Source organism: Cervus elaphus, chromosome 8 (genome assembly GCF_910594005.1).
Source record: "Cervus elaphus chromosome 8, mCerEla1.1, whole genome shotgun sequence".
NCBI lineage: Eukaryota > Metazoa > Chordata > Mammalia > Artiodactyla > Cervidae > Cervus > Cervus elaphus.
In genome coordinates, this window is record NC_057822.1 from 15350132 (window position 1) to 15485768 (window position 135637).

A 135637-nucleotide genomic window follows, 5' to 3' on the forward strand; every position below is an offset into this window, starting at 1 on the left:
ATTAAAATTAACAACTATATTTTGGTATAAAAATGTAAACTAGGTTTTGGCAATGATTACTATCAACTAGAGCACAGCACTCTGACATTACATTCATGTAAATGATACTGGCAGTGTCTGGACTCTTTCACGTTTCGTTCGGGAATGCACTTAAAACAGACTCATGTGCTGAAGGGCAGAAGCAGGAAGCAAAACACTACTAGTCTCCCCATTTTCCACTGTATTAAAGAGTCCACAACCGGGTTCTTGCTGATATTTTCCATTTATTACTGCAGTAGACAATTGCTCTGAAAGTGCAACACTAAATCACTCTTGTCACAGCCTCTGCTCCTCCACTGGCAAATACTTGGAAATTCATTCTTGGAGCATCGTGGACCACAAGCGTCTCTCTGGGTGGAAAACTGTGACTGCCAATGTCACAGGGCAAACACACACACACATGAACAGGAGGGTAAGAGGAGAAGAGCACTGGCGAGGTGTGGGGCCGGTTTCTGGGGGTCCTGGGAACAGCCTGCCTGGGCACAGGGGGCGCCCCACCTCCAGCAGCCACCCGTCTGCTAGGTTGGCAGATGCCTGGTGTACCTTGCTTCCTGTTTCTCTGGAAATGGTGACACCATACCCGCAACTGCGTCCTGTCTGTGTCACGGAGGTCCATGGAGTCATTAGGAGTTGAAAAGACCTCTCAAACTAGTGTGGAAAACAGGTGGTTTGGAGAACTGACTCTTCGATCTCTGGTTTAAAGCTGTTAGGCAGAAGATCTGGAAAGTTCTAGGGTGAGACACTGCCTAGCAGAAACTCTTGTTCTAGCCAGCATATTTCTGACGGGGAAAAAATAACTTTCAAATACTACAAAGACAAAGAGGAAGGCGGGGGGCAGGGAGTGACATCAGCAGCTCTAGAAAACACGAGGCTAAGAAATTAAAACGAGACCCCCCCCAAAAAAAACCCCCCACAAATATGGACAACTAAGCACTCGGTCTGACAAAACCTTCACTTGTAACATGTAACAAACATATGCACCCACACACACATACTAACAGTCAGTCAGGTAGATGCCCAGAGGGCAAATTCAAACGTCCGCTCTCTTTGGGATTTTCATGGCAAATCTGAGTTTAGGCAAAAGTGAAGACCTCCCTGGGGTCTAAACTCAGGAGGCAGCGTTTGTCCCCTGCTTGGGCCAACGTTGCTCCTGTATTTGTCTGAGCCCTTCACAACTGTCTGGGCACTAGAGTTTATTCTTCATACTCCTGGAGTTTAAATCCCTGCTAGACCTTCTCTGATCTAACTTCACCTGCAATGGAAGCACCTCCCTTTTGGCCCCTGTTCTTTTATATGCCTCTATTCTTTTAGGAATAAGCACCCCAAGACAGTGGTAATGAGAGAGTGTTCAGGAGTTGGAAAGTAGGAAGAGTAATATAAATACCAGAAGGAAATGCCTGTTACTCTCCTATGATTTCTCTGAGACCAGGTGGTCAAGGACCCCGGCCTGCAAGGATAGGTTTTAGGGGAGGCCTTAATTTAAGGTACTGCAATCTGTGCTCACAAGAGCCAAGTAAGATGGCGCTCCTCGGAGGTTGCTGAGGACTGGTCCTCGGTACTTATTCCAACCCTAGGTGCTCTCTGACCTCTCTGACTTCAGTCCTTCTGGAGTCAGATCACCCGGCTTCTCTGGCGTGTGCCTGGTCATTTTTAGAGCCTGCCTGCAACAGCCCACAAGGTTTGTGTTGGGCTTCCTGGATCAGCACACACCAGCTAACACATTTACCGGGTGATGAGGACTGACAGCAGCGTTCTCCACCACTGCAGACAGGCAGAGCCATGCAAAGAAAGTCGTCTATCACGGTCACCTTTTCTCCAGATGTCCCAGTTTTGAGATCACAGAACTTACCATGTTAACACCTGGCAGCAGCCAACTTCTGCTTCCCTTCCTCCACGAGGGGAATGCAAGAACCCACAGCAACAGGCTGGACACAACAGGTCCTGCCCATCTGGGAACCTGGGTCAGAAAACACCCTCAGCTCCAAATCCTGCCCTGGGAACCTCTAGTACAACCTCGCTCCTCATCAAACTGCAGTTTGGTGCAGTTTAATTTACAATCATACCTTCTAAGCTGCCTCAGTGAGACCTGTGTGGCCCACTGGTTACAATTCTAAGTGCAGCAGTGCCTAAAAGGAAAGAGTCCCACAGGAGGGAAGACTGGAGGGCGTAAGGCAGGAAACTACAGAATTAGTAACACATATTCCAAAAGGGTGGCCTTGGGGGACAAGGGGTGTGAAATAAACAAAATGTCCCAATAATTTAATGGCAGATCTAGAAGAGAGCGTTTATAGCTATTCTGGGACTCTCCAACAAAACGCTTTTCCTGGATGCACAGACATTCATAATACTGCTCACTCTCAGTCGACAGCTCTGGCCTGTACACGTGGTCACGATGCCCTTCGTACAGCAGAGGCGAGCACGGCAGAGTGCCCGGGAGGCACCTGGACAGCACACAGCAAGACGAAAGGGTGAACTCCCCCCCCACAGAACCCCGTTAAAAAAAAAGTCTGTCCTGTTACAAAGTCACGTGTTCCATTTTTTCCGCTTTATAAAGTCAGCGACGCTGGAGGGTGTCTAGCGGAATCCGTCCTCCAGGAATGAGTGCAAAAGGGGAGCACGCGGCTCGGGGACGTCGCTTCAGTGAGCAGATAGGGGGGCCAGCCGGAGACCTCCCATCCGCTTCGGACACACACACACACATACAGAAAAGGATTATTGCCAGCTTGTGTACTCTCACAAGGTGATTTTTGTATTTCGAAAGCTTGAATTGTCCCTGAAAGAAAAAATGGGAGAAAAGAGGGCATTCAATACACAGTGTCATCTCCAGGCAACACACACACACAGGGGGAAACCTGAGCTCGGCAGCTCTGGGGCCCACCTGACACCCTGGGACCTTCCTTCCTTGCTCATCTAATGCCAGCATGGCCATCTGCCCCCACAAGTCCCTTCAAACACTTGGGCTCAACTGGCTGTAATAGCAAGAGGTCAGAAACAACCCAAATGCATGCAACCAGGGGACTAAATATTAATGGGATACTGTGCAGCTTTTAAAAAGGGGGAAAGAAGCTCTCTACTGAGACTTCTGAAAAGAAGTCCTTCTCCCAGAGAGACCAATAGGTTAAGGTGCAGAACAGCATGTGCATGTGACGCCTGACTGTCTGTGTAAGCAGGGGTGGAGGAAATAAGGTTTTTATTTGCCTCAAGTTAAGCCATACATACTGAAACGCTGTAAGGCTCCGTGGGAACCAGTAACAGTGGCTACTTGGGGCGTGTGCTGGCAGAGGAAGGGTACTCTGGAAACTGGGCTGATGGAGAAAGAGTGGAAGGGAAACCTCTTTTTCTGTTTTCTTACACACACATATGCACACAGAAAATGTTTTAAAAAACTGAATCATCAATTTGTATTATATACTCAAAAAAGAAAAACAAAAAAAAACCAACCAACCAAAAATCCCTTGGTTCAAAACTTACAGCCGCTTACAAAAGGATATTCCAGGTGAAATCTGGACACCCTTCACTTTAAAAGCCTGGCATGTACACATGCACGTGCATGCATGTGTGTGTGTAACAGATCACAAGATATCGTCTTAGTTGCCTTCTAGGGGATGCAGACAGGTTTGGCTGCCCACTAGTAACCTCTCCTGTTTCAGCCTAGAAATCCAACACCTTAGCCATTTTAATCCCAAAATCTCAGGGGTGGAAGGGGCTTTAAAAGTCATTGCGCCTACTACTCTGGCCCTAGGCTTTGGATTTAAGTTTGTGTGAACTTTTGAGACATAAATTCTCATTAATCTGATTTTGGATTCATTTCCTCCGTTTAATTTTAATGGCACATTCTAGAAGCTTTGGTTTTCATTGACTTGTCGGAGAATTGTTACAATTGACTGGGTATCTGGCAACTGGACTGGAGAGAGTTAATACTGATGAATACATATGCTCAGCCCAGCCAAATAGCAGTATCTTCCTGCCGATGGCTAACCAAGTCTCCCCCATGATGGTGGCAGGCTGACAGTAACTTACAGCCCTCACTACACAGACAAGTAACTGCAGATAAGAATGCTGAGAGGGAAACCGGAGCTGGCATGGGTGAACTCTGGCTGGGAAGAAACTGATATTATCTCAAAAGCCCACTGGCAATTTTGTAACTGACACACATGACCATGCAGCTCCATGATCAATGCTACTAGAATTTGAATGATTTCCATCTAAGGAGTTGACTGAACACAAAGAGAACTTAGTGGAGTGATCATCTTTTTAAAGGAATGTCCAAAAGGACAGACTCCCCTGAGGTGCCACAAGTAGCTAGCAAAGAAGGAGGCATCTGACAGTAAGACAGAAAAGCAGGAGTCACTGAGGTGTGCTAGTTGAGTGCCCCCAGGAACACTGTGCTGCAATACTGAGGGCTGTATGATGGAGAACGCCTCTAAAAACAAAGAAGTGGTTGGGAAGGAAGGATTTGTTTGGCTTCCTTCTTCCCCTTTGATGCCATCTTGATCCCCATGGGCCATCTGGTGGCTTAGATGGTAAAGAATCCTCCTGCAATGCAGAAGACCCAGGTTTGATCCCTGGGTGGGGAAGAGCCCCACAGATCAACTGGATCACAAAAGTCAATCAGCAGGCAGACCAGAAAGGCAGGGCTTTGGGAAGGCAGAATCAGAGAATCTTCTGACTATGGGAAAAGGATCTGTCTTGAAGTGGGAGAGATGGCAGGCAAATATCTGGACTCAGTCCTTTCACAGCTGTTTAGTGATGTAAAGAAGAACGTTCTCAGGATTAATCATCCCCGTGAGCAGGACATCTTATCTTCTGGGAGAACTCCTGTGCTGTGCTGGAGCTGGGCCAGAAACAAATTCTCTCAGGTGGCAGGTAAACTGAAGAGCTCTACAACACGTTCCCATTCAGAAAGAGGTAATATTTAATTCTACTGTCATAGATCTCTTCATAGAAATCCTAAGAAGTCAGAAGCATTCTAAAGTTTATTTGCAAAACAGAAATGGGGAGGAACAGAGTAACGGAGCTAGAATCCAGCTGTTTTTCCTCCAGAATCTGATATAAAAGAAAAACAGAGGAACGAGGGTGGGCAACAGGCTCCTGATGACGACAGGCTGAAGCAGGCTGATGGCAGCGGGGCCCTCAGGTCCAGCCTTTGCTTAAAAAAAAAAAAAAGTGGGTTGAGAACAGCCTGGTGCCAAATTTAGTCTGAGGAATGTGTTCACATCAAAGCAGCTGAGAACTAACCCTCAGCTGTCCCTCACCCCAGGCTGCAGTGTATAGAGAGACGAGAAGATGGGAAGGGAAAAGGTAGACAGGAAGTGGCAGAGACCACAAGCAACTTTTTTTTCCCCCTAAAGATGGGTTTCTGTTCTTTTAAAAGCAAATTAAAATTTAGACAATTAAGACTGAGCACTGAAAAGTTAGACCCTACAGGCATCTTGCGGTGGGCAGACTATTGGTAAGGTTTATTGGTTTTGTTTTTTCAATGGTTCTCAATAATATAAAAGGTCATTCAGAAGGAAATGGTAACACATTTTACATCATGGTCTTCAGGGAAACATTCTCTGGCTATTCAGCTGCCCAGCCCAGGCCAGCTCTGGCTTTCTCCTCGTGCCCTCCCTGCATAGTAAATAAAACGGCAAACCACCTAGGTTCACTCGGGTAAACTTCAATCTCTCATCTCTACGAAGTGACCACATTAACTTCATTCCCCATCAGTAGAGACCACTGCTCTGCGCATGCCAGTCTAGATATGCAGGGACCCATAATCTCTGCCCCATCCCCCAGCAGCTAACTGGGACTTCTGCTGAAGCTATGATTAACAGTGCCATGCTTATTTGTAAGAGGTCACATGACACAGTCCTAAAATATCAGCAGCCACATGGAATGGCACAAAACAGCAGATAAATTGAGATTATTTGTGGTTCAAGAATTATTTAACTAGCAGTTTATCCCTTCACAGATCATAATCTACTTGGCAGGAGAAAAGGCAGGGAGGACTAGAAGGCTAAAGTCCTAGGGGGCCTCTGAAATGGCAGCTGGTATGTGCATCTTCTTGGAACACCCAGTTAAACACTTTCAAGGTAAAATCAGAACATATGAAATAAAAAAATCCTTCTCAAGTCTGTCGTAACAGGGAAGTGAGCTGGGTTTTTTGTTTAGATTCAAATATTCCTCTCATTCTCCCAAGTCTGTGCTTCAAGGAGAATACTTAACCCATTGAAGGAATGTACCCTTCAACCTGCCCCATGAAAATGATATGGGGGTGGGGTGAGACAACAAAAAGAACAAAGAGCCTACAAAATGGCAATTAGGCAAATATGACTGTTCAAAAAAATTCAAAGGTATTTTTCCTGGGGAATCTAGTGCCAGCTGAAGGGAGAGGGAATAATTTTAAGTTTTCTTCTATTCTGTCTCTTCCAACTTCATTTTAAAGCCCCCTCCCATGACCCCATGGAACCTAAGATGCTGCTGAATTTTAAAGGTACCATCATTCTATGTATTTTGAGAGGTAAACACTGCCATTAAACTATGACAAAAACCTTTCTTATCACATTCAGTGTAAGAAGCCCAATTTTAGGGATCTTCAAAGCAGAAAAAAAAAAAAAAGGAATTTTATATGTGGTAATGCTGTTAAAGCAAGTCCCATATCGCACCAGGACTCTGGAAATTTAACCTATGGATGTATTTTGAATGTCTGCTATTTTCCAGCCTACAAGTCAACGTGTCGGTATTAGAACTAATACATGTTTTCATCCCTCTTTGATATACTAGCCACCATCTCAGAATTCTATATTGAATATACTTTACAGAGAATCCCTTTCAATTTCAATTCTGAAAACCTAGCATTATCATCTAAAAACTGAATTCGTGATGAAGGAATTAAATTATTTGAAAAACAGATATGAGTGGCGTGAGCATACAGGAATTCTGGGACTGTCTGTTACTCAGACCCCAGCCACTCGCTCTGTCCCTCACAGGGTCATACTCTTTTTGGCTCATCTAGGGAAGAGGGCAGGTCTCCTTTCCTGGAAAAAGTCTCCCTTGCTTCCTGTTCTGAAGTGGAGTTCTGAAACAACTACTGCAGCTGGCAAGTTCTTTTCCAATTTTAGAAATTCTCCATTTCTTAGGGATGGGGTCAGGGGGTTGGGGGCAGGGATAGTTAATGTCCAGGGATGTGCTTTTGGGCCAGGCACATGCAGACACTGTCCCTGTAGCCATTCCTCTCACCCAGAATAAATTCATCCAATCCCTTCTGCTAAAGAGACAGACATGGACTTGGAACTCCCTTAACTGAAATATAAATATTCTTAAAATGAATGCTTCGCTGACCCAGCCTTTGCTATCCCAGGGCCCCTCTCTGCCAGCAAACACGTGTTGGTCTCACCATGATACAACCTGGAACCATGCTTCCTACACAGCCCTGAAATCTCCCCTATCCCCCACCATTCACTTTAGCCTTTGAAACTTGGAGGTTCCACCACTGTTTCCTCACAACTGACAAATACCACCAGCAAACGAGACACACCTCTCGCCTAAGTCATACAGGGGCCAGATGAACTGCCCTATTAGTCACAGGACACTGCCAGATAGCTTAAACATGGCCATGTCTGGGAATTAAATAAAAAAAGACCTCTGGTCCATTTATAGTCATGAAATGTCAGCATCCAAAGAGACCAGAGACGTGAGTCCATGGAACCTCACTTTCCAGATCAGAAAGCAGAGGTGCGTGAGGCTCATCAACCTGCCCAGGGGTTCACTGGGAGACACATGACCCAGGGAGGATAAGTCAGCAGCTCTGGACTCAGTGTTTCCCTCCAAGACGGTGGGTGCCTGGCACAGGCTCAGTGTTGGCAGAGATAAGCCTGGGGGCAGATGGGGAGGGGGGCAAGCCCTTTGGAGGAGGGTCCTACGGCTGGGAGGGACATCACAGGGTTACAGAGTAAGATAGACGAGGCCCTACCCTGAGTGTGAGAGACAGAGGGGGAGCGTCCGATCAGCGGCCGCTGCTGTTCACCAGGCCATGAAACTCCTCCCAGGCCCTGGCAAACCAGAGACAAAAAACACAACAGCACATTCAGATCAGAGGCTTTTTAACAAAGAGAGCAAACAAGATAACCCCACACCCCAATTCAGATACCCTCAAGGTCAGGTGGGGCCCACCGATACCTGGAAGCACAGCTGTGAGGGTCCCCGCCTAGACTTTCCTGTTAAGCAGGGTGGCTGACACCTTTCAGGGGCACCTGGCACTTCTGGCTTTTGCTCCTGCCCATCTGGCCCTCACTGTCCCCGAGAGGACTTCCACATCCTTCCAGCCACTCCTTCCACAAGTCTACTGGGGAGGCCACGGAGGTCAGATTAAGTTCACCCACCATGGGAGACACTTCCAATTCACTGAGGCGAGGGGCAGCAGCACTTTCTGTCTTGGGGATGTGAGGAGAGGAGGTAGAAGTGATTCTTCTCCATCAGGCCTCACCCTGAGGGTAAAGGCAGGCACCCAACAGCACTGTGATGCTGACGCCAAGACGGGTGAGGAATGACACTGCTTCCTCTGCTGCCATACATCACACCTTTTAACCCTTTTCAACTCAGATCCCAAATTCATGTCAGGTTCCACGCGTTTCTGATAATACCCAAGTAACGATTATCTTAAAAAATTGTATGTGCCACAGCATTTCCAAGGACCAAACTCCTTTGAAATTCCCCAGGACCAATGCTCATCACAACTTTAATGGTTACTACCTAAATTTAGAAACTGGAGCTAGGAAGGGATAAGGAATGTGACTGAGGGGCAGTCTCTTGGAGGACGTTCCACAGAGAACAAGCCTTGGTGGCTGTAGGCCAAGCACCAGGGGAAAGAGGCTCCCTCATGCCTCTGAAGCCCTGACCCACCTCAAGTTCTGAGAGGAGCTGATGTCCTTCCTTTTTGCCTGAGCCATTTTTCAGCCACTTAGGGGCAAACTGTCAGGTAACTTCCCTGGGAATTATACATAAAATGGGTAATTTGGTGCCTTTGAATCTAAAATCCCTTACCATCAATTATTCCATTCGTGGCTTAAAGGGGTGAAATACTCATGGTAACAACATACAGGGTTTAATATGTTAAATTATTTGCTCACTACAGGTTTAATATTATGGCCACTAAAACTACACTTCATCACTAGGTCTCCTACAGATAGCTTTTCTTCTTCTCTCAAATAGGAAAGGATGAAACAAAGACTGGCCCAATAAATTCATTCTTCCATGCAATCATCACATCAGTTTCATTAGTTATTTCCCTTTTGAAGAGCAACACTTATAAGTTAATGATGTAGCTCTTGGAACAAGAGACTGATCCACAGTTAATGGTTTCTTCAGAATATCGCCAAAATCTGGATACATGTATGTTCACTGAATGGAAGGAAAACGTTAAGAGTACCCAGTAAGCATGCATCTTGTCAGTTTACAAACTCAGTTTCCATAGAAAGACATGTTTCACAGCTCTTTCTGGAGAGATGGTAACACAATGAACTTTGAGAGTCCATCAGTGATGGCAGGAGGTCATTTCACTCTTCACTCCAAATGAAGATAAAGAGAAAGCAAAATTTGACACCCAGGCAATGACCCAGGAAACACCCCTTCTCATTCTAAGAGTGAGGTTTAAGTTATATTTAAGCAAGTTAGGTGTCAACAAGAAACTGCATGGCTGTGTTGAAGGTTCACCTCACTTATCCTTTAGTTTCCGGAAAGGCCTACACTAGTCCAAATGGAAGTTCTCTATGTCAAGAACTTACAGAAATATGGATTTCAGAGTTCCCCTCTAATCCAGTTTAGCATTAAACTGCCCTCCTATTTTCTTCAGCAGTATATTCTTTACATGGAAAACTTCAACATGAAGAATCTGGGCAAAGAAATTTCCTCAGGTGGATTCAGTGGAGATAAAACCACTGCTCACAGTCATTGGTACCATCGCTGGTTCTCAATGACTGACTAAGTAAACCACCTGCCTAAAACTAGGTGCGAATGTTCTAGCTATTTTCCACCTGGCATCCCAGGCATATATGTAATTTTAAAACTTGTTTCTTTGAAAGGTAAACAAAGAACAAGTTAAATGTTATATCTGTCATGTAAACTGAGTTTCCTAAAAACTTTTTTTCCCCCTATTATCCTAATACAACCTACAGGGAATTCTAAACAGATTCAAATGACAAGGTAACAATGAGTCCTTTCAAGACCACTTTTTACCAGCTGGCTTACCAGAGAGCAAATTCTAAAGGCAGAGATCTCATCCCTTAACTCTGCATTTGCCCCAACTCTGGCCCAGCCCCACTTCACAGCCTTGCCCTCAGCTGGCCCTCACACTCACAGATGAGCTGGGCCTCATACTGGTCTGGGCTTTACCTTGCACATCAGCATAGAGGGGCATTTCCCAAAAGCAAAGCCTGGCCAGCAATGATGCTGGGTGACGCAGCGCCCCCAGCTATGATTTAGCCGTGGCAAGAGAAGGGATGGTTGCTCCCTGCATACCAAATTCAATATTTAAATAAAATGAAATCTAGATGTGGTGGAGTCCCCATGATTTGACCCATTTCTCCTCTAGAACAAATGAATAAAGACAAGTCACCTACCCTCAGCTCTCTGTGCAGAGGGGGCTGGTCAGTCTTCCCAACACTGTGGCCCACCAAGTGCAACAGGCCCTGTCTTCCCCTTCCCATCCCAGGCCAGAGGCACAAAGGGACTCAACAGACTATTCCAAAGAGGGATTTCCTCACAAAAGACACTGCTGTTTTATACGGCCCTGTGACCCAAGTCTTCTCCTGGTGGTCCCATGATTCTAGGGTGCAAGTCTGGCTGTGTTATGAGGCTGTCCACCTGCAAGGACCCAAATCTCTGAAACCTCAGCCGCACACCTAACACTTGGATTTAACCATTTTCCCACTTCTCAGTGGGCCCGTGCACCCTTAAGGGACTGACTGTTAGCAGTAAACAAGGGTACAAGGCAGCAAGCAGCGTTCCCTCTGCAGCAAAGCGGCTCACCATGCCCCTCGCGCAGTGGCAGCGGTCACCTCAGTTCAGCAAGTGGTGCTAGCAAGGAGCGCAGCAGGGAAAGGCCACGAGCAGTGTGATGAAGGCAGGCTGGGGAACGAGACACTTGAAATAGGACGTTGGAGACTGGACGGAAACACAGCAAGGGGGAGGGACACCTGACCGAGAAAGCTAAGCCACCCCTAAAACACTCCCCTCACCATTTCCAGGACCCCTCATCTCCAGAGTACATGGGAGAGAACAAGTGTTGGCTCTTTCCTCCTCGTGTCCCTTCAATTCTCAAGTCCAAGCAGTTGCTGTTCCTTGACTCAAACACAGCCACGCCTGTGGGAGAGCCACGGGGGAAGGACAAAGCAGAACAGTCCTGGCTTCTGTTCAGATGTGGCAAGGCTCAGAGGGGTCAAGGTCAGTTTGGTGCTTTCCGATCAACTCTTACTCTGGTGGGTGGAATCAGGCTCAACCTCTGGACCAGCTATATTAGCTGAAATTAAGATCAATACATGTGGACATCACAGCAGAAGGCAAGAGGGAAAGGGCTACAGAACGTCATTCTTTGACAAATGTTGAAAACATAGAAAATATGCATTTCTACACATCAACCATCTCCATCTTTCAGGAACTTTAAGTAATTTGGGGTAAGTGATCACAAAAAGCAGCAATGACAGGGCCACCTCCAGGATGCTCAGCCCACGTGCTAGTCCCGATGTGTGGTCTGTGGGATCCCAGGCCTCATGGAGATGGATGGGCAGTCAGGATGGCACAGCTCAGGGCATCACTGCCAAAACGGAGCAGCACAGCCACTTTGGAGAACTCCACACTACGCCCACAGTCACCTTCACAGATGCTATCAGGCCACCTGGCCTAGTGTGAGCAGAAGTGGTTTATTTATGGTTTGGGTGGAAGCTGTAAAGAAAACCTTCACATTAAGCCTTGCTAGATTTCTCCATGCAGGTTAGGGGCCTGAAGGCCAAGTTGCAGCACATACATGCCGAGCCTCAAAAACACGTGAGGGGCTGGGCCATGCTGTGGTCAGATGTCCTAAGGAGCAAAGTCACACAAGACAAAGACACGTCCCCACCCCCAGGTCCTGCTGCACGACAGCCCTAGGGACTGGGGAAAGGGAAGGGCTAGAACTTTGCGAAGTGTAAGCAGTGTGAGCTCAGAGAGGAAGACGAGCTGGCTCCAAGGGGAGAACAGAAGGGAAAAAGCTGGCAGAGAGCTTGCGGTTGGGCGGTTTTGGCCAGTGAGGAAAGCCCACTTACACAAAGCAAGGAAGCTCTACACACACAGCGGCACACAGACGGAAGCAGGGCTTTACCTCCAAGCAAGGGATGTCTTTGAAGTAAGACAAATGAAGTCAGCCAAGCGAAGGTCAAGGATCCCCCTTTCCAACCTGATGGACTTTTGAGCTGAATTCTAAATCAGAAATCACTCTGTTCCTGTCCTCAGCATGGCTGGTGGAAACTTAAATACCAAAAAAACCGTGGGGGTCTCTTTCTGAGAGCCAGATGTCACCTCAGTGTCGGACCTCAGCGGAGATGGAACAAAATACCGTGTGATGTGATACCATGGGCTTATGGAAATGAGGCTGCATTCCCCGGATGGCCCTCCACGGAGAAGTCTGTGCCATTCCTTAATATGGTGACAGTCAGTCTGAAAGGCCACTTCTTTGATGCACCATAAAGAGCAAGAGCATGAGACAAGCTAGTTTAGCACCATTTATTAAGTGATCTCAGCTGTTGTCGTAGCTGCTGCATGTCAGCCTGTTCTTAAAACATAAAATGCTCTTCCAATTCCTCTTGTCCGGGACGGAAGGATCTTCCAGGTAGCACACCAACAGAACAAGAGACTCCGATGACGCCGGCTTCAATGACGGTGCCATCCAGAGAGGGAGAGGGTCATGGCACATTCAACCGCGGCTTCCAGAGGTTTTGAAAAAGGAGCCTTTGGGAGCCCAGCCTGCCTGGCATTCTAGTGGAAGTGCAAAAGGTTGGCACGTTGGGAGAGAAAGAGAGGGAGCCGCGAGGGGAAAGTGGCATCTAGGTGTCAAGGAGGGGTTTCTGGCCCCTGTGGCTGCAGGGCTGGAGGACTAGGCAGACCTCTGATAAAGCAGCAAGCAGCAGACTAAGGCACCAAGCCCCAAGGCTAGCCTAGACTCTATGGACCTGTACACACTGCTACAGAAGTCAGGAAGAGCTGCTTCAGGGTATTTGAAAGGGAGAAGAGTGGAGAGGGGAGAGTTGAAAATATCTCTTTCCCTTTCCTATCTGGGTGAAAAGGTTGCTTGGGGGTGGGGTGGGGGGATGCGGGGGGCATTTGGGAACACTAAACACAAGAGTCCTAGGAAAAGTAGGTATGGATCTCTCCAGCCTAGACTGAGTCTGGCTGGAGGGCAGAAACTATTTGTATTCCAGAACAAAGAATAAGAAAAATCTGCCAAGAAAAAAGAGTGCTGACCCAGGGCTGCCAAGGCAAGCCCTCAGGGTCGTAATGGCTAATAACTGCTGGTGGCTGTGATGAGCCACACCTAGCCATTTCAGACAGACCACCTCCTATGGCAGCATTCCCAGTTAAAAACTGGAGCTTAGCTGGTATGAGCCAGTTCCACCCACAACATGATCTGTAAATGCAGGGGAAAAGATTCCCAAATGATCTGCCTGCTGAGCCATCATTGGGCTCATTACTATAATGCTTGTAATAACAGCGTGATGATGTTATTACTAACGATGATGAGAGCAATAATCCTTGACCCTGTTAGAGCATACTCCATCTGAGGACCTTCAATTACAAAGACTGAATCAGCCTCACAAACAACCCCGCTCAGTAAAGCACTCTTACCCCCCACTTTTCCAATGGGACACGTGAAGCGGAGTGGCAGAGACTTTTCAAAGGCACGCACTGGTATCTGAGTCAGAGGACAGAACTACACCTATAGGTCCTGACTCCTAGCTGCCTTGCTCTCCCTTCACATGTGAGAAAACTCTTTAACAGCCACTCCCCACAACGTGTCTGTAACACCCTGACTTTATTTATGATCTTCAGTCACTGAAAGAGCAACCCTGGCCAGTGATTCTCACTTGTGGATGTCCAGCTCCACTCCCCTGAATCTCAGGTAGACTGCCAAGCTAACTTCCCCTCTGGCATTCCTGTTCCCCTTAGAGTCTACTCTCACACACACACTATTCTACTTCCGCTTCGACTTCAGCTCTGCACACAAGGAAATGGAGTCATCATTCCTGGTAAAGAAGTCAATTTCCCGGGACAAAGAGAGCAGACTGAAGCTAACAAGTTAAAAAGACATGCAAAAGTGGAGTGAGGGACAGACAGGGAGGAGGGCCTCACTGTTCAGTGAAATTATTTTAGAAACTGCAAGAAAAAGAAGAGCACTTTGTCTCATTTTAAGATAGAGGTTAGTGAACTAAAGACAAGACAGCCTGTGTGAATACAGCAAGCCCAGGCGGTTCAGCTGGGACTCTGCAGAAGGGATGTCTCTCATCCAGAGCACCCAGGGTGCAGGCAGGCAGAGAACCGCACCAGCAGAGAACTGCTATGAGTGGACAGAAGCACTGGGGGAAGACTGGTCTGTCCCTTCTCCTTAAGTCAGTCTCCTAGAAGACCATATTCCTCTGGACCCGACTAAGGAACTACTTTTGCTAAACTCAGGGATATGCCCCCCACACCCCCCAAACCCCCACAACACATACTTGATGCTGTCGGTGTGGGTTTTGTATTCCATAATGGTGTTGGGAGGTAGGTTAAGCACTCGCCGAAGCGTATCCCGTATGCGGGCCGTGGTGGCTTGATCACTGGCAGTCTTATTCCATATGGAAATAATGTCCTCCTATAGGAGGGACGACAGAAGGATTCATCAAAGGAAACTGGAGGCAGTGAGAAGAGCAGAGGTAACACACGTGAAAGCAGACCTGCCCGCGAGGCGGCTTACCTGAAAGCGGACAGAGACCACAGCCCCGCAGATCTCCTCCCCAACCATGAACTGTTCCCCCAGCATAGCCAAGATGAGATTCTCCCAGCAGCGGGATGCCAAGCCCTTCCGCAGTCGAATTATCCATTTTCCGCCATTTTTATTTGCATCATCCTGTAAAAAGAAAGTATTAAAAGTTAAAATATCGTCTACAAGAAAACTCTACAGGAAAATGTGGTAGGACTATAGGCAGAAGAAACGAGAAAAAAGAAACACAAGGTGGGGATCCTTGCAACCAGCCATTAAAGAAAAACAGCCAAACAGACCCTTTAAAAATAATCCTCTTTTGGGAACTCCCTGGAGGTCCAGTGGCTAAGGCTCAGCACTTTTCAGTGCCAGGTCCGGGTTCAATCTCTGGTCGGGGAACTAAGATCCCATAAGCCATACAGTGTGGCCAAAATAAACCAACCAACCCTCTTTTTTGAAAACTACATTAAAACAAAATAATGTCAGATTTCAAACACAGATCATTCCTTACTTCATTTGCTAAAAGTTTATCAAGTGTCCCATGTCCCCAAATACAGACATGAAGTCACGATCTCTACCCAGATCCAGTCTAGTAAAGCAGATGGACAAGAAAACTAATTACAGTAGTATATAGTCTGACAAGTACCGCTGTAACAGAGGTACACACAGGAAGTTTATGAAGAACAGGACAGTCAGAAACACCCAGGAACAGGAAAACATTTCAGCTGGGTTAGAAGGGACTCAGAAGTTAGCCAGGTGAAGGGCTCCGCGGGCACCGGGAAGGACACGGCTGTGTGCAAACACTGACTGTGAGGCGGAGACGCAAAGAGGAAGATCTAGCTATACTGAAGGGAGGATCTGGAGAGGACAGGTGACAAGTGCTGAAAGGTAATTAGGTATAAGATCATGTGTGCAACAGAAAACTGCATAAGATTTTTAATTAAGGTGTGTGTGTGTATGGTGGGGGTGGGGGTTCCCTGGTGGCTCAGATGGTAAAGAATCAGCCTGCAATGCAGAAGACTGGGTTCGATCCCTGGGTCAGGAAGATCCCCTGAAGGAAGGAATGGCTTCCCACTTCAGTATTCTTGCCTGGAGAATCCCCGTGGACAGAGGAGCCTGGTGGGCTACAGTCCATGGGGTTGCAAAGAGTCAGACAGGATGGAGTGACTAATGACTAAGCACAGCACAGCACATGTGTGTGTGATCAGAGTCTTCTGGAAGAATGCTTTGGCATCAGAATAGAGAAGATGGACTACAGCAAAGAGATCACAGAGCTCAGCTCTGGGTCTCTGGTGACTGCCCCTAAGCTTATTTTTACTCACTTTAACCATATGTATACTATGGTAATATATTACACACACACAAAGCCAGTCTATGGGAAGAGTAATCCACAAAAATCCTTCAATTGTTGTTACAACACCATGTTAGTGAGAAAACAATCTTTGAAAACCATCCACACAAACAATGGAATCGAGGCTTCTTCCTAGAGTTCCCATTACCAAGGATGTACCAAACTGTGACGTAGCTTTCAAAGAAGACTTTAACCAATGCCCGGCACTAACCCCCAAACCAAACAAACAAAAAACCCCCGAAAAACAGAAAACTTCTTCAGAAAAGCAGTCTAAGGCTCTCAGTTCTCACCTCCCACATGGGTTTAATTCCTTCTTTGAAGAGATGGAAGTCGCTGTGGCCTGTCAGGTCCCCGGGACGCACCATGTGGCTGTAAAACCTCCAGAACTGCTCCACCTACAGAGAGAGGATGGCAGAGTCAAGAGAGGTGCCTTCTTTTTCTTTGAGCGAATGTGAGATTTAAGAGAAGAGCATAACCATGGAAGACACTCTGCTAGAGGCTCTACTTTTTGGAGGACAGATGCTCATTCCGGGGATTGTGGGGGAAGGACAGCAAGTTGGAGGGAAGCAGACTGTCTATTTTGATAAAAGAATAATGTCATACCATCAACACAAGAATAAACTCTTTAGATGAGAAATGCCAGCCTCAGCCAGGAGCCTTAGTTGGTAAAATGTCAATACACACCATCCTGTGGAAGCCACAGGAGAATCACCACATGCTGTGGGAGGACTTTGTTTTACACAATAAAAACCACTTAGGTTTGAGGTATATTCAGTGCCACATAACCTCAGCCTGAACCAAATCACTTAAAAAAAAACAAAACAAAACAATGTTATTAACAGTGTGAGTTAACTAGTCATTGTGCTCTACAGCACATGCCCAAGACTTATTTACAACTGCAAGTCTGGGCACTTCTTGATCAGAGGTTTACTGTCAAAATACAGCATTAGCTACACTGAAGTACACTTTATTTCTATGTAGTTACTGAGCATTAAGTGACAGAATCAACCGCAGGCACTACTCTGTACCATGGTGCCCTTGCTAAGGCCCAGACGGTCCAAAAACCAAGCAGACCTTAGTTTCCTCACTCAGGGTTTAAGTTTCTCTTCTTAGCTATAAAATTTCTCTTTGCTCCTCCTTCACAGTCCTGTTAGAAAATCATACATATTTCTCTGTAAAATGTATGCTTATTTATATTTATCACACTATTTCTGTTTTTCTCACTAGTGATTGGATAAGAAGAAATTACTTCTTTGTGTGTGTGCATGTGTTCATGCTAAGTCACTCCAGCTGTGGTCAACTCTCTGGGACCTTATGGACTGTAGCCCACCAGGTTCTTCTGTTCATGGGATTGTCCAGGACAAGAATACTAGAGTGAGTTGCCATGCCTTCCTCTAGGGAATCTTCCCACCCCAGGGATCGAACTCACATCTCTGGCATCTCCTGCATGGGCAGGCGAGTTCTTTACCACTAGAGCCACTTGGGAAGCCCTTGATCACTTTCCTATTCCTCTGCAGTTCACAGAGAACACCTACAAACACTTTACAAGGAAAGAAAAAAATGTGAAACAGTCTGAAGAAAACAGTTGGTATTTGCCAAGAAACTGCTGAAGAGGCTCTGAATAAACATGAAGCAAGATTGCATAATATGCAGGTAAAAACAGGTACCATGCAGACAGAGATTCAGGTCACACTCCCAGATCTGGATAGCAACTGAGGAGAAACCCTAGACTGTGTGAAATGGTTGTGCCTCTTGATCCTCTAGAGCACAGAAACCTGGGAAACATCTCGTTACAAGGAAATTAGGAACGAAGCCATCTGCAGGACTTCAACACAGTATTTCACCTCAGTGAGTGCCATGCTTAATGATACCCAGGGATCTGGGTCAGTGAATGGTCCTATGCATACAACGAGCAATAATCTTTTCCCCACCCTAACACAGTGCAAAGAAATGAAGCTCGCCTTCTAGAAACTGTGGCTCACTGTGAATGAGGACTTGACGGAAGTGGTGGGGACAGAGCATACCAATCACCTCCAATCCTCCAGTGGAACACTGCTTCATTAACAGTTTGGTCTCCACCAATCTGAGAGCCATTCTCTACAATCTTATAGCCAGAATTCTATACCCAAATCACAAGAGATGATGAAATAATAAGCAGGCCGAGAAACAGTAATACTATAAACTTTTTTTTTTCATTCTCTTAAGGCAACTTGCATTTTTGAAACTTTCAACTGGAACCAAAAAATAAATATTTAGACTTAGAACATGAAGTGCAGAAAAGACTTTAGAAATCATTTCAACTTCTTTCTTTGCTTTATAGTTGAGAAAACGGTTTCAGAATTTGCCCCAGCTCACAGTCAAGCAGCAGAACTTGTGATCCCCGAGTCCAACACTTTTTCCATTTCAAGATACAGTTTTCTTAGTCACCTCAAGAACTTTTAAATGTTAAATACTAGGATCAAGGACCAGTGGGAAATACTACTTTAGCATCATTAGTTTCACAATGTAATTACTTTTCTGTGAGGAATACTGTGGGACATTTCCCAATGCCTCGACTTACATGACATTGGTGAGTATAAAGCGGCATTAACCCAAGATGATGCTGATGATAAAACTGTTCAACTTAACATATATGCCCAAAGAAAACAAAAACTCTCCTTGCACAAGCTGGGAAAATTTACACATGCTTTTTTTAAGCAGGAAAGAAAAATGCTAGTAGTTATAATTATGCTAAAATAATTGAACAAAATCCTGAACGGTTCAGTTTCTTCTCTCATCCTAAGTGCTTAACCAGTTGTTCATAACATAATGGCTGCCATTTTACCTAAAATATCTAGCAACCTATCAAAACTTTTGTGGATTCAGGAATGTTAGGATGATATGGATAATTTTTTAAATTCTACTGTTCTCTCTTCCAAGAATTCCTTCCTCTTATCACTTGTTCAAATTTTCTGAATTCAATCTTAAACCCATCTCGCTCCCAAAGAGGCTTCTCCAGGCTGAAATCAATCCCTTTATTCTGAACTGCAAGAGCACCCTGACTATATATGCACCTCCTACTGCCTCCCTGTATTAGAAATTCCTGGGCATGTCTTATTTCCCTAAGGGCAAGGTATTTTAGTCATTTTAGAACCCTATTATGCCCCAAATTCATTCAACAAACTTTTCTTGAACCAAACATGTACCAGTGCACAGCTACTTTTAATAATTCAAAAAACTCTAAATTTAACAGTAATAAGAGAGTGCAGGCCAACTAATACAAGATCTTTGCTTGTGGCTGAAATATCAACTCAACACAGTAATCAGATGATATGATTATCATTATATAGGCATATCTGATTAATAAACAGATAAACAAATACAGCCTGTCTCGTAAACAAACACTTTGAAAAACTGGAGCATCCTGGCATGCATTTTGGTATATGGTAGACTGAAAGAATGTAGGCTTTGGAAGGTGGTTTTTACAGCCTACCCAACCTGAGTCTCAATACTGGTTCGGCCACTTAATCAAGTTAATTATAACTGACTTGAGACTTCAGATCAGATATTTAACCCAAGTCTCATTTTTCTCATTTGTAAAATATGGATAACATCACTGACCTCATAGGGCTATCATAATGATCAAAGGAAACTATACAAAGTGACTATAATTGTGTGTCCTTCCTCTTTACTAATTTATTTTAAAGTTTACTGTCTATTATAGTTTCCTTTTCCAGTCTGCATTTTAAACAGAACGAATACCTTAGTAACTTCAAAAAAATAACGAATCCTGCATGTGATTCTGCCCACAGATCACCTGTACGAAATACATAACAGTCTTCACCAAACAAGACTGGCTTTAATCACAGACAAGCCTCTCAGGGTTTACAACTCTAGTTTTCTGTGAGGAAGATGAGACAGTGCGTGGGCTAACTGTACTGACAGTGCCCACAAAAAAACAGAGACTTCCTTTTCCTTCTAAACACAGAACAAAGATGCTAGTTTATGCGTAATCACTGACATATCCAAAACCCAATGTGAAGTTATTAAAACAAAAACTTTAAAATTTTATTCTCAATTTTATTGACAAGCTTCATGAGGACACCACATACTATAAAATTTTGTATCTCCCATGACACTTTGCACACAGAAAGGACTCCAAAAATACCTACTTAAACAAAACCAGTATTTTTGTATTGTCCCCATCTGATCAATTCCACAATTTATGCACTTATTGATTCTGACATATGTTGCCTATGGATATATAATGAGAAACAGAAGAATGAGCCAATTTAGCTTTACAGACTCAGGTCAGTCAACTAAGGAAACCAGAATCCTATGCAGGTTACCAGGAGGGTAGATAAACACAACAATGTAAATACAGACAAGAATGTACTACCAAAGCTTAGTACATTAAACCACCAAGTACTCACAGAGGCAAAGGTGCCAATCTGTTTGATATTCTGTTCATAGCTCTGTGAGCTGGTGGGACGGCCAGGGGTTCTCCTGGAGTACCAGAAAGTGTAGTTATACTGCAGGGGGTGCTCGGCCGGCCCAGGGACAACAGCCTGTGAATCAAAGGAGGCGTGTTAATCTGGGAAAATTTTCCACATGCTCTGAGACTGAGAAAACACTTCCCACCTCCATTAAAAAGGGTACATCCTCAATTACCTGCAATGGGCTCAAGACTCTGCTTACATGGTAAGTTAGTGGTTAACTGTCTCTAAGTTCCTGTAATACTTTCTCTGTTCTTAATGCTTTCAAAACTTTCTACCTCCTACCATGAGTACTTATGCTTCTATCTCATCTCAACATATTCCCAGGCCAAACACTGCCTCCTCCATGACACCCTATCACTTGCTGGCTCATGACACTGGGCAAGTTGCTTAACCAGTTTGTGCCTCAGTTCCTTATCTGCAAAATGGGGAAAACAATAATGACCACCCTCATAGGGCTGCTGAGAGGATCAAATTCACAGATGTGAAGCGCTTAGTACCATGCCTGACACACAGAAGTACTCAATAAATGACAGCCTAGGATTACTGCTACTGTTAAATGTAAGTGCCTTGATTCATGCTCACTCACCTGTGTCCTCTTAGCATGTAAAATGCCTACATTTGGAATGTACTAAATACTGTGTGATAAATGAATTAACGATTGCTTTAATATTTCAAGAAAGAAACTGAGAGATCTATCTCTCGTTCTCTAAAATTCATTTCTTCCAAGTCACTTTCAGCCTGAATTATTACCGACTAAAGAGTCGAACATTCTCAGTGATGGGCAGGATTTGAAATACTGAGCAGCAGCTTCTGAAGCAACTAACACCCTTGCTAAATTCCAAGATTAATCTCCCCCACCTCAGGCTCAGAGAATGTTGGAAAGTGAGGCAAGAACTTAAGATCCTGCAGCAAGGGGAACCTTCAAAGTCCCAAGATGAACTCCAGTGATGCAACAATCTTCTTTGAGAACAAAATCAGATACTACAAAACAGGGTGTAATCAAGTTCATAAAGTATCCTTCAGATTTCACAAGATCACCCAGTCCCAAGTCCAAAGGCAACGACATCTGTGCAGCACAGAACTCACCTTCCTCTTGCTGCCGCTCTGACTCTTGTCTCGTTCCGTTTTTTCCTTCTCACCATCTTTCTGTGTGCTGTTTTCTTCATTCTGATCATGGTCCCCACTGTCATCATCTTTCAATCTGAATGGAAAGGCAAAACAACAGTACCCCATGATTGAGCTAATTCTTGTTTATCTAACTTATTCTTGCTTATCTAAGGCCACCAAGTCAGATGAACCACCATGTAACCAACCAGCGGTCACTCAAGTCACAGGCAATGAAGTGCCCATGAAAGAGGGAAAAGGAAACAGAAAGGCAACTGGGAGGATTAAGCAAAAAATGAAAATGCACATCAGCTAATTTGTGAATTCCAGAAAGCACCATGTTCTAGTTTTCTAAAAGTCTGCACAAAGAAGCAAGAGGTAAACAGTGTAAGGAGTTGTTTTCTATGTCAAAAATAGTCAATAATGAGGAGAATTTCTGGATTATATAACTTTTTCGGCATTTCAAGTGAACTTGAGAAACTTCCCTTTCTATCCTGTCACTTCTAACTATCTTTCCTACCGTTCCCCACTGCTAGGGCTAATCATTTAATTTCCAAGCTTAGAACTCTCCACTGTCCTGTGCCCTTCCATGTCCACCACGCAGGATATAATACAAGGAAACGTAAGATCCTCTACAACTCGACTGTCAACTGGCATCCTCGTTCCCTCTCCCTGCCTCCCAAAGCAACCCAGATTCCCACATCTGTGCTATGTACAAATACCACCCCTCAGCCTAAGGCACCATCCCTCCCACATCTGTTTTTCCTATTAGATAGAGGGGGCCCTGGGTTGGTGTCTTATTAACCTTTGTATCTTCAGCAACAATGACAAGATGCTGGATTGTTGTTAAATGAAAAAGAAATGAAAGGAAGGAAGAAATGTCTTCTTGCCTTGTAAGTTCAGTCATAAATACATCAAGTGCCACCCTTTCAGGAGTAGTGAACCTACACTCAGTGCTGTGTTTTGGTTTGCTATAACTTCAAACTCACTTATTTATGACTTAAATGAAGATGCTGTTTTGAGATAAGAATGAAGTGTCAGTTCAGTTCAGTCACCCAATCATGTCTGACTCTTTGCAACCTCATGGACTGCAGCATGCCAGACTTCCCGGTCCATCACCAACTCCTGGAGCTTGCTCAAACTCATGTCCATCAAGTCGGTGATGCCATCCAACCATCTCATCCTCTGTTGTCCCGTTCTCCTGCCTTCAATCTTTCCCAGCATCAGGGTCTTTTCCAGTGAGTCAGTTCTTTGCATCAGGTAGCCAAAGTATTGGAGCTTCAGCTTCAGCATCAGTCCTTCCAATGAATATTCAGGACTGACTTCCTTTAGGAGTGACTGGTTGGATCTCCTTGCAGTCCAAAGGACTCTCAAGAGTCTTCTCCAACACCACAGTTCAAAAGCATCAATTCTTTGGCACTCCACGTTCCTTATGGTCCAAGTCTCACATCCATAGATGACTACTGGAAAAACCAAAGCTATGACTAGACAGACCTTCATCACAAAGTAATGTCTCTGCTTTTTAATATGCTATCTAGGTTGTTCATAGCTTTTCTTCCAAGCAGTGTCTTTTAACTTCATGGCAGCAGTCACAATCTGCAGTGATTTTGGTGCCCCCCCCCCCAAAAATAAAGTCTGTCACTGTTTCCATTGTTTCCCATTTGCCATGAAGTGGTGAGACCAGATGCCATGATCTTTGTTTTTTGAATGATGAGCTTTAAGCCAGCTTTTTCACTCTTCTCTTTCACTGTCATCAAGAGGCTCTTTAGTTCTTCTTTGCTTTCTTCCTAAGGGTGGTGTCATCTGCATATCTGAGGTTATTGATATTTTTCTCAGCAATCTTGATTCCAGCTTGTGCTTCATCCAGCCTGGCATTTCACATGATGTACTCTGTATACAAGTTAAATAGGCAGGGTGACAATATACAGCCTTGACGTACTCCTTTCCCAACCTGGAACCAGTCTGTTGTTCCATGTCCAGTTCTAACTGTTGCTTCTTGACCTGCATACAGATTTTCAGGAGGCAGGTAAGGTGGTCTAGTATTCCCATCTCTTTGAGAATTTTCCAGTTTGTTGTGATCCACACAGTCAAAGGCTTTGGTGTAGTCAATAAAGCAGAAGTAGATGTTTTTCTGGAACTCTCTTGCTTTTTCTATGATCCAATGGATGTTGGCAATTTGATCTCTGCCTTTTTCTATATCCAGCTTGAACGAATGAAGTCTATCAGGACATTATGTGTAGTCATTCATACGCACGAGCAGGTCAGTAGGCGAGTAGCCCCTGCTGGGGGCTTATCAGCAAAAACAGATAAAGAAGGAAGCATGGTGAGGGGACATTTAGACTATAAATACTGAGTGTTGTGTGAGGAATATCCGAGTTTCCATCTGAGCAAAGTTGTTCTTTGCTGATCTTGCTCTCTGAAGATCTTGAGCCACACGCTCCTGCAGTGACCAAGGTGACTCTTTGGTGGGCAGTGGTGTCAAACCCTGCAGCAGTCTCTGAAGGGAAGGGACATTAGCTCTGCTGTGGTAAAGCTGCCTCCCTTAGCAGTGGTGACAAAATGTTTAGCGGCCCTGCAAAGATCAGCCTGCCCATCACCACCAGTGCTGGAGTTTTCTAGCAATAACTAATTTTTATTTTGGAGCTGGCAGTTGGACTTCAGTTCCTAATTGGCAAAGCATTCTCACCCAGTGCCAATTCATATAAAGGTACACCTGGAACTAAATTTGGACTGTATTCCTTTCATCTCCCTGAGCCTGGAACAATACTGTGAGTAATCTACCACTGGTTTGGAATATGTTATACTATTCCTTTACTAGCTAAAAAGACATCAGCATGCTACTGGCTTATGAAATTACTGTAACTCCCACAGTGGACCTGTGTTAAATAAACTACTGGCAAAGAAAATCTATCTCTGAGCATATTCTGTCACCCTCCAAAACAAAATACTAAGGCTCTCAGTGAACCTAAAATTCACTCGATCTAGACAAAAAGATAAATGGAAGGTGAATTCACAAAGATAGTAAGAATGCTGTTTAGTCTAGAGCTGGACCATCAACTTAGGGATCTTTTCTGAAATCACTCTTCTGGCCCTACCCAGTCACACAAAATTTGGCAATTCTCAGGACAGGTACTAGAAGTGGTCAAACTGTAACTCAGACACAGGAATACCTTGGAGCCATTGTGGGTTTGAGTCCACATCACAGCAATAAAGCAAGTATCACAAGAAATGGAGTCACACAGATTGTTTGGTTTCTCAATGCACTTAAAAGTTATGTTGACACTACACTGTAGTCTATTAAGAGGGCATTAGCAATACGCCTAAAAAAAGTACATATCTTAATTCAAACCTTAAAGTGGACAAACTACATATGTGCTGGGGTGCCCACTCTGCCCATTTCACAGCCCTGGCTGTAGGATACACTCCAGAGATCGTGCACTGTGCCACACCCAGCCCCAGCGCCTCCCTGGCCAAGGCAGGACGATGAAAGGCACTGGTAGCCCGGCCTGGCCAATAACCTATGCCTCAGTGCCTTCCTCAGATTCCTCCCTCAGGTCTTCATCCAGAAGGTGAAAGATCTTACAGATTCAGGAGTTGGGGCAGTCAGTCATATGAGTTGCATGTAAGAAAACCCATGAGGGAATAAAGACAATAAGCAAAAGCAGAGAAGGCCAGGAGGGGCAAAGGGGATGGAGCAGATGAGCAGGAGTTGAGAGAAGAACAGGGTTTTTTGTGATGCTGCTATCTCTTCGGCTTCCCTGGACGCCTAGAAGACCTAATGGTGTTTACAATAACTCCTTCCCCGTTATGAAATTTGAGTCCGCAGGGTTTCCTTTTGAAGCAGGGCCTGTCCTAGCATCCAAGTCCCACAACATTTACCAGCACACTGTGTGTATCAGATATTATGAATACCTGACACACAGTCTTTTCCCTCCTTTCCATCCAGTGGTACCAACCCGCCTGCAGTTCCCAGCCTCACCCCGTTGTGCTCATCAGCTGGTCTTTCAAAGAGCTCCTCTTCCCCTACTTAACTTGTCCTTTAGGACCCAGACTAAGGGCCACTTTCTCTTGAAAATATTCCCTGATCTATCTCTAGGCTGAGTTGGGACCCCTTCTTCTAAACATCCCCATATATTTATAAATGTTTTACTTGTCCTAGCTATACTGTCAGTTTTTTTGTCTCCTGATTACAAATATTTCATGAGTCTTTGTTTCTTTTTTTTTTTTATTGCTTAGGTCCAACATAGCTTCTAATTCTCTTCTTTAGGGAATATCCCAGGGACTCAAACCATTTCTCTCTTCTCAGCCCCCAACTTCCCACATATCTGGGGTCCCTTCCCTTCAATCTTGGTTGAAAAAGGGAACAGTTGCTCTAGCACCTCACATTTTGCCAGCTCCAAGCAAAGCATGTAAGTTCCTTTCTTTTTAGTGCTTTTGCTGCTAACCACTACTGGGAAACAGAAAAATAATATCAAGAATAATTATGTCAGAGAAGAAACAATGCTACTGTGACCCTGGTCCCCAGCTCCCGACTCCCTTCTAAAACTTTAACTGGAAACCCTAATGGACCTTCACCTAATGCTGTTATTTCTTGAGGGTGGAGCTCTGCTCTCTGGGAAAACACTTAAGGCAAGTCATTCGCACCCTATCTTCAGAGGCTACTCTTTCTTCCCAGCTGGACGCTGGATTTGAGCAAAGATACTATCCAGGTAGAAATATCAGTGCTCCTTAGACTCAGGCAGGCAATTAGCATCTGAAGCTATCCATGCTGTGGCGCCTAATCAGTTCACCAAGCTTCTGCCCAGGTAGGTCCTCATACTCTGACTAGACAATTCACAGCAGGTAGAAAATTGGGCTAATCCACCTTCACATGTCCAGTATCAGGAAATGCGGGCAGAAAACAAACACATTTAACACATGGATTTCTAAAATCAAGGCAATACAAGGCAGAATAGTAAGTGCCAAATAAGTGGTTCAGATAGTAGGTAAGAATGGGCCAAAGCTAACAGAGAGGACAGGGACAAAATAAAATCTGGCACCTGGATCTGAAAACCAAGCTCAACCCTGCAGGGACTGCAGTACCTAGAAAGCCTCTTAATGGTTTTATATTTGAATAGGATCGACAGCAAGGGCACCTACAGACTTGATGGCGGGGGTGGGGTTAGGGGGCGGATTAGGTTACGCATGTAGGCCACACAGAAAAGGATACTAGAACTCCTCTGAAATCTGAGCCCATCAGATTAGACTAGAATACTCAAATCCAAGCACTGGATTTGTAGGACTCTGGCAAACTGAAACATGTCCACATGTCCTTAGGAACCAAGTGGTGAAGAGTATAGAGACCAAACAGGTAACCAGTGGCCTACAAACTGCACTTTTTTGCATTAAAAAAGCCAAAAAACAAAAAACACCTAAGGGTTGGAGTGCTTTCTTCAATTGTTAATTTCAAATGAAAGACAGTTTACTTTTTTTCTCGTGAATAGCTAGAAGACAGATGTTTAAAAAAATCTGGCTCAGTATAATGAATAGTTAATAACTGGAACAAATTAAAAATGACGCAGGTTAGGGACTTCCCAGATGGTCCAGTGGTTGAGATCTCACACTTTCAATGTAGGGGGGCTCAAGTTCAAACTCTGATCAGGGAACTGAAGATCCCACGAGCCACAGGGCACAGCCAGAAGAAAAGAATCCGGGTTAATTTTTGTCAAGATGTGCTTGAACCAACTTTAAACAACCTGGGTATGAATCTCACCATATGTGGCCCTTCCTGCTGTGGGCAACTTATTTCATCTCAGAGAGTCTCATTTTCCCTATTTGTAAAACAAAGGAACAAGATCCCCCTTACAGGGTTGTTTGAATCAGTTAATATGTGAAAAGCAGCAAAGTGCCTATGGAAGCCATTATTGCCATTCTCAAATTAGCTTACTGCAGACCAAGAAATGAAGAAGGAAATGGCAACCCACTCCAGTGTTCTTGCCTGGAAAAAATCCCAGGGACAGAGGAGCCTGGTGGGTTGCTGGCCATGGGGTCGCAGAGTCGGACATGACTGAAGTGCCTTAGCATGCATGCATGCATTGGAGAAGGCAATGGCAACCTACTCCAGTGTTCTTGCCTGGAGAATCCGAGGACAGAGGAGCCGGCTGGGCTGCAGTCTATGGGATCGCACAGAGTCGGATACAACGGAAGCGACTAAGCAGCAGCAGCCCAAGAAATGATTTGGGTAGGAATGGACCAGATGACCCATAAAGTGTCTTAAGATGAAATTTTGATTTCTTCAGTTTGGTGGAGAAAGGAGTATAGGGCTGGCAGAAAGCTCCACTGAGGCAGGACTTCAATCTAGAGCTAAGACTTGCAGGGCTTAGGATGGGGTTTTTGTTGTTCAGTCACTAAGTTGGGTCGGACTCTTTTGCAACCCCATGGGCTATAGCCTGCCAGGCTCCTCTGTCCATGGGATTTACCAGGCAAGAATACTGGAGTGGGTTGCCATTTCCTTCTCCAGAGGATCTTCCTGACCCAGGGATCAAACCTGCTTCTCCTGCATTGGCAGGTAGATTCTTTACCAGTGAGTTACCAGGGAAGTCCCTGAAGATGGGGGGTGGGGTAGTGGTAATCAGTATAGAGATGAGCTGAGCTACACAGTGGGCTACAGAAGCAAACTCCCAAGACTTTCTTCAAGTAGTAGAGCCCTTTCAGCAACCAGGAAACATTCCTGAGGAGCTGCCAAGAGTGCTGGAATCCAGGACCTATGAATTTGCACACCAGCACTCACTGTCCTGGAAAAACTCCTATTTCCCCTCAGCAACAGTGGGTCACAAACTAAATTAATGGTAATTCCACTTCACATGTCTCTCTATTTAACACTTTACAGAGTACCTTTAAGGGTTGCTGAATGTGATTTGATCCTTATCACACCCAGTGCAGCAGCAAGACAATAATCACTAATGCGGTTTGGATTAACAGAGGCTCAGAGACTGGGTAACTTTCCTGCTGTCAAATAGCTGGTAACTGGTGGGTCTGAGGCTGGAAATCTAGGTCTTCAGAAAAGAAGAAAGATTGACTGCTAGACTATCAGAAGAAAGCCAAAAACAAAAGTCTACCTCCAGATACAATCGCTGGAGGGAAATGTGCAAAAATATTACGCATTTCCTTTCTGCACCTCCAAACTGTTTGATGCTGAAACTAGCATTCAAACAATAGATAAGGTTCACCCGTTGGGCGAGAAACTGAGTTCTGGGAGAGTGTTTGGAAGGGGGGTAAATGAGGAGGAAGAAGAAAGGAAGTAGGAAGGCTCTCAGGAAGACGATGAAAATTCCGTAACAGAGCAGCCGCTGCGCTAAACGCGGCAGCCACATTACCTCACTGCATCCTCGCAACTCTATGACATGGGCTGTTACTGTCCCTACTTTGCAAATGAGAAAACTGAGACTCAGAGGAGAGGTGACCTGCCTAGGCCAGAGAGGTGTGTGAGAAAAGCTGAATTCAGTGGCAGGGCGGCCAGGCTGCGGAAACACCTAAACCGCCAAGGTCTCCGCCCCTCCACGCCGCGGGTAACCCGCACTCGGGCGGGGCGTCCCAAAATCTCCTTCCGGGCCGCACGGCCACCTCCTGCCCACCGGACACCGCACTTCGCCCTGGGTCCATACGACCCTGGGGTCCCCGAGACCCCTGCATCCCTCGTCCCTAACCCCCTCATTCCCGCTGGCCGCCCATGGCCGGCCAGACCGCAGCGCAAGTCAGAGATTGTAGCCTGTGCCGCAGTTTGCGCCGCCTGCAGTCCGGGCGGGGGTGGGCGCAGAGAACAGTTGGGGGGAAGGGGCCCTGGGGGGCGGCCACGCGCCACTCACGCGTCGAACTTGTTGTTCATCCTCTCGCCGCCACCGTCGCCACTGCCTCACGAAGTGACTTCCGCTCCCCCAGGTCCCTCCGCCTAGGGTCCGGCCACTTCCGGTTGCTCAGGGCACAGCGGAACGTTGGCGCGTTGGCCGGGTAGGGGGCGGATATCCCGGGACGCCTTGCTCCTGCGCAGAGGCGCCCAGGTTTGGCGGCGTGAAGTCGGGTTTCGGTTCCTGTCCCGGTCCTTGTTCCTGCCTGCCGCCCGCTCGCCCGCCCTGCTTAGCCGAGGGCGTCCTGAACGCCTCCCGAGGCGGGCTCCGAGTCGCTGAGGGAGCCGGCTCTTGCTACAAATCCCGACTCTACCTGCAATTGGGCTGCGCGATCCTGAACTGTCCCCTAACCTCCCTGACGCTGTTTCTTTGGTACTAACCATCCTTTGATATACTACCCGTATCTTCACGTTGCCTTGTGGATTGATCAAGATAATCAGTGTTCAGCTCTACACAAAGTAGCCCTCAATAAACGGTAGCTATTGTTCATCTTTGCTTACTTGTGCCAGGAACTACAGAGCTCCTCTCCACCTTCGGTGGCAGTCAGAGAGGGTGAGAGATTCACCCCAGGTGGCTGAGCTTGTAAGAGGCTTACAGGAACCAGCAGTGGTCCCCTCCATCTTCGAATTACCCGCTGCTCCAAATACACAGCAGTGTGTGCAGTGCACACACACACAGACCCTCCGGAGTAAATGCAATGAACCTGCTGATGAGTGATTCCGAAAGCCAGCAACCCTGGCTATTTCCAGGGTCTTGCTCCCTCGTCCCAACAATGTCCCGTTGTCAGGACACTGTAACATTTTTTAAATCTTCACCAGCACCTTTGTTCCTGTGATGAAGGTAGATAGGAACTGATATCTGTGCCCATATTTACAGATGAAGACACAGGTTCAGCAAGCACAAATGTGCTTGTGTCTTGTTACCAGTAGAACTCAGGGCTCAGGCTCCAGCCATACTCTAAAAGCATGGCCTTACTGACACCTCCCCCACCCCACCTGCCCCAAAGACCAGCTAGCCTCCTTGTTTCCTAACTAGGGCCAAGGGAGGCTGGTCAGGGTCTCCTCTCAGGATCCCTACTTCCCTCCCTGGCTCTTTCTTGTCTTAACCATCCCTTCGGACCAGTGCAAATTCCCTGGCCTTTGAGAAGAGAAGGGAGAGGGGTCCATTTTCCAAACCATAGTACTTTCTTAGAATGTCTAAGATTGGGTCAGAGTTGGGAATTCTGAACTCCAAACCTTATTTATCCACCATTGTTCTGGCAAGCCCCTCTTACTCTAGGCCCCAATTTGCCCAACCTAAACATAGGGGAATAGTGACTCTTGCTTATCTGTAATGCTGTGAGGAGCTTTTGAGAATGAAAAAAAGAGAATAAAACTCATAAAATGTTTGGTGCCTTCAGCCCCCGTAAAGCAGGCAGATGCCACCTGGAGTGGGCTGCCTCCCTACAAGAGATCATTGGCCGCCACTCTTCATTTCTCTCTTGACTCCTCTCCTTCAAGAGGCTGCAGGGAACTTGCAAAAGGGAAGAGAGGCCCAGGCCTGGAGGGCTAGGACCTTGTATAGCTGGGGATAGGATAAACAGAGTCCTTAGGGTTTCAGAAGCGATGGGAGTTGACAACACTTTGCTGAAGTGAGGAGAGTGCTAGGACAAGCAAGCCAGTGCCACGTGCATGCTGATTCCACTAGCACACTCTACCCACATCCCAGTCCCAACCACTCCGGGGTTCCAGCTCTGTCTCTTTATTTCCCCAGCTTTTCTCACATATCCCCCAAGAGTGTTTCCCGAAGAGTATACTCATGACCTCAGGAGCAGAACACAGCTGATAAGACTCCATGTGGCTAGCAGCGATCAGTCAGCTCAGTCAGAGGAGGGCAGATAGGAGCGGGGGTCCCCAGGAAAAGGCAGGGAGGGCACTCGGTTGTAGTGGGCCATGAGGAAGATGCCAGCAGTGCCACAGACAAAGAGCGAGAGCATGGCCAGGAAGCAGACTCGATCCAGCACTCGGCCCACCAGGAACCACTCCTCGTTCCCCTGAGGGTGGAAGGCAAGGTAAGAGATGACCAGAGGTGACACCAAGGCTGGATCTCTGGAGCATCCTTAGCCATCCAGCAGGCTTCTGCTCATTTCCATGAGCCCTGCTCACCTACTTCAGGTCTGACTCTGGCCTTTTCCATGGTCCCATGGTGCCACTCCCAATTCCACTTTTTCCATGCCGTTGCCATACCATGGCCACCCCACTCATCCTGCCCCCATCTCAGGTCCAAGTTTGCACACTAGGTGTGCAAACCACACCCCACTCCCTGCTGACTTACACTGTCAAAGTGAGTCTGCTGGTGCCGGGCACGGGCAATGAGGTTGCAGGCCTCCACGCAGGCCTGGATGGCCGGGGCAGCCTGCTTCAGGCTGCCACACCACTCAGGGCTCTGCCCTGACTCTGGACCTTTCTCTGTTGATGATAAAGGGTAAGGTTTGGGAGTAGAACTGGGGAGGAACAGTCGAAAAAGTGGCCCCCGCTTTCTTAGGGACCCCAGCCCCTCTCTCCCCAAACTGGACGTTTGCCCACCCCTCATCTGCTGTGCCTGGCACCTTGGTCAACAGATGACCCTTCCTGTCCATCACATCTCCTGCCTCACCAAGCTTCTCCAGCGCTGCCCTCACCAGCCCATTGCGCTGGCGCTGCTGGAAGAGGAGTTCACTGCGGGGCAGGCAGAGGGCTACCTCCTCCCCAGCTGTGATTGGCCACCCCGAGGAGGATCCATTCTGTAGCTGGGGCCGGGCATCCTGCACGGCCACTGGGGCCAGTGGGCGAACGTGCATCCGCAACAGCTGGGGCAAGAGCTGCAGGAACACCTGGAGAGATGTTGTGTGTGGCTTAGCCTAGTGGCCAGCAGACCTTCCTGGGTGACCGGGATTGGGAGCAGAAGGTGACGGTTGGCACAAAGAGTTCACATGATGGGGGCCCCTGAGGCAGCCTGGCAGGGGCAGTGGCTTGGCCCTGCTACGGCTTACCTGTTCTGTGCCAGACACTGATCCAGGGCCCCCAAACTTTTGTGCATGTCAGAATCACCAGGACACTTGTCATAAACATAGGTTCCTGGGTTCCACCTCTGACCCAGCATGTCTGGGGCAGGCTTGGGAATCTGCCTTTGTAACAAGGGTCCCAGCTGACTGCTTCAGGTGGGCTGCAGCTCACACAGGCCCTGGAGCCACTTGACCCAGGCAGAATCCTGCCTCCTCCACTTTCTTGCTGTGCGACCTCGGCAGGGCTACTTAACCTCTCTGTGCCTCAGTTTCCTCATGTATAAACTGGAGATGAGACCAATACCCATTTCACAGAAGTCTTATGAAGGTTAAATAAGTTAGTATACGTAATATGCCTACCGCAGAGTAAGCACTGTATATTACTCTTGATCCATCTGGGCATGTGCTTCAAGATACACATGGGTCCGGTTTGCTGCTGAACGTGGTGGGTGAGGAATGTGCCCAGGGCCAGGAGGGTGTGTGAACAGACAGGGCAGGAAGAGGCTGAAATAGGCAAGGGTAGGGAGCTTGCCTTGCGGACCCCTCGGGCCATGGAGTGTGTGTGGGGGGACCTCAAAGACACGTTGAGTACGACCACAGCGTTCACGACAATGAGGATGGTCACCACCAGGAGGAAGGTCAGGTACCTGCAGGGCAGGATAGGCAGGTGGTGGGGCTGGCTGCTTCATCCCCAGATACCAGTCCCACCCCTAGTGGCTGATTCCCCCAAATCCCTGGGATTGAGGAGGGTGGGGAGTGGCAAGAGGGCAAGTACCCTGCATTCCTGAGAAGGGAGGAAAGGAGGTGGGCTCAAGCATGAGAGCCAGCCTTACTTGCTGATGAGTGGCACTGCCTGGGAGGTCTCGGGCACCTTCTTGGCCACGAGGAAGAGGAAGACGGTCTGGGCCAGGAGCACATTGATGGCGACGGTACATTTCTGGCCCCCCGCTGCCGATGACCAAGAGGCCCTCAGAGCGGATCTCAACCTCCCCACCATGGGGCAGTACCCTCCCCACAAGGAGTCCGTGCCCCTGGTGCCAGGTTCGGGTGCCATTCTGCCCTCCCTGCTCCCGGTGCCGCTGGCCGGGCCATAGGCCCCCTCCCACCAGCACTAGGTACCCTTGGCAGGAAGGAAGTAGATAAGGATGGCCACGGAGGAGATGAGGACACAGGGCGCGATGATGTTGATGACGTAGAAGAGGGGCTTGCGCTGGATGAGCAGGTAGAAGACGACTTTCTGGTGGCCTGCCTCCTCGGCTGGGGCTGCCTCGTCCAGCAGCATCTTGGCTGGACGGTGCCGGATGGCCCACTCCCCGTTTTCTGCGGGCAGCAGGCGGGGGTGGGCACAGGGACTGGGGGCGGGCCGATCCCGGCAGCCCACGGAGCCCAGTGCCCACAGAAAGCACCACTGTGTGGGGATGGATGCTTGACGCCCCTCCCGCCAAAACCGGAGTCACTATCAATGAGGAAGATCCAGCTTTGCTGGGCCTTTAAACGACAGGCTTTTACGGTTCACAGGAGCTTTCACCTTGAGTGACACGGGAGGGGGCGTGGTCTCGGCCTGGCCCCGCCCCCACAGCCAGGTCCTGCGATGGAGATTACCTGTGAAGGCCTCGGGGTCGATGAAAATCCATTCGATGGTCTGACCGTCTTCCTGGCTCAGCTGCAAATTGATCTCATTGGTGCTGTAGGTCTGGGACCTGGGAGATGGGGGTGGTAAAGAGGATAAATCGGAGTGTGTGTAGACTCAACCAGGAGGTCACACAGACCATCACCTGAGGGCAACTGAGGGCAGTTTTGCCTCAAAAAGCTCAGTCAAGAATTTCTGAGTTCTCCACAAAACCTTGGCAGGAGATGGGGCGGGTCGGAGCAGGGCAGGGAGTCTGGCTCTTGAGGTCTGGGGAAATTATAGAGTTTAAGGACCAGGAGGCTGAAGCTCCAGGGTGTGCCTCCTAGTAGCCAGAGCTCCGGGCCACCCGGGTCCCTTCCTTCCATTGCCTCCAGGGCAGAAGGGGCCGATGGTGAGAACAGGAAATACAGCCTGTACCTTTCTGATCTGTTTTTACTGACGAGGGTCTCCTGACAGGTTCCCTTATTACAAAAAAAAAAAAAGACTGCTTCTCTAAAATACAGGGAACCCATCCCACAGACCACTGTCCCCCCATTGATGGAGGAGGACACTGAGACAGCCCCGGTCTCTCTGTGGGTCTGAGGGTGCAGTGGTCTAATGCATGTGTGCATGTGTGTGTGCACGTGTGTCGTGGGCGTGTGTGTGCCTTCTCGCCCACCCACCACAGTCTCTGATGGTTGTCTTTGGCGCATGGGCGGGGAAACTGAGGCAGTGAAGAAGGATGAGTGAGGCGTCTGGGACTTAGCAGGGAGGGTTGTGGGCATCTCCAGGTGTCTGGGTCCCAGGGAGGTGGAGCCCGGCTCCCCACCCCTGGCCGGAAGCCTCGGGTCCCCACCTGGCCAGGACCCCTCTTTGATCGGCTTGGAGAACCCCCCACCCCCGTGCGTGAGCCTCCTCACTGGAAGATGAGGGAGCAGTTCTGCCAGTCGAAGGGGAAGTAGGTGACAGAGACGGGGCAGGAGGAGCGGAAGATGGCCGGCGGCAGCCAGTACACACAGCCGTCGGGAGACACGAGCACGTTGCAGTAGAGGGCCACCTCGAACACGCCGTCCACGCTGCGCACAGGCCAGGCTGTGGGGCTGGGGGCCCGCGCCCCGACAGCCCCTGCTAGACTGAGACACCCCCCACCAATCCTGACCAGTCCTCTGCCCTGAGTAGATGGGCCCCGGGGACACCAACCCTTCCCAGCCACCAACCATACCCCTGCCTGGTCCCCCTCCACCCGAGCTTGGGGACCACTGCCTCCCTCAACAACCTCCCACAACACCCACTCTGCAAGGCTCCTTAGCCCCAGCTCTCCTCCATATGGGTCATGACTGCGACTGATGGTGGTTAAGCTCCCCGCTTGTCCTGTGCCTCCTGAGGGAGCTGTCCTTGTCCCCAAGGTAGCGGGGAGAGCAGCCACCCAGGCGGCCCAGCCCTGAGGCAGTGGAGCCGGGGCTGGATCAGTGCTGCTGGTTCCTGGGCCCCACCCTTAGTCCCCGCACCCTGGCACCCTCAGGGGTCCCAGCTGCACCCTCTGTTCACCCGTCTCTTTCCCGGAGGCCCCCTTGTCCTGTGGGCCCTGCCCTGCCCGGGCCCCCCTCCTCACTTGTTCTCCAGCACGATGTCTGGCCGCCACACCATGGTGGACGGAACCCGCAGCACCCACAGGCCGCCGTAGTCTTGAGGGTCCCAGCGAAGCCGGTAGTCACACCACTGCTGCAGGGGGAGGGGCTGCCAGACCCCATCCCACCCCCAGGAACCAGGCCCCTTCCCGGGGCAGGGGTGGGGTGCGCAGAAGAGGCAAGATGGGGTGGGAGGGGAACAGGCAGCTCTGAGGGGCCTCGGGGGCCCAGAGTGGGGCTGATGGAAGGAGGAGGGCAATCTAGCGGCTTCTTACCATTTCTATCCAGACATTGGTGGTGAGGGCCTCCTCTCGCTCATTCTGGGGGTTCAGGACAGAGGGCAAAGCCCCCATCATGGACCGACTCCCCAGATGTCCCTACAAGACCCCAGCCTCTTGGGCAGCCCCCATGGGATTTGGCCAGCTCCCTGGTGGGCTGCCCAAGCCCTGTCTCTCTCTGCTGTGGGCCTTGCCTGCTCCTGCCTGCTGGAGCCACCCCTTCACTCCCCAGCAGGTCCCAGGGGAGCAGTGGGCTGTCATCCCTGCCCCCACCCCCCAACACACACACACACACACAGGCCTGTGCTCACCAGGGAGATGAGGTTGGTGAGGGTGAGCTTCAGGCTGACGTTGACCACGTCCAAATCGTGCTCGGCAGGCCTCAGGTGGGGGTTGTAGCCTTGCATCAGGTCCCCGAGCAGACGCTCCTCCTGGTTCCGGGTCTCAGCCCCTGGAGCAGACAGCGGTGAGCCTGGACACAGCCTCTGGGGCAGATCGGGGCGGGGGCGGGACACGGGAGAGGGTGACATGGAGAAATGTGGAGCTGGGGGGTGAGGGACAGGCCTCAGTAGCGCCCCTCCCCAGGCCCTCCATCCCCTGAGGCCTTGGGCTCCTGCTCCCGGCCTCCCCAGGCCCCAGACCCCCTGTGTCCACACCCAAGCAGACAGCCAGCAGTGGCAGAAGGAACAGCGGCCTCTGGCCCCCGCTCATGGTGCCACGGTTCTCTGGTTCTCTGCAGGGACGGGGTGGGACTGCAGTTCCCCCGGGGCTGGGGGTGCAGCCTCCAGGGCTCATGTAACAGCCCACATTCTCCCACCCCAAGCCACCCCGGCCAGGCCAGCCCAACCCCACCAGCTGTCTGACCACAGCGTTGCCAGCTGTCCCCACGCGGACACAATGCCGGGCTCAGATTACCCAGGCTGGGGAGGACGGAGGGGCTCCATCTGCCCAGACTGTCCGGCCTCTGTCCCCACTCTCAGGCTTAGTTGACCCAGTCCTCTGTCCGCGTTCCGGCCGGGGGCTGAGGACACAGCTGGGGATAGATGAGCATGGGATATAAAGGCGGAGCGCTGAGGAAAGATCCCGATTGGGGCTCCCTCCGGCATGGTCAGGATTTGGGGAGGTGGGAACGCTAATGGGTAAACACGTTTGGTGCTTGAGTTTCTGTGTCACGTGGTTGAGGCCCCCAAACCTGAATGCAAATGAGAGCACCAGGTCTTGGGGTCCCCCGGTCTCTGAGGCAGGGAACTCGGGTCTGGTGAGCTTTAAAGGAAGGGTGACCAAGGAAGATTTGGGACACAGGCCCTAGGGAATAGGACAGCTCCTGAGTAGGGGCTCCTCAGTGGGGCCTCAGCATCTGTGAAATCATCCACTCATGGAGTCCCCAGCTTGTGGGGGGACATAGCGAGGCCAGGGGGACCCAGGGATAAGCCTGAACAGCTCATGGGAACTCACAGTCCAAGGAGGAGGGGGACGGCAGGCAAGATGAAGGGTCTGATGAGGGGATCCAGAGGGCCCAGAAGGGCTTCCCTCATAGCTCAGTTGGTAAAGAATCTGCCTGCAATGCAGGAGACCCAGGTTCGATTCCTGGATTGGGAAGATCCACTGGAGGAGGAAATGGCAACCCACGCCAGTATTCTTGCCTGGAGAATCCCCATGGACAGAGGAGCCTGGCGGGCTACAATCCATGGGGTCCGCAAGAGTCAGACTTAGCGACTAAACTTAGCGACTTAGCGACTAAACCGACCAACCAAGAGGGGCCAGAAAACCAGCCGCATCCCCGCTGTAGATTGTGGTCAGCGGGAGGGTGGGCTGAGGCTGATCTAGGCACCGAGGGCCCTGCTGCCAGTGAGCCACCTGTCTTCTGACCAGCTATTCCCAGCAGACAGCTCAGCATGACCCAGTAGGTGGGCAGGTTCCCACACGTGCCGCCCACCCTTTGGCACGCTGGGGGAAGGCTGGGCGAGGTCTCTGAGGGCCGGAGGGAAGGCACCATCAGAGGATGTGTCCTCCTCCCCCCAAGTGAATGGCGTCTTTGGTTATTTCAATGTGTGACAGTGAAGCAGAAGTCAGCCCACCTGCCCTGTCCTTGGAGATCCAGGTGAGGTTGGCTCAGACCCAGCCCCCTGCATTGGGTCACAAGGCCCTCCTGTCCTTGCCAGGACTTCAGGGTCAGGGGGTAACAGTAGTGCCCCTGCCTTCCCCGAACTACCTCGCTCTTGCGTTTGGCCCTGCTCTGGACCCTGCGCTCGGCTTTCCTGGACGACCCCATCCCCAACCCGAAAAGCTTTGCTCTCACCACGCATCTAGGTGTGTAGCCCACTTTCCCTGGCATTTACAAAGCCAACGGCTGCTTTTCCCCACTTCACCCCCAGTTCCCCCCAGACTCAATTCTGTCACCTGTTTTGCAAAGCAGTACCTCTCCTCTTCTCTGTGCTAAGTTGCTGCAGTCATGTCTGACTCTGTGATCCTATGGACTGTAGCCCTCCAAGCTCCTCTGTCCATGGGATTATCCAGGCAAGAATACTGGAGTGGCTTGTCGTGCCTTTTCTCCAGGGGATCTTCCCGACCCAGGGATCGAACCCATGTCTCTTAGGTCTCCTGCATTGGGAGGTGGGTTCTTTACCACTAGCACCTGGGAAGCCCACCTCCTCCTCTCTGCTCACCTCCAAGACGATGCTTTGCCAAATATCATTAATGGCTTCTTCCCCATAATCATGGACCACCTACTGCCCGCCCTCCTCCACCATCCCCAGACATAGATAGTCAGCTGATTCTTGACATTTCTGACTTTCTTCCCTACAAGTGTCTGGGAAGAGAAAGGAACAGTCTGGAGAGTGACTTCCTTCTGGTAGGAACTGTACCTCCTTCTTCTGGATGCAGATTTTAACTTCCGGTTTCTCCCCTTCTCTCTGCTCTGGGAGGTCTCCTTGGTAATCTAGGGGCATCTCTGAGGAGTGGCAGTTTCTGCCCTGGAGGTGTTAAAGTGGCGGTATGGGAACCATCGGACTTCCCTGGTGGCTCAGTGGTAAAGAATCCACCTGCCAATGCAGGAGACTTGGGTTCAATCCCTGAGTCGGGAAGATCCCTTGGAGAAGGAAATGGCAACCCACTCTAGTATTCTTGCCTTGAAAATCTCATGGACAGAGGAGCTTGGCGGGCCACAGCCCACGGGGTTGCCAAGAGGCAGACAGGACTTAGAGATTAAACAACAACAGCTTCAGTTCAGTTTAGTTCAGTCACTCAGTCGTGTCCGACTCTTTGCGACTCCATGGACTGCAGCACGCCAGGCCTCCCTGTCCATCATCAACTCCCGGAGTTTACTCAAACTCATGTCCATTGAGTTGGTGATGCCATCTAGCCATCTCATCCTCTGTCATCCCCTTCTCCACCTGCCTTCAATCTTTCCCAGGATCAGGGAAAAACAGCTTGGAACCCAGTAAGAGAAAGCCTCCTGTAGTCCTCACTCACTGTCTAACAACTCTGCCACCTTCTCCTCCAGAGGCCGGAAAAGCAAAATGCTCATTTCCCAGTCTCCCTTGCAGGCGGGGCGGCCATGTGATGACCTCTTGATCGACGGGGTGTCTGCTGAAGTCAGCTGAGCGGTTTTAGCTTTTTCTTCCTGCTAAAAGGGTCAGAAAAGGCTAACCCCTTTCCTGCCTTGAAGATGATGTGAAGTACGGAGCTGTGGCAATCAAGGTGCTACCCAAGGCTTCAGGCTGGAGGACAAAGTCAGCACGTGAAGGAGGGAGGGCTGGGCAGAGAGCACAGAGCCAGGTCCCTCACAGCTTTGTGGGGCAGCTGAGCCAGGGAAGCAGCTGCCGTCTCCAGATTCTTCCCATATGAGAAAGAGGAAACCTTGATGTTTAAACCATGAGTCTTGGGGATTTTCTGTTCCTTACAGCCCAGCACATTTTCCTGATGGATTTATCGCCCTTTGAGAGAGGGTGGGTAGCTGTGCTGGCCTGGGGAAGTGTATAGGGACTCTGTCTGGCTTCATGGGAAGCTGGCCCCCTGTGGGTGTGACTTCCTGGGGAGGGAAGAAGGTGGGGTTCCATGTCACCCGGAGGGTGGACCAGTCCTGACAGCACCCTGGGGCTGGAGTGCTGGGCAAGTGGGTGCTGTTGGGGGGCCCACTGTGACCCTGGGGACCTACTCAAGAGGCATCCTTAGTTGGGTGGGGCATTTGGGGGCTGTGGCTCAGCTGGTAAAGAATCTGCCTGCCATGTGGGAGACCTGGGTTTGATCCCTGGGCTGGGAAGATCCCCTGGAGAAGGGAAAGGCAACCAGTACTCTGGCCTGGAGGATTCCATGACTGTATAGTCCATGGGGTCGCAAAGAGTCGGACATGATTGAGCGACTTTCACTTCACTTCTTCTCTAGAAGGTTTATAGCCAGTCACCTGAGCAGGCTCGACACTGAGGCCTTGCCATTGGATTGTGTAAGACTTGCTGCAAACAGAGCCACCGTGTGGCAAACAGAAGCAACAACAGTGGCCGAGGGATCTGATTTCAGCCTTGCCACCCTTACACATCTCTGAGTGGGCTTCCCAGGTGGCTCAGTGGTAAAGCATTGCCTGCAATGCAGGAGACGCCAGAGACACGGGTTCGGTCCCTAGGTTGGGAAGATCCCCTGGAGTGGCAACTCACTCTAGTATTCTTGCCTGGAGAATTACCATGGACAGAGGAGCCTGGAGGGCTGCAGTCCATAGGGTTGCAAAGAGTCAGACATGACTGAGCATACACACACACTATTTAGACATCTCTGTGCATGAGACAGAGACCCTTCCCGAGTTGGTGGCCAATTCCAGGGAAGACCCAGACTCCCTGCTCATCTGAAAGGTGTAAGTCTAAGCTAGTTTTCCTATTGAGAGGGGGTAAAAACTGAAGATTTGTACCTTGAATTTTTGGAAGGTTCATATTGGACAACAGAAGTAAGTAGGGTCAATTTTGATTTTAAATTTCTCTTCTCTTCAGTTCCATGGAAAGATTAAACATCTTTCCTTCTATATACCTGAGCTCACGAGGTCACTGATTCCCTCTGAGGGATGTGGGCTCAGCTGTGAGTCTCAAGCCTGCACATCAAGGAGGTGAAGAATGAGGTTTTCCGACCTGTCTCAGTCCCCTCTCAGTTACCACGCCAGGCCTGGATGTAGAAGGCCCCTGTGAGCGCCCAGGGGCCTGTTCTCGGTGACTGAGGCCCACGAATGAAGAATGAGATAAAAAGCCACCCCTTAAATTTGCAGGACACATGTAACTACTATGACTCCTCCTAGCAAATTTGATCTTCAGAACACCTCATGAGCCGGACTTAAGACACACTTTGCAGATGAGAAAACTGCAGCTGAGAGGTGAGGGGTGGTTGGCCCAAGGTGGTCACAGTGCTAGTGTAACCCCAAAATGTTGTCTGTCGATACAACAGATGTTTACTGTCTCACACAGTTTCTGAGGGTCAGGAACCCAGGAGCACTTGAGTGGGTACTTCTGGCTCAGAGACTTTTGGGTTCATCCGAAGGCTCCACTGTGACCGAAGGGGCCCCCTCGGCTGGAGGATCCACTTCTGAGGTCACTCACAAGGCTGTTGGCTGGAGGCCTCAGTTCCTGGCCGTGTGGACCTCTCCACGGGGCTGCTCATCATGCCAGCCGGCTTCCCCAGAGTCAGAGAGCCAGCCAGCTGACCATGAGTGAGGGCATAAGAGCAAGTGAGCGAGAATGTGCTGCGATGTCTTTCACTATCTACCCTCAGAAGTGACACACCATCACTCCATCTCAGTCTATGGGTCACAGACTATTGGTCTATTGTTCACAGTACCAATCTTGGTACTGGGTGGGAGGCGCCGCCCAGGGTGTGAGTACCAGGAGGTGGGGGTCCCTGGGCCACCCTGGAGGTAGGCAACCACACAGAACCACATCCTCAAAGAATTTGGCCCTTGGGATAGGATTGGTGGGGGCTCCCTTTGGGGTTGAGTTGTCAGATTTAGTCAGATGTAGCAAAATAAAATAGAGCGTTCCTAGTTAAATTTTAATTTCAGATAGACAATGAATCATCTTATTTTTTTAGTATATGTACGTCCCAAGTCTTGCCTTGGCAACCCTACTTTGGGAGGAGGAAAAGTGCCTGTCCCTGGGGGGATGGCCGAGTCCTGAAGCTTTCAGATGGTGCGTTTGACCTAAGCTGGACAGGCTGACCTCTGGCTTCTGTGGATGATGAACCTTACCTTTCCACCCCTGTCCTCAGTTTCCCAGAGGGACCCAGAGAGAGTGGCCGAGGCTTAAAAGCCTGGGGAAGGCCATTCTGCAGTCCTAAGGCTCCCATGTCTGCCAAGAAACTCCTTCCCTAGTAGATCTGGAGAGAGAGGCAGCCCCAAACTCGGCTCCAGGTGGGGCCTCAGACGCCCAAGGCTTAGGGGTTGGCAAGAGGGGGTGCTGTTGGAGCAGGGGAGGAAAGATCCAGGATCCCACCTGCTCCACCCCCACTTGGGGGAGGGGGAAGCTAGAAGATGCCTTTGTCTCTCTGACCCCTCACAGAGCGGTGTGCAAACTCCCTGGTCCCTAAGCCAGCCCCCTGCAGGCGTGTGTGCTAAGTCGCTCAGTCCTGTCTATTTGCAATCCAATGGACTGTAGCCTGCCAGGCTCCCCTGTCCATGGGGATTTTCTAGGTAAGAATCCCGGAGTGGACTGTCATGCCCTTTTCCAGGGGATCTTCCCAGCCCAGGGATTAACTCACTCTCTTGCATCTCCTGCACTGGCAGGCAGGTTCTTAATCACTAGCGCCATCTGGGAAGCCCAAGCCAGCCCCCTGCCTCCCCACAAATCGCCTTGCTTCACCCCCAGCCGATGTCCACGATCAGACCTTCTCCAGGGGCTCCAGGTTTTATTTGCAAAAGAACCACCGTTGAGAGGTGGGGCTCCCCCCTCCATTCCTGGACCTCAGCTGTCTCTGCCCCAGCTTTGCAAGGACTAACTGGGCTCAGGTCTCAGGGCCGAGATTTGGCCTCCCCAGGAAGAGCTGGTGGTCTCTCAGACACCCCTGTCCACACCGCTACCCGCCCCACCCCCAGCCCCTGCAGGCCCATCCCTTTCAAGGCAAAGCCCCTCCCCCCACGCCCTGAAATGGCCTTGGTTGCTGGGCTGGGCCAAGGGCTCTAGATGAAGCGCTTGTCCTTCTCACGGTAAGAGAAGGGGTCCCCAGGGAAAGGCTGGGGTGGAGGCTGGTTGTAGGCGCCCTGCAGGAAGATCCAGGCTGTGCCCACCACCATGATGGGTGTCACCACGAATAGGCAGAGTCGGTCCACGGTGCGAGCGACCCGGTTCCAGCAGTCCTTCTCCTGGGGCCAAGGGTGACAGAGACAGTGGGGTGAGAAGGGCCCCCAGATCACAGACTCCCACCCCAAGCTGGGGCCCCGTGACAGATGCACGGCCTCAGCATAGCTGTGGGGGCTACCTCGGGCTTGCAGCAGACGGGAGGTGCTGGCGTGTCCCCAGCAAATACCCAGGCCCCCCTGCTCCCCAGTGACTGGCAGGGCTGGTTATCCGGGAATGTCCAGGAGACAGAGAGCAGGGCCATGGCCTAGCCCCAACCACGTGGTGCTGCCACGTGCCTGTACGTGAACTGAAAAAAGTACCCCTATCTCAAGAGAAAATTTTTACAAGTTGTATACATTAGGGGTAAAGAACCTGCCTGCCAGTGCAGGAGACCTAAGAGACCCGGGTTCGATCCTTGGGTCAGGAAGATCCCCTGGAGGAGGGCATGGCAGCCCACTCCAGTATTCTTGCCTGGAGAATCCTATGGACAGAGGAGCCTGGCGGGCTACAACCCATAGGATCACACAGTCAGACATGACTGAAGCGACTTAGCACATATACACACGTACAATATTGAACAATCATATAAGGCAGCCTTTTAAGTGTCTGGCTTTGTCTGGAGTTTCAGGCTTGGAGTTGAGCAGGGACAGAAAATGATTGGCAGCTGGGAGAAAGAAGGGACCCTAAGGGAGGTCCAGAGTGTGGCCCCAATAGGGCAGAGCTGTGTGCTTGCATGTATACCTGAGTGTGTGCCTGGCCACACACACTGCTTTGAGGTTTTAAGCAGGGGCTCCCCCTCCCTTACAGGCCTGGAATCTGCACTCACTGTTCACTCCTTCATCTAAGTTGGCAGGTATCTCGGAGGGGAGCTGTGCCCCCTTAAGACAGGATATGCTTGATTAGTGCACTACTTGAACACCTGTACATGGCAACACCGTGGCTACTCACCTCATTGTAATTGTTCTGATCCTTCATGTGGTTGACGATGAAGTTGGCCCCATCTACAGCTGGCTTCAGCTCACTGAAGAGTTCCTGCTGGGCCTGCTCAGAGCCTGCTGGAGGCCGGCCTGTGGACACCAGGCCAGGGGTGTGCATGAGGCCTGCGCTTACCCCACCTCCCATGGATGGGCCAAACTCCAAGCCACTGGAGACTCACGTGCCGTGGTAAGGCGCCGAGCCAGCCCATGCCGCTCTGACTGCTTCTCAAACATGAGGTCACTTCGGGACTTGAGTGAAAAGTACTCCTCTGCCTTGGAGATGTAGCCCAGGGAGCTGCTCCTCCGGATCAGGGTCCCGGGGCTGGGCCCGTCCTCCGCCGGGCGGGACATGTGCAGGATCTCAGGAAGGGTCTCCAGGAAGAGCTGGGCAGGTCAGAGGGGCCATCATACAAAGTGGGTCAGCTTCACTCATCCAAATATTGGGGCTCCACCCCTGGCTGCCACAAGGTGGTCCCCAATCCATCATTTATCCCCCTGCCCCTACTGATGGACACTTAGCTTGCTTCCAGTTGTCCCTCACTACTCAGCATAGAGAAGAACTCATTGGTTGAAAATGAATTCCAGGTGAAAAACAAAAGGTCAGAAAAATGACCCAAATGCTGAGCTAAGACCAGAAAAGTTGCTAAACGACCCCCGTCAGCTGTCCCCAAACAACCAGGTGGCCCTGCAGAGGCCAAGAGGCAAGGACAGCACCCCTCCTGGGGACCCTGCCCCCACAGTTCTCACTTTGTTTTGAATCGAAGTATAACCAATACACAATAGAATCAACAAACCGCCATCCTGTAACCAGGTGAAATTCTGCAGAAGCATTTCACTGTGTAAACACCTCTCAGATAAGAACTTTATCTAAGATGTTCCCTCCTGCCTGTGTGTGTGTGTGAGTTGCTCAGTCCTGTCCGACTCTTTGAGACCCTATGGGCTGTAACCCACCAGGCTCCTCAGTCCACGGCATTCTCCAGGCAAGAATACTGGAGTGGGTTGCCATGCCCTCCTCCAGGGGATCTTCCCAACCCAGGGATTGAACCTAGATCTCCTGCACTGCAGGCACAGATTATTTATCTGAGCCACCAGGGAAGCTCCCCTCTTTCCTGCCTGGCCCCATCAATTCCTACGCAGCCCCAGAGGGAATCACCACACCCAGACTTCTAGCACTAAAGACTGGTTTTGCCTGTCCTTGAACTTCACAGAAAGGAAATCTTGCAGTCTCTTTAAAGTCTGACTTTGGGTTAACATTCAGCCTGGGGCAAGTCGAGAAGCCAGGGTAGCAACCCCCCCGCTCCCACACACCATATGCACGTGCGCATGCGCTCCACCGCCGGGTACCACGCAGCGCGCCCGTGCTTGTGTACGCATGCGCCTCGCCCATTCCGCTGCAGAGAGGCACTGGACAATCTCCAGCTCTTGGCTACTGAGCCCTCACCTTCTTCACCCGCTCAGACAGCACGTGGGTGCTGGGTGTGCGGAAGTGAATGTTGAGCACGATGACACAGATCACCACGACCATGGTCACCAGCACCATGCCAAAGAGCAGGAACCTGTGGGCGCAGGTGCAGTCTGGAGCCCCTGCCCAGGGTGGGGACTGGTAGGGTGGGGTGGGGTGGGGTGGGGCGGTCGGGGAGGGCCGCTCACTTGCCGATGAGGGGGATGGCCATGGACGTGGCTGGCAGCCGCTTGGAGATGAGCAGCAGGAAGACAGACTGGGCCAGGAGCACCGAGATGGCCATGGATGTCTTCTCGCCACCTGGAGGAGCCTGTCCTTAGCTATGACCTCTGGCCCGGGGCCTGGAGGGTCTCACGGTGGCCCCCTGCACTATTGTCCACAATGCCATGATGCCCAGGGCTCAGGAGCTAGAGCGCTTGGGTTCCCATCCATCTTGCCCCTTATTGCTGGGTGACCTTGGACAAGCGGCCTAACCTCTCTGTGCCTCAGAGTCCTCACTGCTAAACTTTGGGAGGACAGAGTGAGACAGTGTGTCTTAAATGCTCCGACTCTGCCTGGCACTGGGTGAGGGCTCAAGGAACACCTGCCATCCTCGTCAGCCAACCCCTGCCCTCCTAGACCACAGATCTGCTGTGTCCCGCCCAGTGTAGAAGCCCCAGGGTGTCCTCACACCAGACTAACACTCCTCCTGTCACCCCTGTGCTCAGAGACCCCAGCCCAGCACTGCCCTGCCCTGCCCACCTGAGCCCCTGAGAAGCGCTGTGGGGTGGGCCCTGTGGTCACAGACCCCTGGCCCCCGCCCCAGTGCCCCTTCTCGGCCTGCAGCGCACTTCACAGCCTGGCTCTGGTTCCCACCCCACCACCCCCAGACTGCACTCCCAATCCTGTATTTTCCACCCTGCTTGCCAGGGTCAGGGCTGGATCACATTTGTCTCTGGGACTCACCGTGCCCTGCTCATAGTAAATGTTCTGGAGCCAAGTGACCACAGATGACATGTGACATGACACCTTCTAGAACCAGGTGAGTATAGATCGCATGCCCCCTGCCCTGGCTTCCTAGAGACCCTGTGATCCACCCATTGGCTCCGCAGCCAATCTCTCCCCAGTGGAGGGAGACTCTAGTGTTCTCCCTAGGGTCTTTGAGAAGCCCAGCATGAGAGGCAGAAGTGAGGTCCAAGAGGGATGGGACTCCCTGGGGCCCTGTCCACTTAAGGGATGTCCCACAGGGTCACTGACAGGCCTTCCGCTGACAGGCCATGTGCTCCACATGCATGGACCCTGGGCAGGGAACCCCAGGAATGGTGGCTCCCCCGCCAAGTGGCTCCTGGGGAAAGTGAGGGGCAGGGCTGGGGCGACTGAGCTCGGGGGTCCTCGGGGAGGGGGTGCCAGGCACTGGGCTCACAGTCGGCTGGCAGGTAGAAGACCAGGTTGATCATGAAAGAGATGAGCACGCAGGGCACCAGGATGTTGATGACGTAGAAGAGCGGCTTGCGGCGGATAATGAGGTAGAAGGTGACGTCCTGGCGGTTGGGACTGTCCAGCGGCGCACTGGGGTCCACGTTGACCCTGGCTGGCCGGTGTACTATCTCCCATTCCCCGTTCTCTGAGGGAGACACGTGGACGCTGTGGGGTCAGGCTAGGCAAGGTGGCCAAGGAGAGGCTTGGTGCAGGATGGGGGGCTAAGTGGGGAGTGAGCCGGCCTAGGGGCTCAGCCAGGCCTGTCTGCAGGGTCCTAAGGGGGCTGGGGGTGGGGACACAGAGGAGGGTTCACGTTCTGTTTGTGGATGTCTTTCCCTGGGGCTTGGGATGAATGTTTCACTCTACAAGAGCAAAGTTTTCCTCTGAGATGGATTTTTTTTTTCTCCTTGGGAGAAATAAAAGCTGAGGCCATATGTGGTTCAAATAAGAGCCTTGGGGAATAACAAAGCAGTCAGAGGAATCACTACCCCCCCCCATGATGTACCAGCCTTGGGACGAGCGGAATGTGGGTCTCCTCTGACAGACAGGGGCAAGTGGTTGGACCCCATAAAAGGTCTGAGCCTGGTCACAGAGGGGGGAGGGGGCCATTGGGAGGGGGCAGCATTAATACTGTGTGGAAGACACACGGCACACACATCAGATGACAGCCAAAGCCCCAACCACCCCCTGGGCCCTCTGGGGATGGGAAAACTAGACCACCCCCCTCATCCGTCGGCCAGATCAACCCCAGGGACCCTGTCCAGACCGGGAAGGGTCTGTGTCCACCTGCACGTCTGTGTACCGGTGTGACCATGTCCCCGTGTATGTACACACACGTGCAGCTCTGTGACTGTATCTGTGGGTGGGTGTCTGGGGGAGCCTGGCCACCTAGGAGCTGCAGCTCCCGGCACCTGTGAAGCCCTCGGGATCGATGATGATCCACTCCACAGGGTAGGAGCGGCCGTCTTCTTCATCCTGCCTCAGGCTCAGGGTGATCTCCTTGGTCGTGTACTTGAGCGAACTGGCGAGGGCAGAGGGCAGAGAGTGGGTCTCAGCCGCTGGCTGGGGACACAATGGGGATGGGGCCTCTGCCTGGCTGGGGGCGGTGTTTGCCTCCCTCGGCCCCTGGCAGGGTGCCCTGGTGGGGAGGGGCGGTCAGAGAAGTGGGGGCACCTGAACTTCAGGGAGCAGTTCTGCCAGTCGAAGGGGAAGTAGGTGACCGAGATGGGGCAGGAGGAGCGGAAGATGGCAGGCGGCAGCCAGTAGACAGAGCCCGAGGGATAGATGAGCACATTGCAGGAGTAGGAGATCTGGAAGGAGCCGTCATTGCTGGGAGACACGGACAAGGGCCACAATGAGTGCTGGCCAGGGTTGGGGGGGGCAGAGGTGGGAGGGTGGGGGGGGGGAGGGGGGAGGCAGGGGGGGCTGCGGCTCAACTTGTTCTCCAGCACAATCTCTGGGAGCCACACCATGTCAGCAGGCAGGCGCAGGACGCTGATGTTCCCAAAGTCTTCAGCGTCCCACTGCAGCCGGCTGTCTGTCCAGCTCTGGAAGCCCAAAAGGAATGTCAGCAGTGGGCTCTGCTGTTGTCTGGGGTCCCTCACTTCCCCCCTACACCCTGTGCCAACCACTTCCCTGGGGGGGGCGCGGAGACTCGACGGGATCTGGGGCTGGGACAAAAGAGGTTGGGGGAGGTGGGTACAGAGTGGGACTCAGTTCTGTCATGTACAGCTGTGTAGGATGTGCACTGCACAACTAAGGGAGGACTATTTCCATAGTGGACATAGAAGACTGACTGACAGGTAGCAGACAGCGTCTTCTAATAAAATCAAGCCGCTGTGAGAGTGTTCCCTGAGATGAAGATCCTAATTCACCGAAGGCTCTATCTGCACTGTGGTGGCACTAGCTGGTGAGAAGAGCAGTTGGGTCTGGGGTTTCTCAGGAGGCAGGGGCCAGTCTGTCCTGGAGGACAGTATCTGAAGCAAGCTGGGGATTCCCCAGCAGAAGAGAGCATAGGGGAATTTGGACGCTGCATCCTCTCTCCGACCCCCTGGCTCTGTGTGGGGTGTTCTCCTTACCTGCTCGATCCACACATTCGTGGTGAGGGTCTCTTCAACTTCTTTCTGTAATCAAACAGGAAGCCGGTGCCCCAGAGGCTGGTACACATTCCCCAGGTGCCTTCTCCCAGCTCCCACCCGGGGGGAGACCACGATGATGACCTGTCCCCAGCAGTCAGGAGTGGATGGACAGATCAAGAAGCAGGGAGGGCATACGGCCTCTTGAATGTGTCATGGGTGCAAAATGGGGTGGGGGGGGAGAACCCAGAACTGAAGCTGAAGTGGAAGGGGCAACACCTGAGGTCTGCAGGCAGCACGGGGCGTGGAGAGGGCCTGAGTGCACTTCCTTGGAAGAGGACCTACGGGAGCTGGGGCTGGGGCCTTGACCATCCTCCTCACGGCCATCCCAGCCGGACCTCCAGGAAGCGGTGGCTGCCGCCCTTCCCCCACCAGCCAGGAGGGGCCCTCACCAGGGAGATGAGGTTGGAGAGGGTGAGAGCCAGGGAGATCTCCACGCTCTCCTCTTTGTGCGCTGCGGGCCGCAGTTCCTTGTTGTAGGCCTTCTCCTCAAACAGGTGCCGGATCAGCCGCTCCTCCTCGTTCAAGCCCCAGCTGCCTGGGGAGGGTGGGGGACAGGGGCCCAGGGAGGACGCTGCATTGAGGTCCTGCTGGGCATGCAGTGGGATCCCAGGGGCCGGCCCCTCCAGGGAAAAAATGGCCGTGGGAGTGGGGAGGTGGGCCTAATGCTGGGAGAGGGTGTCCCGGGCGAGAGGAGGAGGGAGGAGACCATGCACTGGGGACCCTTTGGAGAGGGTGATGGCCATTCTTACCGCACACGACCAGGGCAGCCAGCAGCCCCAGCGTTAACACAGGCCCTTCCATCCTGTTCCTCTGACTGGGTCTTGGGTCTGCCCCTCCGGTCAGCAGGGCTGGGGAGTGTGGGTGGGTTCCAAGGGGACAGGTGCAGGGTGGGGGTGTGGAGGGGAGAGCAAAGGAAAGAGGCAGCCGGAAATGCAATCTGACACCTCTAGGCTCTTTGGCAGGGCAGGGCAGAGAAACTGGGGCAGGTGATGAGGGGGTGGGGACAGGGACTGGCCGGCTGGGGCAGGAGCCAGGGGACCTAAGGCAGAGGGACTCCCCACAGCTACCGGTGAGGGTCGGAGCTGGGCGGAGAGGCTGAAGGCTGGGGGCAGCGCTGGGCAGCCACAGACAGGGCAGCGGGGACAGGCAGGTCGGCTGCTGCCGTTTCTTGGGAGGCAGACTGATATCCTGAGATTGGGGCTTTGCAGCCTTCCTCCAGTGTCTTTGTGACCTCTATCAGCTGAATCTGGAGGCTGGGACCTACCCCTCAAGCCCCAGTGTCCACCCACCCCAGTCCCACCCTAAAGAAGCTCTAGAATGGTCTTTGTGGATCATAAATAATGTTTATTAAAGCAGCTGTGATTTTCTGGTGGTGCATCTGAGAAGACACATGGAGCCCTAACCCCCTGCCCCCACCCCACTCTGGCAGTGACGGTTTGTCATCGTGCTCCTTGATCCCCTCCCAGGCCCTGGAGCAGCGGTCCTGATGGGGGTGTGGGAGACAGGGGGTGGAGAGGAGACCCGGCTCAGGGCCACCTGGCTGGGGCCATGTGAGGGCTGAGTGGGTGGTGCCCCTTCCTCCCCAGCCCTCGGCCCTGCCTTGAACCCTTGAGGGCTCCCTCGGGCTCTGCCTCCGCCAGGGCTGCCAGGCGGAAGGCCTGCAGGGCCTGCAGCAGCAGCCGGGGAAGGCTTCGGGCCAGTGTGGCTGGCTCCAGACCCACCAGGCCACCAAAGACCACATGCCGGCCCCCCAAGCCTGCCCAAACCCAGGCTCGGAAGAGCCCGGTTAGTGTCTTGGAGCCCAGATCTGCCAGGACCTGCAGAGGGGGAAGGCAGACAGCTCAGGGGCCCACAACCCCACTCCTGGTCCCCCTCCTCCTTGCCCCAGAAACTCACAGGCAGAGCTACCCCCCCCCCAATCCAGCACACTTCCTGCTCACTTGGACACGCCCACACTCCACTCACACCTCCTCTCCACTCCTTCACACCTACCCAACCCCCAGCTCACATTCAGCTGCCCTCCCCATAGCCATCCCCCTACCCATGGCTGTTGGGGGAGGGTCCCTTCTGTTCCCCCTCCCCAGCAGGGCTGACCCAGGTTAGCCTTCCCAGGCCACTGTGAAGGAGTCTGGGAAGCCTGGGGACCCACCTCGTTAAAGTCCATGGCCAGGCGCTCCGGGGGCACCTGCAAGATCCAGGCGTGGGTGCCCTGGAGGGTGGCCAGCTTCTGCCGCAGGGGCTCCAGCCCAGGGCAGCCTGCAGGAAGAGGAGAGACCTCGGGAATAGGAGAGAACTGACGCTAGTATGGAGTCGGGGTGATATTCCCACCAGAACCTCGGGACACCTCCCAGTGGGCAGACCTCCACATGCTGGGATGGGGCAGCCGAAGTTCAGAGGGGTTAAATGGTAACACAAAGCCCAGCCTCTGTGGACACTGGAGCAGGCCCAAAATCACAAGTTCCACACCCCGCCCCCCCCGCAACAAAGAATCATGCGCCCTGCTGCGAGGGAGGGCGAGAGCGGGTCTGACCGGTGCCAGATGGGGTGAAACTGCATCCCAGCACAGACGACCGTGACAGTCCCCTCCTGGACACGGCCTCCCTTGGCCGGCTCCCCTAGCGGCCGCCGGTAGAGGGCGTCATTACCATTCACTTCCCCGCGCCGCTCCGACCTCCGCTTAGGGAACCGAGGGCCCGCAGCCCGGGGAGACGATCCTGGGGAGACGCAGGGTTAGGGGAACGGCGCGGCCGCGCTGGGGTGGGCCGGGGCTGGGCTGCGAATGGCTTGGAGTACCTGAGTGCAGCCGCTGCTCTCGGGAGGGGTGCCTGGGAGGATCCCGGAGCGACGGAGCGGGGCGAGCCGGGGCTGGTGCCAGGCGACGCACCCCCGGGCGCGGGCCGAACAGCTCCTGGGCCCCTCGCAGGAGCTCCAGGAGGGTGTGCGCCAGCGAGCGCAGCTCTGCGGGCGGGACGAGGGTCCGAGCGGCGGTCAGACGTGGGCCAGACCCTGGGGCCCTCCCGGCCCAGCCGCGGGAACCGGACTGACCACATCGCCGCCGGCGCTGCAGACACTGCTGGTGCGCCAGACGCGCACAGGCGCCCGCGGGCCCCAGGCATAGGTGGGCGTAGAAGGCGCAGGGTGGGGCGGCCTCTGTCTGCGGTTCCTCCGACGGGTCCCAAGCCAGAAGCTCCCTGCAGCTGGGCTCGCGGCTGAAGGGAGAGGCTGCGGGGGGCGTCAGGGATTAGCTTACCACCTCTCCCCTGCTTTAAGTCCTAGCCCCGCAAATCCCTCCCAGGAGGAAAATAAGCTTTCTCCACGCAGGAGCCTGGGGGCCGGTGGGGGGGCTCGTCCCAGGGCAGTTATGGGGCACTCTGGGCAAGGGGTGGGGGTGGGGGGAAAGGTGCTCACCGCTCATCTGCTCCTGGAGCCAGTCCTTGAACACAGCCACACGGGTGTAGACCCCAGGCTTCCCTGGCTCCCCGCATCCGTCCCCCCAGGAGGTGACCCCGTACAGAACCTCCTTGGGGCGGGGGCCGGGCTCAGAACAGGTCAGGGGGCCTCCCGAGTCACCCTGCAAGGACCAAGAGAGAGAGGCAAGAGAGAGGTCACTGGATGGACCCACCTCATCGCCGCCGCCCCCCCCCCCCCGCCCCAATGACACCCTTATGCCTGGCAGGGTCAGGCAGCTCTGAGCTCTACTGGGGTTACCACACTTGTACCCATTTTAGCGATGAGGACACAGAGGTGCAGAGAAGTTGAGTGACAGCCTGATTGTAGAAGGAAAGGAGGCGGTCCCGCCGCCGGGGAGTGGCCCACCACCACCCTCCGATCCGGCAGGGCTCCTACCTGGCACGAATCGATGCCCCCGGCCAGGTAGCCCGCACAGAGCATGCTGCTGGGGCGTAGCCCTGGTCCCAGGGCCCTCCTGCAGGTGTCGGCGCTGAGCAGGGGCACACGGGCCTCCCTCACTGCCTCGGCCTCTGGCCCATCTAAGGGAAGCCAGGGAAGGGGCTCAGGCCTGGACGGCAGGGGTCCTGTTTTAGGGTTCCCCCTTCCCACCGCCCTCCTTGATTCTTCCCCACTTGGTGAGATGGGCATCATTTTGCAAAGACAGCTGGGCATAGGTCAGAATCCTTCCACCCCAGCCTTCCCAAGCTTCATCACTCCAGACCCCCATTTCCCCCACGCCCCCGCGCGGCTCACCCAGGCCCTGTCCTGCCTAGTACCTTCGAAGAGGGCACCCCAGCCCGCGATGGCGCAAGGAGTTCCTGCGGGGGGCTCCTGGGGCTTCCGGGGCAGGCACACGGGGCGCGCAGCCCCCGTCGGGCTCACCGGAGTCCACAGCTGCACCAGGGCCAGGTCGTTGTGGAAGGTCCGAGGGTCAAACTGGGGAGGGGGTGGCGGCGCCGTGTCAACGAGGCGTGGGCTGGGAGTGCTGTTCCCAAGTCTGAGGGCCTGGGGGTTGCCCTCTCACCTTCGGGTGGGGCACGATGCGGTTCACCTGCACCTCCTCTGCCGGTTCCCCCCGGGGTCCCTCGGCCAGCGTCACGGTCCACAGAAGCTCGTTCGGGGCGCTGCGGCGCGAGACACGCAGGATAGGAATGCGAGAAACTTTCCTCTGGAGATCCTACCCTCCGCCCACGGGTACCACCCACCCCCCAGCGAGCCGGAGGCCGTGGACGGTGCGTCCCGGGAAGACTCCGAGCCGGGAAAGGGGACAGCTGCCGCCAGGGGGCAGCAGAGACCGCGCCTCGCGCGCGGCGCCCCAACCCGACGACTCGGGAAGAGTTGGAGCCCTGCGCTGGGGATCCCGGGCCCGGGGGCCCGACGTACCCCGCGAAGCAGTGCGCCGCCGTGAGCACCCAGGACGCGGCCACCAGGACGCCGCCGCACAGAGGCTGCCCGCCGAGCTGCAGCCTCACCAGCCAGGGCCAGGCCCCCGGCGGTGCCGCCTTGCCCCCGACAATGCGGCCGTGCGCCCGCGTCACGTTGACGTCGCCCGGGCGCCTCTCGCCACACGGCCCTGGAAAGGCCAAAGGGGCACAAGTCAGGAAGCACAAGTCCCGGTCGTCCTAACCATCGAGACCCCTCCAGGGTCCACCCTGCGCTCAGCCCTACTCTCCTCCCCCCCACACCCCAAGCCTTTGCAACCTCACCTGGCTCAGGTGAATCCTGCAGGAGGGGGGCTTGAGGCCTGGGACGCCCAGGTGCTGCTGAGAAACACACCTCTGAGCCTCACGGCCACCCTTCCCCTCTTCTCCACTCCAGGCTGGGCCTGAGCCCTCTCCCCGCCTCAGGGAGCACCCCAAACCACCCCCCCCCACCACCCTGCCCAGTACTGTGTGTGTGTTCATCGCTCAGTTTCCGACTTCTTGCGACCTCATGGACTAGCCCATCAGGCTCCTCTGTCCATGGGATACTCCAGGCAAGAATACTGGAGTGGGCTGCCATGCCCTCCTCCAGGGAATCGTCCCCACCCAGGGATCAAACCCAGGTCTCCTGCATTGCCGGCAGGTTCTTTGCCCTGTGAGCTACTTGGGAAGGGTCTATTTCAGCTGCCATAAATGGCTCACTGTTCACCAGATGAGCCCAGACTGTGCCAGCCCTCCTGCCTTTGCAGGTGCTGTGTGCCCAAGCCTGGTGGGTGTGCCCTTTCCACCTGGGGAGACCCTCCCCCGCCTATTCTTGGTTGCAGCCCCACCCGGTCTGTGTGTGTCCCCAAGAGGGTGTGAGTTCTGATGGAAGGGATGGGGTGGACAGGAGAAGAGGCCCGGGGTAGTTGGGGCGAGCTCACCAGGGCATGGGGTGGTATGGTTGGCACAGCTCCGGCACTCGTGCAGTCTGTGCTGAATCTCCATCGCCACCCGATTCACCGCCCACTGGGCGCTTCTCTGGGCAGCCTGCAACACCTTCGTCCCCTGGGCGGATAGAGCTGCCGGGGACACAAGTTCCTCATGCAGTGTTGGGGAAGAGCCCCAGGCTCGTCCACCTTGCTCCAGCCATGAGCCCTGCCTTGGGACACCCTGGAGGAAGGCAAGCTGGGCTGCTGGAGTCCCGGGAGGGAATGGCACTCAGCCACCAGCCCCGGCACTCAGAGCAGATAGGCTCGGATGCTCGGCCTGAGATAGCTCTGCGATTTCAACCGGGCTGGGCTGGAGTCCTTAAAAAACGAGGGCCTTTCCTTAGAAAACCTTGAAGGAAAAACAGCACCCCAAAGGTGCAGATATTACTGGATGCAGGCTTATGGACACAAAATGACCGTGGTGGGTCGAGTTCCCCACCTTGGGGCCCAGGTAGCCAAGAGGATGCTGCCCTGGGCCCCTTCCTCCCTGCTGGACCCAGAACCTTCTGGAAAACACACCTTTTGGCAGTGCTTGCCAGCTGTCCCCTCCCTCCCCGCCTCGGTCTCCCCTTTCCTCTCCCACCTGTGTCTCAGTTCTCGCCCCTTCTGCCAGCAGAGGGGGGCGACGGGGGCGCAGAAGGGGCTAAAGGGCCCTATGAGTGGAGATGGTAAGCTCAGGGCCCCCTGCCTGAGACCCCTCCCCCTTCCTCGGGCCAGCTCACCTTGCAGGGTGCTGGGGGGCACGCGCATGTACAGCGGGTGCCCGTGGGCAGACCGTGGGTCTGGGAGGGGCGGCAGCAGCAGCAGCAGCGCGGCCAGCAGCATGGTGACCCTGTCCCTGCGCTCCGTCCCCCTCAGGGTCCGCCCTCCAGGCGCTTATCCTCGGTGCCTGCCTCCTGGGCACTGAGTTCTCGGCCCTCGGACCATCTGACTCCGTTCTCTCACTTCAAAATGACCCGCTTCCCTTGGCCCGTCCCTCACCTGGCCCTTTACTCCCAGGAGCCCACAGGGGGAAATGGGGCCTGGGGCAGGGGGGTGCTATAGAGAGGACAGACTGCGGGAGGGGGGCCGGGATCGGGGGAGGGAATGGGGTAGTGGGCTCACCTTTGAAGTTTCATCATCTGGGCTCTGAGGCTCCCCCCCGCTGTCTGTCAAAGGAGCCCTTGTTTCTGCGGCTCCATCAAAGGGGCCTGGACAGGCCAGAAGAGCTGACCGTTGGGCTGGGGGCCAGGCAGAGGGGGCTGGTGGGCAGGTCCTGTCTCCAGGGCACAGAAGAGGGGGGATTCCCATCGGCCTCTATTCCCTGAGGAGTTTACGGCTATGTTGGGGGTGGGTGTGTGTGTGTGCAGACACCCCTGGAGGGGAGGAGGCAGGGGGCGTCTGAGGGTCTTCTGCAGCCCCGCCCCCTGAAGAGGTGCCCAAGCTCCCAGCCTCTCTGCCCCTAATTGCTTGGCAGCGTCCCTCCCCAGTGTGGCCATTTCTAAAGATGATCAAAGCGCCCTAATTAGCGCAGTAATTGCCGCCCTGGGAGGAGCGGGGTGGGAAGAGACGGAGGAAGGCAGACGCTGCAGTGGCCCCGAGGGGAAGGCGGGAGATGAAAGTCCCCCCCACAGTGGCCCAGTTCGGGAAGGACAGGCCCCAGCAGCCTCTGCTGCTCTCCCAGACCCCCTGCCCTGCGCAGGGCCCGCTCGGGCTGCCGGGGCGGCATTGTTCTCAGTTGCTGTGACCCTGATCTGGCAGAAGAGTCTTCTGGCATCTCATGTGAAGGGCCACAAATGGGCAGCTCTTAGGGGCCCACGTCCCCCACCTGGGCAGCGAGGAATTGCCCCCACTACCCCACAGAATGTCCTGGGACCTGAAAAACTATCCTGGTGCCCCCATTCATTCTGGTGACCCTAGGGCGCCTTTGGCCCGGCCTGGTGCTTTTTTCAGAGTAGATCTGTCATGACATCTGCTCATTAACATTGTCCTTTCTTCTCCAGCTTTTGCTCCTTCTGCATAGGTGAACGCAGCCTGATGGGAACCTGTCCTGCCTTTGACAAGACAGAACTCCAGACCTACAGAGATAGCCTGAGTCAGGGGTCCCACGGGGTTGATGGGTGAGAGGCGGAGAGGAGGCAGCCGGATCCAGCAGCTTCTCCAAGTTCCTCCTTCTGTGCCACTGTGGGCAGCAGACAAGAAGCTTGATTTGTTTCTCCCCGAAATTCTCTTCCCCGGAAGGTTGCAACGCCCCATGAGTTTGGTTCTCCCCAGCCTCTCTGGGGCACTGATCACAATGAGGCTCCCAACCCCTGGAACTCCAGTCTGAGTCAGCTCAGCCCTGCCCCCGAGAGCCAGTCACCAGCATCTCTTCCCAAGTCTGCATTTGGTGACATCACTTCTGTATCTTGAAGTCAGCTCTGGTGGGAATCAGCGAATGCTAATAATCAGAGCTCTTTTGCCCTGGAAAGCCAGTGATTTGGCATTTACCATCACACCACTGCATTGTTCAGTTGCTAAGTCATGTCCAACTCTCTTCAACCCCATGGGCTGCAGCACGCCAGGCTCCTCTGTCCTCCACTATCTGGGAATTTGTTCAAATTCTTGCCTATTCAGTTGGTTATACTATCTAATCATCGCATCCTCTGCCACCCCCTTCTCCTTTTGCCTTCCATCTTTCCCAGCATCAGGGTCTTTTCCAAGGAGTCAGCTCTTCCCATCAGGTGGCTAAAGTATTGGAGCTTCAGCATCAGACCTTCCTGTGAATATTCAGGGCTGATTTCCTTTAGGATTGACTGGTTTGATCTTGCAGTCCAAGGAACTCTCAAGAGTCTTCTCTAGCATCACATTTCGAAACCATCAATTCTTTGGCACTCAGCCTTCTTTACGGTCCAGCTCTCACATCTGTACCTGACTATTGGACACTGCACACCTTTTCCCCCTCACTGATTACACCTCATAAAAATAATACCTCTGAATCAGGAATGCCGTGAAAATACTGAGTCTATTTACTGTCCCCACCTCCCCTCAGGATAAGATCCCCACCATTGCCAAGGAAAAATTAGGGAGCTCACAGAATGGACTGCAAGTCCGCTCAGACCCCAGCTCACCCTTCTCTGGCCCCTCTGCCAGTCCTGTTCCCGTGGCTGGATCATGAACCCTCCCCTCTCCTGTGTCTTGACACCACCCCAAGTCCAGGTCAGCTTCATTCACTTCCACAGGTCACCTCTTGAGAACTTATGTCTACATCCACATCTCATGAAATGATTCTATTATCGGTGATGGGTGCACCCATTCCTTACCTACTTCTCCTGTTGGACCATGATGGAGAGGACCTCCAGCCACTGTCCCAGCAGGTCCTCTCATCTCTGTCACCTCACCCTCTTACAGCTTCTTCTGAGCAGTGACTTCTCTGTTGCAGGCTGTCCAGTGGGCTTCTGCCTGTTTAAGGGGCTCAGTCTCCATCTTCTAGAGTGGACAGCTCCCCCTTCTCCCCATCCCCTGCAGGGCTCACTGCTGCACTCTTGTCAGAATCCACGGTCCCCCCCAGGCCCCTCCTCTGAGTGGATTGGATAAAAGGACAAGGGAGAAGGGCCTTTGGGATGGCAGTGTTGGTGAACAGAGTGTCTTCCCTCACAGCTCCAGCCAGGTAGGAAGGAGGAGTGGAATTCCTGGAGGAATCAAGGAAACCCTTGCTCCAGAATCAGGGAGCTGGGAGAGGGAGAGACTGGCATTCCAGTGCCCAGTGGAGGTCACCCCTCGCTGACTGGCTGGGGCCTCCGGAAGTGCTGAGAGGGGAGGGGCCCACATCCCCCCATCTCCATGATGTCTGGTCCCTAAGCATTTACAGAGGGCCTTCCACATGTGTCCACAGGCCTGGGGGTTGGCCCCCAGTGTGAATGAGACTGGTGGCTTTTGGAGAAAAAAGGCGGCACAGTTAAGACGCTGCCAGCCCTATGTTGCCATAATGCATGTCTGGCAGGCAGGACAAGCTACATAAGGTGCTGGGATCCCCATGCAAAATGAAAACGCAGGGCCCCTTGTTCAACAGTTGTTAAGAGTTTCAAGATCATGACATGCGGAACATTAAATCAAATGTGGGGCCTTGCAGAGCAAGGGCCCAGTGCCCAGGGGAGTCACCCTAAGAGAAACCTCTGTCCGCTGGCAGGTTGGGCCCCGGCACTTCTCGTTTTCAGTGAAAAGGAGCTACAGTAGCCTTAGGGTCTTGACTCTGGTTCTAGGGCTCCCTGGCCCAGGTGAATCAGAAGCAAGAGCTTTGTCTTTCTGCCGACGTGGACACTGAATCTGGGTTTCCCAGGTGGCTCAATAGTAACGAATCTTCTTGCAATACAGGGAATGGGGGAGATGTGGGTTTGATCCCTAGGTTGGGAAGAGCCCCTGGAGGAGGGAATGGCTACCCACTCCAGTATTTTTGCCTGGAGAATCCCAAGGACAGAGGAAGCTGGTGGGTTACAGTCAATGGGATCACAAAGAGTCGGACTCAACTGAGCTACTGAAAACACACGCACACACACCCCGACACTGAGAATAAAGCGGGAGGGGAGACCCCTACTCACCCTCCCACCACCCCACGAGGTCCCCTGAAGCTCCGCCTACACTTGGGGAAGGGAAAAGTGAAAGTAGCTCAGTCATGTCCCACTCTTCGCGACCCCATGGACTATACAGTCCATGGAATTCTCCAGGCCAGATTACTGGAGTGGGTAGCCTTTCCCTTCTCCAGGGGATCTTCCCAACCCAAGGATCAAACAGTCTCCTGCGTTGCAGGCGGACTCTTTACCAGCTGAGCCAAGAGGGAAGCCCAAAAGAGAGGGAGAGGCGTTTTAATCAAGTGAGAGCCTGGAGTCTCCATGGATGATGCCCAGGAGAAGGCTCTAACCTGGAGGGTGGAGAAGGCTCAGAATCTGGCTGGATGTTGGGACAAGAGCTGTGTCCTGCAGTGACAAAGGGGCCTCTGTCTGGCACAGTCTCGGGCAGGCCTGAAAAACCTAAATTGATTTAAATCTACATCCTGCTGTGTTGAGATTCCCCCTTGTAAGCTGGTGGGAGCCACCTGCGGTTGTGAGCTCGGTTCTTTGATGTCTGTCTGCTACAGGGAGTAGGGCTTTCTGCCTCATCCCCATGGTGTCCCCAGCACCTAGATCAGAGCCTGACACTCTGTATTTGCTAAACAGATGAAGACATGAGGGCTGGCCCGTCTTCTGGCTCCAGGGACTGGCACATCAACTTCAATCTGTCTGAAGCCATCCGGGATCTCTAGGTTCTCCGGCCCCCGTGGGCTCTTCCCCATCAGCTGCCTTTCATTGCAGCGGGCTGGGGCCTGGTCTGCCACCCCCTCTCGCTCGGGCCCACGTTCCCTTGGCCTGGTCTGTCCTCTCCTCTGGAGTGCAGGTCTCCCTTGGAGTGCGGGTCAGTGGGGAGCAAGGCAGGGTTGAGGGTTGGTGGGAACCAGCACTTCCCATGGTTATCTCTGGACCAGCAGGTGGCAGAGCTGGTGTCTCCCCCTCAACCTGTCCTTCCTTTTTTCCTCCTGGTTTTCCTGGGGCTGGGGGCAGGACCTCTGTCCAGGGTGAGAGACGAGGAGGGGCTGTTAGTGACACCTACGGCCCCTGCTTTCCCAGCCTCCCCTCCAGGCCGCGGGCTCCTGCCTGCGAGGTGAGCTGGCCTTGTCTGCTGACGCTCCTGCCCTGGGTGCCCTCTGAGGCCACAGTGGCTCCACCTCACCCCTCCTGCAGGTAGGAGCAAAGTCTCAGCCCCAGCCTCCCACCTGCAGAAGAGGGAAGGAGAGAACCTTGGACCTTTTGGTCAATACCTCGGAAAGCCCTAGCAGGCTCGGGTCGGGAGGCCCCTGGAGGTCCTGGTGACCTGGGCCAGCCCTACAGCCTCCTTGCTGGCACCGAGCCCTCTCTTGTATTTGTAGGAGGACGGGAGGGGGACCGTGGGCCTCTGGAAATGGTGAGGAGAGACCCAGGCATTTGCCACCCTGGACAGAACTGCCTCTCCAGGTCGCTACACTTGTCCTCTGGGGGAGGACCTTTCCCACCTCCCCCGTCAGGCCCCTCCAGGCCATGGATGTGTTTGCCCCTCCCCTCACCCCAAACCACCCTGACCTTCTGGCCCTGCCAGGGGGTGGACAAAAGGGCAGCTAGGTTGGGGGGTTAACTAACCCAGAGCTGACCAGGCCACCTTTGAGGGCAGTGTCCCAGGACATGAGAGTGGGACCCACAGCTATGCCGGCTTCTCGGGCTAAAAGCATCCACGAGCTGGCTGCTGACATATTGAAATATGAGGAGAGGGGAACTCAGGCTGTTCCTCGGATGACAGGCTGCTCCGGCCGTGATTCAGAGCTCAGGCCTGGGGGTTCTGACTGTACCTCTGGGTGATTTGGGGTGAGTCACTTCCTGTTGAGGGTTGGATTGCATTCCCCAGAAGATGTGTTGATGTCCTAACCCCCAGAACCTCAGAATGTGATCTGATTTGGAAACAGAGTTTTTGCAGATGTAAAAAATTTGAGAAGGCCATACTGGAGAAGGGTGGGCCCTTCATCCACTGCGCTCAGTTGCTTCACTCTTTGCGACTCCAAGGACTGTAGCCCGCCAGGATCCTATCAATCCATGGGATTCTCCAGGCAAGACTACTGGAGTGAGTTGTCATGCCCTCCTCTAGGGGATCTTCCCAACCCAGGGATTGAACCTGGATCTCCTGTGTCTCCTGCACTGCAGGCAGATTCTTTACTGCTGAGCCACTGGGGAAGCCCCTGTGTCTTTGCAAAAGAGAACAGATACACAGGCAGAAGCTGGTGTGACAATGGAGGTAGAAACTGGAGTAGCCACAAGCCGAGGACTTCTGGCCTCGGGAAATAAGAGAGAGTCATGGGACAGAGTCTCCCAAATAGCCTTTGAAAGAGCATGACCCTGCCAGCACCGTGATTCTCTTGGCCTCTAGCCTCCAGAACTGTGAGAGAATAAATTTCTTCCCAGTTTGTGATCATTTGTGATGGCAGCCCAGGGAAACATACACTTCCTGTTTCTCAGCCAGTCTGGGAAATGGGATAATATCACCCGTCTTGCTGGGAGGCGTGAAGGACACCTGCTGGGCTTCCAGTGAAGGGCTGGCAGGGACTGTCATTATTGCTGTAGATCGGCACTTTGTACACGCTGGGAATCCGCAAGATGCTGTCTCCCGGCACGAACACGATGAGAATAGCAAGGGCCCGATCCTGGAAGGCACCAAGGGAGATGTTGGCTCCTTGAGAACAGAAGATAAAGGGACCTGGGGCAGCAGTGTGGGGTTGGGGAGGGGCTCCCCAGGTCCTGTGCAGCCTAATGCTCAGAGGGTGTCTGAATATTGGGGGTTCTCCTTGCCCCGAGGGCCCTTCCCCAGGCTTGGCCTGTCTCCTTCAGCTTGTCGGCTTTAGCTGTTGCTCTGATTTCTCCCGCCCTTTGGGCTGTACTTGACTACTCGTTTTTTCCTTTGGCCACACTGCGAGGCTTGCAAGATCTCAGTTTCCAGACCAGGGATTGAACGTGGGCCATGGCAATGAAAGCCCGGTATCCTAGCCACTAGGCCACTCTTGACAGTCCCTCAGACTACAAAGAGATTAAACCATTCAATCCTAAAGGAAATCAACCCTGAATATTCACTGGAAGGACTGATGCTGAAGCTGAAGCTCCAATACTTTAGCCACTTGATTGGAAGAACTGACTCACTGGAAAATACCCTGATGCTGGGAAAGACTGAAGGCAGGAGAAGGGGATGACAGAGGATGAGCTGGTTGGATGGCATCACTGACTCAATGGACATGAGTGTGAGCAAGCTCCAGGAGATGGTGAAGGACAGGGAAGCCTGGCGGTGCTGCAGTCCATGGGGTGGCAAAGAGTTGGACACGACTGAGCAACTGAACAATAACAACACCAACAAGACCACCAACCGACTCCTAGGCTGAACTTGACTTTAAAAGGGAGAGGCAAGGGTGCTGCTTGGGGTTGGGGGCAGAGTGCCAAGTCGGGGGCCGCCCCCTGCAGGCTCCATGGGTGTCTAAGAATGGACAGGTCCTGGACCTGCACGAAGGACTTTCTGTGGTTGGCGAGACCCCTGGCTTCTGACCGGGTATGTTGAGCAGGGGTCACAGGCATGAAAGCACACAGACCATGCCCTTCACACCCCCAATTCAGAACCCAACCTTTTGTGTACATCCCATAAACCATTCAGTTGTCATCCTCCCCCGCTCAACCCTTTCCTTCTGAAGCAGTTGGGAGGAGAAGGGGGTCATCTCCACCCTCTCCCCTTCCCCAGGCTCATTCTGGCCTTCTCCAGCAGGATCAGCCCCCTACCCTCACCATTGGTATCCTGCGGGGGTGGGAGGAGGGTCCCAATGCTTTTCTACTGTAATCACAGACTCCAACTTTTTTGTCTTCATTTAGTGAGAAATGTTGGAGAGTTCAGGGAAATTTTGCTAAAAATACCAGGAAAACATAAGCAAAATACAAAAACTCAAGTCCAGATGAGTTCGTAGAACATGAGGTCATGTCCTACTAACAGTGTCTTCCCCGGGTGGGTACCACTGTGGGTGGGGCAGTTCACCCCATAGGTTGAACCATATGAAGTCCATCAAAGTGGTCTGATAAATTCAAAAGAGTTACAGCAGATTTTTTATTTTATTTTAAAAAAATTTAATTTTATAGTTTCCCAGGTGGTGCTAGTGGTAAAGAGCCCAACTGCCAATGCAGGAGACAGAAGAGACATGGGTTCTATCCCTGGGATGGGAAGGTCCCCTGGAGGAGGGTATGGCAACTGACTCCAGTATTCTTGCCTGGAGAATCCCCATGGACAGAGGAGCCTGGTGGGCTACAGTCTGTGGGGTTGCAAAGAGGCAGACACAACCAAGGCGACTTAGCACAAGCACATTGCTGATTAACAATGCTGTGATAGTTTCAGGGGGACAGAGAAGGGACTCAGCCACACACACACATGTATCCTTTCTTCCCTAAACTCCCCTCCTGCCCTGGGAGCCACATAACATTGAGCAGAGTTCCACGTGCTGAACAGTTGGTCCTTGTTGGCTATCCATTTAAATACAGCAGATAGTACATGTCCATTCCAAACTCCCTGATTATTCCTTGCCCCCACCCTTCCCCCAGCCACCATAAATTCCTTCTCTAAGTCTGTGAGTCTGTTTCTGTTTTATAAGTTCATTTGTATCAATTCCTTTTAGATTCCACCTATAAGGGAAGTCATACGATATTTCGCCTTCTCTGTCTGACATACTTCACTCAGTATGACAATCTTGAGGTCCATCCGCGTTGCAGCCAATGGCATTATTCATTCTTTTAAATGACCGAGTGTATATTCCATTGTGTATATGTACCACATCTTTATCCATTCCTCTGTTGATGAACATTTATGTTGTCCCCATGTCTTGGCTATTGTAAGCAGTACAACAGCTTTATTTTAAAATGTCAATATTTACTACATGCCAGAAACTACATCTTTCTCATCATTTAAACATGATAGAAACCTTTAGGAAAGAAGAACACATGTAAGGCAAAACTCTTTTAAGTTAAATATGTGTGCAATTTTGAATACCATTGTTCAACCCTGTGCAAACCAGTCCACAATTGTGCCTGTTTCCTCTCATTTTCTTCCTTGTCTTTTGTCTTCCTTGCTTGTGATCTCTCTCCATAAGTTTTCTTTTCCTTTCCTCAGCCTTGCCATCAGCTGTTACTTTGAAATTTGCTAATTTAATGCCTTCAATTTCTACTATAATATTCACATTTCTCCCCACTTCTACATGAAAGATTCTCCCTAATCAATACTTTTTATTCTTATGGCTTTCCTATCTCTTTGTTAATATGAGATGATCTTTGTAGAACGCATTGTCTCTCTGATGAAGAGACATTTACTAGAGTTATGTGGTTTCTTCCATTTCCTTCCATTTATTTTCTTTCATGAAAATAAACAAAATTTTAAAAATTATATTTAAAGTAGTCAGATCCCTTCTCATAGCAATATTTCTATGCATTTAGCACTCTAAATTTCTACCTGTGTCGGTGCAAAAATAGATTTCTGAAAATGGTTATTATTCACTGATTATGGCTATTTCTGACAGGGAGATTTCTTTTTATTTTGTTTTGCTTCTTACCTTTTCTTTGTGCTTTCTCAGTTAGCTTGAACTCTTTAAGCATTTGTACAAATGCAAAACATTAAGAGTATAAAAGCAAAGTGCAGGACATCGAGTAGATACCTTATCATTGACACAAAGTTGACTTAGTGCAGTATCTCACCCAGTAAATATTAACAGGGAAACTGCTGAAGCATAAGCAATTTCTTGTGGCTCTATGTAATACAATCTATTAGACCTTTAATAATAATTATTTGAGCCAGGTGTTATCAGACCCAATTTGCAGATAAGGCCACTGAGACGCAAAGCTATTGAGTGATGTGGCCAAGATCAGCTCACCAGAAACGAGGAGCAGAGAGGAAAAGCAATCCCACCTGCTGCTGAAGGCCACTCCCTTGACCACTGCCCTGCCCTCCCTCCAGAACCCACAGGGTCCTCCCGGTTGCTGTCAAGGTTCACTGAAGGCTCCTGACACAAAGATCAAAGGTTCTTCTCCAAAGGAGAGAGGGTTTGCCTCCCCATGGGGGACACCTGGCTGTGCTGAGGCAGGAGGAGGCAAGGTGAAGCAACAGTGATGGCACTTGGGGGTAAGGGTGGGGGTCTACGGGAGGCAGATGAAGCGAAGGGTGGGAGACCAGGGGCCTGAAAGGGCTGGAGCGAGATGAGAGACTGGAAGCCAGGGCCTCAAACGCCACTGAAGTCCTCCCAGCATCCATCTTGCACCCCTAGGTTGGTTCTGTCCCCCCAGGGCCCTGGAGGTCTCGGAGGCTGAGTCGGGGGGGTGGTTCAGCTACTCTCTGAGTCCGGCTGCCACCCATGGAGGAGAAGGGGGAGGACAGGGACCCCAGGACCCTCCAGTTGGGCATTTCAGCCCCCTGCCCAGAGCGCCAGACCCCATCACTCGAGGCCCAGTGGAGGCTGGCAGCCAGGGCAGGGGACCAGAGGTTGGCAGGGAACGGCATAAACTCCCCGAGGCAGTGAGCGAGGCATAAGCAAGGCTCCTTGCCTGCCAAGCCCCCTCCCCTGTGCATGCACATGTGTGCGTGCGCGCACATGCACGCGCGCACACACACACACACACACACACATTGAAATGCAGCCCATTTGCACGGTAATGGCTTTGCGACAGCAGGAATTATCTGCAGCATTAGTGGCAGCCAGGTTGGGGTGGAGGGTGGAGGGCAGGCTGAGGGCAGGGGCCCCAGGCTGAGACTGGGGGATACCAAAGGAGGAAGCAGGCCCCTGGGGGTGGGACCTGGGGGTCTGGAGATGCTGCAGAGGCCGCGGCATGGGTGGGATGCAAAGGGCTTGGTGAGGGCCAGGGCCAGGTGGTTGGCCCCTGCCCACTGCTGCCCAGTCCTTTCCTTCCTGTGCCCAAGGCCTGTAAGTGGACAGATGATCAGGGGCACTAACTCAGGACCTGAAATCATGGCCAAGCAGCCCCTGCGTCCTGGCCTGGCCTCAGGGCTATGTCTGCTACTCAGTCCTGGGCTGCTGCATCCTCTGACAGGTTGGGGGGGCAAGGGTGATGAAAGCACCCCTCAGGAGGGGAAGACATGCGTGTGCGTGTCAAGGGGTGGCAGGGTTGGCATGAGCTATTTCCCTCTGTGACCGTCAGAACCTAGGAAGCAGGGTCAGGTTATCCAGCAATGCCAGGGGCCGGGGGGTGGGGCAGTTGGGGAAGAAGGATCCCTTCCTTCCTCAGATTAGGAAACTGAAATGAGCCACCACCTGGGTCTTCAGCAAAAGCCTCTGAAAGGCTGTTTCAGGGTGAGGACACTGGGGTCTAATCCTTCCCTATACCCCCTTAGCCAGTGGGCCTCGGCAGGGGCTGCAAAGCCCCAGTTTAAAAAACAAAACAAAACAGGAGCAAGCTGGAACCTTCCAGGCTGCTAGGGATGCTAAGGCTGAGGTGACGTGGGGGTGGAGCTGATCCCTGGAGTACCTAGTGTCCCACCCTAGGGCTCCGGTGCTTCTGCCGCGGGGGTGCTGGTGAGTCATGCCTGTCAGTCTGACAATAAAGCCGGGCTCCATGACTCTGGCGGCAGCAGAGCATCCTGCCCACCTGTGGGCACACCCAGATTGCATTTGCTGAAATAAATTGCTGGAGAAAATAAATCCTGCACACATGATTAATGGGAGGCAGGGAGGCAGGCAGCCGCCACAAAGAGCCGCTGGGGAGCAGAGTGACAGTCGGGCACAAAGCCAGAACAGCCGTGGGGCCTTCGGGAATGGGCTCTGGTGACTGCACAAGCCACCAGGTCACCGTGGCCCTGGCACTGCCACCAATCAGGGCGTCTGAGGCTGCAAAACAAGACCCCGGGGGCTCTGACAAACCCCTGGCTTGACTCTCCACCATTGCGGGCAGGGCAGAGGGGGCCAATCCTGAGTTTGGAGCCCCCCAGACCTGGGCCTGACTGTCCCTGGTGACGGTGGCTGGTGGGGGTGGGGCGGTGGGCTCCCGTGGGCCAGAGTAAGGAAGTAAAACCAAGGTCTCAGGAGCAGAGACGAGGGCTGTGGAGAAAGATACTTCTCTACCGGCCAGTGGTGAGTCCTTGATGAGTCCTTGACCTCCTCTCTGAGCCTCAGTCTCCTCATCTGCTCAATGCAGCTAGTACCCGTGTCTCCCACGTAAGGCGGTTGAGAGTCGCAGCTGAGCCCATCTACACATGGATGTGGGGCACACAGGGAACTGTACCAGCCAATGAAGGCGTAGTCAGCATCTCTGATGTGCCTGTGTTGTTTCAGGGACTGGGGTACAGTTCCTGCGCACATGGGGCTTTTAGGCTGGTGCCCGGCAAATGTTGATGAAATAATAATGGTATAGTATATATAATTTCAAAAGCACAAGGTGCTGTTAAGAAGACCTGTATGCTGGGGGACACAGGCAGAGGAGTGACAGTCTGGAGGTAAAGACAGGCTTCCCCGGGACACTGAACACAAGTGAATGTGAGGCAAAAATGCAAAACTTCAGCGGTGCATCCTGTTGGTGAGGCTGCGGAGAAAGTCTGGTCATTGCCTGGGGAGGGCAAACAGTCCAAGCCCCATGCAGGGCAACTAGCAATACCTGGTCAAGTACCTACCCAACTGCCACATGCTCTCACTGTATGACTAGTACTCTCTCTCAGGGCATTTTATCCTACCTATCCATACAAAAACATGCAACCACCTAGGTACTCATCAAGAAATGACTGGATTACATAGACTGTGTGTAGCTACACAGGGCTTCCCTGGTGGCTCAGAAAGTAAAGAATCTGTCTACAATGTGAAAGACTCGGGTTTGATCCTTGGGCTGGGAAAATCCCCTGGAGGAGGGCGTGGCAACCCGCTCTAGTATTCTTGCCAGGAAAATCCCTTGGATAGAGGAGCCTGGTGGGCTACAGACCATGGGGTCCCAAAGAGCTGGACATGACTGAGCATGCATGTAGCCCACACACTGGAATACAATACAGCTGGAAAAAAGGAACAAGGGATCTACTGTTATGGAAAGAATGTCAAGATAGATTTAGTGAAGACAAAGTGTACATAATATGCTTCCTTTTGTGTAAGAATGGGTGGGTGGGGGAATAAGAGCATAGATTTTAACTTTGTGCTGAAGACTTCATAAGAAATTAATAAAAGTGCTACCTGGCAGGTATGTGTGGGTTGGAGCCAGGGGCTTGGAAACAGGGTTGCTGGAAGGCTTTTTACTTTGCATTGTTTTAATTTTTTAATCAACCCCATGTAGATATTATCTACTAAAAAGCAATTGTTAAAATTAATGTTTAAGAGACTTTGTTTCTTCCTGGAGGATGCAGGGCTCTCTGGTGGAATCTGTGGGGCAGGACTGAAGGATCCAGAAGCCCTGGGGCGGATGTTGGTCACTGGATAAACTGACGACTCTAGGCCCGCCTTCAAGTTGGAGTGGCCGGAGAATAAACTCTGGCCAAACAAACCAGCTTTGCGCGCAGTTAATCCATCCAGTCTTCAGAGAGGGATAGGAGCTGGGGGAAGGGGGACCACAGCACAGGACTCTGGGTCCTGTGCTCGCAGGATGACCGAGGTCTTCGCGGGTGGGGCTGGGGAGTGACCGAAGCCTGGACCTCGGATGCCCGCGGGCTCAGAGGGAGCAGGATCGCTCAGAGAGCGTTGGATGAGACGCCCGCCACCCAATGGGGGTTCAAGAGAGAGAAAGGGTGCGCGGCTTCGCGGGCCACCGTAGAGCTGGGGCTGATCCGCAGACCCTCCGCACCCTGACCCCGAGGACGCCCCGCTTCCAGACCGACAAACCGGAGGGATCCCGGGTTGAGGCGGCGGGGGGCGGGGTGGGGCGGGGGGAGGGGCGGGGTTCGGCCCCCACGGGGAGGCCGAACAGGCGTGGGGCGCCTCCTGGTGGCCCTCCGTGAGAGACGCAGGCCTTGAAGAACCAGCAAGCCCTGGACCAAGTCCCACCTTCCCCGCACCCCAGGGAGGAGTTGGGGGGCTAACTAAACCCAGGGGTCTCACAGATGGAGGACAAGGGATTCGAACTGGGGAGACCCAGGGGGAGATCTTGGGCGATTGAAGGAAGACCTCAGTGACGGGGGCTACCCCAGGGACCCCTGCCTTTGGGAGTCAGTTTCAGAAGCACCGCCCCTCACGACGACCCCATGCCTCCCAAATCCCCTCCCTCTGGCCTCCCCAGCGGAAGAGAACAGCGGCCTGCCGCCTGCCGTGTGTTCTTCTGGGGTTCAGGGAGTGAGCCTTCAGTGTTTTCTGCCCTCGCCCACCGTGTATTTCTACCCTACCCCTCCTCTCCCCCTTTTCCCCAAGATAGCTACGCTCTGTTCTCTGCAGCTCTGTTCTCTGCATCATCCCTTTACCTACTTCAGCCCCGGACCTGGGCAGACTTGCCCACCTGTAAAATCCTGAGTGAGCAAAGTCAGCACCGATGAGGCTGAGTGGGACCAGAGGGCAGCGTTGCAGAAGGTGGTGCTGGAAGGAGAGGGGCACAGAAAGTGGAGGTGGCTGGGCTCCCGATCCCCACTCCCTGAGACATGGGGCCCTGGGCCTGGGATTTGAGGCTCCCCCTCACCCCATCATCATGCCTAAGCATCTCCCCTCTGGGAGGCTCCCAGGCCTTCCCTGCTTCCCAACTAGTGTGTGTGCGCGCGCGCGCGCACATACACACTCACACACACACACACCAGGCTGTGCTGGTCCTCTGAGCAGAGCATCTGAACCAGGCCATTCCGGGCTTTATCAAGTGCTTACACGTTCTGGCTCCACTGAGCCTAAAGATCTGCCCATACTGCAGATGAGGGAACTGAGGCATGGAGCAGTCGATGGCTTTACCAAAGTGAGTCAGGATCCCCAGGTTTAGGCACGAAGTCTGCTGAGGAGTAAAAGCAGGTGTGGGGACTTGCTCCAGGTGTCATCTAGCTGACATGGTCATTGCTGGGGCCTGGGGGAAATATGACAATTAACGACAATTTGTGAAGTTTGCTGAACCATTAGGATGCGCCAGACCCGGTTCTAGGCATCCCGCAGGAACTGACTCGGGGAGCCCTCACAGAAGCTTCATGCTGAAGCGGCTATAAGCACCCCACTTTACAGATGGGGTCTGACAGAAGCACGACAGAGGTCACACAACCTGCTGGGGTCATGCCACAGAAAGGATGAAGCTAGGACTTGGACCCAGGCAGGCCAGATCTGTTGTCTGGGCAGCAGATCACCTCTGAGGTGATGCCAGAGGGGCAGGCACCCTGAGGTCTGTCTCTGTCCTTTTTGCTCTCTCTGAACCACCTTGTCTCTAAGTTTTATTCTGGGCTTGCCCCATCTTTTCCTCCTCCAGAGTCCCCTCAACCCAGCAAATGCTGCCTCATGGGGCCCAGGCTATTGTGTACCAGGGGTTCAATGGGTGGGGGTGCTCCTTGAATGGTGTGGGAACTTGGAGCTGGAACTTACCCTTTTGTATTGGCCCCCTTTCTCCATAAAACAGGCAATCCATGTGGCTGAAGGCCTTGCCTATTGGCCTAAGCCAGTTCCAACAGGGCCACCATCCTACCCAGTGCCCTCCCAGCCCAGGAGGCTCCGGATCAAGTAGAGGGACATCGAAGACCAAGGCCTGCCTTGAAGCCAGGCCTCCAGCCTGGAGGCTGAGTCCCCCTTGGTGGCTGGCCTGCCCCGCTGGGCTGCAGCCCTGGCTAAGGCATCCTTGCCTGTACTCTGTACAGGCATCTCGCCTCTTTGCACACCCCAACCCCACAAGTCTCCATCCCCCCACCCCTAGCCCCATTTCTTCTCTCCCGGCTGTATCTGTATTTCTGGGTATCTCTGTGGCCTGTCTGTCTCTCTGCCATCCTGCACGCCCACCCAAGGTGTCCCAAGCCCTCTCTCAACCCCTCCACCCCCAGGCTCCCCCACCTTCCCAGAGCTTGGTCTTCAGGAAGCCTCCTTCTCTCCCTAGCTCTCTTCCCAGCCTTGCTGGGGGCGGAGTGGGAGCAGGAGCACATTTCTTGTCGTCCAGGCTTAATATCTTAATGCAAAGCCATTACTCACCCGGAGTCCAGGCAGGGCAGGCCTCTCCCCTCCTCGTTTGTCATCCAGAGTGAAGCCTCTGCGTTGTTCCTCGGGGATCAGATTAAGGCACTGACAGGCCGGATGAACAAATTTAGCTGCCAGGGCCGCTGCCTCCTCGCTCCCTCCCGCCCCAGCCTCTCAGGCTCCCGGCACCCTGAACTTTGAGTAGGGGGAGGTCTGAGGCCTCAGGCAGTCCTGTTTCTTGGTTCTGGTCCTCCTCACCTGGCAAGGGGTTGAGGGATGATGGGCGATTTTCTCCTGAGTGAGTGAGAGAGAAAAGGAGCTAGGTCCAGAGTGACCAGGACCCCTGGGAGCTATTGGACATTTACTATGAAAATAGAACAACCAATGCTATATATGTCGTCCTTAAAGCCTGCCAGGCCTGTTCGAAGCCTTTTACTTGTCTGTATTCACTCATTCAGGCCTTGTAACAACCCTATGAGGCAGGTACCATTAGTATCTTCATTGGCAAAGGCTCAGAGAGGCTCAATGACTTGCTCAGGTCACACAGCTAGTGAAATCTATGTGCTAGTTATGGTGCTTTACATTTTTGTTAATTTTCTCAGCACAATATCTGTGGAAACCAACAAGGACCTACTGTATAGCACAGGGAGTGCAGCTCAGTATTCTGTAATAACCTAAGTGGGAAAAGAATCTGCAAAAGAATAGATACTTACATGTATTTTTAAAATCTCTTAATACTATAATCATTCAAGAGGGGATATCTAATCTGACATTGTCATGAGTAGAATAAGTATTATGTAAAAATCATGGTTATAATAACAATAATTTCAGCTGAAATAAAGGCAAAACAGTATCGGTGGAGACGGATTAGTGTCAGTCCCCTCTTACAGATGAGAAAACTGAGGGGTTTGCCCAGATCTGGAGCCCTCTGGTACGGCTCTGTATCCCACCCTGGTCCTGCCTTCCCTTTCTCTTGCGTCCCAGGGCCAGGCTTGTCTCTGCGCTCAGCCGATTTGGGGAAAGCAGTAGTGTGAGGCTTCCTGGCTTGGGCTGTCTGCCCCTCAGTCCCATCTCTGGAGCCACATCCTCCACCAGAGCTCTCGGTTTGCAGGGGCAGAGTTCATAGTAACCCATCTTCCTTGCCCCTCTCTCTGGCCTTGTCACTGGGCATCTGCTGCCTGGAACCCAAGTCCCAAAGCTGAAAGCCAAGAGGTGCCTCCATGGGAGGGGCAGAGGAGGGGCTGCAGAGCCCACCTGGAGCTTTCTTGCTGCCGCCTGGACACAAACTCTTTCCACTTTCCACATCAGCCTGGTTCCCATAGTAACCACTGGCTTGCTGTCTCCTAGCAACTGAGTGGTCCTCAGAGTGGGAGGCAGAGCAGTGGAGAGTGGCTGTCATTTGAGGCCAAAGAAGTTGAGTTCAAATCCCAGCTATGCCAGGTCATAGCTGTGAGGTCTTCGGCAAGTCACTTAACCTCTCTGAACCTCTGCTTTCTCATTTGAGAAATGGGATATTGTTCAAGGATGAAGCATTTACGATTAAGTCAATCATCTGGGAAACTGTAAAGCTAGGCAAAGGTGTGGAATGAATGAGAGAGGGCCAGTGGGGTACTGCTGGATCTGGTAGGAGCAGAGGAAGGTGGGGCCTGGGTTCTAGGTGGGAGTCTGGAATGGGTGGGCCTCCCCACATGAAGGACCCCACCTGGCAGCCCCCCCTCAGACTCCCTGACCCTTCAGACAACCACAGTCCAAAATCCGATGCTTTCTGTCATCATTTGCCCAGGGACCCTTCTAGAGGAACCACATCTCGACAACAGGTCTGCCTCCTTCATAAAACTACAAGATATAGGCTCCAAGAATTGGATAAGTTCTAAGCCCTGTACCTATGTTATTTAATTTTACACAATAAGACAGGCTTTTCAAAAATTCATCCCAGTGTCAAATGTGGAAACTAGGACTCAGAGAAGTTAAATTACATGGCAAGCTCTGGAAGCTGAGCAGAGACAGCTGATACTGGAACCTCACTTCCTAACGTCTTTCCGGGGCTCTCTCCTACGAGTTAGGAAGGAAGGGGTGGGTGAGGGAGGGGTCACCTAAGGATGGAGGTGCGGGGAGAGGGAGGGAGGGGGCTCCAGGTCAGGGCCGGAGCGCGCGAGGTAAGGGATAGGGTCAGGGGATGGGACAAGGAAAGCTCCCGGTGCCCGGGGGAAGCTGGGCGGGGGGGGGGGGGGGGGGGCGGGCGAGTGGGATGAGCGACGAGGGAGGGGCAGGAGGCCCCCACCCTGGGGACCGGGAATTAGCCGCGTTTCTCCGCACCGATGGGCGGAGGCGAGGGTGGAAAGGAGACGGGCAAGCTCAAGGGGCAGGTTGGAGCCGGCTGCCCGAGAGTCCCTGGATGGAGTCCCCAGAGGTCTGGCCTCCGGCCAGTCCGTCAGCTCCCCCGGCGGGCGCTGGACCCTCGGTCTCTGCCCTCGATAGATTGGGAGGGGACGGGGAGGCCGAGCGGGACAAGGATCAATACTAGCGAGAGAGCTCGTACTCCCGGTCCCTGTTTGGGTGCGCATCTCCCAACCCACGCAGCTGAACACCCGCCATTCTCCCGCCCAGCCCCCTTCTCGGGCCAAGGCCGAGGTCGCTGCTGCAGCTCGGGCCGCTTGATTCAATTAACTAATTCCCGACAAGACAGATGTGCAATTCCGCGCTGCCTGCCATGAGAGGAGATGGAGCTACTCTAGGGCGGGGGGGGGGGGGGTCCGGTGACGTCACGGCTCGGCGGTGACGTAATGGGCGCCGGCCTGATGTCCCACAGCGAGCCGGCCCGCCTGGGTCTCTGCAGTGAGTGTGTGCTTGCGTGTGTCCGCCTGTGTGTGCGAGTGCACACCTGTGTCTCAGGGCGCTGCGCCCCGCCCCTCCCCCTCGGGAGGGACGCCCTTGGAGGTCTCCGCTGCGTCTACGATTTGGTCCAACTAGGCTGATCCCTAAGGGTGCGACCTGCCCCTCCTCTCCTCCCCTCCTTCCTCCTCTTTGCCCTCTGCATTTGCCTCCCTCCCCAGCCTTGCTCCCGAGTCTCTTACCTTGGTGGAGTTTTCTGGTGAGTGCGTGCAGAGTGAGGCCCGCGCGTGTGCCTACACACCCAGGCATGCACATGCGGGTGCGCACAGGGCCCACTCGGACACAGGTGTATGCCCACAGGCGCAGGCTTCCAAACATGTGTACAGTGGTGCCCCGGTGAGCAGAAAGGGACCCAGGGGACCACAGCAGTCTCCCAGCTACACATCCACACCTGTGCACACATGCACAGCTCTAGGTCTGACTGCGGGGTCCTGCAGGGCCCCCCAGACCTGCAGCCCCCAGCCTCTTGTGGGAGGGGAGCATTGAGGAAGGGGTGGTAAAGCGGGAAGGGAGGCCCTGTCAAGGACACCAGCAAGGAAAGGGGAAAAAAAAATGAAGTGGAAGAAATAAAATCAAAAGGCTTTTAAGGCTGCTCTCCCCAAGTAGTTGATGTCTTGGCTGCGATTGCCAGCAATGAAATATTGTGCTCTCTGATCGCTTAATGCAGGGAGCCCCGCAGCCCCCCTCCCCCAACCCAGAGGCAGTCCCCTCCCCTCTCCTCCCTCCCTCCCGCTTCCCTCCTCTCCCATCTTCCCTGGCAGATTTGCCTCCTGGCTCCAGGAAGGGTCCAGAGAGTGTGGTGGAGGGCACAGCTGATGCCCACTCCCAGCCTGGCGCCAACCCCAGGACGTGCTCAGGAAGCCCCAGCTGGCACGGGGGCCCCAGCCCAGAGCCTGGGCAGGAGGGGCGAGCCAGCTCTGGGCTGGGACTCCAGCTCGTGCCTGGAGGTTGTGCCCAGGGCTCTCCTTGCAGAGATGTTGGGTTTGGGGACTTAAAGCCGAGGCACCCGCAGCCGGGAAGAGAGGGACGTGGAGACCCGCATCCTGACAGGGATCCCCAGCACCCTGGAGGGGCTGAGGCTCTTGGAGATTGTGTGCGGGTGGGGGGTGGGGGTTGGCTAGGCGACGGTGGGTGGATGGGTGGAGGGAGCCCTGGCCTGATTCTCAGCCTTTGGTTAGAAACTGAGCTTAGGAATGTTTAAAAGATCTGGCTTTCAGCCTCAGCTCCATCACTTCCTGGCTCTGTGACCTTGGGCCAGCTCTGAGCCTTCTGTGCCCGAGTCCCACACCGGGGAGGATGGAGCAAATAATAGAACTGGCCTCAGAGGGTTATTGGAGGATTAGAAGAGAAAATATATGCAAAGTGCTCAGCATAGGGCCCATGCACAGGGAGGGGGATGCATAAGTGGGGCTAATTATCTCTGTAATTTCCCCACCGACTCCACTCCCCCCCGTGCCTGGACTTCGAGGGGCCTGAAGCAGCCTCAGAGGTGGTGCAGCCCTCCACCCTTCTCCTCCTCCTCCTCTCTCACCCTTGCTTCCACACCCCACCCTGCCCCCAGGCAACTGTTCTCTGCGCCTTTCTGTCAGGGCAGCCAAATTGGCCAAATCTCCGTAATGCTAAAAAATTGGCCCATTAGCCGGCAGAGAACAGGGACGGAAGGGGAGAGCGGTGTGCATCCCTGCCACAGAAGTGCGGAGACAGTGGAGTGTGCGGGGGGGGGGGGGGGGGGATAGGGTGGGGCTCCAGGTCTCCCCAGGGATCCAGCAAGGCCCAGGGAATGGTCAGCTGCCAGTTTGTATGTGTGTGTGTGTGTGTGTGTGTGTGTGTGTGTGGTTGGGGCACCACTCTATGCCAGACTGTCTGCTGGGGGCTTTCATAGCATCACTTCATATAATCTCAGCAACAGTCTTGAGACTTTGACCTTGTAATTATTCCCATATTGCAGATGAGGAAACTGAGACTCAGAGACAAGAAGTTCTCAAGTAAGGTAGCTCTGTGTGTGTCAGGGAGAGGACTTACACCCTGGTCTGAGACTGCTGGCCTCCTAGGTGTCCCGGTGACCCCCAAAATCCCCCAGGAGCCTGGCTCCTGAAGTCTCTGTCCTGCCTCCTGGCCCTGCCCATGGGAGGGGTTTCTCACTGCACTGGGGCAGGTGACAGACCGAGAGTTCACCTTGTTGGGATCAGCCATACCCAGCTGCTCCTCAGTGGAGAGAAGTGGGGTGTGGGAGGAGTCCTGGGTGCCCACAGGAGGATGCTGGAGGGAGATTGACGGCTCTAGCCTTCCCTGCTGGAGGTGCTCAGGGGAGGACTGCCCACCTGGGCATGATCTCAGGTATTATTGTCCCCGTGTTTGGATGAGGAAACGGAGGCTTAAAGAGGCCGAGTGATGTGTTCACAGCTAGAAAATGGTGATTAATCCATATTCATCTGACTCCAGAGCCTGAGATGTTTAATCCTTTTGCTCCAGCGATGGAAAGCTACCTCACTGGGTGTCGTGTCCTATTCAAGGACAGCTTTAATCCTGAAATTGTTTTCATTCACTCTTTCATTCTATAAATATTAAGTACCTCCAAGTGCCAGCACTGTGGTCCGGGGACACGTGATGGATAAGACCCTTCCCTGTGCCCGGCCTGGCTTCTGCCTGCAGCTCCCTCAGACCTGCAGGCCCCAGGCAGACCCTGGCAACCTCTGTGCTACTCAGCCATCTCTGCTATTCCTATCCTCTCTTGATCTGCTGACACACAGATGCTAATGTCCCCAAGCTCTGTGGGCACCGGCGTCACCATGCCTGCCCTTGAGAGGCTGAACTGGCTGCAAATGGTTCCTTCCTCTGCAGCCCCCAGCCTTCCCACTGCCATCAGACCTGAGGCAAGGCAGCAGGTACCAGCTGTCCCCTGAGGATCCGACTGTCCTCTTGGCGCTCCCGAATGCCCAATACAGCGAGGTCCATGCTCCGGGTCGAAGAGAGAAAAGCTGGGAGGCTTGGGAGCAGCCTTCTCTCCTGGCTACCATCTAGTCCCGTGTCCTGAGATATCACCAAGGGCGCTGCTGAGCTGCTGCATATCCTGCCCGCCCTGTGCAGCCACCGCCCTGCCCGCTCTAGGTCTGACTGTTCACCCCCGACTTGGCCACCATGTGCGAGAGATAAATGAACTCCCAGAGTTGTGGTCCAGAACGTGAGGGGATGCTGAGGGAGATGCAGCACTCTGGCCTCTGTCTGGCTGGAGACAAGATTAGAATCCAGCTTCTCAAGTTGTACAACTCCTTTAGACCATTTTCTTCCCTCCAGCCCTGGCAAAGGTCAGCCACAGGGAGGCTTGGGCAGGACTGCCAAGGCCCAGCAGGGCGATGGGATGGCTGGCGGCTGCTGGGTCCTCAGGAAGCTGGGCCAGGAGGAGGGGAGGCCTCTGATTGCTAACTCCTGGGTAGACCAGGTGGCTCTCTCCCCACTGCCTTTTCCCCTTGTCCTCTGGCTTGATTCCACAGGCTCCTCAGCTAAGAGGTGGTGATGTATATTAGTTATGACTTTGGCTTTATTATCGGGCCGTTTTTAGTTCAAGCTCTTCCTCTGCTACTTGCTAGCTTTGTGACTTTGGGAAGCTCCTTCCTTATAAGCCTTGGCTTCTCTAATGTGAAGTGGAGGAATAATACTGCCACCTATTTCTTGGGTATTATGAGGGTTCAATATGATAAAGTGTCCATATTATTGGACTGCGAGGAGATCAAACCAGTCAATCCTAAAGGAAATCAACCCTGAATATTCAGTGGAAGGATTGATGCTAAAGCTGAAGCTCTAATACTTTGGCCACCTGACGCAAAGAGCCGACTCACTGGAAAAGACCCTGATGCTGGGAAAGATTGAGAGCAAGAGGAGAAAGAGACAGCAGAGGATAAGATGGTTGGATGGCATCAGTGACTTAATGGACATGAGTTTGAGCAAACTCTGGGAGATAGTGAAGGACAGGGAGGTCTGGCGTGCTGCAGTCCATGGGGTTGCAAAGAGTCTGACATGACTTAGCAACTGAACAACAATAAGAACCATTATTAGAACAGTTCCTGGTACAGTGATGGCAATCACTGATGGCAATGGTGGTGGTGGTGATTTTGATGGAATTGATGACGATAATTGAGAAAGTGATGGTGATGATGGTCAGAATTGTCATGATGATGGTGGTGATAGCAATGAGGCTTGGTGGAGATACTGATGGTGCATTTGTCAAAAATTATGGTGGCAATAGAGAAGATGGTGATGATGCTCATAGTTGTAATGGTGATGATCTCAGTGATGATGATTTTAGTGGAAATGAAGATGATGGTGAATTTGGATGAAATGGTGCTGATGATTGAGAAGGTAATGGTGATGCTGCTGCTGATGATAATGGATGGTGATAGAGGTGCTGATGGTGGCAGAGATGGGGATGATGAAAAGGATAGGGTGATGCAATTTCTTGCTCACAAGAAGGAGAGAGCAGGTGAAGAAAAAGGGAGTATGAAACAGGTGCTGATCAGTGACCTTCCCCCTGCCCCACCCAGCGTGGCCCAGCTGCTATTAGCCCACCTCCCCCAGCTAGCCTAGGAGAAGGGAAGGGCTTTGCTTCTTTCCAGCCTGGCACTGACTGGGCATTAGTTTGGGCTCTGATCTGACCATAGCCTCTTGGCCTAGACCTTGGGGAATGTCCACCAGTCCTGATGGGCGGGCAAGCCCTGGTTCTCCTGCCCCAAGGGACTTGTCAGCAGGTGACCGTGGTGTCCAGAGTGGTAGGCATGGCATTGTGCATGGGCCTTGGACAGGGCTAAGGCCCAAGTTTACGGCCCTTCCCTCTGAGCTCTGAGGAGCGTCTGGCAGGCTCTGTAGGAGAGGACAGTTACATGGCTTGGAGGGTCAGGTTGACATAGTGCTTCTGAGTTTGGTATCAGACCACTTTCAATCCTTTTCCACAACTGATGAGCCAGGGGGTCTTTGCAGATTCTTACTCTCTGAGTCTCAGCTTTGTCACTGTCCTGACACACAGGCTAATATGGTATCTACTTGATAAGAGTTATTTTTGTAATAATCCTATGAGTTAGGAGCTCAGCAAACTGCCTGGCATCTAGGAGGCACTTGGGAGATGTGGCTTTTTTTGGCTCTGCTGGGCTGCACAGATCCTGGCCAGGGCCGGACCCTGGGTACTCATGGGATGGGCCAGGGGCCGGGCGGCGGGGGCGGGGGAGTCTCTAGCCGCTGGGCCTCCTGGCAGGCGGGCTGGGTTGGCAATTTGGGCTCCGACGCCCTACCTCCCTGTTCCCTTCCTGGCCGCCCTACCTCCCGTTGCCTTCCTGTGCCAGGCGGCCAGCCCTCGTTTGCCCCCACCTCCCAGCCTCCCCCTGTGCCCTCTCCACAGGCTGGTGAGGGCTCTGACGTGTGAAATAAAAAGGGATTTTAATTACCTCTCAGCAAAACAGCAATTAGAGAGAATCACAGCACAACAGCAGTCCCCTCCCCCACTCCCTCCCCCTGCCAGGTCTGCTTTCCCCCCTTTTTCTCCAGCCCCCACCCAAGCTCTGAGGCTGGATGAAACAGGATGCCCTCCATTTCAGCCCAGACCCCTGAACCCCAGGGCTGGGGGGAGCGTGGCAAAGGGCAGGAGGTGGTCTGTTCTGAGGGCAGGGCAGGGGTATCTCCATACTGTGGAGGCAGCCAGCACCCACCCACCTCTCTGGGGTCCTCATGGGTCCCCCCAGGGACATGCATCCACTGCATGTGCCCTGGTACACACCCATGTGCGAGTGTGTCTAGCACGTGTGAACACCCGTGTGTGCATGCAAGCGTGTCAGCAACCTGGGGCAGTGCAACCCTCAGGATGAGCCTGCCGCGCTGGGAAAGCAGCGCTGTTTCCAACAGGCTTTTAAAATAATTGCCTGTGACCCTAAGCCGTAGCTCTCTGTCCTCTGTCCGCCGGCCGCCCCCGCCTCCCCGGCCCCCCGCTGCCAGGGGTCATTTCTCCGTCCATCGTCCATCAGCAGAGCCTGGGACACCTTTGCTGCATTTGGGGAGGGGGCCAGGGAGGGCAGGGTGGGGTGTCCCCACAGGTGGCCTGAGTCTGGGGGCGGCTGGTGGTGGGTGGCTGATTGAAGCAGTAATTGCAGGCAGCAGGCCCTAGCTAATGCATGTTATGATTAAGCCCCATTATGGAGGGAGGCCGCTCAAGCATGGGGGTGGGGGCGGCGGGCGGGAGGTGGGAGGAGGCTGATGGTGTGGGGGCCTGTGATGGGGCTGACTGACAGTCTTCTCATGGGGAGGGGGAGCAGGCGGCCACTGTCACCTCCGTGGTCCCCTCCTCCTCCAGAGCTGCAGCCTGCCCAGCTGAGACGGGAAAGCCAGAACCTAGAGGTGGGAAAAGACCAGCTCCCCCGACCTCCACCCTGTCCAAACACAGTGCTTATTCCTGGGCAAAGGTCTGAAAGCCCCTATTCAGTTCTCTGGGGGGCCCAGCCTGCTTCTGCAGGGTGGCCTTTAATCCTGGGGTTCCTGCGGCTGTGTTGGGTCCTCGGTACCATCAGCCCCTCAGTCTCAGTGCCAAGGAACACATGTCACTGGATGGCAAAAGCCAGAATGGCTGCAGCTGAACTGCTGACATCAGGGACCCCAGTCCCACCCCACCTCACTGGGAGCCACAGGTGCTAATCAGAGACCCCCGGCTCAGATGGTAAAGAATCTGCCTGCAATGTGGGAGACCCAGGTTCAATCCCTAGGTTGAGAAGATCCCCTGGAGAAGGGACTGGGAGCCCACTCTGGTATTCTTGCCTAGAGAATCACATGGGCAGAGGAGCCTGGCGGGCTACAGTCCACGGGGGTGCAAAGAGTCGGACACCACTGAGTGACTCACACTTTCATGCCCACTGGGATGAGGATAGAGCAGGCCCGAGCCCACTTGCCCCTGGCTATGTGGGCCCTGAGGTCTGGCCTACTTCTCCATGGAAAATGGACTTCATTTCTCTTCTTTCACAGAGGTCCAGAGAGGTTACACAACTTCCCCAAGAACACACAGTAAGGGCTTTGTGTTAATCTAGTATTCCAACCTGGCCACTCACCAGCCACATGACTTTGTGACAATCACTTCATTTCTCAGGGCCTCAGCTGCTGCCTCTACAGAATGTGTGTGCACAGTCACTGGGTTGTGTCCGACTCCTCGTGACCCCATGGACTGTAGCCCAGCAGGCTCCTCTGTCCATGGGATTTCCCAGGCAAGAATACTGGAGTGGGTTGCCATTTCTTTGGTGATACACATAGCACCTACTCCTAGAATTCTGAAGATTAAAGGAGATAACTTGGCACTTAAGCCCAGGACCTGGCCTGGGAGTCAGCTGTTCATATTCTTACACAAACTTGGCTCTTTTGCTCGTATCTCCTATGATAGGCACAATTCCAAGAGACCCCTCAAGATCCCTGAACCCTGTGTACACATGTACTTCTCCCTGCTTTTCAACCAAACATAAATCCAGGTACTATTATGAAGGGATGTTGCAGATGTAATTAAGATTCCAAATCAGTTGACCTTAAGATATGGAGATCATCAGACCTAATTACAGCAGTTTCCCGGGCTGGTGTCTGAGAGGAACACAGATTCAAAGCAGGACAAGAATTCTGTGCTGGGGAGACCTTTCCACTGATGACTTTGGAATTGGAGGGGCCACAAGGCATGGGATGCCGCTGAGAGCAGCCCCTGGTTGATAACCAGCAGAGAGGCACTTTGATTCTTCAGCTGAAGGAATAGAATTCAGCCACAACCCATGAGGTGGGAGAGGAGCCTGGGCCCCAGAAGAGACCCCGGCCCTAGCAGACCCAGACTTCGGCCTTCTGAGGCCCTGAGCAGAGAATCTAGCCATGCTGCGCCTGGACTTCTGACCTGCAGAAATGGGGACAATAAACTTGTGCTGTTTTAAGTTGCTATGTTTGTGGTGATTTGTTACCTGGTAATAGAAAACCAAGAACCCACGTTGGCAGTTTGGGCAGAAGGCCCTGGGACATCCCGCTAGGAGGGAGCTTGGTGCCAGGCTGAGGGAGGCTCCAGGTGTGGCTGCTACTTGCGACCTGTGGGTGTGTGCCCACTGCTGGTGCCTCTGTGGGGACAGAGCACCTGCCTCGGGCTGTAAGGGGTGGAGGGGAGGCAGACCCTTGGCAGCCAGGGTTCTTGCTTGTGGGCCTGCCTGGGGCTGGGGCCCCTGGCATCCTGCTGCCCATCCTCAAATCTGACCTATCACTGTATCCAGAGGATGTCTCAGGGAGCCCCTGGCCATGCATCGCCCCACAGCCCAGGCTGGGAAGGCCTTAGGCAGAGGTAAGCATGGATATTCATGGTGAGCATAGGTGTTGGATAGGAGCTCTGATTCTGGAGTCTTACTCTCTGTCCCAAAGCTCCTCATCAAGGACAACTGCCTCCAAAAAACACAGATTACAGGGGGGGTCCTACCCAGGGCCAGGCCTTGGGCCCAGCCCCCTTGAATCCCTCTGAGTCCTGCTGTCCCCTCCCCTCTGCAGCCCTGCTTTCTCTCCTACAAGGGACGGTTAGTGGCCCTGGCTTTAATTAGCTAACGATCCTCTTCAGCTCCAATCACTTGAAAAGATGAGAGTGCTGGGGGAGGGGACCTAAGCCTGGTGACCCCATGAGACAAGGAGCAGGCCCTTCAGGGCATGCTGGCTTCTCCAGGCTTAGCCCAGCCTGAGCCTCCCTCCTGGCCAACACAGGCAATGGGTTGTGGTGACCCTTCCAGGAAGATGTGTCCCAGGCTCCAGGGTCCATCTCCCTGCTCCTCACCCCTGCCTCTGGGGCCTTGTATCTGGCAGCAGGAGCTGAGCCACCTGTTGTGGCCTGTCCGTCAAACAAGGCGCCTGACTGTCAAGAGCTTGGACAGAGCATGCACACAGGAGCTGCCCCACACATGTTACTGCGGGGGCTCCACCACAGCTGTGGGGCGGCTGGTCCAGATCTGAGCAGCTGCCTGGTCCACTCAGCTCAGACCTTGCACCAGGCTCCATGGTGGCGACGAGGGTCGCCTCTGTCTTGCAAGGAGAGGCACTCAGGCAACCTTACTCGGATGGAGACCTGCTTGACCCTGGGGACTAACAGGGTCTGGGAAGCTTGAAATGGACCTAAAGGAGGACAGGAGGGCTGGGGACAAGGCACTCGGGCAGAGGGTGGCAATGTTGTTAGACGGTGAGTGAGGACTACAGGAGATTTTCTTTTAATGAGTCCCAAGTTGTTGTTTAGTCGCTAAGTTATGCTGGACTCTTTGCAACCCCGTGGACTTTATCCCTCCAGGATCCTCTGTCCAAGGGATTCTCCAGGCAAGAATACTGGAGGGGGTTGCCATTCCCTTCTCCAGGGGATCTTCCCAAGCCAGGGATCAAACCCAGGTCTCCTGCATCATAGTGAATTCTTTACCATCTGAGCCACTGGGAAGCCCAAGAATACTGGAGTGGATAACATATCCCTTCTCCAGCAGATCTTCCTGACCCAGGAATTGAACTGGGATCTCCTGCATTGTAGGTGGATTCTTTATCAGCTGAGCTACCAGGAAAGATCCCAATACACTTCATAGTTTAAGTCTTTGAAAGCAAGAATGTTTTGGGGATGATCCTGGTGATCCAGTAGTTAAGACTGGGTGCTTTCACTGCAGAGGGGCACGAGTTCGATCCCTGGTCAGGGAACTAAGATCCCACACACCGCACAGCACAGCTGAAAAAAAAAATAAAAACAAGAATGCATTTGTACATTTTTCTTATATGAGATAAAAAGCTGCTCTAGAGGTTGGCAGGTGACGCCAGAGAAGAATCTGCCCAATGGGGATGAAAGCCTACCACAAGGAGGACAGGAGAGGGGAAGAATGCCCTCTCTGTCATCTGATGGGCCCCAGAGTCAAGGAGAGATGTGTGTGAGGACTGAAAGTCTGGGCAGGTTTGTAGGTGAGGGCGCTGCCCCTGGGGTGAGGCTGGCCCTGGAAGATGCTTCACATAGGCTGTTCTATGTGCTGACCACAGCTGTGTGAGAACTTTCTATGACGATCAAACACGTCATCTGTTCCGGACTCTGGGCTGCACAACTGGCTAAGATGCAGGTGGTATGATGGGTGTCCAGGGAGGGCAAGCCCCCAGCCACAGAGGGGGCACAGGGCCCGGGAAGAGAAGCCGGCATCCCAAGAAGGATGAGTGGCAGCTTGCCAGTGGAAGAGGTGCTGGGAGACGGCTGTTCCAGCAGCCGGAACAGCAAGTGCTAAGGCTCTGAGGTGAGCGAAGTCTCCCAAAAGAGGTCTGGGAAATGACAGTAGATCAGAGTGACCTACTTCCCCCTACTCACTGGGGGAAGAGAGGTAGGGGGTGGGGAGACAGAGAGAGGAGAAGAGGAGAGAAGGATGGGGAGAGGTCACTGCCTTGGGGCCACTGAGGTGTGAGTTCTATCCTGGGCGTGAAGAGAGGCACTGGGAACCGGAGGCCAGTGGGGAAACTGGGACAACTGTCCAGGTTGGGTTGGGTATAGCTGCCTGTTGGAACCTAGCAGAGGAGCTCAGTTGGAGGTCAGCACTGGGGAGACTCTGGAGCCCAGCTCAGGGAGGGCCAGCAAGTTTGGGGAGGAGAGGGACCAGGGCAGGTAGCCCCAGGGCCGTCCCTCCAGGCCCAGAAATCTGAAAGCAAATGGAGAACAAGTTCCCTAGCCCCTTGCCTGATCAGGAGCAGACCTCACTGGGAGCTCAGGCAGGACTGACAGGTGCTAGCAACAGAGAAGGAAGAATGAAGGCACAGGCTGGGTGGTGGGGTACAGGGCCCCTTGGGGTCCCCCAGGGCTGCTGCGGGCACCCAGCTTTCCAACAGGAGTCTGAGTCAACACAGTGATGACCGCCCAGCAGCTCCGTCCTTTCCCCGCCCCCTCCCTGCCACCCCGGCCACTTGGGAGAGTCATTTCATTTCTCAAATTAAAAATCCATTCTGTGCTGTGAATAATAGATGGGATGAGCCCTGGAGGCTGGGAGGACAGGAAGCTGGTTGGGGGAGATGTTTTCCAGGGCGAGACAGATCCTGCAGCACTCTCGGTGGGGCAAGTGGACTGGTGGAGTGGGGTGGAGTCAGGGGGCATCTCCCAGAGCAGAGGCAGGGCTGCGGGGTTCAGGTTTGAGCAGCGGGCAAAAATAGAGGCACAGGCTGTCCCCACACATACAAGCCAGATGGGTATAGAAATGGGTCTGATCACCATAGGCTCCAGGTGGGGCCAGGCTGGCTTCAGGTCAGCAGTCCTCCTGTGAAGTCAAGCACTTAGCACCTGACTTGGTGGAAACTGAACAGACCTGAGTCCTCATTGTGGGCACACAGGGGTTGCACCCCTCTCCAGGCATCCAGACCTGGGGATGCCCTGCCCAGCAAGGGTGGCCTGCCATCTGGGAAGGGGAGAGGTAGAGGGTCCCCCTACCTCTGCCCCTAGCACTGCCCTCCTTTTCCCTCTCTAACCAGCTCCCCTGCTGCCCACCACCCCCCAAATCGGGCATCCAGCTGCCTCCTCTGGGCTTGGCTGTGTCCTGTCATCCTCCTGCTTCTCAGTCAGAAGAACAAGACAACGAGAAGGGACACTGGAAACCTCAAAAGGAGAGTGAGGGAGCCGGAGGCCAGATACCTACTGCCCTCCACTCACCTCCACTCAGCTCTGCTTTCTGAGGACAGAAGTGCCTGGGAGGCAGGGCTGGTCACTCTTTATTGGTGGGCAGTGCAGGGGGGTCTAGGATTGAAGGGTCCTGGGCCCAGTCCCCACTCAGCCCCCGTGGGCCCTGGTGGCTGTGCTCAGGCCTGGGGGAGCCTCTGGGCTGGGGGTGGGGGTGAGGTGCTGTACAGAGAGAGATGGAACCAGGAAGACAGGGCGGCCGGTCCAGGGCAGTTGGGAGGCAGATGAACGGATCAATGGCAGCTGGGTGTGTAGAAGAGGGCTGGCCGTGAGGGAGGTCCTATGGCTGACCTGGGAGGGAGGGGGGATGGAGGAGGAGCTGAGGGCCTGGGTCCCCCACCCCCCAGTGGCTGGAGCGGCAGAGTCCCTGGGGAAGCATGTTTGCCTTTGTGCCTTTCTGTCGGAAGAGAGTCGGCTCCCTGAGACAATATCCATTTTTATATTTCTTGGAAATTTCACGGCATTCATTTCAGGGAAAATAAAAGCTGTCATTGCTGGAGAAATGATACCAATCAGGGCCTGAAAAGGCTGGAAAATTATCCTCCTGGAGACAAAATGTTGAGGGAAAAATGCAGATTAAAAGCACAAAGAGACACTTTACCACCGTCCTGCCCTCCCCTCCCCCTGTAAGGAATCACCACATTTTACATAACTCCACCTTCCCTGGGTGGAATTAATTGAACCCAAGAAGAACTAACTCTAGGGTCAAAGGAGGACTGTGAGATGGCCAGAGATGGAGATAGAGAGTATCCAGAGTGGTAGCTCAGAGGTGGACACAGGGACAGAAAAGGAACAGGCAGGATGTGGGCAGAGGTGGCCCCTTAGGGCCTGGCTGATGAGCAGCCCCAGGGAGGGGACTGGACAGTGGGTTCTTTAGTCCCTGCCTCACTGTGGTTTTTATTAGATGGGGCCCCATGGCAGTCTCAGGCAGTCTCTGACTCCGTTTAGGTGAGTCCTGCAAGCTGGAACCCTCAGGCCTGGGAGCACTGGTGCTTTGTGGGGTGCCCTGCTAGGGACCATGGAAGCAGAGTGGGTGGACAGCTCGGGGCAGAGAAAGCAGACTCCGGAAATGGTATCATTCATCCAAGAAACAAGCCCTGAGTTCTGTGTGTCCTGCATGGACCAGGCCCTGCTGGTACAGTGTGGAGTGAGGTCTGGCAGCAGCAGGCCGTGTCCAGGGGCTGGGAGTCGTGGTAGGGAGGTCCCATATTAAAAAAGCAAGTTGAGGGACTTCCCTCCTGGTCCAGTGGTTAAGATTCCATGCTCCCACTGTGCAGGAGACAGGTTCAGTCTCCAGGAACTAAGATCCTATAGGCCATGCAGCACAGCCAAAAACCTACAAACAACAAATGCAAATTGAACCAGAAGAAAGAAGTGGGTGGATAAATTCATAGTCCCCCATCCTGACCTGTCCCCCACCTCTCCAAATACCAGGGTCCTGAGGTCCAAGGGCCTGTTTGAGGCAGAGCCCGCAGGCTCCCGGTGCTGGCTCCTGCAGGGTGGGTTCTTTCATTCTTTCCAGTCGTTTTCTCCCCCCTGGGCCAGGGGCTTCCAGCGGGTACCACGGCCACCCAAGGTTTGGGGGCGGTGCTGAGTCTGGCCCTGTGGCCCCTTCTTGTAGCAGTCTCCAGAACTCTTCCCCCATCACTGCCAACCAACACCCAGGCGCCCGCGCTAGTGGTGGGGAGGTGGGGAGGGGTGGGGAGAGAGGGGTGGGCCTGAGCACGGACAGATGCTAAAGGAGAGGATTGGGAAACCCCCGGATTGAAGCGCTCTGGTCCAGGCGGTACCGGCACTATTTCAGCGCGCCCCACAGCCTATCCGTGAGTCCTCCCTGGACGGTGCTCCAGTCCTGTGGGCTGGGCTGGGCTGGCTCATCGTCTCATCAGCTTTAGCTTGAGCCCCTTTCAGACGGTCTGGCAGGCATTCCTGCGTGGGGGTGGGGGGCGGGCATCGAATCGGAGGGGACAAGGGACCCTCATTCCTCTCGGGACTAGAATTCCCGAGCCCAGAATCCGTGCCAGACCCTTGGGAGCTTGTTCCCGCAGCCGCCTTCCCCGCCCCCGAGCTGCCACCGAGCTGACAGGTAGCCGGGATGCAGGCAGGAAGAAGGAGGGGGTGCGGGGGGCGCGCGGAGGAGGGTGGAGCCGCCGGCTCGCCCCCTCCCTCGGGGCCGGCGGGCGGCGCAGCGCGGCGCGGCAGCAGAGGAGGCGGCGGGCGCACGGAGAGAGCGGCAGCCCGCCCCGCTCCGCCCGGGCTCCGGCTCCGGCTCGGGCTCCATCTGCGCTGTTTCCGCGCCGCCCGAGCGCGCACCTGCCGGGTAAGTGGCACCCGAGCCCGCCGCCGCCGCGACCACCGTCAGCCACCTCCGCCGCCGCGCCGAGCCTCCAGGCTTTGTCTGCGTCCTCGCGGCTCCGGCTCCGGCTCCAGCGGCGACTCGCGGGCTCGGTGCTCGGGCTCCGCGGACTGCCCGGCGCGGGCGGGAGGCTGCGCACCAAGAGCTCGGGGCGCACCGGGCCAGCTCGCTCTGTGCCGGGAATGAAACTTCGTCCAAGTTTGGGTTCCGGGGAGAACCTGTTGAAGCCGGGAGGGGCCGGGGGGCGAGGACGCGGGACGGAACCGGTTCCAGGTCTTTTAGGGCCGTCGGGTCTTTCTCCCTGATCCTGGGCGGGACGGCGCGCCGGCGCGGGGGCTTGGGAAAGGGACTGGTGAGGATTCTGACCATTGAATAGAGAGGACGGGGCCGGGGATGGCTTTGCGGACAGCCGCGAGGACAAAGTTTGGTTCTCGAGTCTCTTTCTTGAGCATCTAGTTCCAGTGCGGAAAGCTGAAGGCGGCTTCCGGGGCCGCATGGACGCCGCACTGACCACACCTCCTTTTCCCGGCCTCAGCTTTCCCCCTCCCCCCATCTGGCCTTGACTGTAGCAGGTCGGGGGCAAGCAATGCAGAGAAGAAAAACAATCTTTCATTGACGGCCTACTATGTGCCAGGCCCGGTGCCCGGAGCTTTATTACAGGGGCCTCCCCAATCTGCTGCCGGCACGTGTGTGCAGGGACAGAGGACGGTAATGGACGGACGGTGCCTACAGTGGCTGGTGGCCGCTGGGAGCCTTCTCCCTCCCTCCATCCCCGAGTGGCGCAGGGAGGCCAGGCCCCAGGCCCACTCGCTGCTGGGGATTCCGGGTGGCCTCCAGCCTTTGGACCTAGAGGCCTGTACCTTTCCTCGTCGGGCTCGTGGGTCCCGTCGGGCCCCAGTGCCTTTCTGAACCTGTGTCTACTTTTCCTGCAGCTGCGGCCCAGGGGCCATGCAGAGGCCGGCTGGGAACCTGGCGGCCCGGAGCAGCCTGCTGTAGCAGAGACCGCCCAGGGCTGCGCGGCGGCGGCAGCTGAGCCATGGAGGCCCCGTATTCGATGACAGCACACTACGACGAGTTCCAGGAGGTGAAGTACGTGAGCCGGTGCGGTGGGGGAGGCTCGCGGGGAACGTCGCTGCCCCCCGGCTTCCCGCTGGGTGCGGGGCGCAGCGCCACCGGGGCCCGAGCCGGGCTGCCGCGCTGGAACCGGCGCGAGGTGTGCCTGCTGTCGGGGCTGGTGTTCGCCGCGGGCCTTTGTGCCATCCTGGCCGCCATGCTGGCTCTCAAGTACCTAGGTCCGGGGGCGGCGGGGGGCGCCGCCTGCTCCGAGGGCTGCCCGGAGCGAAAGGCCTTCGCGCGCGCCGCCCGTTTCTTGGCCGCCAACCTGGACGCCAGCATAGACCCGTGCCAGGACTTCTACTCCTTCGCGTGCGGCGGCTGGCTGCGGCGCCACGCCATCCCGGACGACAAGCTCACCTACGGCACCATCGCGGCCATCGGCGAGCAGAACGAGGAGCGCCTGCGGCGCTTGCTGGCGAGGCCCGGGGGTGGGCCGGGGGGCGCGGCCCAGCGCAAGGTGCGCGCTTTCTTCCGCTCTTGCCTGGACATGCGGGAAATCGAACGGCTCGGCCCGCGGCCCATGCTCGAGGTCATCGAGGACTGCGGGGGCTGGGACCTGGGCGGCGCGGCGGAGCGCCCGGGGGCGGCGGCGCGCTGGGACCTCAACCGGCTGCTGTACAAGGCGCAGGGCGTGTACAGCGCCGCCGCGCTCTTCTCGCTCACCGTCAGCCTGGATGACAGGAACTCCTCGCGCTACGTCATCCGCGTGAGTGAGCCACCCCCGCAAGCCCCCGCCACGGGCACCCCCACAAGCGGCTAGGAACTAGGAGTGCCGCGGCCTGGCACGCCTGCCCCGCGCGCCCCGTGCGCCCGGGAGACCGGTGCGGAAGGGGGAGCTTAGGGGGATGGAGGGGAGCGCACACCGGCAGAGCGCGGGAGGAGGGCGCAAGTAATTTCCCTCGAGTAATTGCGGTGTTTAGCGGAGCCGCGGGAGCCGCAATTTCCCAGCCCTCTGGCAGGCGGTGAGAGCTCGGGGAGGGGTGTGCTGACGGGCTGTGGTGACAGGCCTGTCGGGCTGGGGCTGGCTGAAATGCCTGAGGAGGGGGGCGGGCGGGGGTCAGCTGTCAGTGAGCGCGAGAGTGCCCCTCAAGGGTGGGGAAAGGAAAGGATTTCAAAAGGAAAGAGAGGGACGGGTGGCGGGCACCTGGGTGGGGGGTGTAGGGAGGGTGGGGACCGGGGAGCCGTACCCATTCAGTCCCCAGTTTAGGCCAGTCAGTCAGTCCTGGGGGCTTAGAGCAGCTGCTCTGGATTTGAGGCAGGGGCTGTCGTCTTTATGCTCCGGGGGTTTGTGACAGTGGATGCCTGGCAAGTCCTCCATTTGCCTTTTGGAAGGGGATTCAGTCTGTTTGCAGGAACCCGGAGTGTTGATGTCTGAACCCCATCTCTCTCCCCAGATTGACCAGGATGGGCTCACCCTGCCAGAAAGAACCTTGTACTTAGCTCAGGACGAGGAGAGCGAAAAGGTGTGGGCGCATGGGATGGGGTTCCAGGGAAGCCCTGGGACTCCGGGAGGCATGGACCGGGGCCTGGCACTGCCTGCATCCTTGCCCTGCCCCTTCCTGGTGCAGATCCTAGCAGCATACCGGGTGTTCATGGAGCGCCTGCTCAGCCTCCTGGGTGCCGAGGCAGTGGAGCAGAAGGCCCGGGAGATCCTGCAGCTGGAGCAGCAGCTGGCCAACGTGAGCAGGCGCCGGCTTCGTGCTGGGGGCGGGAAGGCTCGGGCGGGGCTGGGTCAACCCTGCCCTTCATCCCCAGATCACAGTGTCCGAGTATGATGACCTCCGGCGAGATGTTAGCTCAGTGTACAACAAGGTGACCCTAGGGCAACTGCAGAAGATCACCCCCCACGTGAGTGCCACCCAGCTCTGCGGGGTGGCGGGGAGATGCTGATCTTGGGACCCCTGGGCTGTCCCCTCCCTGAGTCCTTCCATGGCCATGGACTCCTGTGACCTCTGGTCGCCTCTCCCTGCCCCCTCCCTGCCTTCTGTGGTCCCTGCCACACCTGGTCCCTCTGTCCCCATCTGTGGCCCCCCCAGCTGCGGTGGAAGTGGCTGCTGGACCAGATCTTCCAGGAAGACTTCTCGGAGGATGAGGAGGTGGTGCTGCTGGCCACAGACTACATGCAGCAGGTGTCACAGCTCATCCGCTCCACCCCCCACAGGTAGGGCTTCCAGTCACCCACCTGCCCCCCCCCCCCCGGTCCCTCCCCTGCATCCCAGAGCTATCTGCTTGGAGAGCTTTGAATCCCTGCCTCCACTTCTGTCCAGCATCCGCATTGGGGAGGCAGGTGAGGAGCACTGGAAAAGGAGTCCCGATCCCTAGGTTCAGACCTGGCTGTCCCCTCTACTGTGTGGGACCCTGGGCAGGGCCGGGAGCTTCCCAGGCTGCAGTTTTCTCATGTGGGGATGGCAAGACTTAAGTGAGCCTGAAGTTAAAAGGGGACGCTGTGGCAGTTACTCTGCTCCCCCAGGACCACCAGGAGGAAAACCTCCCTGGCCTCTGCCCCATCTCAGGAAGGAGCTGAGGCCCTTCGAGGCCAGCTCTGAGATAGGCAGTCACCCCAAGCACCCACTCTCCCTCCACATGGCAAGTGGAAAATGGTGCTGGCCCATGCTCCAGGAGCACCCAGCGCTTTCTCGCTGGCCTGAGGCGTATCTGCTGTGTGTGGGCCCAGCTCTTCTCCCTGACTGGGGCTGGGAGGACCTGGAACAACCCTCAGTCCTGTGCAGGTGCTTGGTCCTGCCCCGGGCTGGGGGCTGGGTGTGGGGCGCCTGTTGGGACACCCAGTTGCTTCATCTGGCCCTTAGGATCCTGCACAACTACCTGGTGTGGCGCGTGGTGGTGGTCCTGAGCGAGCACCTGTCCCCGCCGTTCCGAGAGGCGCTGCATGAGCTGGCCCGAGAGATGGAGGGCAGTGACAAGCCACAGGAGCTGGCCCGTGTCTGCCTGGGCCAGGCCAACCGTCACTTTGGCATGGCGCTTGGTGCCCTGTTTGTACACGAGCACTTCTCGGCTGCCAGCAAGGCCAAGGTCAGGCTGCCTGGCCTTGGGGGGTGGGGGAGTGGGTGCTGAGCCGGGGATGAAGCTTTTGCATGACTGTGGTCCAAGCATGAGGAGCACGGGGAGCCCCGCACATCCCTCCTGCAGCGAGGGGCACCGGGCTCAGGGAGGGCTGAGCCCTCTCTGAGCCTCCAGGGTGCTCCTCACTGGGCCTCCTCCCCCAGGAAGCCTACCTGGTTTGTCAGCCGCAGGACGCTCTCCCCACCAAGCTCCTGCCCGGCCTGCTCTGCCATGCTCAGTGGGATGGCCTTAGGAATGTACGTGATCTTTGCTGGGGCAGTTAGCCCCTTCCAGACCAAGCTTCCTTTCAGGGTCCAGGGCCTGAATCTCTTACCTCCAAGGTCTCCCCTTGGTGCTGAGCACCCAGTCCTGGGCTTCGGAAGTGGTGCTGAATGATTAGGGGGGTAACCCTTGCTCCAGGTGCTGGGGACCCAGAGCTATGGCCTCCTGGATTGATCCCTTGATCCTTGACCCCTGGCCCTGCAGGTACAGCAGCTGGTAGAAGACATCAAGTATATCTTGGGCCAGCGCCTGGAGGAGCTAGACTGGATGGATGCTGAAACCAAGGCGGCCGCGCGGGCTAAGGTGAAATGGGATCCTGGTCCCATATGTTGGTTCCATAAACATGCATTAAGCGCCTACTCTATGCTAAGTGCTGGGAAAACAAAAGAGACAAAGATGCCTCTATGGAGTTGGCATTACCCAGCCTCCTCTCCCCGTTCCTTGAGCCCCACTCCTACACTGGCCCTGGAGCTTTCTCCCTTGGGGGGTTAGGGGGCTATCTCCTGAGGCCCCAGTCCACCCCTGACCCTCTCGCTTACAGCTTCAGTACATGATGGTGATGGTGGGCTACCCAGACTTCCTTCTGAAACCCGAGGCCGTGGACAAGGAGTATGAGGTGGGCCTGCCCTCTGCCCCTGCCCTAACCAGCCACGCTTCTTCAGGCCTATGGCCAAGACCCCCATGGAGACCAACCACCACCACAGGGAAGGAGCCAGAGCCCTCAGCTGATGGATGCTGGGAGGGCATGGGACCTGCCGGGTGCTGGTCTGGCCCTGCCCCCTGGCCTGCCGCTGAGGGCTGCCCATCCCCTGTGCAGTTTGAGGTCCACGAGAAGACCTACTTCAAGAACATCTTGAACAGTATCCGCTTCAGCATCCAGCTCTCAGTCAAGAAAATCCGGCAGGAGGTGGACAAGTCCACGTGGGTACCTGGCCTGGAGCAGGGGTTAGGGGTGCCACGGGGTGCCATGGGGACAGTGTTTCTTATCAATGCCTGGAGGAGGGCACACTGCCTCACAGACATGCTGGCATGGGGAGGGGGGACTGGGCCTGCATAGGGTGTGGGTTCCGCCTGGGAGAGGCCCAGGACATGGCAGTAGGCTGGGACATCAGGCCATCCTTTAAGGAGGAAGAGGCTAGGAGGTCGGGGATGGTAGGGGACGGAGTGTGGGTTCCCCCAGCTGACCCCAGCCTCTCTCCACAGGTGGCTGCTCCCCCCACAGGCACTAAATGCCTACTATCTACCCAACAAGAACCAGATGGGTAAGGGGGCGTGTCGGGACGGGGTGGGGGTGGGGTTTGGGGGTGGGCAGGGCCTGGAGGTGGGGCGGGTCTCCTGCTGACCACGCCCTCTCGACAGTGTTCCCAGCTGGAATCCTGCAGCCGACACTTTACGACCCTGACTTTCCGCAGTGAGTATGGGGCCTCGTGTGAGCGAGTCCTGGCCATGGCCTTGTCTGCGGGGTGGGCAGGGAACTGCTCAGACTGCCCGAGGCTCAGGCTGGGCACAGGAGTCGTGACAGTTGCAATCCTGGGTCCCCATGATCCCATTTCGCTGGTTATTTAGAAAAAGGTGTAGGGTTTTGTTTTGTTTTTTTCATTCTTTTAAATGTCCGGAGTCCCTTTTTACCTGGGTTGAGGCTTCTTTGGGCATCAAAAGTGAAGCAATCTAGGGAAAAGATTAAAGGAAAAAGATCTAGGAAAAAGGCTAGATCCCATATGGGGTGCCTCAGTTTCCCTCCACCCGTTTCCACCCACCCCCTTGACTGCCGAAAGCTGTTAGATGTTATTTCCTAAAAGAGCTTGCAGGTATCGCTGGCCCCTTTCACATACCCCACAAGGAAGCTGAGGCACGAGAGTCCTGGGAAAGTGGAGACAATGGCCCTCCTGCGCTACCTCGTGGCCTGGCCGGGGCCTCCTGAGGCCGTCAGGGCAGCAGCCGAGTGGGGCTCTCAGAGGCCGGGCGAGGCTGGGGCCTGACGCTGCTGCCCCGGCCCAGGTCTCTGAACTACGGGGGCATCGGCACCATCATCGGTCATGAGCTGACCCATGGCTACGATGACTGGGGTGAGGCCTGCAGGCGGCCTGAGGGGGTGGGGGACAGGCACCGGGGTGGGGGGGAGGCAGGGTGGTGAGGACTAATTGGGGCCCTGTAGCCCCCTCCCATGCCTGCCGGCTCGCGGGTGAATGGACAGGGAGCCTCAGCCCGCCCTACCTGCTGCCCACAGGAGGGCACTATGACCGCTCGGGCAACCTGCTGCACTGGTGGACCGAGGCCTCCTACAGCCGCTTCCTGCGCAAGGCCGAGTGCATTGTCCACCTCTACGACAACTTCACCGTCTACAACCAGCGGGTGAGACCCCACCTCGATGTCCCTGGGGTCCCTCAGGCGGGCCTGCCTGGCCAGCACAGACGAGGCCCATGCACACCCCTTGGCACACTCCTGGCCCTGCACAAACCCAGGACAATGGTCCCTACACACCCACCAAGGTCCGGGTGCACACTGACTTGGGTGCGTGCGTGAGTTCACACAGACTCACACACACTTGGGGCACAAGGTGGGGGAGCCCTACCCAGACTTTCTGGGAAAGGGAAGGTGGGGCAAGAGCAGGGCCCAGGGAGGCCAGACCTTAAGGAGGCCAGAAGGCCTGGGCAGCCTCCAGCCTCTTCGCTTCCCCCCAGGTGAATGGGAAGCACACCCTCGGAGAGAACATTGCGGACATGGGCGGCCTCAAGCTAGCCTACTATGTGAGCGGCCCCTGCCACGCCCTCCACCCCTGCGGGGAGGGCTGGGGGACCCTGAGGATTGGGCTAGAGACCTCGTCACCCCTACCCCCTCCACCCTGTCCTGTTGGTCTTGGAGGGGAAGGTGCTGTGCTGGGAAGAGGGCCTCCTAAGTCCCTTGACTTCTGGGAAAGCAAAGAGGGCTGCCTGGGGGAGGTGGCCCCTGCCTGGGGTTAGCCTTCTGGAGAGGGAAGAAGTTAGGGACCCGAGGGCTCAGCCTGGTGGGCGGTGTGTAGAGCTGGGGTGGGAGACTGGCTGGCTGGGTGCCCCGCACAGGCACCCCAGTTCCATGCTCTGCACCCCCAGGCATATCAGAAGTGGGTGCGTGAGCACGGCCCTGAGCACCCGCTGCACCGGCTCAAGTATACGCACAACCAGCTCTTCTTCATCGCCTTTGCCCAGGTGGGCCGGGTGGGGGCCGGTGGGGTGGGGTCAGCTTCCAGCCTGTCTCCCACGGGCCGCTCCTCAGAGGCAATGCCCACCCCCCCAGCCCCGGGCTGTGATGGGGAATGAGGACCTAGTGTGCGGAAGGAGTAGTTATACAGGCTGGTCCGTGGACTCCTGGCCTCACATCCCCACTGCTCCTCTCCCCGCATCTGGCCCCAGAACTGGTGCATCAAGCGGCGGTCGCAGTCCATCTACCTGCAGGTGCTGACCGACAAGCACGCACCAGAGCACTACAGGTCCGCCCCCCTGCCTGCCTGGGCCTCATCCCCTCCTTGTGTTGGGGGGGTGGGCTGGGGGTGGTGCGGGTGGGGTGGGAAAGGACAGCTGGGGTCTGGTGGCCCCTGGGACCCACACTCTGTGGGTCTCTCCCTAGGGTGTTGGGCAGCGTGTCCCAGTTCGAGGAGTTCGGCCGGGCCTTCCATTGCCCCAAGGACTCGCCCATGAACCCTGCCCACAAGTGCTCTGTGTGGTGAGCCTGGCCACCAACCATCGCCCCCCTCTCTCCCTGCACGAATCACCTCCCGCCAGCTGCCGGGGCAGGCATGGACCCGGCTCTGGTCCACTCGGGCGCCTCCCCCACCACCCTCGCCTCCCCGGCCCTTTTGGGACTCCGCACCCCCCCCACTGTCTCCCACTCCAGGAGAGACCCAGAGCAGGGCTGAGGCTGGGCTCCAGGAGGGCGTGGGGCAGAGACTCTAAGGTCCCCAGACTGGGCTTTTGGGAGCCAGAGCCTCCACCAGTCTGCACTGTCCAGGCCCCCCACCTTCGCTGTGTTATTGCTGCTGAGTCTGGTCAATAAAGCTGCTCTACTGTCACCTCGGCCTCCTTAGGGGCCCCCGGAGCAGGTGGGGTTGGATGAACTCCTTACCTTAACGGAATGGGACCTAAAGAAGACCTTCTTGTCCCCTCCTGGTGGCCTCAGCTGGGCCGACTCTGTTCCACCTCCCCAGCTCTTGTCTTTCTCACCAACCACCCACTCTGGGGCTTCCCTGAAAGCTCAGTTGGTAAAGAATCAGCCTGCAATGCAGGAGACCTGGGTTCGATCCCTGGGTTGGGAAGATCTCCTGGAGAAGGGAAGGGCTGCCCACTCCAGTATTCTGGCCTAGAGAATTCCATGGATTGTATAGTCCATGGGGTTGCAAAGAGTCAGACACAACTGAGCAACGTTCACTTTCACTTTTACACTTTCACCCAGTCTGCCCCCGCTCCCCCACCTCAAAGTCTTGCCGAGGCCCCTGGACCAGCCTTGTGGGGGCCAGAATGCCGTGCCCAGTGACCTCCACCCCAGCATGACTCTGGGACCTGACTTCTCCTGGGTGTCCAGAGTGGTGCCCCGCTTACCACTGCAGGAATTTCTGCAGTGTCCCCAACCAGTCATGGAGCCCAGGCCAGGCTTTGGCTCATCTTCTTGGAGAAAGAGGACATGACACGTGACCTGAAAGCATCCCCTCCAGCCTGGGGCAGGAGCTCCTGGGCAGAGAGAAGGAAGGGAGTGGTGGGGGACGGGGACGGGGGCGGGGGGGCCCAGCTGTGGCCGTGGGGGGAGGGGAGGAGACATGCTGTCTTGGACAGGAGGGCAAGGAGAGGGAGGAGCCCCCCTGAGGGGTCCCAGCCGTCTGCGGTGATGAGGCTGGGCGCCCTTCCTCTTCCAGGCCTGTTTCTGTTACATCAGGGGTGGCCTAGAGAGGGCAGCCGCTCCTGGGGCCCTGCCCCATGCTTGTGGCCTAACCTGTCTCCCATTGCAGAGGTGAACCTCTTGCCGGTCCATCTCCTGTCTTTATGCTCAGAGAATGTCCGTCCGCCGCTCAGCCTCTAGGGGTGCTCAGAAAGTCTCTGTTATCTAAGCCTTGGATGTCGCAGCCTCGGGGAGGGGAAGACAGAAGGTACACCCGCCACTCAGACTGAGCCACAGTGGAGGGTGCAGGGGGGTCCACAGAGGAGAGGCAGGAATGAAGAGGGGACCCCGTAGAAGGGGGAGTGGCCGAGTCCCCAAGAGGCAGGGCTCTTCACACACAGGCTGCAGGCATCAGTCCAGGGCACAGAGCCCTGCTGGGGGCTGCCTGGCGGGGTGGTGAGGGTGGTGATGGTGGTGAGGGGGCCCTCATACTCAGGGCTCCTTAGAGGTGCTGTGTTTATGGGTCTTCCTTGGTTTCCTCTGGAAGCCTCTTTCCCCCTGGGTTGGGCACGTACATACCATGTCCTTTGGGGAATGAGAGCAGAAGGACTGTCTAGCTCCCTGTCTCGACCTGCCCCCCCAGCTCCTGGTCCCATGCCTCACCCCGCTCCCTCTGGTCTGGGATCCTGGTTGGAGACTAGATCCTCAGGCACCCCATCTTGTCCCACCCCCGGCTCCCTGAGTGGCCCAGCTCCACCCAAGACAGATCCTTCCTGTCTCCCAGCCGGCACAGGGGAGGCCTTTGGGGCTAGGTGGGGCCAGTGGGGTGAGACTCCAACAGGGAGTGCCATGAATCCCAGGTACTCCTGGGGCCAAGTTCCTCCCCTTCCCATCTGTACCCAGCTGAGGGGACCAGTGGGGTTGGGCTTGTAGGGGAAGGTAGGCCCCTGGGATAGGACACAGGGTTCCTGGCCTCCAGGCTAGTCCCGAGCTGGAAGCTGGGAAGCCTGAGAGTCTTAGCTGCTGGCCAGGGCCCTCATGCCCACTTGTGTCCTGGGGGGGACCACCCACCCTCCTGGCAGGGTTGTGGACAACAGGCCATGAGGCCACTGGAGACTCCCTCAACCTGATGGATTCCTGCTGGGCTCACAGCGATGATGTCACTGATACCTGGGGCTGCAGGCTCCTTGCACCTTTCCGGGAGGACGGAGGGAGACCAGTGGTCAGAGGGATCACAAGCCAAGGGCATCCCAAGGACAGCATCCTGGCCCTTGTGCTAAGTTGCTTCAGGCATGGCTGACTCTGCGACCCCATGGATTGTAGCCCACCAGGCTCTTCTGTCCATGGAATTCTCCAGGCAACAATACTGGAGTGGGTTGCCATGCCTTCCTTCAGGGGATCTTCCTGACCCAGGGATCGAACCCATGGCTCTTACATCTCCTGCATCGGGAAACCCACCCCCCACCCCCACCCTAGCCCTTAGGGACCATGAAACTTAGACAGCCAAGGACCTCAGAGCTATAGGGTGGCCCTGCAGGGCACAGTCGTGACGTGGGTGTCACCCATTGGTTCCCAGACTGCTTTTCCAGACAGATCCTGAGAGCATCCTCATTGCAACCCAGTAAAGTGGACGGAGGACGGAGGACAGAGGCAGCCCCTTTTACAGACAGGGAAACTGAGGGGAGTCACGTGCCCTGCTCAGGGTCACGCTGCTCGTGTCTGCTGATGGACACGTCTTGGTTGCTGGGTCCTCTCGAGCTCCAGATGTCCCTCCCACCCTCAGCATCTCCCCCCATGAGTTCTGTTAGGAAACCGAGCACACAGCATAGAGGCGGCCGCTTCACTGTCCAGCAGGCCCTGTGCCTGCAGTCCAGCTGAGGATCCACTGGCCATGATGCTCACCCAGCTCAGCACAGCTGCCCACTCGGCCTCAGTTTCCCTTGTGTTGGCTGAGGGGCTCAAGTGCTGTGGTGAAGGTCCTTCCGGTTGTGCAGTGATTCTAGAAGTCGCCGCGGGGCAGCTTGTCACAAGGCTGGCTCCATCCTTCCCGGAGGAGGAGGAAGGCTTGGCCCACAGCAGGGATCCTCTGAGCATAGCTCATTGGGATGACAGAAAGCAATCTGCAACTAAGCATGTAACAGCAGGGAAATAAAGGAGCCGTGGGATGGTTTACCACTGTGCTGAGGCTTCCGGGCGTCCACCTGTGTGCCCTCATGTGTCGGGCTTCACGGTTCTGCCCTCCGCAGCTTTGAGGCCCAGCCTTGAGCCCCGGGGGTCACTCCTGCCTGACCTTGGCCAGTGCCTCACCCTCTCCAGGCCCAGGGGCATCACCGGTGGCCGCGGGGCTGTGGATGAGGGGGCGGGCCCACCTGTGCTGGCCAGACGTGGGCCCCTCCGCCACCCCAAGACTGCACAGCTGCGGCCCCAGCAGTGAGAGCCCCAAGCTGGGTCCTCAGAGCCATCAAGGTGTCCCTGAGCAGCCCTGCCCCCCAGGCTTTTCCAACAAGTTCAGTGGAGCCCACATTCAAGTTTCTGTCACCTGTGTGGTTGCTTGTATGCAGACCCAGATGTCCAGCACCCCAGGGACACCAAGCTCCCCAGCCCGTGAGGAGCCCTAGAAGCAATGTTTTTAAATGGCTAGAGCCCCTGTTCCAGACATGCTAGGAATCCCAGTGTCCTCCATGAGCATATACCTCTGCAGGGTTCTCAAGGAGGGGTGGGTTCCTCCTCACGTCCCCACCTCCATACCCCCATATTGGGCAGCACCCTGAATCCCTCTCTCCCCAGGGAGCAGGTGGAGTCAGAGACCTCACGGAAGGGCTGGTTGCTGGAGGGCCCCTTTCACTGCCTCCTTCTCTTGCCTTCAGGGCACCTTGCGTGTGTGCGTGCTAAGTCACTTCAGTTGTGTCTGACTCTTTGTGATGCTGTGGACCATAGCTCACCAGGCTCCTCTGTCCATGGGATTCTCCAAGCATGAATACTGGAGTGGGGGGTTGCCATGCCCTCCTCCAGGGGCTCTTTCCAACCTAGGGATCGAACTTGCGTCTCTTATGTCTCCTGCACGGGCAAGTGGATTCTTTACCACTAGTGCCACCTGGGAAGCCCTCAGGGCACCTCACCCCTTCCCTAAACTGGCTTGAGGAACCCACTTTCCCTCAGTACAATAAAAAGAGCAATTTCCCAGTCCCCCTGCCAGCTCCAGGCCTGTCCGGGGGCTAAGTTCTAGGCTCCTGAGGCCACCCCTAGGCCACTCTGCCACAGGACAGGACAGAACAGGGCAGAGCACAGAGCTCCAGAGTCCAGCTTCCTCCTCTGTCTCCCCTGTCCACCTGTGTAGGAGCTTGGACTTTAATCTAAAGGGGTCATCGCTGAGCAGGACCCTGGCAGTCGTATCCTCTAGCCCCCAAGCCCATGTCTGAGGAGGGACTGTAGAAGGGAGTGAATTGTGCTGACTTCCACTCCTTGGACTTCCCTGGTGGCTCAGACGGTAAAGCATCTGCCTACAATGCAGGAGACCTGGGTTCAATCCCTGGGTCAGGAAGATCTCCTGGAGAAGGAAATGGCAACCCAGTCCAGTATTCTTGCCTGAAAAATTCCATGAACGGAGGAACCTGGCAGGCTACAGTCCATGGGGTCACAAAGAGTCAATGGCGTTTCCCCTGCTGGCAACTTGCAAGGGGTCACAAGACACCTCAGTCTCCATCCCAGCCTGCGGGGGTCCCAGAGGGCTCTTGGATAGCGGAGACATTTTCTGCTTTGGAGCCAGGCAGCCTCCAGGGTACCTGTCACTGCATAGCAGGTGACCACGTGAGGCGGTTCTTGGGAACATTTTACAGAAAAATGCAGGCCTCCGAGCACGTTATTTATAATTCCTTCATGGGATTATTGAAGGTTTCAGAACAGTATGACTCTCAGCCCATACTCCCCCTAGAAGTCCTTGCTCTGCAGGCTCCGTTTTCCTGAAGGAAACCCCGAATTTGGACAGCATGTGGCTGAGCAGGACTCTGGCAGCATGGACTTCACCCTGAGGCTGGGCAGGGCAGATGTCCTCACCTCGAAAACCACTGGGGGCGGGGAAACCACGTCCCAAGGCCCCCTCGCCTTTGGGGAAAGCTAGTTGCACCCTGTTCTGTCTTGTCCTGTCCTGCGGAGCTATTGTGGGATCAGGCCTCCAACCCTCATGGGTTTCAGCCCTGTGTGGTCAAGGGACCCCAAGCTCCTAACCCTGCAGACCTAACATCAGCGTTTGTGTTCACAGGACATGGCTTGTGGCTCATTTGGGGCCTCTTTGTTGGCCCTGGTGGGGTTCTCAGCCCTCACTCGGTTACAGCCCACCTTTGAGGTACCAACCTCAGGTTCCACTGGCCGTGTCCCCCCACCACTAGTATGGGGGTGTCCTTCAGTCCCTCTCTGCCCTGTGGCCCGCTGTCCTCAACAAGGGCCCAGCCCAGCCAGGCCCGTGGATGCCTCCCTCCTTCCCACGCTCCCTGCCTCCTGCACAGGGTGGGAGGCTCCCACTGCAGGGGCTGCGGGGGACACACCGCCCATCCCTCGGGTCCAGCCCTCTGAGCAGCCCTGCAGCCGGGCTGTGGGCCAGCATGAGCTCACTGGGTCAGAGGAAAAGGACATGGCGCCTGGCCCCCCGACCTCAGCTGGGCCCAGACCTGCGAGCCTCTGGCTGCTGCTCAAGCCGATTCACTGGGCGGCAGGCAGCTCAGATCCACAAGCCGCGATCCCGTGGTGCTGCAAAGCCACATCTCTCCTTGTCTATTTTGTGTAAATAACATAAAAAACCTTCCTAGCTTCCCATGGGACCAGACCATGGTGGTCACCGCTGACAGAGGTCTGAAGGCAACGACTTTCCTGTCACTCGAGGAGCCCAGGCTGGGGTGGGGGCAGAGGGGGTGCCCTGCTGCTGATGACCAGGAACTGGGACATCTGGTGAGCTTTTCTAATTATCTCACCGATAAATAACCTGTTTTCATGCAGAAAAAAAAAAAAGTGAGTGACATGTCTTAAATTCTTACAAATAGGAGTTCCATTGTGTGTTTATGACTAGTAAAAGCAGTTCTTACTGGGGACAAAAAAGGGGGAAAGGGATAGAACCGCAAAAAGCTGGATGCTCCCTACTGAGGTGGATGGTGGCCTCAACATCTGGATGGGGGGTTTCCCATCCCTGTTTCTTCCCCGAGGGGCGGCTCCAGAGACACACAACTGGCTCCTGGGCACCGTGCCAGGTGCATTGGCACAGGTTGGGTATCCCTGGTGGCAAGGGGATGTCAAGGGGACTCTGGGCTGTGGCCTCGATTGTGTGCGGGAGCGACCCTGAAGCTCTGCTCACCCGGAGGAAGCAGGCCCTGGGTCACCTTAGATCAGAAGGTGCGACTAAGAATATGAGTCAACTTCCTGCAGGTCTCTGGACCCCTCAACCCCATCCCTACTGGAGACAGGGATGGGGGAGGCATCTTGGAAGGGACAACAGCTGGTCATGCAGATGCTGAGCAGGTGGGGAGACCCGTGTCTGGAAGCAGGGGGGGGTCACAGCCTCAGATGGGAGCATCAGCCGCAAGGTCAGGATGGTCATCTCGTCTGAGGTCTCCCGAGGTTTCCAGGCAGCACCTGTGCCTGCCCATCAGGAAGCATCCTGTGTTGTCACCAGAACCCCGCTGGGCTTAGTTCAGGGACCAGGGGTCGGGGTTGGGTGAGGGGAAGGAGGGACTCCAGGAGCCAGGGATGGGCTGTGCTACAGGTTTGGCTGGGACTGGCCTGGGGTGCCCCCTAGAGCCCAGTCTGAACTCTGCAGGGAGTGATGCACCGGTAGTCACGGGGAGTTGTTTGTCAGTCCTAAGAGTCCTGTCTGGCGGACTTCTCTTGTGGTGCAGTGGTTAAGAATCACCTTGCAGTGCAAGGGATGTAGGTTTGATCCGTGGCTGGGGAACTAAGATTCCATTTGCTGCCGAGGAGCAACTAAGCCCACATCCTGCAACTACTGAGCCCATACTGTAAGAGCCAACCCAACACAGCCAAATAAATTTTTTTTTTTTAAAAGAGAGAGTTCTTACTAGGGTCCAAGGATGACTGGTCTCTCACTCACATCTCAACTGGTTGGTTGAAGGGACATCAGGCCTTCCAGAATGCCTAATGTGTGTCCCACTCTCCCAGGCTTTATCTCATTCCAGCCTTGCCACAAACCTGGGCCGTCAGCCCTGGTTTCCCTGGTGGTTCAGCTGGTAAAGAATCCGCCTGCAATGCAGGATCCCTGGGTTTGGAAGAACCCTTGGAGAAGGGAAAGGCTACCCACTCCAGTATTCTGGCCTGGAGAATTCCATGGACTGTATAGTCCATGGGGTTGCAGAGAGTCAGACTTGACTGAGCAACTTTCACTTTCACTTCTTCCTGGAACTTTCATCCTGATGGAGTAAAATTTATGTTTGGGGCAGGACAAGGCAATCTAAGCATAATGCACTCCCTGCCCGTAGTGGGCCCTCCCTAGCGTGCAGCCTGCACCTGCATTATACATGAAGCCGACCTTCTTGAAGCTGCGAATGCCTGCTCTATCATGAAGATCAGGGTTGTTTTTTATTTTTTCTGACACAGGCAGCGTAACTCCTTAGTATGTTGCATTTCTTTCCCAATCCCATAAGGGGTCCTGGGACCTGTTGCTCACTATGTATGTGCTTGTCTGGACTCTGTATTTTTAGGTGAACTTTGTATAAAATATGGCTGTCTTCTCTGAGTGTATTATCCTTTATTTCAAAAATGTGTGGGAGCAGTCCTTGGAGTTTTCTGAAAGACTTCCTACTGGGTTATAATCTCCACTTGGCTCAAATAAAATTTTCTATTTGGGGACTTTCCTGGCAGGCCAGTGGTTAGGACTCTGCATTTCCACTACACGGGGCAGAGGTTTGATTCCTGGTTGGGGAACTAAGATCCCACATGCTATGCAATCAAAAAAAAAAAAAAATTCTCTATCTCTTCTCTATATGCAATGGTTTTGACCAGGCACCCACCTTCCAGCATGGCTGTCAGGTATCCTGGGGAAGAGAATGTGGGCACTGCGGCCAGGGGGCTGACGCAGTGTTCCTTCCTCATTTGCTCACTTCTGTTGGATTGAGACTGAGTAAGTTGAGTGTGTCTAGCTAAGCAGATCTATAGATTATATGATCTATTGTAGTTTTAAACAAATGATTCCTCCCAAGCAATCAAGTGGGCTTACAAAAATTTCTTATAAAAAGATGGCAAATAATACCTGTAATCCATACCAGGTTAAGTGGTTGCTACTTCCTCCCTCCTGACACATGCTCATCACCCATGGTACAGAGCTGACGGGAAGGCAGCCCTAAACATAAAACATTAAACAAAACCAAACTGTTTGAAGCACCCCCACCTCCATCATCATTGGTTTGCTCTGGGAGCACCTTGAGATAGTCTCAATAACAGCATGAACCTCCCTGGTTGACAAGGCGTTTAAAACCTTAGCTTTCAGGGCATGAAGACAACCCCCCACAGTTTTTTCCCTGTGATGTTTAAAGTGATGTGCTGTTCTACCTAGTACTTTTTGATATTTCCCTAAGCAATGATAAATATTTGGAAGGCTCTTTTAAAGTTTCTTGTGTAATAGCACAAGACGAAAAACACCTACCACCAGGCAAACATTTATTCTTTCTGCTGCAGTAAAAATGGCAGAAACAATGAACAGAAAATGATCTGTCGAAAAACCGAAAGGCATTTCTTTGTCAGCAAATACCTTTGGAAGATGTAGAGAAAACATAGCTGTAGATTGAAGAAAAAGTGTTAGAGCAAATTACCCAGTGTGGGAGGTTTGCTATACAGTCAGTTGGCTGAAAGTACAGATGTTTCTACACATCTCAGCTTAAGGTATTTGCTGGATTCTGTTCCAATAATGAAATATACAAACCACTTTGTGTGTGTGTGTGAGCCACTAAAGGAAAGATGTGGCAGGGAAGATATATTTCCAACAGTTCATACTTTGTTTAATAAAAAACAATGTCATGTGGGGAAAACAGTGCAAGTGCCCCCATTGATGGAACTGCTAGTGGGAAGAATTTTTTCCCAACAAAACTTTCACTTATTTATTCCTGAGTCTCATAGAAAGCTAGTGAGGAAAGAGCAAACATCAGGAGCCAAGCATTCCATCTCTCCCATGAGCTGTTCAGACAGCAGTGATGGTCTCACTATTGTGATTTGGTTGGTTGATGTGTAGGTGACCTTCAGTTCAGTTCAGTTCAGTAGCTCAGTCGTGTCCGACTCTTTGTGACCCCATGAACCGCAGCACGCCAGGCCTCCCTGTCCATCACCAACTCTTGGAGTTCACCCAAACCCATGTCCATTGAGTTGGTGATGCCATCCAACCATCTCATCCTCTGTCATCCCCTTCTCCTCCTGCCCTCAATCTCTTCCAGCATCAGGGTCTTCTCAAATGAGTCAGGCCTTAACACAGTATAAATGTGTGCATTTCCTGTGTGAGGCTTCTTGTAGACCCAGCTTGGTTCTCCTCCAATGTCTTCTCTTGGAGGTGTACCTGATTTTATTGCCAGGTTTCATTTGAATCCATTGAGGAATGGGACAACTCTGCTTTTGTATCTTGACCCAGAATCACTTGAGACTGAAAGTCTTGTGAGAAGATGTGGTGAGGTGCAAATTCAACCACACACAGGATGGCGGAAAAAAGAGTTGGGAAGGATTTAAAGAAAAAAAAACAAAAAACAAAAACGATTCTGGATGATAAAAGCTGCAGAGGCAGCAGAACCTGCAAAGCCCATCTCTGGTCAAACCTTTGCAAGAAAGAACTAGAAGCCTCAAGAGCACATAAAATACAATAGGAGCCATCCATGGTGTTCACTTTCTAAAACCAAGATTGTCCAAGTAAGGGAGAAGCTTCATGATAGATTCTTGGTAATGGGATTGAGTGTGACCTTGAGAATGTTCCAGATTAACTCCACAGAATGACACATCTTTATGGCAAGGTATTGAAGGGAGCTGGCATGAGTCCTTCTGCCCTCTTTCTTCCTGACTCCCTTTCCTTCTTAAAGGTCAATGTGCTGATATTTCTCTAGGTGACAAGCATGTTGACGAAAATAATCTATAAACAATCCATAATGTTAATAGGAATTGTAAGGAGTTTTATTTGAGCCAAACAGAGGACTATAACCTGGAAGACAGCCTGCTGTCTGGAGGAAACTGGAAGAAACTGCTCCAGAGAGGCATGGATTTCAGAACAAAGAAGTAAAACAAGTCATGGATACATTCCTTCAAGGTTTAAAAAAAAATCAGATCAGCACATAAAGAGAGTCAGTATGGCCTTGGCAGCTGGGAAGGGAGTCCCAGGATTGGTGTCCCAGAAAGGGAGGAATTTTTAATTTTTTTTAACCTGGACATTATGCCTACTCAGTGTGCCCTTTTCTTAAGAATTAAATTAGATGTACAAAGTATGTTTGATAGGCCAAAAATCAAGTTAACTCCTGTAAGCCAGAATGAGTTCCCCATTCCTGGCATGTAAAAATTTCTTTTATCAGCAACTATCAGTCTTAAGCAGTAAAAAAAAAAAAAAAAAAAAAAGCTTGAAAAAAAATAAGCATACTTTCTCTGCATCTACCCCTTCATGGTAAAGATTTTAGAACTGATGCTTGAAAATGTGTCCATGGACGTGATTTTGTGCCAATACTTGGACCTACACACTTTTTAAAAGCTTGGAAACAGAAACTGTTTTCATAAGTTAGGTTTCATTTATGTACCATACAATTCACCTTTTTCAAGTGTACTATTCTGTAGTTTTTCTTAGAAATTCAAAGTTGTGTGACCATCACCACGAATTCCAGAATAATCTGTTTTTAAAACCTGTGGTTTGAAAATGAAGAGTTCCCTTGGGAGTTGAACCCATTTATGAAACATAAACAAGCAGCTCTTTCCCTTTGGTTTGCTGGACCATCTAACTGACAACAGAGAAGGATGAACCACACAAGCTGCATTGTAACAAAATGCCTTTGCACAGTTGGTGGGTGGAGTGTAAAACCAGTCCAGTGATTCAGTAAGGCCCTTCTTCCATTCAGCTCCATAGTTTGTGACAGTCACTAAAAACCAGAGTTGAAGCAAACTGTTCTGAGAGCCTGGCCTTCAGATTGATGTTTTACAGTGTGAAATCAAAATTTTAGTAAATAAGGAAGCACATTCAGTCATATTAACATTTCTAGTGAGAGCAAAGTGCTTTCCCTGCAACTTTTTAAAAGTACAAAGAAATTTGTAGTTTTGTAAAATGTATTGGAAAATATGGCTGTCTTCAATCCTATAAAACTCTTTGGAATATGTCTGTGGGGTGGGTTATATGACTCAAACAGTAAAGAATTTGCCTGCAATGCAAGAGACCCGGGTTCAAACACTGAGTAGGGAAGATCCCCTGGAGCAGGAAATGGCAACCCACTCCAGTTTTCTTGACTGGAGAATCCCATGGACAGAGGAGCCTGGCAGGCTACACTTTCACTTTCACTAACACTTTCACTTTCATATACTCAGTGTTTTTATATCGGAGTGGGTGCTCCTGAATGTTTTCAGACAGAGGTCAGAAATGTTAGGAGTCTGTACTTCCTCTCTGGTTTCCCAGCTCCCATCTCCACCCCCAGAACAGAAAAAGAAACAGAGTCTTCTCTCCTCAGGAGCCAGCAGGATATTTTCTAGTCTTCCGGTCCTGTTATGTCCCTGCTCACAGCCTTCCTCCCACACTCTGGATGAAATTCCAGCTCCTCCCCCATCCTCCCATCCCCTCAGCTTTGACCCTCTTTACTGGCTGGTTCCCCAACTAGGTCCCCCTGCCCTGCACCCAGCCCTGCCCCGCTGTCCTTCTGTGTTGCCTTTGGTCTTTGCTCAATGTCAGCCCTTCATCAGCCCCTCCCTGACCTGATGTGACCATGACCCCCTCACCCAGACACACACTCCGTGCCCCCACCTGCTAAGGGCTTTTCTTCCCACACATATCACTTCTGTATCACACTTAGAACAGTTTATTTGAGGGCTGCTTCCTCCCTCCCAGGAGTGTGGGGCCTGTGTCCCCACCCCCAGGTCCCCTGCTGCTCCTGGGATCCCCCAGCCTGGAATGGGAACCGGGGGTCACCCTCACAGCAGCTGAGGGACCTGGGACAAGTCTCCTCTCCTCTGTGTCGGTGTCCCCTCTCTATAATGGTACTGCTGGGTTCCTAGGAGGGGCCGCTGAAGATTCTGTGTCCAGGGTCCCCCGGCACTCTTTGCCCCAGGCATCTCCTTGGGCCCCAGATGCCCACAGGGTGGGTTCCAGGACAGGGAGCCACGCCTTCTCGGAAGCCACCCCTCCGAAGCCACGCCTCCAAGAAGCCACGCCTCCTGGAAACCCCACAGTCCCAGGGTCTCCTGAAAGGCAAGATGTGGGTTCCAGCCCGGCCTGGGACCCCTGGGACCGTGCCAGCCTGGTCCTCAGGTTCGGCTGTGGGCAGTGGGGGGAGTCTGGAAGGTCCGAGCCCCCTTACAGGGATCCGGGGTGGCAGAACACAAAATCTCAAGCCACTGAAGTTGGGTCGGGAAAATCAGGGCCTCAGTCTCCAGGATGGTCTGGGCCATGAAAGGCTGTGAGCTAAGGCTCCTTCGTTGCTGGGAGGTGAAGCTCTGGTGGTGGGGCTGAGTCGCGGGTCTTGGAGTGGCCGCTAGGATAGGACTTCAGGGTGGGGACTCTGAGGTGGTAGCTCAGATGGGGCCTGCGCTGGGAGATTTTGGGCAAGAAAGCGGGAAACCCCAAGACCTGGAGTTGGTGGGGTTCAGTACAAGGCGGGCGCCAGCAGCAGCAGCATCACCCCGGCCAGCAGCGCCAGCGAAGGCGGGCTGGCCGTCAGGTGCGCGGCGTCGGAGAGGCCAGAGGGGGCCGGCAGATTGCAGTCGGTGTAGGGCTCCACGCAGCCCGCAAAGGCCATGACGTGAGCCACGAAGGTCTCCTCCTGCACGCCGTGCACCAGGTGCGCCTGCGGGCCTCGCGCGAACACCGCCACGTCCTCGCCCCCGTGGGTCTCGCTAGCCAGGGGCACGGCCGCCTGCTGCCGGTACGAGGGGTCCTCTGGCCAGAAGGTGGGGAGTTAATGTGACAAGGGAAGCAGCCTTCCCCTCCCCAGAATTCCTGTGGCCAGGGTGGCCACCTCCCAGTGCCCCACCCACTACACTTACCGCTTATGCTGTCATTAACATCGGGCCTTGAGCCCCCACCAAGCACGTAGCCAGGGCCATTGCCATAGAGGATGGAGGTGTAGGACTTAAAGTCTGAGGCCTTGCTGGGGGCCAGACCTGCAGGGAAGAGGGGACCCCGTGATCACACTGACCCCAGCCTTTGGGGTGCCTCCTGTGTGCAGAGCCCAGGCAGGTCTTGTCTGTTGAGTGACTTAATCCTCACCAGAGCGATCCAGGGCAGTTGCTGTTATTACCCCACTTGACAGATGAGGAAACTGGCTCAGAGCACTTTGTGCCTCATGACTTAGGGGCAAGGATCTGCCACTCTCCCTGGGCTTACCGAAAATGGAGGTCCCACGCAGTGTGTAGCCACCAAAAGAGAAGACATGGGAGTGGTCTGCAGTGACAAGGATCAGCGTGTCCAGTTCGCTAGTGAGCTTGTTAGCCTTGGCGATGGCATTGTCAAACATGACCGCCTCGGTCAGCGCCATATAAGCTTTGCTATCATGGTGACCGTGGTCAATGCGGCCTCCTGCAAGAAGGTCACATATAAGATATCAAACCTGCCCTGATGGCCCTCATCGCTCCTCTGTTCCCCAAGGGGCTGCCACTCACCCTCCACGAAGAGGTAGAAGCCCCGGGGGTTCCTGCTCAGCACTTGCAGGGCCGCCTCCGTCATCTCCTCCAGGGTCGGGTCCTTGGTGGGGTCTTGCTGAACATTATACTTCATGTCTGCCGGCTCAAAGAGGCCTGTGGGAAAGGAGAGCAGTGGTGACCCTCAAGCTGGTGACTGGGGTGGCCCGTGGCACCCATCCCGGGGAGGACAGTGGCTGTGGGTCGGGTCGTTACCCATGAGATGTGTAACACTGGAGTCATTGGCTGCCTGAAGGAGCTCCGTGCGGTTCCACACATACTGGGCTCCCTGGGAGGGGCAGAACCAGGCCTCAGCCCATAGCCCAACACCCCAGGCCTGGCCCCACTGTACCCCCCCGGACCCATGAGCCCCCATCACCTGGTGCTTGGCCTGCCACTCCTGCACCAGATTCCGCTTGTCCTTCCGGACTCCATTCTCACTGGCATCGTGCGGGTATTCAGGGTCTGGGGTCCCCTCAGGAAACATGTACTTTCGGCCTCCACCCAGGATCACCTGGGACCAGAGATTAGGGCAGGTGGGTTAGGGGCCTGGCTGGCCCTTTACTCCTCTCACACAGCCCCCACCTCCCCCACCAGGTCTGTGGGTATGGCCTGTCCCCACCTCCTACAGGGTGCCACCCCACCACACATACACACACATGAAGCCATGGAGACCCCAAAGACCCCAGGGCTGGAGGTTGCCTGGGACTGTGTTGAGAGTGTGCCCCACCACTGGTGCCCAGCCCTGCCCCGTGCCCAACATGTCGCACGTCAATATCCATGTTGTTGACCAGTTGAGTGGCGATGTCCTGGCAGCCATACGTCTGTGCATCGGCAGGCAGGTCGGCATCTGAGTACCAGTTTCGGTTCACCGTGTGTGCATAGGCCCCGGCTGGGGAGGCGTGCTGCACCCTGGTGGTAGTCACCACTCCCACTGACTTCCCTGAGGGTGGCAGAGGTCATGGTGGGCCACTGAGGTCTCTGAACCTGTCCCTGCTCAGGATGCTGACTCCCAAGCCCACCTGCTTTCTTGGCCCGGTTCATCACAGACGTGACCTCATTGCCACTTGTTGTGTTGCACTGGTTGTAGCGGGCGGCTGCACTTACACCAATGGTTCTGTAGTTGCCCTTGACCCCACACAGGTAGGCAGTGGCAGTGCCTGCACTGTCTGGCACCTGTCTGTCCACGTTGTATGTCTGGGGGCAGAGATGCCTTCAGCTCTGCTGGGGTAGACACCCAGCTCCTCACCCAGCCCCTGGGCCCATCCTTACAGCCCCTGGCCCCTAATTCAGCCCCCAACCCTCTTGGGGCTTTCCCTCCTACCCCGCTCCCTAGGCCCACACCCGCCCCTCCAGTGTAGACCACCCTGAGGTCACTTGGCCCTTACCTTGGACAGAGCCACGTATGGGAACTGGTCCATGGCCAGGGGTGTCTCAGGTCCCAGCTTGTCTTTCATCTGCCCCTTTAGTATCCGAGTGGCTGTCACCGTAGGCACCCCCATCCCTGAAGGTACACACTGTGTCAGGTTTGAGTCCCCGGGGCCAGCCTGGTCAGCCAGCAGCTCAGGGTTCCAAGGTGATGGGAAGATGGGGTGGACTGGCTTAGCGCACTCACCGTCCCCCAAGAAGAGGATGACATTCTTGGCAGCTGTCTGGATGGGCTGCAGCTTCTTAGCCACATCAAGGGCCTGGGCTGCCTGGCGGTTCCAGAAGGCAGGGTCTTCCTCCTCAACTGCCCAAGGGGAGAGTGGAGGTCAGGTCAGCCTGGGACCGCCCCCTGTGAGTAGGGGCTGCCAGAAGCTGCCTGATTACCTGGGATGAAGCCAAGGGAGAGCTGTAGCCGCAGGCCCAGCAGCAGCAGCACGCAGGCCCCCTGCATGGCTGTGTGATGGCGGAGGGTCAGAATGGGACCTGGGGAGGCCGGGTCTCGGGCAAGGCTGGGACACCAGGTACCAGCTGCAGCACTGGCTGCCCGGGCTTAAATCTAGATAGACTTTGTCCCTGCTGTAAAAGTCTCCGTGTCCCTCCCAGTGCCCCGGGTGGCCACACCCTGCCCCTCACCTGCCCTATGACTTTGAGCCCTGTTGCCAGGGGGATGTGGTGGGTGTGGCTGAGCCAGCAGGGGTCCTGAGATTTCAGGTCCCTCCCTCACAGGATGGTCCCCAGCTGTCTCCTCAGGGGTGGGGTGGGGATTAGGGTGCAGAAGTCTTAGGCCTGAGGAACATTTTCAAGGTCCTGACTGAGGCTCCTCCCAGCCCTCTGCTCACCAAGTCCTGTGGGAGAACCATCTCTCCTTCCTTCCTGTGTTCAGTGTTTTCTGAGACTCAGCCTTGGCCTGGTTTGGTTCCCAGTGCTGAGGGACACAGCCTGGGCCAGGGGCCTGGGTTAGTTCCCTGGTGCCCTGAGGCAGAGTTCCATGGGGTTGCCTGTCTGTCCTGCCCCCTGCTCCCTGTCCAGCTCCTCACCAGACTTGACCTGGGCAGGAGGTGTGGGCACTGGGCTAGTGGGGGCCCCTGGGAGCCTGGGCCCAGCTTCTGCTGTGGAGAAGGATGGGGCTGGAGGTGAGAGCGGAGCGGGGGCCTTGCCTGTGTCTTCAGTTACTGAAGTGCTGGGTCTGCACCGCTGTTTGTGTTTGTGTGTGTGTGTGTAAGGTGCCTGAAATGGGTCGCCAGGTGTGGGCCCAGTTCCCCGTAACTGAAGTTGACCTCTGCTCCATTGAACAGGTAAATGGAAGGCAGAGGTGAGTCTGTTCTCTCCACAGGCCACACACACTCACAGGTACAGCTTCTGATAAAGAGCTAAAAGGTTTCGGTAATCCCAGGTTGGGTTCAAAAGCATTCTTCCCATCCAACAATCCCACTTCTGGGTGTGTATCCCCAAGAATTGAAATCAGGATCTGGAAGAGATATTTGCACACTCACATTTTAGTAGCATTACTAACAGTAGCCAAGAGGCGCAAGCCACTCAACCATCCACAGCAGACAAATGGATAAGCAAAGCATGATATAACTCTGCAATGGAATATTGTGCTTAGTTGCTCAGTCATGTTTGATAGTTTTCCATCCTATGGTCTGTAGCCTGTCAGGCTCCTCTGTCCATGGAGATTATCCAGGCAAGAATACTGGAGTGGGTAGCCATTCCCCTCTCCAGGGGATGCTCCCAACCCAGGGATCGAACCCAGGTCTCCTACATTGCAGGCGAATTCTTTACCAGCTGAGCCAACAGGGTAGCCCTTTTTCTTGAGGGCCACATCTAGTGGAACTCACGGGACCAGGGAGGTGACAGCCACCAGATGACTGCCTGGGCATCAGGCAGGGAGGTAGGAGGGGTGAGCACTGAAGCCCGGGAATGTCCCTCTGTTTTCAGGGAAGGTGAAAGCCTGGCTTTGGGGGAGGGGAAAGCCTCAACTTGGTCCAGCTGCTGGCCTTACCTGGCCCTGCTGACTCCCTCGGGGTCCCTGAACTGCTGTCCTTTGGTGTTGCTCACGCCCTCACGGCCTTTGGTCTTTGCTCAGTGTCGGCCCCTCATCAGCCTCTCTTTGACTTATTGATGTGAATCACCCACCTCCCGCCCCGCCCCACCCCCCCCCATACACACAGACACACACTCTGTGCCCCCACCTAAGGGCTTTTCTTGCGACATGTATCACTCCTGTATCACACTTAAAACAGTTTATTTTTCTTGCGACATGTATCACTCCTGTATCACACTTAAAACAGTTTATTTGAGGGCTGCTTCCTCCCTCCCATGAAGGCGGGGCCTGTGTCCCCACCTACCAGCTCCCCCGCTGCTCCTAGGCTCTCCCAGCATGGAAGGGGCACCAGGGCCACCTTCATAGCAGCTGAGGGACCTGGGACAAGTCTCCTCTCCTCTGTGTCGCTGTCTCCTCTCTCTAACGGTACCCTGGGTTCCTAGGAGGGGTTGCTGAGGGACCTTGCCCAAGGTCCCCCGCCGCTCCTGGTTCCAGACGTCTCCTTGGCCGTCTCCTTGGCCAGGGAGGAGCCCACAGGGTGGGTTCCAGGAGGACCGGAAGCCACAGCTCCCCAGGAGCCACGCCTCCTCAGAAACAGTGCCTCTTCAGTTTCCACGCCTCCTAAGAAGCCACGCCTCCCGGAAACCCGGGAGTCCCAGGGTCTCCTGAAAGGCATGGTGTGGGTTCTAGCCGGGCCTGGGAACCCTGGGACCGTGCTAGCCTGGTTCTCAGGTGGGGCTGTGGGCAGTGGGGGGAGTCTGGATGGTCCGAGCCCCCTTACTGGGGTTCGGGATGGCAGAACACTAAGTCCCAAGCCACTGAAGTTGGGGTCGGGCAGTAGGTCTACGGGTGTCACAGGGAAATCAGGGCCTCAGCCTCTGGGATGGGCTGGGCCATGAAGGGCTGTGAGCTGAGGCTCCTTCATTGCTGGAAGGTGAATCCTTCATTTCTGGGAGGTGAAGCTCTGCTAGTGGGGCCGGGTCGGGGATCCGGGAGTGGCTCCTAAGATAGGACTTCAGGTGGGGACTCCGAGGTGGTAGCTCTGGTGGGGCCTGCGCTGGGAGATTTTGGGCAGGAAAGCGGGAAACCCCAAGACCTGGAGTTGGTGGGGTTCAGTACAAGGCGGGCGCCAGCAGCAGCAGCATCGACCCGGCCAGCAGCGCCAGCGAAGGCGGGCTGGCCGCCAGGTGCGCGGCGTCGGAGAGGCCAGAGGGGGCCGGCAGATTGCAGTCGGTGTAGGGCTCCACGCAGCCCGCAAAGGCCATGACGTGAGCCACGAAGGTCTCCTCCTGCACGCCGTGCACCAGGTGCGCCTGCGGGCCTCGCGCGAACACCGCCACGTCCTCGCCCCCGTGGGACTCACTAGACAGGGGCACGGCCGCCTGCTGCTGGTACGAGGGGTCCTCTGGCCAGAAGGTAGGGGGTAAATGTAACAAGGGAGGCAGCCTTCCCCTCCCTAGAGTTCCTGTGGCCAGGGTGGCCACCTCCCAGTGTCCCACCCACTACACTTACCACTTACGCTGTCATTAACATCGGGCCTCGAGCCCCCGCCAAGCACATAGCCAGGGCCATTGCCATAGAGGATGGAGGTGTAGGACTTGTTGTCTGAGGCCTTGCTGGGGGCCAGACCTGCAGGGAAGAGGGGACCCCGTGATCACACTGACCCCAGCCTTTGGGGTGCCTCCTGTGTGCAGAGCCCAGGCAGGTCTTGTCTGTTGAGTGACTTAATCCTCACCAGAGCGATCCAGGGCAGTTGCTGTTATTACCCAACTTGACAGATGAGGAAACTGGCTCAGAACACTTTGTACCTCATGACTTAGGGGCAAGGATCTGCCACTCTCCCTGGGCTTACCGAAAATGGAGGTCCCACGCAGTGTGTAGCCACCAAAAGAGAAGACATGGGAGTGGTCTGCAGTGACAAGGATCAGCGTGTCCAGTTCGCTAGTGAGCTCGTTAGCCTTGGCGATGGCATTGTCAAACATGACTGTATCAGTCAGCGCCATATAAGCTTTGCCTTCATGGTGACCGTGGTCAATGCGGCCTCCTGCAAGAAGGTCACATATAAGATACCAAACCCACCTTGATGGCCCTCATCAGTCCTCTGTTCCCCAAGGGGCTGCCACTCACCCTCCACGAAGAGGTAGAAGCCCCGGGGGTTCCTGCTCAGCACTTGCAGGGCCGCCTCCGTCATCTCCTCCAGGGTCGGGTCCATAGTGTGGTCTTGCTGAACATTATACTTCATGTCTGCCGGCTCAAAGAGGCCTGTGGGAAAGGAGAGCAGTGGTGACCCTCAAGCTAAGTACGGGGGTGGCCCATGGCACCCATCCCGGGGAGGACAGTGGGGGTGGGTGGGGTCGTTACCCATGAGGTGTGTTACACTGGAGTCACTGGCCGCCTGAAGGAGCTCCGTGCGGTTCCACACATACTGGGCTCCCTGGGAGGGGCAGAACCAGGCCTCAGTCCTTGGCCCGACACCCCAGGCCTGGCCCCGCTGTACCCCCTGCACCCATGAGCCCCCATCACCTGGTGCTTGGCCTGCCACTCCTGCACCAGATTCCGCTTGTCCTTCCGGACTCCAGTCTGATTGACATCATATGGGTATTCAGGATCCGGGGTCCCCTCAGGAAACATGTACATTCGGCCTCCACCCAGGATCACCTGGGACCAGAGATTAGGGCAGGTGGGCTAGGGGCCTGGCTGGCCCTTTACTCCTCTCACACAGCCCCCACCTCCCCCACCAGGTCTGTGGGTATGGCCTGTCCCCACCTCCTACAGGGTGCCACCCCACCACACATACACACACATGAAGCCATGGAGACCCCAAAGACCCCAGGGCTGGAGGTTGCCTGGGACTGTGTTGAGAGTGTGCCCCACCACTGGTGCCCAGCCCTGCCCCGTGCCCAACATGTCGCACGTCAATATCCATGTTGTTGACCAGTTGAGTGGCGATGTCCTGGCAGCCATACGTCTGTGCATCGGCAGGCAGGTCGGCATCTGAGTACCAGTTTCGGTTCACCGTGTGTGCATAGGCCCCGGCTGGGGAGGCATGCTGCACCCTGGAGGTGGTCACCACTCCCACTGACTTTCCTGAGGGTGGCAGAGGTCATGGTGGGCCACTGAGGTCTCTGAACCTGTCCCTGCCCAGGATGCTGACGCCCAAGCCCACCTGCTTTCTTGGCCCGGTTCATCACAGACGTGACCTCATTGCCACTTGTTGTGTTGCACTGGTTGTAGCGGGCGGCTGCACTTACACCAATGGTTTTGTAGTTGCCCTTGACCCCACACAGGTAGGCAGTGGCAGTGCCTGCGCTGTCTGGCACCTGTCTGTCCACGTTGTATGTCTGGGAGCAGAGACGTCTTCAGCTCTGCTGAGGTAGACACCCAACTCCTCACCCAGCCCCTGGGCCCATCCTTACAGCCCCTGGCCCCTATCTCAGCCCCAGGCCCTCCTGGAGCTTTCGCTTCTACCTGCTCCCTAGGCCCACACCCACCCCTCTAGTGTAGACCTTACTTTGGACACTTGACCTTACCTTGGACAGAGCCACGTATGGGAACTGGTCCATGGCCAGGGGTGTCTCAGGTCCCAGCTTACCATTCATCTGCCCCTTTAGGATCCGAGTGGCTGTCACCGTAGGCACCCCCATCCCTGAAGGTACACAGTATCTCAGGTCCGAGTTCCCGGGGCCAGCCTTGGTCAGCTGGCAACCCAGAGTTCCAGGCCTGTGGGGGGAACATGGGGTGGACCGGCCTCATGCACTCACCGTCCCCCAAGAAGAGGATGACATTCTTGGCAGCTGTCTGGATGGGCTGCAACTTCTTGGCTACATCAAGGGCCTGGGCTGCCTGGTGGTTCCAGAAGGCGGGGTTTTCCTCCTCAACTGCCCAAGGGGAGAGTGGTAGTCAGGTCATCCTGTGAGTAGGTCATCCCCTGTGAGTAGGGGGCACCGGGAGCTGCCTGATTACCTGGGATGAAGCCGAGGGACAGCTGTAGCCGCAGGCCCAGCAGAAGCAGCACACAGACCCCCTGCATGGTTGTGTGATGGCGGAGGGTCAGGATGGGACCTGGGGAGGCCGGGTCTCGGGCAAGGCTGGGACACCGGGTACCAGGTCAGTGCTAGCCGTCCGGGCTTAAATCCCTGCTATTAAAGTCTCTGTGTCCCTCCCAGTTTCCCGGGTGGCCACACCCTGCCCCTCACCTGCCCTATGACTTTGAGCCCTGTTGCCAGGGGGGGTCCTGAGATTTCAGGTCCCTCCCTCACAGGATGGTCCCCAGCTGTCTTGTCTCCTCAGGGGTGGGGTGGGGATTAGGGTGCAGAAGCCTTAGGCCTGAGGAACATTTTCAAGGTCCTGACTGAGGCTCCTCCCAGCCCTCTGCTCACCAAGTCCTGTGGGAGAACCATCTCTCCTTCCTTCCTGTGTTCAGTGTTTTCTGAGACTCAGCCTTGGCCTGGTTTGGTTCCCAGTGCTGAGGGACACAGCCTGGGCCAGGGGCCTGGGTTAGTTCCCTGGTGCCCTGAGGCAGAGTTCCATGGGGTTGCCTGTCTGCCCTGCCCCCTGCTCAGCTCCTCACCAGACTTGACCTGGGCAGGAGGTGTGGGCACTGGGCTAGTGGGGGCCCCTGGGAGCCTGGGCCCAGCTTCTGCTGTGGAGAAGGATGGGGCTGGAGGTGAGAGCGGAGTGGGGGCCTTGCCTGTGTCTTCAGTTACTGAAGTGCTGGGTCTGCACCGCTGTTTGTGTTTGTGTGTGTGTGTGTGTAAGATGCCTGAAATAGGTTGACAGGCGTGGGCCCAGTGCCCCGTAACTGAAGTTGACCTCTGCTCCATTGGACAGGTAAATGGAAGGCAGAGGTGAGTCTGTTCTCTCCACAGGCCACACACACTCACAGGAACAGCTTCTGATAAAGAGCTAAAAGGTTTCGGTAACCCCAGGTTGGGTTCAAAAGCATTCCTCCAATCCAACAATCTGGCTTCTGGGTGTGTATCCCCAGCAATTGAAAGGAAGATCTGAAAGAGGTATTTGCACACTCACATGTTAGCAGCGTTATTCACAGTAGCCAAGAGGTGCAAGCAACTCAACCATCCAGAGCAGACGAATGGATGAACAATAACTCTACAATGGAATATTGTGCTCAGCTGCTCATTTGTGTCTCACTCTTTTCCACTTTATGGACTGTCTGTCCATAAAGTCTGTCCAGACTCCTCTGTCCATGGGATTCTCCAGGCAAGAATACTGGAGTGGGTTGTCATGCCCTCCTCCAGGGGATCTTCTTGTCCCAGGGATCGAACCCAGGTCTCCTGCATTGCAGGTGGATTATTTACCAACTGAGCCACCAGGGAAGCCCCAATGGAATATTATACTGCCTTCAAAAGCAAGGAACGTTTGATACCTCCTATTACATGGATGAACCTTGAGGACATGATGCTCAGTGATGTAGTTGCAGTTGTTGTTGTTTATTTGCTAAGTTGTGTTTGACTCTTTTGGCATCCCATGGACTGTTTCCTGCCAGGTTCCTCTGTCTATGGTAATTTCCAGGGGGTCTTTCTGATTCAGGAATCAATCCCATGTCTCCTGCATTGGCAGGTGGATTCTTCACTGCTGAGTCACCAGGGAAGTCTCAGTGAAGTACGCCAGTCACAAAAAGACAAGTACTATGTGGTTTTACTTCATTAGGCATCGCCAAGAGAAACCTAAACAGTGTATTAAAAGGCAGAGACATTACTTTGCTAACAAAGGTCCATGTAGTCAAAGCTATGGTTTTTCCCATAGTCACATACGGATGTGAGAGTTGGACCATAAAGAAGGCTGGGCATGAAGAATTGATGTTTTTGAATTGTGGTGTTGGAGAAGACTCTTGAGAGTCCCTTGGACTACAAGGAGATCAAACCAGTCAATCCTAAAGGAAATAAACCCTGAATATTCATCGGAAGGACTGATGCTGAAGCTGAAAGTCCAACACTTTGGCCACATAGTCTGAAGAGCTGACTCATTAGAAAAGACCCTGATGCTGGGAAAGATTGAAGGCGGGAGGAGAAGGGGACAGCAGAGGATGAGATGGTTGGATGGCATCACCGACTCAATGGACATTAGTTTGAGCAAGCTCCAGGAGAAAGTGAACGACAGGGAAGCCTGGTGTGCTGCAGTCCATGGGGTCACAAAGAGTCGGACAGGACTGGGTGACTGAACAACAACAAAGACATCTCAAGCAGTCAAATGATTAGAAATGGAAAGTCGGATGGTGGCTGCCAGGAGCTGAGAGAAGCGGGGGAATTGAGGAGTTGTTTAATGGATACAGACTTTCAATTTTGCAAAATGACCAAGTTCTGGAGATCTGGGGCCAACCATGTGAATAGACTTAGCACCACTGAACTGTGTCTTAAGAATTGTTATGATGGCAACTCCTATGTTGTGCTTTTTTAAAATCACAATTAAGAAGTTCTTTTCAAAGGAAAAAAACCCTTCCTCCCTGCCTCACCACCCCAGTGGACCTGGGTAGCCCCCTCCCGACTCGGGCCCCCTCACCCCCGAACCACACTACACCGACCACTTGCATCTTTCTATCCAGCTGCCTCCCTAGGTGCCCTCCCCTCAGGCAGAGGTTCCAGATTCCTCCTCCTTGACCTGCTGTCCCACCCGCTCACCACACTGACCCAGGTTACCCTCCAGCTCCCAGAGGACCTGCCCACTGGGGGGCTCCTTCCTGCCTTTGTCCCCCACCCCACAGCTGCCTCTGTCCCCCGAATAGTCCTGTGCTCAGAGAATTCTTGGCTAAAGGTCAGGAGAGACTAATTCCTGGGCAGGCCCTTAATTAATTGATTGCTTCTTTTGACCAGGATGTCGGTTAAAGGTTTATTATTCCCCTATTAGTCTTCAGTTCCCAGTCCCCCCCCTTTTTTTTAATTTGGATGTTTGATCTAACTGTAGATTCACATGTGGTTGCAAGAAATAATACAGTATGCTTGTATGCTTTCTCCTATTCTCTCTCATGGTACAATTCACAGATTTTCACATTTCTATTCAGAGTCTGCCATTTTATGTGTTCTTACATGTGTGTGTGGATTCTGCACATCTTATCACACGTATGGGTTCATGTAAACACACCACAGTCAGGATACTGAGCAGCTCCAAGCCCCAGGCCCTTTTATAACCACTTCACCTTCTGACCCTAACACCTGTCCTTTTGTCCTAGAATTTTGTCACTTCAAATAAGTTACATAAATGGAATTGTGCAGTATTTGATGTTTGCCATTTTCACTCAACCTAATTCCCTGGAGATTCACCAGAGCAAGGATCCCATTTGGCTCCCTTATGCCACTGGCCAGTGTCTGAGGGTGAGTGGATTTTAGGGCATGTTTAACCATTCTCATGTGTAAGGACCTCAAGGCTGATCCAGTTTTGCCTCTGTTTTAATTCAAGCTGCCACAAATCTTCAAGGACAGGTTTGTCTGTGAACATTTCATTTCCTTCCCTTTCTCTGGGATATATGCCCAGGAGTGGAATTGCTAGGTCATATGGTTGTGCATGTGTAGTTTGGTTTTTGTTTTGTTTTGTTTTTGTCTATTAAGAAATTTTTACCACTACCCTGCCTCCAACCAAAAAAAAAAAACAGAGGAACTGCCAAACTGGTAGCTGAGTGGCCGCACAACTTTGGATTCCATCAGCAGCACCTGAGGGATACCGTTTCTCTGCATCCACACCACCATCAGGTATTGCCACTGTCTTTAATTTTAGTCACAGTGACAGGTGTGGAGTGCACAGTCTCTTTGAATATTCTTATGATGACATTAAGTGATCATCAGCTATGCTCCTGCTTGATTTCTTGTGAATTTTGTCCTGGGCCTGGGCAGGACCTGAGACCAGACACGAACCACATGTCATTGCAGCAAATAAAAATGTTTGTCCAAGTTCCCACCAGGGCACCTGGCTCCCCTCTTCTGGGCCCGAGTCACCTGAGTGAGATGAGAGGCTGTTATGCTCCCTCCCCTGGGGCCCAGGGATGACCAGGCAGCAGGCAGTGTGGCTTCTGCTCTGCAGTAAGAGATAACACCTCCAGTCCTGCACTCTGGAGTTATGGATGCCTGGGGCCAGGGGATGGCCAGCGCCATGGAGCCTGCTCTGTGGGGGATGGTTAGCCCGGTCTCTCTGTTCTCTGGGAAGAAGGCCTAGTCCTGTGGGGTCTCATGTGGAGCCCAGCACCTTCAACCTTTGTCCCCATTTACCACCCTGGTCTCTCTGGGTCCTGTCCCAGCCCCTAGCATGCTGCCCACTGCAGGCACTGCCAGCAGGGGGCAATGTGGAGTCCACAGCAGCACCAGGGGATCCCTGGGGAAATGTTTTCTGCCTGCGTTCTGCTCACCCAATCTCAGGATGTCCCCTGAGATGTAGTGACAGTCCTGTCACTCAGATGAGAGCAGGGCAACAGCTGGGAACAGGAAGCCTTTGATCATTGATACCCCACCCCCAGTCCCCATACTCCAGAAATTTGCAGAAATGGAAGCTCCCTTTCTAGGGCAAGTGCTCCCTGGACCCTCCTCCCCACCTTTCATCTCTGCCTCCACCAGCCCCATAGAAATGGTATAAATGTCCCCACTGCAGCTGGGATGCAGGAAGTGAACACAAGTTTAATTTTGTCCTCTTTTCCTGGGGGCCTACGTGGGATGTCGCTGAGCTTCCTGGGTGTCTGCCTGGTAGGTAGGAGGGCACTGGGTGAGCATGGGGGCTATTCCATACAAAAGACAGCTCTGGTGCTACAAGGTGGTTTGGGCATGGATATATATAACGTGTGGAAATGAAAGCCTAAGAAAGTCAGAGCCTCTTGTAACTCAGAACCGAAACCAATTTCACTCTGATTTTGCACCGTAAGAACGAGGACAATTTTATTCCAATAGAAGCTTGGTTAGTTTGAAAATCTATTAAGGTAAATTTATGCTAAAAGAGAGTTTTTGTTTCATGTTTCATTTTGCACTTCAGTCTCTGTTGCTTTTTCAGTGTTTGGCTGACGGCTTTCCAGAACTGAGGAAGTACAGTTTAAGAATGTTAAAGAAGCAATGCAACTCATGAATCTGGTTAAGTACAATAACTTCTTAAAGTATTTAAATGTATTCCCCCCCCCTTAAGATGGGTTTCTACATATTAAACAACAAAGACCCTCAAATCATAAAAACCCATAAAAAGACAAGGTTCAAAGAGATGATCCTGCCACACTAACTCAGTCATGGGCAAGTGATGAAAGCACCCTCCTCCATGTCCAGAAACTTCTTTGTTGTGGAAGGCACCTTCCTCCTTCCATTCAATCTGCTTCCATACCTACCCGCCCCCTCCATTTAACCCTGAAGTCCATGACTCTGACCCACCAACTCCTCCAGCCAGGGCTCCTCAAGGCACAGCTCTTCTGTGGAGCCGCCACACCTGGACCGGCAGCCTCACCTGAGGGACCACCGTTCTCCAGCCAGGTGGCTGCTTCCTGCCTGGCCGGCCCCTCACCCCGGACACCCAGGCTTGGGCTCAGATACAGAACAAACAAGGCTCCGGGCAATCAGGACTCGTCACCACCCAGACTGTTACCTGAATCTTTAAATGAAAGACCTTAGGCAGCATTTTAGCTAAGTGGCAATACCAGGTCTCCTGTCAGCAAGAATTTTATCTTGGTTACTGGAATAATGGACTGTTTAATACATCCGTTGCTGAATGTACAAGAAACCTTTTAAACCCATTGCATATTCATTCCTGCTAAGGGGAAAAAAAAACAAAAAAAAAGGAAAAAAATTTTTTTTTAGTTTTAGCTTTAATTTTTATCCAAGTTATACGTTAATGTGATTTAAAGTATCAGATAGATCTGTAAGGTTTGTAGCAACAAAACAAAAACAGTTTCCTGTCTCCCTCACTGTTCTCTGAGGTAACCATCTCTCCCCCTTTTGAATTTTATGTGGATATTTACCATTGTTTCTAAATCACATACTTCTTCATTTTTGAATTTTAAAACTACATTTATGGATATACTCTCTTGGTATTCTGCGGTGGGTTATGGTTGTGTAATGAACCAACCAAAAACAGTCTTAAGAAGCAACAATAATTATTTGATGACAAATTTGCTATTTGGGCAGGGTTTGAAGGGAATACCTTGTGTTTATTCCGGGACTCTTTAACTAGGGTGGCTGGATAGGAGTTAGGAGATCCACTTTCAAGATGGCTCAGTTGTATGGCTGACAAACTGGTCCCTCTCCACCCATGTGGGCTTTTCCACAGAGTTGCTTGAGCTTCCTCACAACATGGCGTGGACTCCAAGAGGCAGGAAGTAGCTGCCAGAGTGTCCCTTGTGCCACATTTCTCCCTAGCCTGTCCAGATTCAAAGGGCGGGATGTACCCTCCATATCTATGTAATCAATTGATTTGTTTAGCATCTTAATTGATGTATAATTGACACATTTGCTGTTGCTGTTGTTCAATCGCTAAGCTGTGTCTGACTCTTTGCAACCCCATGGACTGCAGCCCGCCAGGCTCCCCTGTCCTTCACTGTCTCCTGGGGTTTGCTCAAATTCATGTCCACCGAGTTGGTGATGCCATCTAACCATCTCATCCTCTGCCACCCCCTTCTCCTATTACCTTCAATCTTTCCCAGCATCAAGGTCTTTTCCAATGAGTTGGCTCATTGCATCAGATGGCCAAGATATTGCTGCTTATAATAATTGACACATAGGCATTGTATATATTTAAGGTATACAACTTGGGTTTTTTTGTCTTAGAAAATATTAATATATTTTTTAAAGTTTTTTTTTTTAATTGGAGTAATTGCTTTACACTGTTGTGTTTCTGCTGTACCACTGAATGAATCAGCTATATGTATACATATATCCCTCCTTCTTGAGCCTCTCACCCACACCCCCCATCCTACCCCTCTAGGTCCAACTTGTTGTTTCAATATATACATTCTTCATGAAATAAGTACCATGATCAACCTAATTAACATATCAACCACCTCATAGTTACTATTGTTGTTTCTTTTTGTGGTGAGAACACTTAAGATTTACCCTGTTAGCAAAGTTGAAGTATACAACACGATGTTATAACTGGAGTCACCGCAATGCCGTAAGTTAGATCCCTAGAACTTACCTTATAACTGAAACTTTGCAACTTTTCACCAACATCTTTTCTCCTTTGACTCACCACCTTTGGTCTCCTTTGGAAACCACCATTCTACTCTCTGCTTTTGAGTTTGACCTTTTAGCTTCCATGTATCAGTGAGAAGATGCAGTGTTTGATTTTCTGTGACTGACTTGATTCAGTTAGCATAATGCCCTCTGGGCTCATCCTCTTGTTGAAAATGCAAGATCTCTTTCTTTCTCATGGCTGAATAATATTCCATTGTATATTATTGACTATGCCAAAGCCTTTGACTGTGTGGATCACAATAAACTGTGGAAAATTCTGAAGGAGATGGGAATAACAGACCACCTGACCTGCCTGTTGAGAAACCTGTATGCAGGTCAGGAAGCAACAGTTAGAACTGGACATGGAACAACAGACTGGTTCCAAATAGGAAAAGGAGTACATCAAGGCTGTATGTTGTCACCCTGCTTATTTAACTCATATGCAGAGTACATCATGAGAAACGCTCAGCTGGAGGAAGTACAAGCTGGAATCAAGATTGCCAGAGAAATATCAATAACCTCAGATATGCAGATGACACCACCCTTATGGCAGAAAGTGAAGAAGAACTAAAGAGCCTCTCGATGAAAGTGAAAGAGGAGAGTGAAAAAGTTGGCTTAAAGCTCAACATTCAGAAAACCAAGATCATGGCATCCGGTCCCATCACTTCATGGCAAATAAATGGGGAAACAGTGGAAACAGTGACTGACTTTATTTTTTTGGGCTCCAAAATCTCTGCAGATGGTGATTGCAGCCATGAAATTAAAACACGCTTACTCCTTGGAAGGAAAGTTATGACCAACCTAGACAGCGTATTAAAAAGCAGAGGCATTACTTTGCCAACAAAGGTCCGTCTTGTCAAGGCTATGGTTTTTCCAGTAGTCATGTATGGATGTGAGAGTTGGACTATAAAGAAAGGTGAGTGCTGAAGACTTGATGCTTTTGAACTGTGGTGTTGGAGAAGACTCTTGAGAGTCCCTTGGACTGCAAGGAGATCCAACCAGTCCATCCTAAAGGGCATCAGTCCTGGGTGTTCATTGGAAGGACTGATGTTGAAGCTGAAACTCCAATATTTTGGCCACCTGATGTGAAGAGCTGACTCACTGGAAAAGACCCTGATGCTGGGAAAGATTGAGGGCAGGAGGCGAAGGGAACGACAGAGGATGACATGGTTGGATGGCATCACCGACTCAATGGATAAGGGTTTGGGTAGACTCCGGGAGTTGGTGATGGACAGGGAGGCCTGGCATGCTGCGGTTCATGGGGTCGCAAAGAGTTGGACATGACTGAGCAACTGAACTGATAGGAACCATGTCTTTTTTATCCCTTCATCTGTGAACGGACATTCAGAGTGTTTCCACATGGCTGCTATTGTGAAAAGTTCTGTTTCCCAGCACTTGCTGTGTCATTCTTGTTTTCCTAACCCTACTGTGAGGCTTAAACTCATTCTTTCAACTCCTGGCAGCAGGATTTGAGGCTCTCTTGTGCCCAGGAGAAGTCCAACCCCTGGCCTTTGCTGCCTCGTCCCGTCCCCTGCCCTGTCCTTTCCCCACCACTCCCCCAGGGCTCCCCTCCCCGCCTCCTCTGTTGGTAGCCCATCCTTGTCTGTGACTTCAGCACCTGGCCTTGCAAGGTCCTGGACTTGCTCTGTCTCTTAGGCCTTCATCTCTCCTGGATTATTGCAGCCCCTCTGACCTGGCCTCCAGTCTCCTGCCCCCTGGCCCATCACAGCTCTGTGGTACTAGCAACTGCAGTGGTCACCTGGGGCTGTCTCCCCGGTGGATTCATCTCTTTGTGGGACCTGCTCCCCAGCTTCTAACAAATCCCTCCCACCTGATCGGGTCCCCAGGAGCTACTATTCTGTACCATGACATCTCTGATGGGACCGGGGGTGGGCACCTGGCCTATTCTTTCCGGGGGTCTCTTGTAACTAGAATTGGGAGAGAGGTCACTCTTTCCCCAGGATGGTAAGCCGCAAGATACAGAAGCCTGGGTTTCCAGAATGTCACCATGAAGGAAGCAGCGAATACCAGGAGAAAGGGAAACGACTCAGAGAAGGGAGACCGAGAGCCATGGAGGCACCGGGATTTCTGCCCCAGGAGACCTGGAGGACTGCCACGTGATGGGCTTATCTGCCTTCTGATGGTTCATACACCACAAGGAGCCTTCTTGTCAATTCCCTTCCCCCGAAGCTACTTGACATTAGGTTTCTTTCCTTTGCAACCTAGATAAAAATCTTCCTGAAGCCTCGGGATGTTACCAAAGGGAATTTGGCTCCCCTCCCCCAGCGAGCAGCAAAGCCAGTCTACTTACTGACATTGGTTGTGGGGAAGGAAAATACAGCGTTTATGCAGTTGCCAGGCAAGGAAGAAGGGCAATTCATGCTCGAAAGACCCAAACTCCCTGATGGCTTTCAGGTGAAGGTTTTAAAGTCAACAATAGGGGTGAGGGTCAGAGGTATGTGATCAGCCTGTGAACCTTCTTCTCATTGGTTGGTGGTCTGGGTGCTTTTTTATGAATCTTGGTCATCAAACTTCAGGTTCCAACCAGTCCGGGGTCTGTCTAACTGTTGTGGTCGGCATGGAGTCACCATCTTCCACCTGGGTGGGTGGATGGGTGGGTGTCTTCATTTCTGCAGAACAGCTCAGAGATTTGTGTCAGATTGTTCTGGAAACTTGAGAAGGAGCAAGGTGTCCTGTGACTGTTGTTTAAGCATTTCTTACATTTCTAGCTTGACTGCTTTTCTGTTTCCCCTTCCTTCAGTTCTCTAACTAGTAACACTTGAGTCTTTCTTCAGAACTCAGGGAAGGCCTAGGAGATGAAAGCCTTTTTCTAGAAACAAGAAATGGGGGACTCGGCAGGGCTTTTGCACCTGGAAAGGCCTCACAGGGTCCTGCTCAGCCTCAATTTCCCTTTTCTTTGATCCTCCTCGTTCCTGAGGGGAACAGGGACAGGACAAGAAAGGGAGAAAGACTGGACGAAGAGTTCATCATAAACTTGGCAGGGAAACTCAGGTTCAGGGGGACTTGGTTTCAAGGACCCTACTCTTTCTGGGCTCTTATCTTCCTGACCTCAGACATTCAGTCCCTCTGGCTACTCCCACTTCCCTCCCCTACTGAGCTCACTGTTGCAGGCTTTCAATTCTGCCTCTCCCTGCACTCAGACCCCTCTGGTCATTTCCACACCTGCTCCTGTAGCAATCCTGTCACTTCCCCTTCACTCTGGTCCCCAACTTGCCCGCTTCTCATCAGCCCCACTGCTTCCCCTGACTCCTCTCCACCTGGCCTGGCCCCTGACCCTGCCTCTCCATTGAGCCCCTAGGTCTATCCCGGATGCTGGCTTGTGCCTCTCTCTTGCTCAAACCCTGCAAAGAAAGCCCTCTCCCACCATCTCCAAAGTGAGCCTGCCCCTGCCCCCCAGCTCTCTTTCTAGCTCCTTCCACCCCAGTACTCTGCCCTTCAACCCCCTTCACTGACCAAGCCCACTCTGGCCTTAAGGGGTGCCTACAAGTGGCCACGGATGGTTCTTGGACATCTCAGCCACACGTGCCCCCTCCTTGGCGCTGGTTTTCCTCCCCTGCCGTCCACAGTGCACTCTCCACCTGCCACTCTAGAAACTCAACTTCCCCTCTTGACCCCATGCTCCCCAAGGACACGGGCACAGGGAGGCTGTCAAGACTGTTGACAAACGAGTGAAGGACAAAGGTCACATCATGTCACAGCCGCAAAGAGACCTTCCCCTGGCTCTGACGGCCTTTAGCACAGAGTCAAGCTGTCGGGCTGGCATAGGTGGCCCGTGAGGACTTACCTGTTCTTACCTCACCAGCGTCTCTTCGCCCATCCTCTGGGTGCCCTCTGACCCTGGGACCTCTGCCCTTCACGGCTCACGTCAGAAAGCTTGGAGTCTCAGCTTCTTCACCCACGCGGGCCAGGGGCCAGCACTTTCTGCTTCTGAGCGCCACCCCTGCCCGGCTGGAAACACACACCCTAACCTCTGAGCTTGGCTAGAACCTTGTCCTGCGGTGATATCATTTGCATCTATGCATCCCTGCCCATGGTGACTCCAGGTGACTCCTTGAGGAGGCACATAGGTGCTCCAGGACAGCTGAAGGAATGACCGAGGCTTCCTTTTTGACAAGCTTTGTGTCTCATCACCCCCTTTATCCACAGTCCCCTAACCCCAAGAGAGGGGCCACAGTGGCTCTCTCATTGGACCGGTGGATGTGTGTCCCACCAGCGCCTGGCACTTGGATGGTGTCCACGACACCCGCCATCTGAGCAGATGTGGATGAAGGACATGGCTGCAGTCAGGCCATTTGCTCTGGGCCCTCAGGCTGGGGGTGTGGGGCGGGCAGGTGCTGAACGCTGGGCCTGGCTGGAGACCTGCCGCCTTTCTGGGTGTGGCTCCCCTTCTGTAAATGGGAAGAGGTGCTGGGGCTGCTACAGGTCCCTCGGCTCTGGGCCCATCGGGGCGAGGCCAGCCTCTGCCTCCCTGGCAAGTCCAGGCAGCAAACACCTTCCCTGCTGACCAAGCTGGCTAAGCTTCACCAGGCCCGGGGCTCTGGAGCCATGAGGAAGGGTGTCCGGCCTGGGGCCATGCTGTCCTGGGTCCACCCAGCACGCTGACCCATCTCTGCCCTGAGGGTGTCCCTCTGAGGAGGCTCTCCTCTGCCCTCGGGTCCCAGACTCTGTGGGTGGCCCTCAGGGACAGCTGGAAGAGAGGGAGCTGATCCCCCCAGGCAGGGGTGTGGGGGTGTGGGGGGCAGGTGGAGATGTCTCGCCCTTGGGCTCTCCGTCAGGCTGCCCAGGCTGCAGAAACCCCTTCACCTATCACCAAACCACCAGACCTCACCTATTTCCCTTCCAGACACTTGGCCTAGAAGGCTTTGGGGCAGGAGCAGAGAGGGAACAGGGGCTTCTGGGAAGACGTGGGGGTGGCAGGACGGACAGACTGAAGGCCAGCCGGACGTTGGAGGAGTAGAGAAGGGAACTGGGGTCAGGGATGGTGGTGGGTCTTTTGTCCGCTCCGGCACCCGGCCCAGTGGACCTGGGTGGACCTGAACCATGGCAGCCGGTGGCCGAGACCAAGGCAGCCAGGCCCAGTCATGACTCCAGTCACAGTGAGGCCCTCCTGCAAGGTGCTATATTGAATTTTTCTTTGAAGAAAACTCACTGAAACCAGATCAAGTGACTTGCTAATTCCCATACCCCAGGAAACAGCCTGGTGGTACTGGGGCCTTGGTCACCATGGTTTTCACTCTAGTTTCTGACAGCTCCTGGGGAAGCCAACTGGGGTTCTCCAGTTTGGTGAGGAAGCAAGAAGCACAGGTTTAGGTCAAACCAGCTGCAGAGAGAGCCCCATGGGGCGCCTCCCACCTTTGTCCCTGGGTCCCCAAGGATTACTGGGTGCTCGGGCAGGTCCCAAGCAGTCAACTGGGCCAGGCCAGGGCCACCTGGAGCCCATTTTCCTCTCTCTAGTCTGGAAGGCCATTCTGGAGGTCCCTCCCCTTGGGCAGGCGCAGCCTCGCTCTGCCCCCAGGTTCCCCATCGGCTGTCAGGGTACAGATGGGGACTGGAGGTGCTGGGGTGCTGGATCCCACTAAAGGAGGTGGATAGGGTCACCCAGAGCTCCAGCCTTGGCAGTGGGGGTGTCACAGGACCCAGGCCCCCCTCTTGAGGCTATGGGGGGCCAGCAGGCCAAGAGGAAGTGGGGGTGGGGATGGTCATAGCCACCTGCACAGGGTGATGGGTGCGCTTGCCGTCTGGCATTCTAATTCCATTTCTAATCAGCCAGACTGAGGCCCTGGCCTCCATCTGTCATGCAGCCAGCTCCGGGAATCTTCCTGGACCTGACGGGAGATTCCTGAGGGCGGCCGCCCCAGCTGAGCCATGAGGGGTAGAGCCAGGCTAGGCCCCACATCCTGGGTCTAAGGGGCACCCAGCCGCCCCACACACCAGACAGCACTTCACACTTGATTTTATTCCATGACACTGATTTGCTAAAACCCCCTGGTTTCCTGGGCAGGGTCGGGCAGTGGGTAACGGGGCAGCAGGGGGGCTGGCCTCTGGGAGGACCGGGTCTAGCTCTGGGCGGCTGAGCACCGGCCAGGCCTCAGCCTTCTGTCCAGCCAACCCCACCTTCTCCCCTCTCCAGCTTAAAAACTGCGCTGCAGAAATAAAACAGGATGAAAAAAATAAAAACAAAACCCTGGGTTGTTAAAAACAAAATTAGAGAATTCCCTGATGGCCCAGTGGTTAGGACTCTGCCCTTCTACTGCAGGGGCAGAGGTTTGATTCCCCAGTCAGGGAACTAAGAACCCACATGCCATGAGGCGTGGCCAAATAAATAAGTAAATAAAAATATAAAGGCCTTAAAAGAAAAAACAAAACCCAAATTAAAAATCCTCATTGGGACTCCCCTAGTGATATATTGGATAAGAAAATGCCTGCCAATGCAGGGGACGTGGGTTTGATCCCTGGTCTTGGAAGACTCCACATGCAGTGGGGCAACAAAGTCCGTGCACAACTACTGAACCTGAGTACCCTAGAGCCCGTGCTCTGCAATGGAAGAAGCCACCACAGTAAGAATCCTGCCCACTGCAACTAGAGAGTAACCCCGGCTCGCTGCAGGCAGTGGTCGGCCAGCCTCCCAGCCTCGGCCCTTGTCTCTGACAACCTGTCCTGAGGCCAAGACCCCAAGCGCTGAGGTCAAAAGGCCCTCCTGTAGGGCAGGAGTTAGGACTGAGGCCCGGGAGGAACACTGAGTGTCTCTAGGGGCACAGCAAACAGCCTGGCTCCCACGGTGGAGCTGTGCTGAGAGCCCGGGCCACCGTCCCTGGAGATGCCATGGTGCCTGGGAGCCAGTGACCAGGTTTCTCGGCCAGGGCCTCAGTCACACTCACGTGTGTTCACTCGCTCCTTCCCTTGCCACTTGCTCACATTCACACCCTCACACTCACTTTCTCATACCCTCACACCCTCCCGTGTGTTGGGCCAAACGCACAGCCAGCTCTGGTTACTCTGTGATCGAAGGCCCTGGAAGCTAGGACGCAGCGGGAGCTGACCTGCTCTGCTGCCCGACTCCACTTGCCTTTCAGTTCCCCCTGGGCCCTGGATACGTCCAGGGTGAGTTGACAACGGAGGTGGGAGCCACCTCCCCTGGGAGCCACGTTTGGCATTTGTCCTCAGCAGTGGCCCAATTCCCAAGACGAGCTGGGTGAGGAGGGCAGAGGGCCCTGGCCCCCTTCCTGGGCAGTGGGGGTGTCTCTGGGCAGGGTGGGATGGATGGGGACCCAAAAATGGGGCAAAGACAGGGGACCAGGCACCCTGGTCTCTCTGGTCCCTCCTTGAGATCAGATCCCAGGCAGAGGCTGGTGTCTGAGGTCACTGCAGGCAAGGCCATGGTGAGTCTGGTCTTTGTCAGGCTCTGGGTGACTGAGAATCCCTTGGACTGACTGCAAGGAGATCCAACCAGTCCATCCTAAAGGAAATCAGTCCTGAATATTCATTGGAAGGACTGATGCTGAAGCTGAAACTCCAATACTTTGGCCACCTGATGCGAAAAACTGACTCATTGGAAAAGACCCAGAAGCTGGCAAAGATTGAAGGTGGGAGGAAAAGGGGACGACAGAGGACGAGACGGTTGGATGGCATCACCGACTCAATGGGCATGAGTTTGAGTAAACTCTGGGAGTTGGAGATAGACAGGGAGGCCTGGCGTGCTGCAGTCCATGGGGTCACAGAGAGTCGGACACGACTGAGCGACTGAACTGAACTGGATGACTGAGGAGGGGACCCCTTACCTTGGAGCTCCAGGGCTGGGTGGCTTCCAGAAACTGGCAGTGGGATTGGCACACGGTTGTGTGCCAGGTAGATCCAGACATGTCTCCCCTTGCAGTCCGAGTGTCGCTGTGGCTGGGGGGTGGTGGGGTGGGCGCCCGGCCTGCTCCTCGGAGCCCCGCGTCTCCAGCCTGCACTTTGGGGCTGACCTGGGCTGCATTTCACGGCGTGGCCAGCAGGGGACAGCATGGCCCCGTGACAGGGCTGTGTGAGCTCAGCCCAGGTCAGGGCGGGGAGCTCCAGCGTGAGCCCCCACCCACACGGCCTCAGGTCAAAGGAACTGAATGTGCGGGGACCCCCAGTCAGGAGCTGTGATTGTGCCCCTATTTCCTGCAGGGCCCCTCCCCGCTTCCCACCTTAAGGAGGAGACCCCAAAGAGAAGGGACAACAGGGTGGGCGTGAAGCCTGGAGCCCCAGCAGTGACAACAGCCCTCAGCCCCCGCTTCTCCGGTCACCCCACTACTTGTCTGCCCTGGGCCCTGGTACTGTGCCATGCGTTAGCTGGGGTGGTAAGAGAAAAACAAGTGCTGCTGTTTACCTTGAGAAGAGAGTCTGGGGACGCCTTGGTCATGGGGGCTGAACTTGGATGAGACCCTTGGTGCCTTGGGGGGCTCCCACCCCTGGGTGTCTCTGTGCCTCCCTCAGGACGGGGAACGGGGGTTCAGGGACAGCCTGCAGAACTTGCTCCAACACAGTTCAGAGAGGCAGAGCATTCCTCCCAGGAAAACATCAGTGTCCCCTGGGAGGGGGGTACACAGACCCCTGGTGTCTAGGACAGCTTCAGGGGCCACTTCCCCACAACCTGTCCTTTGTTGTTGCTGTTGTTCAGTTGCTAAGTCCTGTCCGACTCTTTGCAATCCATGGACTGCAGCACACCATCTTCCCTGTCCATCACCATCTCCCGGAGCCTGCTCAGACTCATGTTCATCAAGTCGGTGATGCCCCACTCTTTCCCAGCATCAGGGTCTTTTCCAAGGAGTCAGCTTTTCGCATCAGGTGGCTAAAGTATTGGAATTTCAGCTTCAGTATCAATCCTTCCAATGAATATTCAGGGCTGATTTCCTTTAGGATTGACTGGTTTGATCTCCTTGCAGTCCAAGGGACTCTCAAGAGTCTTCTCCAACACCACAGTTCAAAAGCGTCAATCCTTCGGCGCTCAGCTTTCTGCAATTGTAGTCCAACTCTCACATCCATTCATGACTACTGGAAAAACCATAGCTTTGACTAGATTGACCTTTGTTGGTAAAATGGTGTTTCTGCTTTTTAATGCACTGTCTAGGTTTGTCATAACTTTCCCTCCCTGTCATTAAGCCTTCCTTATCCCTGAGGAGTGGGAAGGAGGGAGAGAGAGGAAATGCAAGTGTGCAGGCCTGAGAAACTGGAGCAGGGCCTGGGGAGCCCAAGCCAGTGGAGCCCTGGCAGGGGTGGGGGGTGAGGGCAAAGGGCATAGCACAGATGGTGGGGGTCTCCCCATGCAGCATGGGAAGAGGAAGCCAAGGGAAAGGCCAGCGGTCAGAAGTCAGATTCTAGTGAGTTCAGATTCACAGTCAGCAACAGGGCTGGGCACCCGGAAGGGGAGGGGGCTGGCCAGTCCTGGGGGCTCTCATCTGGGCCAGCAAAGGGGCCCCTCTCTCAGGGCTCCCCTGGGCCCCTTGAGGGTCAGTTCCTGGACAGGCCTGCAGGGGGCGCCCAGCATCTCCCTCCCGCAGGACCCAGGACATGGCAGGAGCCGATGAGAACCCAGGAACTTCTGGGCAGGAGAGAGCCTTGCTTATAAACTGCAGCCCTGCAAACCCAGGCCCAGGGGTCTCTGGGCTCCAGTCAGTGTGTGTTTCCTTGTCTAAGGCCAGCTCTGGGCTGAGCGCCTCACTCTGGCAGGAACGGGCTGTTAGAAGAAGCTCCCACCGCTGACCTGTCACCCTTGACCCTGATCTCCTCCCGCCTTTGAGGGG

The 135637-nt window shown here is 54.2% G+C and overlaps 7 protein-coding genes across 16 annotated transcripts; 1 reads left to right on the forward strand and 6 right to left on the reverse strand.

The window, feature by feature from the left end:
• Positions 1-246: 246 nt before the first annotated feature.
• Positions 247-30083, reverse strand: EIF4E2 (eukaryotic translation initiation factor 4E family member 2). Of its 3 annotated transcripts, XM_043909676.1 has the most exons (8): positions 29785-30083; positions 21923-22037; positions 20771-20905; positions 16649-16753; positions 15002-15154; positions 14763-14899; positions 7997-8075; positions 247-2812 (listed from the first exon to the last, which is right to left on the reverse strand). In XM_043909676.1, exons 1-7 carry the CDS (start codon positions 29802-29804, stop codon positions 8030-8032), a joined length of 711 nt encoding a protein of 236 aa, XP_043765611.1. In that variant the 5' UTR covers positions 29805-30083; the 3' UTR covers positions 247-2812; positions 7997-8029. The 3 variants fall into 3 exon arrangements, with proteins under 3 accessions (XP_043765611.1, XP_043765612.1, XP_043765610.1); XM_043909677.1 differs by lacking the exon at positions 7997-8075; XM_043909675.1 differs by lacking the exons at positions 247-2812; positions 7997-8075 and adding an exon at positions 12764-13029.
• Positions 30084-31543: 1460 nt separating this feature from the next.
• LOC122698531 (acetylcholine receptor subunit gamma) lies at positions 31544-37349 on the reverse strand. 4 transcript variants are annotated; one of them, XM_043909674.1, is made up of 12 exons: positions 37276-37349; positions 36672-36811; positions 36358-36402; positions 36067-36176; positions 35375-35530; positions 34448-34545; positions 33965-34165; positions 33679-33793; positions 33378-33492; positions 32458-32674; positions 32137-32270; positions 31544-31855 (listed from the first exon to the last, which is right to left on the reverse strand). In XM_043909674.1, the coding sequence occupies exons 2-12, from the start codon at positions 36765-36767 to the stop codon at positions 31682-31684; spliced, it is 1461 nt and encodes a 486-aa protein (XP_043765609.1). In that variant the 5' UTR covers positions 36768-36811; positions 37276-37349; the 3' UTR covers positions 31544-31681. The 4 variants fall into 4 exon arrangements, with proteins under 4 accessions (XP_043765609.1, XP_043765607.1, XP_043765605.1 ...); XM_043909672.1 differs by lacking the exon at positions 37276-37349 and adding an exon at positions 37017-37168 and having other exon boundaries at positions 36067-36173; XM_043909670.1 differs by lacking the exon at positions 37276-37349 and adding an exon at positions 37017-37168.
• A 5869-nt stretch (positions 37350-43218) lies between these two features.
• Positions 43219-51873, reverse strand: CHRND (cholinergic receptor nicotinic delta subunit). 2 transcript variants are annotated; one of them, XM_043910592.1, is made up of 13 exons: positions 51849-51873; positions 50449-50547; positions 50089-50234; positions 49640-49684; positions 48999-49108; positions 48735-48890; positions 48473-48582; positions 47506-47706; positions 46292-46403; positions 46083-46197; positions 44821-45025; positions 44613-44731; positions 43219-43687 (listed from the first exon to the last, which is right to left on the reverse strand). In XM_043910592.1, the coding sequence occupies exons 2-13, from the start codon at positions 50498-50500 to the stop codon at positions 43505-43507; spliced, it is 1554 nt and encodes a 517-aa protein (XP_043766527.1). In that variant the 5' UTR covers positions 50501-50547; positions 51849-51873; the 3' UTR covers positions 43219-43504. The 2 variants fall into 2 exon arrangements, with proteins under 2 accessions (XP_043766527.1, XP_043766528.1); XM_043910593.1 differs by lacking the exons at positions 50449-50547; positions 51849-51873 and having other exon boundaries at positions 49031-49108; positions 50089-50224.
• Positions 51062-56376, reverse strand: PRSS56 (serine protease 56). Its single transcript, XM_043910591.1, has 13 exons — positions 56264-56376; positions 55494-55631; positions 54856-54909; positions 54533-54722; positions 54174-54273; positions 53926-54085; positions 53546-53688; positions 53108-53270; positions 52745-52921; positions 52493-52657; positions 52345-52413; positions 51849-51955; positions 51062-51516 (listed from the first exon to the last, which is right to left on the reverse strand). The coding sequence occupies exons 1-13, from the start codon at positions 56364-56366 to the stop codon at positions 51226-51228; spliced, it is 1860 nt and encodes a 619-aa protein (XP_043766526.1). The 5' UTR covers positions 56367-56376; the 3' UTR covers positions 51062-51225.
• Positions 56377-88696: 32320 nt separating this feature from the next.
• ECEL1 (endothelin converting enzyme like 1) lies at positions 88697-97599 on the forward strand. Of its 4 annotated transcripts, none has more exons than XM_043910596.1 (19): positions 88697-88829; positions 90032-90921; positions 91610-91678; positions 91784-91894; positions 91971-92063; positions 92252-92376; positions 93023-93245; positions 93440-93532; positions 93762-93860; positions 94099-94173; positions 94375-94478; positions 94761-94819; positions 94917-94968; positions 95556-95623; positions 95785-95909; positions 96239-96304; positions 96647-96742; positions 96947-97023; positions 97161-97599. In XM_043910596.1, exons 2-19 carry the CDS (start codon positions 90136-90138, stop codon positions 97258-97260), a joined length of 2421 nt encoding a protein of 806 aa, XP_043766531.1. In that variant the 5' UTR covers positions 88697-88829; positions 90032-90135; the 3' UTR covers positions 97261-97599. The 4 variants fall into 4 exon arrangements, with proteins under 4 accessions (XP_043766531.1, XP_043766529.1, XP_043766532.1 ...); XM_043910594.1 differs by lacking the exon at positions 88697-88829 and adding an exon at positions 88933-89063; XM_043910595.1 differs by lacking the exon at positions 88697-88829 and adding an exon at positions 89672-89807.
• An 11802-nt stretch (positions 97600-109401) lies between these two features.
• LOC122698534 (intestinal-type alkaline phosphatase) lies at positions 109402-113228 on the reverse strand. The gene is made up of 11 exons (XM_043909679.1): positions 113046-113228; positions 112849-112965; positions 112622-112737; positions 112256-112430; positions 112004-112176; positions 111613-111747; positions 111450-111522; positions 111216-111350; positions 110941-111132; positions 110601-110717; positions 109402-110493 (listed from the first exon to the last, which is right to left on the reverse strand). Exons 1-11 carry the CDS (start codon positions 113110-113112, stop codon positions 110201-110203), a joined length of 1593 nt encoding a protein of 530 aa, XP_043765614.1. The 5' UTR covers positions 113113-113228; the 3' UTR covers positions 109402-110200.
• Positions 113229-114937: 1709 nt separating this feature from the next.
• LOC122698535 (intestinal-type alkaline phosphatase-like) lies at positions 114938-118779 on the reverse strand. The gene is made up of 11 exons (XM_043909681.1): positions 118669-118779; positions 118467-118583; positions 118236-118351; positions 117872-118046; positions 117620-117792; positions 117229-117363; positions 117067-117139; positions 116833-116967; positions 116558-116749; positions 116218-116334; positions 114938-116110 (listed from the first exon to the last, which is right to left on the reverse strand). Exons 1-11 carry the CDS (start codon positions 118733-118735, stop codon positions 115818-115820), a joined length of 1593 nt encoding a protein of 530 aa, XP_043765616.1. The 5' UTR covers positions 118736-118779; the 3' UTR covers positions 114938-115817.
• Positions 118780-135637: the final 16858 nt, after the last annotated feature.

Excerpts from the sequence above, each read along its gene's own strand:
- EIF4E2 (XM_043909675.1), bottom strand. The coding sequence starts at position 29,804 with ATGAACAACAAGTTCGACGC. Across the intron at positions 20,906-21,922 it reads AGAGCGGCAGCAAGAGGAAG|GCTGTTGTCCCTGGGCCGGC; the intron begins GTGAGTTCTGTG and ends TTTGATTCACAG. Across the intron at positions 14,900-15,001 it reads TGGTCTCTGTCCGCTTTCAG|GAGGACATTATTTCCATATG; the intron begins GTAAGCCGCCTC and ends TCCCTCCTATAG.
- LOC122698531 (XM_043909670.1), bottom strand. The coding sequence starts at position 37,155 with ATGAGCCCTGGAGGCTGCACCCCCAGCCCCGGGGGAACTGCAGTCCCA. Across the intron at positions 36,403-36,671 it reads TCACCAACCTCATCTCCCTG|AATGAGCGAGAGGAGGCCCT; the intron begins GTGAGCACAGGC and ends CTGAACCCCCAG. Across the intron at positions 32,675-33,377 it reads TGGCCCGAGGGGTCCGCAAG|GTGTTCCTGCAGCTCTTGCC; the intron begins GCAAGCTCCCTA and ends ACATCTCTCCAG.
- CHRND (XM_043910592.1), bottom strand. The coding sequence starts at position 50,500 with ATGGAAGGGCCTGTGTTAACGCTGGGGCTGCTGGCTGCCCTGGTCGTG. Across the intron at positions 44,732-44,820 it reads TCGGCGCCTTACCACGGCAC|GCCGGCCTCCAGCAGGCTCT; the intron begins GTGAGTCTCCAG and ends TGGTGTCCACAG. Across the intron at positions 43,688-44,612 it reads ATCAGAACAATTACAATGAG|GAGAAGGACTGCTGGAACCG; the intron begins GTGAGTAGCCAC and ends CCTTGGCCCCAG.
- PRSS56 (XM_043910591.1), bottom strand. The coding sequence starts at position 56,366 with ATGCTGCTGGCCGCGCTGCTGCTGCTGCTGCCGCCCCTCCCAGACCCA. Across the intron at positions 54,910-55,493 it reads CCATACCACCCCATGCCCTG|CACCTGGGCGTCCCAGGCCT; the intron begins GTGAGCTCGCCC and ends GTTTCTCAGCAG. Across the intron at positions 53,689-53,925 it reads CTGGGGTGCCCTCTTCGAAG|ATGGGCCAGAGGCCGAGGCA; the intron begins GTACTAGGCAGG and ends GGCTTCCCTTAG.
- ECEL1 (XM_043910596.1), top strand. The coding sequence starts at position 90,136 with ATGGAGGCCCCGTATTCGATGACAGCACACTACGACGAGTTCCAGGAG. Across the intron at positions 92,377-93,022 it reads ATCCGCTCCACCCCCCACAG|GATCCTGCACAACTACCTGG; the intron begins GTAGGGCTTCCA and ends TCTGGCCCTTAG. Across the intron at positions 94,969-95,555 it reads TACGACCCTGACTTTCCGCA|GTCTCTGAACTACGGGGGCA; the intron begins GTGAGTATGGGG and ends GCCCCGGCCCAG.
- LOC122698534 (XM_043909679.1), bottom strand. The coding sequence starts at position 113,112 with ATGCAGGGGGCCTGCGTGCTGCTGCTGCTGGGCCTGCGGCTACAGCTC. Across the intron at positions 112,966-113,045 it reads CTCCCTTGGCTTCATCCCAG|TTGAGGAGGAAGACCCTGCC; the intron begins GTAATCAGGCAG and ends CCCCTTGGGCAG. Across the intron at positions 111,351-111,449 it reads CAGTGTTACACATCTCATGG|GCCTCTTTGAGCCGGCAGAC; the intron begins GTAACGACCCGA and ends CCTTTCCCACAG.
- LOC122698535 (XM_043909681.1), bottom strand. The coding sequence starts at position 118,735 with ATGCAGGGGGTCTGTGTGCTGCTTCTGCTGGGCCTGCGGCTACAGCTG. Across the intron at positions 117,793-117,871 it reads GAACCGGGCCAAGAAAGCAG|GAAAGTCAGTGGGAGTGGTG; the intron begins GTGGGCTTGGGC and ends TGCCACCCTCAG. Across the intron at positions 117,140-117,228 it reads AGTGGCAGGCCAAGCACCAG|GGAGCCCAGTATGTGTGGAA; the intron begins GTGATGGGGGCT and ends TGCCCCTCCCAG.